The sequence below is a fragment of the Daucus carota genome, chromosome 3, assembly GCF_001625215.2.
Source record: "Daucus carota subsp. sativus chromosome 3, DH1 v3.0, whole genome shotgun sequence".
In the NCBI taxonomy this organism is placed as follows: Eukaryota; Viridiplantae; Streptophyta; class Magnoliopsida; order Apiales; family Apiaceae; genus Daucus; species Daucus carota.
In genome coordinates, this window is record NC_030383.2 from 45166427 (window position 1) to 45309532 (window position 143106).

The 143106-nt window shown below is 33.8% G+C and overlaps 14 protein-coding genes and 1 long non-coding RNA gene across 22 annotated transcripts; 10 read left to right on the plus strand and 5 right to left on the minus strand.

Moving 5' to 3' along the window:
• Positions 1–9697: 9697 nt before the first annotated feature.
• LOC108213545 (abscisic acid 8'-hydroxylase 4) lies at positions 9698–12642 on the plus strand. The gene is made up of 9 exons (XM_017385350.2): positions 9698–9957; positions 10068–10389; positions 10593–10742; positions 10859–11107; positions 11188–11277; positions 11367–11445; positions 11845–11951; positions 12040–12158; positions 12406–12642. Exons 1-9 carry the CDS (start codon positions 9758–9760, stop codon positions 12539–12541), a joined length of 1452 nt encoding a protein of 483 aa, XP_017240839.1. The 5' UTR covers positions 9698–9757; the 3' UTR covers positions 12542–12642.
• A 719-nt stretch (positions 12643–13361) lies between these two features.
• On the plus strand, positions 13362–16828 carry LOC108210974 (caltractin). Its single transcript, XM_017382440.2, has 7 exons — positions 13362–13502; positions 14767–14887; positions 15007–15043; positions 15120–15147; positions 16159–16311; positions 16411–16513; positions 16599–16828. The coding sequence occupies exons 1-7, from the start codon at positions 13500–13502 to the stop codon at positions 16661–16663; spliced, it is 510 nt and encodes a 169-aa protein (XP_017237929.1). The 5' UTR covers positions 13362–13499; the 3' UTR covers positions 16664–16828.
• Positions 16829–17061: 233 nt separating this feature from the next.
• On the plus strand, positions 17062–20281 carry LOC108212531 (pentatricopeptide repeat-containing protein At3g16610). Its single transcript, XM_017384257.2, has one exon. It carries the CDS (start codon positions 17150–17152, stop codon positions 20144–20146), a length of 2997 nt encoding a protein of 998 aa, XP_017239746.1. The 5' UTR covers positions 17062–17149; the 3' UTR covers positions 20147–20281.
• A 907-nt stretch (positions 20282–21188) lies between these two features.
• On the plus strand, positions 21189–26855 carry LOC108215175 (ATP-dependent RNA helicase FAL1). Of its 3 annotated transcripts, XR_010289829.1 has the most exons (9): positions 21190–21346; positions 21430–21478; positions 21583–21720; positions 22480–22713; positions 23573–23612; positions 23697–23794; positions 24059–24139; positions 24620–25451; positions 26408–26855. XR_010289829.1 is itself a non-coding variant. In XM_017387556.2 (7 exons), exons 1-7 carry the CDS (start codon positions 21294–21296, stop codon positions 24074–24076), a joined length of 630 nt encoding a protein of 209 aa, XP_017243045.1. In that variant the 5' UTR covers positions 21190–21293; the 3' UTR covers positions 24077–24481. The 3 variants fall into 3 exon arrangements, 1 of the variants encoding a protein (XP_017243045.1); XR_010289830.1 differs by lacking the exons at positions 24620–25451; positions 26408–26855 and having other exon boundaries at positions 21189–21346; positions 23560–23612; positions 24059–24481; XM_017387556.2 differs by lacking the exons at positions 24620–25451; positions 26408–26855 and having other exon boundaries at positions 24059–24481.
• A 5576-nt stretch (positions 26856–32431) lies between these two features.
• On the plus strand, positions 32432–34049 carry LOC108213487 (uncharacterized). Of its 2 annotated transcripts, XM_017385287.2 has the most exons (3): positions 32432–32587; positions 32696–33442; positions 33766–34049. In XM_017385287.2, the coding sequence occupies exons 2-3, from the start codon at positions 32845–32847 to the stop codon at positions 33777–33779; spliced, it is 612 nt and encodes a 203-aa protein (XP_017240776.1). In that variant the 5' UTR covers positions 32432–32587; positions 32696–32844; the 3' UTR covers positions 33780–34049. The 2 variants fall into 2 exon arrangements, with proteins under 2 accessions (XP_017240776.1, XP_017240777.1); XM_017385288.2 differs by lacking the exon at positions 32432–32587 and having other exon boundaries at positions 32615–33442.
• Positions 34050–36438: 2389 nt separating this feature from the next.
• On the plus strand, positions 36439–39409 carry LOC108213653 (uncharacterized membrane protein At3g27390-like). Its single transcript, XM_017385456.2, has 7 exons — positions 36439–36621; positions 36815–36948; positions 37089–37377; positions 37461–37567; positions 37686–37851; positions 38052–38494; positions 38928–39409. Exons 1-7 carry the CDS (start codon positions 36439–36441, stop codon positions 39103–39105), a joined length of 1500 nt encoding a protein of 499 aa, XP_017240945.2. The 3' UTR covers positions 39106–39409.
• Positions 39410–42232: 2823 nt separating this feature from the next.
• Positions 42233–43514, minus strand: LOC108213494 (cyclin-dependent kinase inhibitor 7). 2 transcript variants are annotated; one of them, XM_017385295.2, is made up of 4 exons: positions 42900–43514; positions 42749–42801; positions 42495–42671; positions 42233–42428 (listed from the first exon to the last, which is right to left on the minus strand). In XM_017385295.2, exons 1-4 carry the CDS (start codon positions 43191–43193, stop codon positions 42359–42361), a joined length of 594 nt encoding a protein of 197 aa, XP_017240784.1. In that variant the 5' UTR covers positions 43194–43514; the 3' UTR covers positions 42233–42358. The 2 variants fall into 2 exon arrangements, with proteins under 2 accessions (XP_017240784.1, XP_017240783.1); XM_017385294.2 differs by having other exon boundaries at positions 42897–43513.
• A 6548-nt stretch (positions 43515–50062) lies between these two features.
• LOC108213416 (patatin-like protein 1) lies at positions 50063–52098 on the plus strand. The gene is made up of 7 exons (XM_017385203.2): positions 50063–50241; positions 50353–50534; positions 50613–50796; positions 50881–51042; positions 51164–51466; positions 51561–51736; positions 51843–52098. The coding sequence occupies exons 1-7, from the start codon at positions 50092–50094 to the stop codon at positions 51913–51915; spliced, it is 1230 nt and encodes a 409-aa protein (XP_017240692.1). The 5' UTR covers positions 50063–50091; the 3' UTR covers positions 51916–52098.
• Positions 52099–60398: 8300 nt separating this feature from the next.
• On the plus strand, positions 60399–74781 carry LOC108215133 (uncharacterized). Of its 2 annotated transcripts, XM_017387485.2 has the most exons (12): positions 60399–60854; positions 61029–61130; positions 61638–61718; positions 62241–62350; positions 62445–62580; positions 62678–62776; positions 72074–72173; positions 72277–72719; positions 72872–73045; positions 73140–73337; positions 73844–74167; positions 74437–74781. In XM_017387485.2, exons 1-12 carry the CDS (start codon positions 60531–60533, stop codon positions 74527–74529), a joined length of 2184 nt encoding a protein of 727 aa, XP_017242974.1. In that variant the 5' UTR covers positions 60399–60530; the 3' UTR covers positions 74530–74781. The 2 variants fall into 2 exon arrangements, with proteins under 2 accessions (XP_017242974.1, XP_017242975.1); XM_017387486.2 differs by lacking the exons at positions 60399–60854; positions 61029–61130 and adding an exon at positions 61148–61405.
• Positions 69066–74139, minus strand: LOC108215134 (uncharacterized). Of its 2 annotated transcripts, XR_010289831.1 has the most exons (3): positions 74002–74139; positions 73796–73894; positions 69066–69465 (listed from the first exon to the last, which is right to left on the minus strand). It is a non-coding gene; the product is annotated as an uncharacterized LOC108215134 (long non-coding RNA). The 2 variants fall into 2 exon arrangements; XR_001805877.2 differs by lacking the exon at positions 69066–69465 and having other exon boundaries at positions 72975–73894.
• Positions 74782–99557: 24776 nt separating the features above from the next.
• On the plus strand, positions 99558–107238 carry LOC108215414 (DEAD-box ATP-dependent RNA helicase 51). Its single transcript, XM_017387917.2, has 13 exons — positions 99558–99711; positions 99956–100373; positions 100937–101122; positions 103157–103342; positions 104032–104115; positions 104280–104321; positions 104564–104632; positions 104707–105006; positions 105344–105382; positions 105521–105625; positions 106101–106169; positions 106258–106383; positions 106797–107238. Exons 2-13 carry the CDS (start codon positions 99978–99980, stop codon positions 106953–106955), a joined length of 1761 nt encoding a protein of 586 aa, XP_017243406.1. The 5' UTR covers positions 99558–99711; positions 99956–99977; the 3' UTR covers positions 106956–107238.
• Positions 107239–109395: 2157 nt separating this feature from the next.
• On the minus strand, positions 109396–114295 carry LOC108211389 (zinc finger CCCH domain-containing protein 62). 2 transcript variants are annotated; one of them, XM_017382977.2, is made up of 9 exons: positions 114080–114294; positions 113802–113965; positions 111815–111932; positions 111138–111199; positions 111000–111051; positions 110809–110914; positions 110490–110588; positions 110263–110404; positions 109396–110178 (listed from the first exon to the last, which is right to left on the minus strand). In XM_017382977.2, exons 1-9 carry the CDS (start codon positions 114175–114177, stop codon positions 109604–109606), a joined length of 1416 nt encoding a protein of 471 aa, XP_017238466.1. In that variant the 5' UTR covers positions 114178–114294; the 3' UTR covers positions 109396–109603. The 2 variants fall into 2 exon arrangements, with proteins under 2 accessions (XP_017238466.1, XP_063945091.1); XM_064089021.1 differs by lacking the exons at positions 111000–111051; positions 111138–111199 and having other exon boundaries at positions 114080–114295.
• An 866-nt stretch (positions 114296–115161) lies between these two features.
• On the minus strand, positions 115162–121486 carry LOC108214698 (CDPK-related protein kinase). The gene is made up of 11 exons (XM_017386850.2): positions 120758–121486; positions 119447–119577; positions 118891–118932; positions 118638–118746; positions 118082–118160; positions 117694–117990; positions 117489–117601; positions 116558–116665; positions 116416–116478; positions 116149–116316; positions 115162–115751 (listed from the first exon to the last, which is right to left on the minus strand). Exons 1-11 carry the CDS (start codon positions 121277–121279, stop codon positions 115611–115613), a joined length of 1773 nt encoding a protein of 590 aa, XP_017242339.1. The 5' UTR covers positions 121280–121486; the 3' UTR covers positions 115162–115610.
• A 10487-nt stretch (positions 121487–131973) lies between these two features.
• LOC108212532 (uncharacterized) lies at positions 131974–132831 on the minus strand. The gene has a single exon (XM_017384258.2). It carries the CDS (start codon positions 132829–132831, stop codon positions 131974–131976), a length of 858 nt encoding a protein of 285 aa, XP_017239747.2.
• Positions 132832–139649: 6818 nt separating this feature from the next.
• On the plus strand, positions 139650–142245 carry LOC108213129 (patatin-like protein 1). The gene is made up of 5 exons (XM_017384869.2): positions 139650–139955; positions 140260–140441; positions 140747–140903; positions 140987–141148; positions 141250–142245. The coding sequence occupies exons 1-5, from the start codon at positions 139770–139772 to the stop codon at positions 141775–141777; spliced, it is 1215 nt and encodes a 404-aa protein (XP_017240358.1). The 5' UTR covers positions 139650–139769; the 3' UTR covers positions 141778–142245.
• The last annotated feature ends 861 nt before the right edge of the window (positions 142246–143106 follow it).

The following is a 143106-nucleotide window of genomic DNA, read 5'->3' on the forward strand; positions in this document are numbered from 1 at the left end:
AAGAGATGAAATTGCTATCCTCTTTTTCCAAGAGTTGAAGTGTAAGAGCCTTTTGGACTGGATAACCCACCAGATTTTGTGTAAGATCATCTTGGACAATCATCATGTCAGCTTTAAAATATGTACTCTCAAGTATAGGGGTAGAGGTTGGATTGAAAGCCAAATTTTCAATATCAGAACATGGAGCAACCTTGATTGAGCTAATCCCCTTCAGGAAATGTAATTCAAGCACACCTGGTGTAGGAGAAACTACGATCAACTCGATATTGCTTTTTTCACGCACCTCATCATCGCCCACACGGTCCATAACAACAACTTCATCGATTTTGCCGTCAGCGACACGATCTTCCTCTTTATTAATAGGCACATCATCATCCCAGGTCGAAAAACTATCACAATCTCCATCATTTGTAAGAATGGTAGCATTTATGTCATCTTCAACTTGGGTGGCTATAAGTGGAGAAGAATCGGGTTGTTCGACAGTAAAAGAACTAGCTAACCGCTCAAGTCGAGCCTCCATCATCAGTTGTGTAGCCTTGAGTTCCTTAAGCGTCTTGTTTATGTTTACCAACATATCATATACCTCATTTGTTTGATCAGAAAGCACTTCTACAGTGGGTTGAGGAACCTGTAGATCTTGTACTTGAGGATATTGATACTGTTGAGATTGTGGTTGCTCATATTGAGGCTGATAATACTGTTGCTCAAACTGATCATATTGTTGCATTGGAGGTTCTTCATAACATTGTTGCTGAAATTTTTGTTCTTGAAATTGATGTTGACCATGATATGGGAAATCACCAAAATTGTTGTCCATGTAAGAGAAATCTGGTTGATCCATCCATTCTTGATCACAAGAATTAGAATACTGATTGTACTCATATCCTTCTTGATAATTATATCCATGTCCCGACTGAGTATTCTGAGAGTTGAAGTGGTTATAAGAGCATTCATAACTATAGTGACCCTGAACACCACAAACTTGACAGAAGCTGTATGTTGTAGGGGCAACTTGTGACATCTCATCGACACTCATCGGATACAAGGTCGGCTCTGTAGCTTTCGACGAATATGCCTCAACTATGGAAGATAGAAGTGCAAAGGTATCGACTTCTTCCATTGTAACCCTGTAACAGCACAAACACAGCCAAGAACGCAGTAAAAGCTACCTCACTTGGAACTGAAGTCCCAAGGAGGCAAAGGAAACATTATAAATAACTAAACAAAAACAATAGATACAACAACAACTAAGAAAAGTGAGAAAAGAATCCGAGTCAGTGAATTTTAATGCACACTGATGACAAGTACATAAACTAATTAATTAACACCGAGTCCCCGGCAGCGGCGCCAAAAACTTGTTCGCAAAAATCTACACGCAAGCGCACGTGATCACAAGTAATATATTAAGTTCGATCCCACAGAGACTGGTGAATTAAGAATACGCACCTATGCAACAATGTATGATCAATTTTCACTGCCAAGACAATTAACAAGGATGGTTTCTTTTATACTAATAACTAAAATTACTAATCAAATTCAGAATAGGAAAACACATGGGATTCTAACTTCATTATCGAATTCATCTAGAATTGAAATTACTGATTAACATGCGACTGTTGACCCTAATCAGACAACACGAAAGTAATACATGCCAACTCTCGTTGCACACATATCATACCAATCAAAATCCGCAATTAAGACAGAAATCTCATGGACACCAACAAAGCTCAGACCCTATATCTCTATAGCGGTAGTGTAAGCAGAGAGGTTTAATAACAAGTCGTCTATCGTGATTACACAGGGTGATAAAAATAGTTCAAGTCTACCACAAATTATGTTTCATTCACATAATCCTATGTTTACATGGCATAGTTCTAAATTCAATCATCCACTCTCGCTTCAGAAAGAATTAACAAACAACTTAGAAGTTAGCTACGCTTCTAAGAAGAATAAGCACGGCTCATGCAAAGAAATCAACGTACGTCACAAAATCAAGTAATTAAGATTCGTTACTAGACTACATCGATAAATCCATTAGAATCCCATGAAGGCGGTTAGTTCATAATCGAACTAATCGACATCATGGGTTCTAGTGAAAGCATTGTAAATAAAAGACGAGAATTAATTGGGATAAAAATGCTTGAATTAATAATAAAGATCACACGTTACAGATTGAAGTTCACGATCTCGCTCGAAACTGTCACTTCCTCGCGAAGAACGATCCAATACAAAACTGATAATGTGCTTGATTACAAGAGAAAACTGAATAATCTATAATCTGATATTAAAAACTAACTTAAAACTACTACGAGGCTAGGGTTTTACACATGAGAAAATTAAAGTGCATTGACCAAGTCAACCGGGCCTCAACCGCTGCGAAAATCCATCAGAAAGCTGTAAAAATCGGCCCGGAACACTTCTGCTGGGCGCGGCCGCGCTAAACTAGCGCAGGCGCGCTAGTTGGCTTTAATGTAGCGCGGGCGCGCTAGAAGTTAGCGCGGGGGCGCTACTTTCTGACTTTGGACTAGCGCGGGCGCGCTAAGAGTTAGCGCGGGGGCGCTACTTTCTGCCACTGGCAGCCTGTTTCTTCGTTTTCAGCTCGTTCTCGCGTGCATGCCCTTCCTCGCTCTAGTACCACTTCCGTAGGTGATCACGGTTGCATTTAGCATATGCAACAAGCCCTTTAAACCCCTAGATAGCTCTAGTGGACGAGTGTGTTCTCGTGAGGGTTTGTAGAAGATGTACCCACAAAATCCCAAGTCGTGAGGAATCCACAATTCTCTATTCTTGCAAATAATGCACCAAAAACAACCTAAAATGATAGAAAATCACTTCATCACCTCAACTTGTGACCTGCACAGAAAAACACTAAAAACACATCAAAAGACACTAAACACTTAAGTACAATCAACCAATTTAAGTGGAAATGAAGGCCTATAAGTGTGTATAAATACCACTTATCAGGTGCCATGATAGTCACAGTGTCTGTTGGTGGGTCTGCTTTCAGGAGGAGTCTGCATGGGTTTTGGTGGGTAGTAGAAGGGTTTGTCCCTGACCTCCTTGAGTATGTCCTCGCGGGATCTGTTTAGAGGAGTCCATTCGGGCTCTGGTTTTGGTTCCCTGGTTGCTTTGTTTGGACCGGGGTCACTTCTGGACCCGGATCCCTGTTGGCTGGTCCTCTTGGAACCTGATTGCTGGATGAAGTTTGTCTGTCTGTCCGGTTTGAATTTCTTATCCTGGTGATATTCTTTCCGGGGTCTATCCTCGACCTGCTTCCCTTTTGAACTTCCCTGTCGGGTCATCCTCATTGCTTGGAGCACATCGGTCTCCTTGATGAATTTTGCGGCCATGGCATAGGCAGCTGCCAGGCTCTGGGGTTCCTTGTTGATCAACTCGACCACATATCTCTCATTTTGTTCCGGGTCCAGGTTCCTTCGGAATATGCTCAGAGCCTCACGCTCGTCCATGTTGGAAATTTTGTTGATTGCTTCCTGGAAACGTTTCATGTAGTCTGAGAGTGCCTCATTGTCATACTGACGAACTGTTTCCAGGTGACACATATGGAGTTCATGTGTCTTGTTTGCTCGAAACCTTCTGAGGAAGGCTTCCCTGAAATCTTTCCAGGACCCGATGCTCCGGGAGGGGATCCGGCTGAACCATCTCTGGGCCCCTCCCTTGAATGTGGATGCGAAGAAGCGACATTTGGTTAGATCATTGTACCAGTAAATTTGGGCTATCTGTTCAAAGTAGTGCAGATGTTCCTCCGGGTCTCCCAGTCCATTGAAAGATTCAAAGTTGTAGTGTTTCATACCCTTTTGTCGGGGTATGGATTCCAAAGAGTGGCTGAAGGGAGTCAGGGTTCCCCCAATTTCAAGCCCGGCATCATTCCCGATTTTCCGGTTGAGTTCATTGATCATGTCTCTCAAGTTGGTCTCCCCGTGCCCATTATTCTCATCGTCAGAGATGAGCTCCGGTGTTGGCTCCTTTCGGTATCGCTTGGACCGGGATCCTTTTGTCAATTTTTCCTCTTCGAGTTGCATCCGGAGGGCAATTTTTTGTTCAAGTTTTTCCTCTTCCTCTTTTCGGATCTGTTCTTTCCTTTCAGCTAAGATTTTTAACCGGGTTTCCTCACTATCCTTCTGTTTCTTTTTCTTTGATTTGTCTCCGATCCGGTCGAAGACGGAACCCCGGGATTGACGGCTGTTCCCGGAGTCCTCGGACTCTCCGATGTCCTCAAGTCTGCGGTTGCTTTCCCGGCGATCATGGTACTGCCGGATGGCTTCAGCCAACTCTATATTGGTGAGCTGGGACAGATGAAGGGTGGTGACCGGGACATCGGTGTACTTGTACTGGTTTGCTTCGATCGTGACCCGTGCATCATTGGGGTTGATTGCTTGGTTCTCCTCCGGGTTTACATGGGTGAAGAGAGGTCCCGAGGCATGATCCTGGTTCGGGTTATCCTGGTCTGTCTGAGGGTTATCCGGGTTCTGGGGAGGACCCAGGTGGGAGCGTGTCCTTTTTGTCATGGTTTCAAGAGCTCACGCAGGGTGTATGGTTGCTGTTTTGGTGACAATGCTTGCAAATAGTATAGATAGTGACAGGGTGACAGAAATAGTGTGTACAGGTAGTCAACTTACTATTTTCAGAAATACTATAAGTAGTTAAGTGACAAAATGTGACCAGATGTGAGACAAAAAGATTTTATGTGCTACAGACAAGATTAGGGTTTTGCTCAGGCAGGGTTTGCTATCATGCACACATCAAGAAAAACCATGGCTGAAGGTTTTGAGGAGCTGGGTGTTTTACGAAAGCTTACTGGTGTGATTTGGACCCCCGTTTCGGGGGTTTGTTGAAGAAGATGAGTCCAGTGGCACCGTGACCACAGGACAGAGGACACCTTCCCCTCCTTCTAGCGCCAAATGATAACGCCAATCTCCGGTCCCGGTCCTTCCTCCGCCGTGACTGGTGGTTCCGTGGTGCAGCTGCTGGATGGGGGCCTACAAAACAACGCCGGCGGGGGGGTTTTGCCCCGAAGCGCCTCCGGCGTGAGAGTAAGCGTAGGTTTCGGAAGGATAGAGATTAGAGAAAGTGCTATCTATGTGTGGTGGGTGAAGGTGTTTGGCTGGTGGTTGCTGCTGAGTGTAAGTGTGTGTGAGAATGAGTGTAAAGAGTAGTTAAGTTAACCCTTAAACCCTTGATCCTTGGTCTATTTATAGGCCAAGGATTAGGGTTCAAGGGTGCGTACCTGGATCCTGGTCCTACACGTGTAGGGGTTTGATCCCCTACACGTGTCCAGGTGTCGGCGTAGAAGTAGTATTTTGGAATGTTCCCTGGCTTGTCTCTATCGCCAGTAGTTGACCGTTACGTTTGTCTTTATCGTGTCAGTCTGTGCCTTGTGCAGCAAGTGTCGGCTGGTACATGCATGGATCCCGGTCGGGGGTATGTTTTAGGCTATACCCGGGTTCAATGTCATACCCGGGTGGTGTATCCTGGAGGGATCGAGGGGTCGACTGTGTTGTTGGTGGCTACCCGGGTGTGTCTTGATCGGGTTATACCCTATCAGGATCCGGGTTTGTCTTGACCGGGTTATTCCCTATCAATCCACAACTTCGATCTATACCAAATCGCACCTTGTCTCTTCTAATCGCCAGCAGCTCGAGCTTCTTTAGTGTCTAGTGGTTTTCTATTTTTTGTATTCTTTAGGGTTTAAATGGTACGCTAAAACTTAACCCAAATTAGGAATTCTCTACTTTACCCTTCCGATTTATACAGGTATAATCGAAAAGGGTTAAAAGGTACGACATACAAACATTGAGGGTCGAAAGGTACGCTTTTAAACTTCGAGGCCGCATCGGAACATCCCCATACTTCGAGGGTTAAAAAGTCATTAAGCCTATATGTAAAGAACAATGTGTCCCTACCGGCCATGCCTCGACTCCTCAGCAGATGCACCAAACTTTGCCGAGGATGTGAGGTGCAACCTTCTGATCATACTTTCACATCAGTTTTGTTGGCAAGGCAGAGGGTTTACAAGAAATAGTTTGTGATTTTGTGAGACTCATCGCCAAGTAATTTATTATTATTATTATTGGTAAATTCAGATTTTATAGACAGAAAGGATAACCTACAAGAGAGAAATACATACCTCGTTAGGTGTGGGGAAAGAAAAATGAGAAAGGAGAGAAGCGTTTAAAAAAGAAGACGCAAAATTTAGAAAACATAGAGGCAGAAGCGTTTAATAAAGAAGACGCAAAATTTAGAAAGCATAGAGGCAGAATAGTCTTAATCTCCTTAGAGTAAAGAATTAACACAGATCATAATGAAATTGGATACAATTGATTATTAATAAGTCAGAGATGAGATGCTTTCATGCTGAACTAACCATTAGTATAAACAGAGCTGACCAAGACTTCTGGAAATTCGAAAATCAAAAATATTGTGACATGGTACAAAGCTCTGGTTACAAGCATCTTGGATTAAAATGAATCCGGTCACTTTCCATCATTGTAGGTGGGTCTCGAGGGAGTGCCGTATTACTTGATTCAATGGGGAAATAGCACTTCCCTAAAATTACCATTAACAGTTGCTACTTCTGTCCTTTTTTAATTGTCTACTTTGCAAAAATCACACATATTAAGGAACGTTAAATTATAAAATTTATTTGCACATTTGCCCATAATTATTGAATAGATTGGTGAGAGTAATTGTAAAGCCAAACGGAATCAAGGAGCAAGTTAGTAAAAATGTGTTAAAAAATGCTTTGAAATTTCAAATGATAGAACTATTTAAGGACAAATTGTTTTTACAAAGTGGACAACTAAACTGGGAGAGAGAGAATATTATTATTATAAAATTTAGTGATCCTCGTACCTCGATGAATGATCTCACAATGACAGTTCAAATGTATAGTGGGTTTCTGGTACAGTTACATATTTCGCGATCAACAATGACAATACAGTTAGTTAATTTAAGCTCTGTAAACCACTAAAACAAATTTTAATGGGCCAGCAGCACTAAGTGTCCATTGGGTTGTCGGAGAAACGGACACGTATAGCACTGCAGATTGATGATAGTTGCAACGGTCCTTCTTCTCTCAAATAATATGGAGGATATTGCACGTGAAGTGATGTTGATGATGGGCCTCATTCGGTACATGAGTTCCTTAATCACCAATTGCAACGAAACACCGACCCTTATGAGGCCAATAAAATCAGTTGGGCCTCTCCCCACATTAGTGTCCTGTACAAGTTTTCTGATTTTTTTCACACATTTCTAAATTTTTTGATTAAATAGTTAAAATTATTATTTTTAAAATTTTTTTTAATAAAAATATATGATTAGTACTAAAATTTGGAAAAAAAAAATTTAAAAATAATAATTTTAACTAAGCGGTCAAACGACTTAGAATTGTGTGCCAAAAAGTTAAGCGACATATATATTTCAGAACGGAGGGAGTATATACTTGTCATTTATCAAAGACATGCTCTACTAGATTAAATGATCAAGGACAAGCTCCTGGTAGAAGTTTGTCAGGCCTATACTGATTGTGCAAGCTACTCGGTTGGTGTTCCGGGAAAGAATAGCTATGGACAATGAATAGAACATAGATTTTTAGTTCACTGCTAGAGCTGAAGCATGTCAAACCAGAAGGGGAACTTGCATTAATTGATTTTCACAAGTTTTGTTACAGTTACTATGACTTGAAATGATTTTGCAATTTCTTTGTCGAGACTAAAGTTTTCTTATAAACTTGTGAGCTCTCTGGATAGACGAGAAACACGTAAAATATAATATTGCGGAGATTTTATTTTATTTTTGTCACAATATTGCAGAGATTAATTTCAATTATTTTATGAAGGGAAGAAGAGAGAGTTGTATAAATGTCAAATTTTGATTATCATATATGACAAGTTTCTTAATTATTAATCCTTCTGTCTCATCCAAAATGTAAATTGGACATGAAGTTTAAGAAAATAAGTAAATTAAGAGTATAAATAGTGGTGGAACCTATTGATATTTATGAGGTGTATTCAACTGAGATTTTATTAGATTTTATTTGTATTCGACTGGGATTTTAATGGGTTGTTTTTAGTACATGGATTTTAATGGATTGTATGTGATTTTGATTTTGTGCGGATTCTTGATAAAATGTCGCAGAGTTGATAGGATTCAAACACAATACTTCAAAATTCCATTGATTTTGATAGGATTTCAAAAAATCTAAAATACACTGGAGAATGCCACAAAATCCATCATTTTATGAAATCCAAAAAAATCCATCAGCATTTGAATACCATCATATTTTAATGGATTTTAAACAATCCCAATTGAATACCATAGGATTTTAAAGCATAATTTAAAATCTCAATTGAATACCACCAGATTTTGTGGCATAATTTGAAATCCTAATCGAATACCTCGAGATTTTAATGGATTTTAAACAATCCCAATCGAATACCCTCGGATTTCATGAATAAAAAAAATGCTTTAAAATCTCAATCCAATACACCCCTCTGGTTTGTGAATTAAAAACTATTCATTAAAATTCCAGTTGAATACACCCCAATAAAGCAGCCTGCATTGTCGTGTTTCGTATTTTGTACTTTTGTGTTTCGTGTATTTGAAAGATAAATTTATATCCGACTTGTGAATTCGTGCACCTGATCTTAAATTCATATACGTTTCGAAACGTGTTTTCGTGAACATTTAATGATAATTTAATAGTAAAATTTAATCATATTATATTTTAAAAATATTTTTTTTATATTATTTAATAAAATATATATTAAATTTTTGTACTTGTGCAAAAATATTTACACACATATTACTTATATATAAATTTTTACATTAATATATATTTATTTATTTAAAAATATATTAATAGCTTATAACTTTGTGTATTTTCGTGTATTTAAAATGAAAATCCATATTCTGTATACTTTCGTGTTCGTGTTCCAAAAATTAAATTACCGAACATAAATTTTTCATGTGTTTGTATCGTCTACCAAATTGCTGGATGTAATTGCAACAAAGACGTGAGAGCCGATGTAAATGATTTATGATTTAAACACAAATTTTCTAAGATCTTATTATTTATGAAAAGATTTCTAAATATATGAAATGCACTAACAGATATTTCAAAATCCATCTATTTATAAAGTCCTAAAAAGTTCATTGAATTTAAAATTCCAGTATATTTCAAACATCAAACCATACTGATTGAATATTGGAAAATTTTAAAATTATGACTAAATATCATTAAAATTTTAAATATAATTTTAAAATCATGATTAGTAAATCTAGATTTTAAATAAAGATTTTTTTTAAATTTGAAATAAATTAATAGAATACATACATATTTCTCAATTTTATAAAAAAAATTCGAAAATTACCCGTAAATATAATTAGATATTGCCAAAAATTCGTCTCAAGATGTCATAAGATAACGACAATTATGGAGTTTTGAATGCAAACGGAGATGAAAACACATGTGGTACCGGGGATACGTTTTAGAATTTAACTCCAATGATCTGTATTTTCTATCTAGATATATACAGACGATTTCCACGCATACCTTACGGATTAGAGCAAAAAAAAAAAAATAGTATCTCAAAGATTTTATGCAAAACCGATATCTTTAATTATCTAGAGATAAAATGTGCTATAAATGATTTTATCCGTGTCTTGCTATATAAATTGGGCACAATCGACACTACTGTTGCAGTCCAAGTTATAGTGAGAGCTAGAGAGTAGAGACATGGAAGGTGCTTACATATTTCAATGTATTTTCTTCATTTTACTTGCCATTTTCTCCTACTTCACATTTAAACACAACAATAAAGCCTCGAAAATAAAATCTAAGCTTCCTCCTGGTTCCTTGGGATGGCCTTACATTGGAGAAACACTCAAATTATTCTCGCAAAATCCTTCTGTTTTCTTCGACTCCCGACAACAAAGGTTGTCAACAATCTTAATGCATCTTGTATATATGAATGCATTATGCATATTTGATATAACATAAATTCTTGTACTAAATTGTGTGTTGGATTTTGAATGGTCTGTTTTAGGCATGGTGAGATATTTAAAACGCACATTTTGGGATACCCCTGCGTTATGTTGGCGAGTCCAGAGGCGGCTCGGTTTGTGCTGGTTACACATGCTGATTTGTTCAAGCCGAGCTATCCCAGGAGCAAAGAGATGCTGATTGGACCTTCGGCTATTTTTTTTCATCAGGGAGATTACCATTCTCGGATTAGAAAATTGGTTCAGAACTCGCTCTCTTTGACTGTTATTCGCAGTTTGATCCCTGCTATTGAGTCTATTGCTCTTTCAACATTAGAATCCTGGTGTAATGGCACCATAATCAGTACTTTCCAGCAGATGAAAAAGGTTAGTCCTTTTTGTATGTGTGTCGTATATTTTGGCGGATTTATGAAGAAGCTAAACCGGACTTAATTTCTTTAAGAATCGGTAGAAATCAGTTAAAAGTAACATTTTATGCAGGATCTTTCTGCGGCCTGGGTCTGCTGTTGTTTTTTGATTGATAAATTTGATTATTTTTTGCCTAATCTTAACATTGAACTTGCATGCAGTACACTTTTGACGTAGCTGTTCTGTCTGTCTTTGGGGAGTTGGACAGTAAGTATAAAGACAGACTAAAGTATAACTATCATATTGTGGACAAAGGATACAACTCTTTTCCTATCAACCTCCCGGGAAATCTATTCCGCAAGGCTCTCCTAGTAAGCTTACATGACAGTAGACAAATTCATATAGCTATGCCTAGCATATAGTAACATAGGAGAGAGTTTATATACGAGACTCAGTATTACTAATTGTATTATGGTGTTTTTTTCAGGCAAGAAGGCGGCTTGAAGGGATGATCCATGATAAACTTATTGAGACGAGAGAGAAGAAATGGGAACAGATTAATTTGTTGAATTGTCTGTTAAACTACAAAGATGAAAACGGAAAGTTCTTGACAGATGATCAAATTGTGGATAATATCATTGGTGTTCTGTTTGCTGCTCAAGATACGACAGCTAGTGTGCTAACATGGATTATCAAGTACCTTGGTGATCATCCAGATATTCTAGCAGCTGTTGAGGTAATATAATGTGTGCAACACACATCTTTTTACAGAATTCATAGTTACTAGGTTCGTTGATGCATCGTGTCAAATGACAGAGTGAGCACAAGGCTTTGTATGTGTCGAGTGGAGGAACCCAAACATCACTTACATGGGCTGATACTAGGAATATGCCATATACTCAAAGGGTATGTTTATGCTTAATTCAATTCTAAGCTTTTATGTTATTGGGGGTGCTTTATTTCTTATATTGGTCATGTGTGTGTGCATATATTAGGTGATATTGGAGAGTATGAGGATGGCGAGCATTGTAGCCTTCACCTACAGGGAAGCTGCTGTTGATGTTGAATACGATGGTGAGCACCACATGCATGTTTCCAAATTGCAAACACTACTTGACACTTAACTGTTTAGTACAAGCTAGATGAAAGGGAAATAAAGTTATAGCTCAATGTTTTTCCACCACAAGGCGAACTACATAAATTTGAGTACTCACGCATGTTTCACACCTGCACACGTATCAATTTTTCTGTCCAAATATAATTCTGACCACATAATTAGGACTTAGAACATAGTATATGAATTGACTGATGTATAATGAGGAAAAAGCAGAGGCATCTACTAATGTATATGAATCTGGTTGCATGACTAGAGATATTTTCGGATTTAGCACCACTCAAACACTCCATAGTTCCATAGTATATGATTATTTATATGTAATGTTAATTTACATATGGAGTCAATATTGTTGGCAGGTTTTCTGATACCAAAAGGTTGGAAAGTCTTGCCTTTATTTAGAAACATTCATCACAACCCAGAGTTCTTCCCTCAACCAAAAGAATTCGATCCCTCAAGATTTGAGGTAAACAGATGAGCTTGTTCATCACAATGTAAGTTAATGGAAGAAGTAGTAGTTCAGATAACTGATATTCGTGTGGTTTTAATTGAAGGGAGTACTGAAGCCGAACACATACATGCCATTTGGTAATGGAACCCATGCTTGTCCTGGAAATGAGGTTGCAAAACTTGAGATGCTTATTCTGATTTATCATCTTGTTAAAAATTTCAGGTAAGACTCATGCTCTGTCTTTTCTTGTTTTATGCTTTGTCTTCTGTAATAACAGTTCTAAAAATGTAGATACTAAATCATATAACTCCAGGATTTCTGATTTTGCAATGCAAATTGATACAACTAAACTATCAGGATAATGCCAAAGAATGCGTATACTTTAACATGAACAACAAAGGGAATGAACAGAATTACAGTATACTATCTTCATTATAAATGTCAGCATAAATGATGTATGATATGGCAGGTGGGAATTGGCTAGCCCGAAAAATGGAGTTGAATATGCGCCATTTTTGATACCTGAAGAAGGGCTCTGTGCTAAGTTTTGGAAGAAATCTGACGCTCAAGGACCAGCACCATCGCTTCATATTACTCAATCTTAGACAAATTATGATATGCGCGCAATAGTTTCCTGAGTTCTGTATAAGGTTTAGTCCCCAATTAGATCATTTGTTTATAAATAAGACCGGGATTAAGTTTATGCCGTACTTTGTTGTGGAGAAATCACTGATAATTGACAAGGATCAACGCCTCTGGTGATAATGAATTACATACTTTCACATGGCATATTTATATGCTACTTAATGGTGTCAAATAGATGGTAAAACTTATAATGACAGGTAAAATCCAAGTAGATGGAAGAAATGGCATAAGATTCAGAAAAAAGTTTATAAAGAAATGTCCAAGTAAATTGAACACCAAATAAACTTGTGATTCTCAGATCGTATTAGCTTGACAAGTTACCTCCGACTTGGAGAGGATCACAGTTCCAAATTCAGTAGCATGGTTGCCTAGGTTATTAAAGAACGGTTTCTATGGTGTGACAGGCTAAACACTAAAACTTCTAAAAGTGTGGCTGATTTTGATTGGCTTCTACTTCTTAATAATAGTGTACCCATGCCTATACAACCACCACTCCGATGAACGAAACATATAAAAATTTAGTGTTTAATATGTGTTCCCAAGGACACACTAGACAAATCAAATATAAAATAAATAAGATAAACAAACAAATTACAAATAAGAGAATTAAATATGGATGCTTGTTAAATATCTGAAGTTTCAATTTTTTTTTTTACTTTTCGGATTTTAAACTGAACACATAAATATAAAATCCAAAAATATGTCCTCTTTCATTTCTACCGGCTTCGAAATACTGTAACACAAGTACACAACTAGCCGCACCTAACAGGAACTCAGTAGTAACAGTGGAACACTTTTAAACAGGACTAATAGTGTACTTGACTTTTGAGTTGCATCTATTAGTTCGGTCCAAATTTCAATCAGACAAAACAAATCTTAGAAAAACCTGTTCCAGGTTGCATCGGCACAAGCAAAATCATGGTATATTCCCTCTTGTTCTTCTCCCACTGTTTGTCATCTTCCTTTATTTTAATTGCGCTTTCTTTATATTTTCTGATTCTTTATGTATTGTCCATGTGACTTGAGTTTGAGTTAAACTGCACCTTTTTTCCTTGTCTTTTGTGGGCTAGGGTTTATTTCCTTATAATACTGCTTTTAAACAAGTAAATTTGCAAGTTTATCAAGTGATAAATAGTTCAGAGTTGTATTAAGGTTTTGAGTACTTTATAAGCTGCTGGGAATTTCTGAAATAAATCAACCCTGTCTAGGTTATGAGGCTTCCCTTAAGATTTGGGCTTGGGGGGAGCCGGGAGCTTGCTCACCTGGAGCTATTCTCGGTGGATCCGATTCCCGAGCCCCTATGGGTGAGGGGCTAGGTTTTTGGGTCATCAGACATCGATTTGATTGTGTAATAACTAATAAGCACTTTAATGATCAGTGTGCTCTTTTTGGGTTGAGATGAGCCGAATTATACCTGGTATTAGCACAATCATGTAATAGGCTGGTTAAAATTTTTCACGAAAAGGCAGTTATAGCACCAGCGATATTTTTATACGATATTGTGCATGACAGAATGAAGAACATTATTTTTTTTGTTGTACAACCTGAACACGGAATTTTACTTTGTATACCGGTATCTAAACACAAAGCCAGTAACACTTTGCCATATAATTCCAAACAATGTCAAGTATGACTTGTGTGATAGATATTGGGTAAACCTGGGTGACATATATTAATTCAATTTGTGATATTTGGACAATCAAAATTATTTTATTCGTTTCTTTTAAAAAAAAAACATTATTAATGTTAGTAGTATTCATATTTTTTCTATGCTTGTTCTTATAATTTTGTAGGCTGTTAGATAATTTCACATAAATTGTTAGGTACTAGTCATGACTTATGCTCATGACCTGTATTCTGGCTCAAAAGTGAATGATGTTTACTGTTTACGAGTATTTATTCTTAGTAATTATTTTTAGAAGATAGCATTTAGGCAACAATTTCATGTGGAGGCTGTGCACAGTGCTTAGAGAATATAACGCTTCGAGTAATCCCTAGAAGATGCACGTCTCATGCAAGGCTACAATGCAATAGGCACTAGCTATTTAATTATGTAATCTATATGAGTATTTTCTCTTTACGCTGCTACATACTTCCAGTCACTGCACAGTATATCAAGATTACAAATTTTTTTCTCTGAAATGCACTTCCTTTTGTAATTGTTCTGTTTATATAAACTTGTTAGGAGAGTGTCAACAGAGGATCTACAAGAATTGATAAGCCCAGAGGACGTCATCATGGGCTATCTCAACAGAAAAAACAAGAAATCAAGGAAGCATTTGACCTATTTGATATCGATGGATCTGGTATTGAAATTGCTCCCTTAACAGTACACATCTTCTGTACATCACAAGCTTGCAATTACTTTCTTTTTTTGCTGAAACAAGCTTCCAATTACTTGGTTCTGTTTCTCTCACGTATACAGGCACCATTGATGCCAAAGAGCTGACAGTTGCGATGAGGTATGAATATGCAATTTCTGTTATAAATTTTGAACGAACTTTATGATACAATACAACTAATATCATATTATTTCAGGGCACTGGGATTTGAAATGACTGACGAGGTAGTTCCGTGTACTGAAGCACTTTTATTTGGGCACTAGAAAGGGTTATTTAAGCTAAAGTTACGTGGTTCAATTTTCATATGTCGATAATATAATAAAAGCTCTCAAAATTGGTATCTTCTTTCAATATTCCATTATATTTTTTTAAACATTTGTGTTTAAAGTCAATTGTATTGTTGTAATGTGAAGTAACATTTTGAGCTGATTTTAAAGCTCATTTGAGCTTAAATTTTCAGTAAAGAGCTATTATTATCAGGCTTACGAAGCTTCTCTGCCTCAAACTCACATTCTTAACTTCAGAAAGAGATCTTGTGATGAGTTTAGGATCTTTTTCAGTGTGTAATTAATATAAAATATTACCAGGGAATCTGTAGAGCTAGCACAAACTTTAAATAGTTTCTCTTAAAATGTCAAAAGGTAGAAATATTTGTTGGTTGCAATTACTCGTTGTTTACTTGATTTAGTCTTGGAATGCTAAATGATTAGGGAGTCGATAATGATTTCTCAGTAATATGATTTTTTTTATTGTATTATTGTTCTTCTAGAGTTGAGGTGCTAATTTTAGTACTCATTTTAATATCAAGTTGAATTGAAATACAAGTAGTTTAGTAGAACCAATATAAAGGAATTGCCAGGTTTAGTAAACCACTCGCATGTGTTGTGGCTTCAATGATCTCTGAGCTATTTTCTTTACGCTAAGAGATGTATTTCTGGACTTGTCAGCGAGACAAGCTACCTATTATTGCCAATGTGACTTTACATTTATGAATGCTAGTTTTTTCTTGCTTTATGAAATCTTATTACTTTGATGCCTTCTAGTGTCTCCTTTCCTCTAGTTTTTATTTTAAAAGTTCTCTTCTAAGAGTAGTTTTTTATTTACTCAATTTTAGCTATGTGTTATTCTTTAGTGCTTGATTCTTTTTCTTCTCTTCTTCCCCGAAAGTTTACTTTAGTTCCACAGTTAAGGTAATACTTGTGTTGCAAGACTACTCATATTGTGTTCAATTTCAGCAAATTCGCCAAATGATTGCTGATGTAGATAAGGATGGCAGTGGCACGATTGACTTCGATGAATTTGTGTACATGATGACAACCAAGATTGGTGAAAGGGATTCCAGGGAGGAACTCATGAAAGCTTTCCAAGTCATTGACCAAGATAAAAATGTGAAATTTGAAGACATTGAACTTCTATTTAGGTCTGTGTTGTCCTGAACTTTTTAATGTCAACATTTCTTCTTCCGTTTTTTTTTTTGCTGGGTGCAGGGTAAGATTTCCGCTTCAGACATTCAGCGTATTGCCAAGGAGCTGGGAGAAGGTTTTACTGATAGAGATATTCAAGAGATGGTTGAGGAAGCTGATCGCGACGGTGAGTTTTCTTCCAATACAATAAGCATGCCTTTGCATGGCCTCTTCCCAATCATTTAAATTTTAACCTGTTCTTGGGATTTTAGGTGATGGCGAAGTAAACTTTGAGGAGTTCATGAGAATGATGAGACGAACCTCCTATGGATACTAGACCTGAGTCCAAATTCGATTGTGTAGTACATGTACTTGGCTATATTATATTGTGTGATCCTGCCTAATATAAGCTAAATGGAGGCAACTTTAGAAGCTACTTGTCCCGATTTAAATTGCAGAACATACTTTGATTTAGTAAATAAAATTCGGAGTTCTGGGAACAGTCCTTAATACTGGGTTTCACCAAGAAAGCATGGTGCTGTATGGAAATTCTCTACTAATTATTCCAGCTACTACAAACATGTAACTTTGGCATCTTTTAATCTAAATAGGAGGAATTTCAAATGACTTCGCAAAGATTATAATCAAGAATCAATTCACATAAGAAAATATTGAGTATCTTTGTTTAACATTTCAAATTTAAAATTGTAATTTGACACTATTGACACCAACAAAGACCGAAAATATATTTTATATTGAACAGATTCTTGAAAAATTTACAATAGTGATTGCAGTCGAAGAAATAGTCACTGCACCTCATAGTATGAGTCTGGTTTCTCCACGGCTACTGCCTCCAATGTTCACCTCATTTCACAATTTACCTATCACTCCATTCATCTCAATTCACCAAAATTCAACTCCCACCATCATAAATTTACTGTCCCATTGTCAAAACATTACAAATTTCAAATCTTTCACTTGTCAACTCATAATCACTGGCTTATTCCCACCCCAAAAAACACTACTTGAAGCCTTTTTTAGACACTGCTTCCACTTGGGTGCTCCTCAATTAGCTCTTTCCACATTTGATTTAGTTGAAAAACCCAATTGTTACTTGCAAAATCTACTCGTTAGGTCACTTTGTGATCATGGGTTATATGAAGATGTATTGTATGTGTACAAAAGGTGTCAACTTTATGGGTGCCCATCTGATAACTATACGTTTCCTTTTGTTATTAAGGCTTGTTCGTGTTTGGGTAGTGTTAGAATTGGGGAAGGAGTGCATTGTAAAGTTTGGAGAAGTGGGTTTGGTGGGAATGTGTTTGTGCAGACTGGTTTGGTTGATTTTTATGCAAAGATTGGTGAAATGGGGAAGGCACGTTTGCTGTTTGATGATATGTCTGAACGGGATTTGGTTTCTTGGAATGCTTTGATTTCAGGGTATTCTTTGCATGGATTTTGTGACGAGGCTTTTGAGGTTTTTAAAAAGATTGGATTGATGGGTTTGAAGCCTAATGTCAGTACTTTAGCTAGTGTGCTTCCTGTATGCTCGCGGTTGGGTAATTTTTTTGTTGGTAAAACGATTCACGGGTTGGCATTAAAATGTGGTTATCTTATGGATGAAAATTTGGTTCCGGCTTTGATATCTGTTTATGGTGATGGAGGGAATGTGACTATTGCCAGAGATATCTTTGATTGTTTATCACAGAAAAATGTTACGATTTGGAATTCTATGATCTCTGCATATACAAAGAACCAGAAATCTGAGGATGCCTTTGTGCTGTTTCGCAAAATGCTCCAAGATGATGTGCAGCCTAATGTGGTAACATTTGTCTCTATTGTTCCTGCTTGCAAGAGCTTTGGTAGCATTTGTGGCGAGGCCCTTCATGCTTGTGTATTAGTACGGGGATATGAGAATGAAATCTCTGTTGCTACTGTGCTTATATCAATGTGTGCAAAGCTTGGAAATGTGGATTCAGCTGAGTTTCTTTCTAATCAAATTCCTCAGAGAAGTGTTATTACATGGAATTCAATAATATCTGGGTATACACATAATGGGTACTGGAGAGAGGGTTTGGCTACATTTAATGAAATGCTATTGGAAGGATCTGATCCAGATGCAGTTTCCATTGTTACTGTTCTTTCTTCCTGCTCTAAGCTCGGTGCAATTCTACTAGGTAAATCTGCTCATGCTTTTGGTTTGAAAAGATGGGTGAATCTGGATCTTAATGTTTCCAATGCATTGCTAGCATTTTACTCTGAATGTCATGACATGATCAGTGCGGTTAAATTATTTCATAAGATGCCCATAACAAATGCTATTTCATGGAATACATTGATATCTGGATTTGTACATCATGGAGAGTACCAAAGTGCGATTTCGCTTCACCACCAAATGCATCAAAAAGACATGGACATGGATCTGGTTACACTAATCAGTATCCTCCCTTGCTTCCATGAAGTCAGGGATTTGGTGCAGGGACAGGCAATTCATGGCTGTGCCATCAAAAGGGGATTCACCTCGGATGTCACTTTAGCCAATGCACTTATTAGTATGTATGTCAACTGCAAAGAACTCGTTGCTGGAAAATTAGTATTTGAAAACCTTGATATTAGGAATGTGATTTCCTGGAATGCATTGATAACTGGTTATAGGCACCATAATATGCAGAATGAGGTCATGCACTTGTTCGATCAAATGATCAGTGAGGATCAAAGACCAAATCATGTTACGTTGCTAACAGTTTTGCCAGTATGCTACACACAAATGCAAGGTAAACTTTTGCATGCATATGCTGTTAGAGCAGGGTTCCTTTCAGAGACACCGTTCCTTACAGCTCTAATGCTCATGTACACCAGATTTGGTGACATAAAATCATGTTGTTTACTGTTTCAAATGGGTGAGAAAAGCAATATTTCGCTTTGGAATACTCTCATATCCGCACATTTAGAGTCCAATAATGCTGATGTAGCAGTTTCTATTTTCTCTGAATTATGTAAAACAGATATCGAACCTGATTATGTAACAATTTTGAGCTTAATTTCAGCCTGTATTCAGTTGAACGATTCTCATCTGACAAATAATACAATGGCTTACGTCATACAAAAGGGTTTTGACAAAGATGTAGCAGTTGGGAATGCCTTGATTGATGTGCACGCAAAATCTGGACAAATTACATTAGCAAGAATGATCTTCGACAATATGTATCAAAAGGATGCAATATCTTGGAGTGTGATGATAAATGGGTACTCATTGCATGGTGACAGTGAAACTGCCCTTGCTCTTCTGTCACAAATGAGATGTGAGGGCTTTATACCTGATGATATCACCTACGTGAGTATATTATCAGCATGTAGCCACACTGGTTCGGTAAAGCAAGGTCAAATAGCTTTCAATTCTATGGTAGAAGATGGTATAGTGCCACGAATGGAACACTATGCTTGCATGATGGACCTCCTTGGTAGAACTGGTAACTTAGACGAGGCTTTGAAAATTTTAAAGAGCTACTCGTATAGACCTTCAGCAAATATACTGGAGTCATTGTTGGGTTCTTGTCTAGTTCATGGCAATGTTGAAGTTGGAGAAGAAATTGGTGGGTTGATCCTCGAAATGAAGCCTGAAACTTCAGGACCATACGTAGTCCTGTACAACTTATATGCAGCAGCAGGAAGGTGGACAGATGCTAACAGAGTGAGATCTATTATGGAAAGGAAGCAAGTACCAAAAGTACCTGGAGTTAGTCTCCTCGGGGAAAGTGGAGCATCACTGCAAAAAAGTTTAGGTGATAGTAAGAGAAGTATGTTTATGTATCTTTCCTGAGAGCAAGAAAAGTCAATTTATCATCTGAAGCAAGGAGATACAAGAGAGGAGCAGGAATTTGGAACAAGCTTTGGAGGGAAAATGAATATAAGATGTTCGAGGTTATTGCAAGCAAGGTGGTCCAAGGAGGAGGATGCATTCAAAAATAAAGAAACTTTTGATCCAGGGGTGGGGCAGGGCCTGGGGGATGTATTCTGAACTACAGAAGTGAAAGTTCCAATGGGAAAGGAATTAAAGAGGTTCGGGATTTTCTTAAGCAAGGCGATCAAAAGGAGGGGAAATGTATTCAAATAAATTATTCAAGTCTAGGCTGCTTTGTAGGGAGAGGGATTCATAGTTGGAACTTGAGTTCATCCAAACCGTATGAGTATCAATTTAGTAAACTTAAGTTCCATTGACTACAGAATGAGTGGAAACATTGTGTTGATTACTGGTTGACGGGATGGAACTATATTTTCGTGTGTGACAGGATATACACGGTGAGTTAATATATGAGGAGGTGTTAAGCTATTATGTGTCTCTTAAGTCTTAAACAAACACTCCAAGCTCTTATCACAATAATGGCTTATTTAATAAAAATTTACATATTCTTTTTTATTAAAATTATTGTCACGGAAGTGTTTCATATTTATGGTTTAATAATAATAAATAACTACTTTTAGCATAATGTATATATTTATCAATTTTGTTTTATAAATAATTATTAGATCTGAAATATAAGACAACGGGCTCTAATTTTTGTCTTTGCTCTTTAAATTTCGGTATTATATTTTTTTTTTGTCATTAGACTTTCATGTTAGTGAATATATCAGAAGAACTACTTTCATGTATGAAAACTTTCATCTAACTTTTATAAGACTAATTTAATAAATTTCATACTTTTGAAGATTATTTTAAAATTTATGTATCATATTTTAATATTTTACAAACGTATTTTATGATTGATAAATTTTGAAGAGGATAAAAAATTAAAGCAACAACAATTAAATTTTAAAAAGATTAGTAAGTTGTTTCTTGTCAATTAATTTACAGATTTTTTTGAAACTTCAGTTAATTTACAAAGAAATGAAATGAAAAACACGGGAGCTTCCGAGTTGTAACAAAATCACCCAGAGCAAATACAAAGGGTTTAGATCAAAGAAACGAAATGGATGTTGGTGCTGCTGAATCTGCTTCACCCAATTCCCCTTCCAATTTCAGGTACTAATTCATCTATCTTTTTATAGTTTCATTTTCATGGATTTTCAAGTTAATAATGGGCTGGGCTTGTTTGCGTGCCACAGTTCACAACGCCACTTCTATCTTGCTGTTGACAGGCTCCAATTCAAGATGGTCTGCACCTCACTCTACCTGTTTTTCTTTCGTATAAATTTTTAAAAATTCAGAAATTATGTGTAAGAATCTACTGGAATGCTAATTGGGTTTCTTATGATCAGGAGACATTGGTGGATTTATTGGGCATGGCGGGCCGCCTTCCCTGCTTGCCGATGGTTGTTTGTTGCAATACTCGCGACGAGCTTGATGCCATCTCCTATGCCCTCTCCAACTTATCTTATCTTTCCGCAACCCCTCTCGTACTTTCTCTTTATTTTATGAGCTCTTCGAGTTATTATATTGGTGTACATTGTGTATAGCGGGCTTTATTCAGCTAATTCAGTGGTTCAAGTAATAGATTGTTGCACTTGAGGAATTTTTGTTATTGACTAGATACTACTAGTATGCCCTTTTGGGGAAAGAATTTGTGAACTGTAACAGTAAACTTTAGTGTTATTTAGTTTAAACAACATGAACTGCACCTGGTAATATCCCAGACGAGTCTTAACTAATTGCACTGACATATTTATGCTTTTCTGATTTGTCAGCTATATATGATTGTATAGCACACACTGTGAGTAGTAACATACATTTGCAGCCGACCTTGCACCAATATCTTTACGACGTTAGTGATTTCAGTGCTTCATGTAACCAGACCATATGGAGTAACAAATTTAAGCTCTACACTTTGAATTTGGAGTGTAATAGTTGATAGGATATAGTCGACATGTTTGTGACTACGTAAAGTTTAATTCTTACAAAAATGATTCCGTTCTGGCTTGCAAAACAATTCAATTATATGAAAATTGGAAACCTAGCAAATCCTATTCATTTTATAGGTCTGGTATTGTTAGACATTATACTCATTTAGCTTTCATGTCAAGATCCCTGTTATTTTTAGGGTTTCTAGATGATTCTTGAGTTGCTAATTTGCTATAAATTATATAATACCAACTTAATCAAGAGAAGTATTCTGGCTAATACAGCATGTTTTGTTTGTTTTGTTGTTGCTCTCTCAGTACAGTGACCTTGCTGAAGCAGACCGTGCTCTGGTTTTAGATAAATTTCGCCAAGCAACTATTAAATGGAACAGGAATCCTATCCTTCATTCCGAGGATAAGAATGATACTGAAAACGAAGAGCAAAAGTCACGTGTGGTAGTCGCAACAGATGCGTGCCTGCCATTAATAGCCTCTGGGGAGGCACCTGTTAGTGCTCGTGTGTTAATAAATTATGAGTTGCCTACCAAGAAAGTACGTAAGAGCTTTTTTTTGGTTGATTTTAAATAATTACCTGATTCTGGCGAACTTCACCATCATAATAGCATAAGGATGTATAAGCATAGTTTTGTAAGTCTCTAACATAATTTAGTTTGAGTTCAGTTGTTTTGCTGATAAGCTTGTTGCCCCTAATTTGAAGCTCTAATCTTACAAGGTCATGACTTGTGAAATGGGCCTTAATGTAAACATGCTAAAAGGATGTATCTTTCCTAATAGGCATAATTCTCACTAGGTTCATTCCAACATGTATATTTGACAAATCAAACAAAGAATATCTTCTTTCACTACTTCTCCAACCTGTAAGATGGTAATAATATCTTTTACATGCTGACTTAATAGATAATATGATAAAGTAGGTCTATTAGAAATCATTTTCTGTGTCTGGTCTTTGTAAGACTATCACAGTTAAATAGCTGGAAATCCATCTAAAAAAAATATGGAAATTATGTTTTCTTAAAATGATCTTCTAAAATTTTGTTGATGAGGTTATATTTACATTATTATTTAAATTTTGAACCCATATTATCAGTTTATCATCTATTTAAGGTGCTAATCTTGATTGCATGGATCTCTGGCCACTGCATGGGAATCTCTTTTTGGTGACATCATATTGTTAAAGCAATTGCAGAATTAAAGAGAATCACATGAACCGAAACTTATCTACTCTCCTTAGTGCTTGACGCATAGGATTTAGAGCTTTTTCCCTGCCTATCTATGATTTACTGACCCCAGAATTTGAGTAGTAAACTAGTTAACTTCATACATTTATCCTGCTGTTCCATTACCATTCCACTTTCAGTGATATAAAATGATGATCAGAAATTGCATGCAGGAAACTTATATGAGGCGGATGGCAACGTGTTTGGCAGCAGGTCAATTACCATGATAACTAATTAGTTGAAGATCAAGTTTAGTATTTTTCCTTTTTAAATATATGTGATATATATTACCTGCAGATGGGATTGTGATAAACATGGTTGTTGGGGGTGAAGTAGTAACTCTTAAAGGAATTGAGGAAAGCAGTAGTCTGGTTATAGCAGAAATGCCCATAAATGTAAGTCTATGTATTGTTGCCTGCTCTTTCATTTACAGAGATAAGTGGACTAGTAACTTAATAGGAATAAAGAGTTGTATGGACATAAGCAGGATAAGTATAGAAATGATAAAATAATGACATGTTTTATTACCACTGCAGATACAACACAATCTTAAGCAAATGATACGAGGACATATTTATTATTTGGTCATTGTGGTCAATTTCATATTTATACTTAGGAATAAACTGACCTCTAACATATTTGATTCGTGCTTCGTGCAGATTTTTGAGATGCTGTGATGTTTTCAGGCTTGTTGGAATTTCAAGGAACTGATGTCTAAATTGCTCGCCCACATGAATGAGGTATTATATAGAATTTAGGCACTACGATGTTCAATTACAACGAGAATGGAACCAGCAGTTATAGATTGCTGGATTGGTCGAACATGGTTCTACATTCAGTTACAAGTTCTTGCGAACATTGTTCTGAAATGAAAGCTGAATGTAAATAGTTGCTTAAAAGATTAACTCAATATTAGACAGAAGTTACAGGCTTATAGCTGTTGTAGTTTGCTTATTGGTAAATTGTTTGTTTCATATTCAACTTCCAGAGTTTGGATATCTTTTCATCAAAAGATTTGTAAATTTATTATAATATTTACTCTTTGAATGCAAGTCTAATATATGGGGTTAATGTTACTTTAATTCTAATTTATGGGATTTATTTTTACTTTAGTGTTGTATTTTGTTCTTTGCGCTCAAATTTTCACGGGCCTTAATAGCGTAATAAATAAAGTCATAGACCTGATATGACCTTGATCTTTATGTTGTTCGAATTTGCAGGGGATACAAATTGTTTGTTTTTAATTGGCTGAACATGATTTGGACCTTGACCCTAGTTTTTACTTGAATCATTGCTGAGGCTGGTATTATCAAAGAGGGAAAATGCTGCATGTAACGGTAGTGAGTCAAACAATGTTGTCAATGGTGCTCATCCTTTCAGAAATCTGTTCCAAAAATTAATGTTTGCGCAATGTGTTTTGCTTTTCTTTTTGGTATTCCTTTTTTACTTCCAGACATTTGCAAGGCAATATGTTGGGAGAATTTGGCACCTTTGCCAAAGAAGAATGTGCATTTGTGGTCTTTAGCAACTAAGTTGGCAAATATTGACAGGAGAACAAGATGTTAACGTGATTGATTTGTAGTTTGCTATCAGTTATAGCATATCTTAAAAAACAAGTAAACATAAAATCAGAGGAATGAATCTGAAGATTCTGTAAATGCCGTCAAAGGCTACAGTGAGTTTAGAATAATTCAGCGGTCTAGTTATTATCGAATCTGAGTTTTCTCTAATATTACTTTGAACAATTCTAGAGAGACTGCTACAAAAATGACCCAAATTTGTTCCATATGGTATTCCAGCCGAAGATAGAAGAGTTAAAGGTTTATTGACTTTAAAGGTTACATAAAGATGCATAATTAGGGTGTTTATCTTGTTAATTTGGATAAAAAGCAGAAAATAAGTGCTGATGAATTGATAGACGTCTTGGAGAGGCTGGGAGAGACAGATCAGGAAATAGTGTGTTCTCATTGATGGAGATGGATTAATAGACATCAAGAAAATTTAACAAGATAACCACATCAAAGATGCTGCTACTTTGCATGAATTTTACAGGTGTGTTTATGTTTGTGCTCTTGGAACAAATATAAAATAGTATTAGAAGTACTAAGAATTCATAATTTTGTTCTAAAGTACTTTGCGATAACATATCTACTATATTCTGTGCAATGCACAAATGTAGTAAAAGAAAAGGGGATAATATTCTCCTTTTGCGGTATTTTAAGTTGAGTATTATGGTTTTATTTGTTTTGTTTTAGTATAAATATTATGATATCTGCTACTATCTGGATGTCTGTGGAAGACTGAAAGTATTTAAATTTGAGTGGTTATTATTATGTATTTGGATGTAGTAACTGAATTATGAATGGTAAGTTTAAATGGTAGTCTCTTTCACTGGTTCAGTATGTATAGATTATATTCTCTGATTGTATTATGCTTGCAGAAATTTTAGATTCTTCTGCCAAAATACCATAACTTTTGACATTTCTCTGTTCCAGAACAAACTAAACAGTACACCTGAATTTGAGTAAACAGAAAGTAAATTACAAGAAAAGTTTGAAATTATTTAGCCGCAAAAAGAGAAGTTTGAATCAAATTATATAATTGTTTAACTGGATATTGGCTGATCTCCATCAATTTAGGAATATATACTGGTAAAGTTAAGGTCAGATCCTGAATATTTTGTAAGCAATACTTGGTGTTTTTTTTTTTTGAAGTAAAGCAGATTACTCTTGATGATAATTATTTATTTAATCATAGAAAATTCGAGCATGGGTGTTTGGCTCTTTTCCAAAAGAAAAGAGAATATTATTAGAAGGTCGCAATTTCAAAGCATCGCCATATTTTGAATCTGTCAAATTTGAAAAACAGGAACTCTTTATAAAAGATGCCTAACAGAAGTGTTTTTTTCTTTTAGCTCAAGCATATTCTTGCGCCACTAATGAATTAATGTTGGCCATTATCTACTTGTTATTGATATATATATATATATATGATATTTGAGTTGCAAGGTAGAGCACATATCTGAGAAATGGCATTCACCAGCTGTATTCATATGGAGCCTAACAGAGAAATGACGGTAGAAGAATTCAGAGCTTGGCTCAGACGATACGACATGGACCACGATGGCAAGATCAACCGCGAGGAACTGGCAGAAGCTCTCCGTAGCCTCCGAATATGGTTTGGGTGGTGGAAGGCTCGTGAAGGGATAAAAGCTGCAGATTCTGATGGTAATGGCTACATAAATAATTCCAAGGAAATCGAAAAGCTGGTAAAATATGCACAGAAGAATTTGCATATGAAGATCACGAAAAATAGCTGGTGATTCTTTGAGTTTCGGAGGAATGTTTGTTCTTGTGTTTGCACCTTACATATTCTGTTATTATTATTGGTGTGTTGTTCTAATAATGACCATAATTAACTGATGATTTTCTGCTATTCCGGTTCTAGCATTTCTAATTCTCTTGGGTTTATTGTATCTATGATTTTGTGTTGGAAGAATGGGATATACTGGGTTTGTTTGGTTTGGTTTAAGGGTTATCATCTTTTGTCGTCACCTATAAACTTTATTTTTTGTTAAAATTTTGTAAATTCAGCTTCGTATACAAAATGGTCTTCTATAAACATAGTTGAATTTACAAAATTGGATAACAATAATTATAGAAGTCGGATGTATTACCTATCGATGAAGTTATGGTTTCAATTCTAACTAGGAGTCGTTTGATTCGTGGAACCGTATAACATTAGAAATAAAATATCATGTCATATGATATACGGTTAAAGTATCATTTCTTTATTATCATAACCAAACCAATAACCAAACCAAAAGACTCCTAATAGATTTAGCCATTCAGCCATTTAGGCAGTAACTTTGGGAAATTAGAGATTCAAGCTTTTGGAGAACCATTATTCATTCGGTAAAAAAATCTAATACATTATTGAAATTTCAGTGCCCGTCTGAGCAAACACTTTAAGTTTTGAGCAGTAATTGTGGTCCAGGCTATAGTTTTTTTTGGAAATATTAGCAACAAACAAAGCTTGAAGGTGACGACAAAAGGTTGGAAATTTGGTCCCGAAGCTTCAATAACAGGACAATTTATGGTTTCCCCTACCAAATGTCTGGTTCTGCTACCACCATCCCTCTGTTTAAGCAAAATTCATGTAGTTTTATGAAAAGTTCACTAGGTGCTCTGAGGAATTTTAACGTATTTAATAGATACGTAGTCACGTAGAAGTACGAGAGTAAGATTTTATTTACCATGGTCAGATTCATTAATGAACTTCTTGCATACACAAATGTAAATGTTGAAAAATTATTATTTTTCCTAGCTACTAAATTTTGCATGACATGAGTATCTTTTACTGCTATATTTATGTATATCGAATTGTTTTAACCTCAGTATTTTGTATTTGATTATATACCCTTCTACCGATAATTTTTGTTTTTTTAATATCATGTATACTTTATCATCAAATATATGTGTGTATATCTAAAAGATATTATATATCGTTTCAATTGTTATGTAAAATAAAGATATTTTACAATACATTTTAAATTAGGAAATGCTATTACAATATATCATAAGTTATAGTTTCATTGTTATAAAATTAATACAAAAATGGTATATTATTGTATATCATTGTAGTATATTTAAGTGATAGGTAAAATAATAACTTCAATTCAAAATTTTGATGATCCAAAATGAAATATTTAGTTAATTGATTATTAAAGATCATGTGTTATATATTCTCTCATATAATGTAATATGATACATAATTTATTACTTAACATAATGTAAAACATAGGTGGTGTTTAGCTGACCACAATAAGCCGACTTCTGGGTTTATAAGTTATAAACACTTATTTGTACCGTTTGTGTAAAAAGTTAAGAAGCGCTTAAAAGAAATTAGGATTACCAGCTTTTGTTTCAGGACTTCTGCTTATTTACCAAACAGTTTAATCACTTATGAGTCTTAACTTGCTTCTGACTTCTCCTTCACTTTTTTATTTTAAGCAAAAAGCACTTATTTTAAACTCACCCAAACGACCCCATAATCTCTGTGGGTCGCGCTCAAAATAGAACCAATAATTAAAATAGAACTATAGAACCAATAAGATTCCGCGGCAAGAACCCTATCTTTTACATTGATTTTCAGGATTTAAATCTAAATACAATTCTTTTTGTATCGTTGTGTGTGTTCAAAGGTAACTTTAAAATATAATACATAAATAAGACATTTTTTCATGTACAGTTCAACTCCAGAACCCTAACTCATACTAAAAATAAGCTAATACTCATACTAAAAATAAGCTAATGGTTCCAATCTATGATTAATGGTTCTACGTGAAACATGACCTGTATTTGAACGAGAGAAGAGACTAAATTATTTCATACGAATGTCTTTCGGATCATAATCATAAATTTTAAATACAAATGTTTATGCTCCTGAGTTCTAATTGTAGTATTGGTTCTAATTTCAACTTCACCACACATATATATAATACTATAAATCAAATGTAGATCCTCATATAAAATTTGAATTAAATAATAATTTTAAGCTAACTAACCTTACATTACGAAAAATTATAGTATGTAATATTTTTTACAATAAATACGGATTAAAAATAACATAATTATTTGTAAAATTCATCGTGTAATATAGATAGTTATGATTCTATTATGTATTCTGTTCTGAATTTTATAATATTTCATATTGATAGTTTTGATTAGCTTAGATGTTAGATTTCATGTATCAAATTTAATTAATGTCTAAATATGTAATTTTAATCTTAACAAATTAATTTTAGTGAAAGATGAAGTATTACGATAATGTTCTTCATTGTTATTTTTTGGATTGTTCTTTTTGCATGAAGGGCCGTTAAAAAATACTGTAAAAGTTTTGACTCTCCGCAAAATTCTGACTTGTGACAAAATTCGTACATAGTTTGGGAATATGTCTTGTGAAATTGGTAAATGAAGTAGACGTGATCGTATACTATTAGATAAACATAAACATAAAGAAGAAAATGTATTTATTACCATATGAGTCTGAGCTGACCTTTAAATGTTTTCGATTTGATATTATGTTTCATACTCCCTCCGTCCCACAATACATGTCTCTTTTGAAAAATTACGCATATTAAGAAAGAATTGATTAGATAAAATTTTCTCACCTCTACCCCTAATAAATGCATGAATGTAGACTCTTATTCAACCTCCATTAATTGTTATACAACTTTCAAGAAGGGTAATTTTGAAATATTTGCAATATATTTGCATTGGAAACTAAAAGTAGACATGTATTGTGGGACAAATTTTTTTTCCAAAAGAGACATGTATTGTGGGACGGAGGGAGTACTTTTTTTTGACAAACAACGAAATTTTATTAAAATTCGGAATCACTTCTAAAATCACTTCTCAGTACATTTCTGACCCTAATAAAAATAGATCTTGTATCAAAAACTTGATCTCGAAAAAAACATGACATACGAGCTAACTCGTATCCCGTCATATTAGTCGATCACTTAATAAAAAACAGGGACACAATGTTTAACTCCACTAACAAATCTCCACAGGCATGAATCATTTTCCCAAGAGGAGACGCCATGGGTGTCCTACTTCGAATTGCCTGTATAGCAGCCAGACAATCCGACTCCATCACCACCTTACTCCAGCCCCTACTTTTGATCCAACTTGGCGCTTCTTCCTGTGGTGCAACTACCACATTCAAACGAGTATAATTCTTGTTCCAGACGAAATCATTTCTAGCTTTCCATAACGACCATCACACTGGAGCCACTTAGATATTATATTGAGGAAAAATGATATGAATTCATGGCCCGCGTTAAAAAGAGAACCACTTCTTGAAATAAAAATCTTGGAACCACAAAAGTTTTGTTGTAGAACCCTAAATTTTAAATAAATTTTCCAGATCTGAATCTAAATACATATTTTTTGCATCGTCGTGTGTTTTCAAAATAATATTGAAATATAATACATAAACACAACATTTTTGACATATATAATTCTGCTGCAGAACACTGATTAGTATTAGAAATAAGACTAAAAATTATAAGAGTTTTTAGGCTAGGAGGAGTTGCGAGAGGAACTTGACCTATAAATTCATACATATTTTCAGTTTTATGTTATAATGGTACGAGAGTCTGTTCGTAAACGACTTTATAATCTTGCAACTTTAAAGGACTATAGTAAAAATATTGATAACACTTATGTTGTGTTCACTTCATGGAATGGAATGAGGGGAGAATGGAATGAAACTATATGAACAAGTTTTATGGAGATTGGAGAAAGTATGAGTTAATAATGATTAAATATGAGTGAGTTAAAATTTTTCATGAAAAAGATGATAGGAAAAGATGATGAACAAATGGAATCAACATTCCTTTCAAAACATGTGGGTTAGATTTTTAGTTAAAATAGTTAGAATGGAATGAGGGAAAGAATGGAAATTATAAACAATTTCACTAATCACTCACAATTTATAATATAAATTTCATTCCATTCTCCCCTCATTCCATTCCATGAAGTGAACACAACCTTATATGACGAGACTTCTTCCAAATTAGTCATCTTCATGGTAAATCTTAAGTAGGCAAGATCCGGGATAATGGATTAGCCTCTGACAAGTTCGGACTCGACTGAATTATAATCTCCTGATGTTAATAATCTTCATGACTCTATCTAATTAACTTGAGTTACTTTTTTCAATGAATTATTTTTTAAAATATTTTTGATGATAATTACTCATAAGACATAAGTTATCTATAAATTATTTTTATTTTTATGAATATATTTTTAATAATTTTTGTAGGTCAAATTACCCAAACAAACATTTTAAACTTCCAACTTATCATATATATCACGTCAAATCACAAGTCACATTAAATCATAAGTCATAAACTCCCCTATAAACTAAATATTAAATCAATTTTGTCAGTGAAGTGTAGATGCACATGAGAGACAGGGTGCTGAAGAGCCGCGGGTTAATGTGGCAAGGCCATCCGTAAAAACAAGAGTTGCAGAAGTGGTGCAGTTGGGTACATATTACTAGCTGGTAGTATATGGTTGCATATAATTTGAGGAGTTGAAGGTGATCCTAAAAAGTTGAAAAAGTAGCTGCGAACTTAAATGTATTTAGGCCAAAGGCTTTTGGCCACTTTTGGTGGTGGAGGTATCTTTCACTGTAAATTCCTAAAGAGCATCTTTCGTTAAATGGGAAGAAAACGAATTGAAGCATGACATTCACACACACTCTCTCTAGTCAAAGATTTAGTCAACAGTAGATGACAAGCATGAACATATAGTAATGACAAGTATCTCTTTCTACCACAACGGTATGATATTAATACTCCATCTGTCTCATTTAATTCTATACGTTTTTTTTTCATGTCTCGACACGCACTTCAATGCTCTTATACAACATAGTTCTATAACTTATTTTTAAAATTTTCTTTTACTGAATAAATATACAATATTAAAACTTTTATATAGAAAAAAAATCTTAAAAATAAGTTATAGAACTATAATTTACCGGAGCATTAAAGTCCGTGCCGCGTCCCCGTCTCTCAATGTATATAACTCGGGGGGACAGAGGGAGTATACTCTTAATTTCTGTCCCGATCATTTCTTTACTATTTTTCAATTTTCTTCTTTTCCAAATTACTTTTATTCCATTATCTACTTTTAATACATTAAAAATCAATGAATCTCACAGCTTCACTCACTTTTCTTTCTTTTTTCTACTACTGTATATCTTTTTCTTAACCTCCGTGTTCAAATTATACGTAAATAAATGGTTGGGACGGAGGTTATACTAACAGTAGTATGGAGATGCATGATATATGCATGTAGTCAAAGTTGATTTCTCCACCACCACCGTCTCCTTCTGCAGGCCTCTCTGTTTAAGTACAAAACATATACCGACGAGGAACTTTAGCTGTCCTTTTTAATGTGCTGGGTCCCACCCCCTCCCTCCTTTGAAATAAATACTACTGGAGCTAGCTGCCATTTTGGCAGGTGCTTCAACTGCTAGCAACGCATGCTGCAGCTGCATCTTGAATTCTTTAGCAGTTTAGCCTCACCCTCTCTGCACAAATGACTCAGGATTTCTGGGTCAAAGATGGTTTCATTTTATTTAATGGTCATCACATATAAAGTTGAATTAAAAAGGTCAGTAGTTTCAGTTTCTCTGGATGTCTGTACAATGTTACATATGTTAGAGAAATAAACTAGTCATCAATTCGATTTAGATTTAATTAAACAATGTTTTGTATACAGGAGGGAGACAGTTGCCTTAAAAGTGTAAACTGAGAGGGGGAGGACAATTACAGCAGGTAGAAAACAATTGACTCGCCTTCTTATCTTATGTTGTTGGCTTTCAATGCTAGTCCATCAACCCCAACCAAACCGAACCCTAGCCTTATCTTATGCTGTTCGGGCTGTTGCATTGCATGTGGCGTCATATTAATATTGTATTATTGTTATTGTTGTTGTATACTCACGACACAGACAGACACCGTCCATCCATCAGCAATTCAATATCATCGTCGTCTATCATGTACAACAACAACAATAATAACAAGAACTCCTTCTCCTCCGACCACAATTATGTGGTTGGTAACATGAGTCCCCGAATCTCGTTTTCGAATGACTTCGTGGAATCTCATTCTCGTCTCGTCAACAACATGGCCAATCTTCATCCTCCGCCCCCGCCTCCCGTCTCGTCCGACTTTGAGTTCTCGGTGTCTAATCATTCCATGATGAGTGCCGATGAGCTCTTCTCAAAGGGGAGGTTGTTGCCGTTCAAGAACAGCAGTCAGCAGAAGACGGTGAGTACGCTGAGAGAAGAGCTTCTTACGAGTGGCGAAGATGATAATGTGGCGGCTAGTTCTAGTGGCAAGCCACCCAAGAGTGGCCGCTGGAAGGGGCTTCTGGGCTTGAGAAAATCTCATGCTACCTCCAAAAAGCAGCCTGATAATCATCATCATAATAGATCTGCTTTTGACAACTCCCAGAACTTCACTGGTTAGTGCTTTTCCGTTACGTTGCACACTTTTAAACGTCACGTTCCGATACAAACCAACTTAGCGTACAAAACACAGACCTCTGGTTTGTAAGTACAATCACGGCTCGCGGTTTATGTTGAATTTATATGTTACAATATCGTGATATTTATTTTTCAACTCGATTACCCTGACATTAATTGTAGTTGAATCTTGCAAAAAAAATTCTCTTTACATGAATAACTAAAAGGATTTTGCAGTGTTCATTTTCTATTTCACATTTATGTCCATGACATAGTGTAGTTTTTTTTAATAAAAGTCTAATGAAATACATATTTGTTGCAGGAAATTCAGAATAAGGTGAAGATAAAATTGGGGAGATGGAAATGTAGCATAAGAAATTGTAAAGGCGTTCCTGGGGGAGGGTAATTTTGTATCATTTTGAACAAGGAATTAGCTAGATTAGTATTATAGGATATTATGATATGACTTTTTTGTTTACCACTAATTTTAATTACTGACCCTGTTTTCAGGCAAGTAATTGGTAGAGCTAGCTAATTAAGGTCTGCTTGTTTGTATGAGAAGGTGATTTATTGAATTTAAAATTTATTTCTAGCTTTTTCACTTCACCACTCACCAGTCGTCATCCTTCTGTAGTTTACACCAACCAGTTTTAACTGCTGCTACAGAATACAGAATACTACACATCATTCAGTACCTATGGAGAAACTTAATGTAATTTATCATCTCACATTTCTTACTCTATAAACACACACACACACATATGTGTACTTGATCTTCACCTCAATTAGCTACGTGCCATAGCACTACTAGACAGTTATAAAAAATATGAAATAAAAATTATAAACAAATTTTATGAATAATGTGGCAAGTGTCAATGATCACAACTATAAAACGAATCCAAACATTAAACGGAGAAGCAAAGCGGAGGAAACATACATCAAAAATCAACGGAGGCCAGGAGTCATTGATCACAATTATAGGGGGGATGTTCGACTTCATTATGAGGATGAATCCCTGTGGAACAATATGGAGGCGGAGCAACAGCTCAAGAATATACTTCAAATGGAAAAAATAGGAGGGGTGAAAAAAGAAACATAAAGAGTGATCCTGATGAAAAGGAAATGATTATGGAATTTGAATATCTTGGATGTAATGGGAAGAGCGGAGAATGATATGAAAACTTATCAAGAAATTTCATGGAGAACAAAGAGGTACGAGAAAATAGTGACTAAATATGAGTAAATCTAAATTTTTTAGTTTATTTAGTTCAAATAGTTGAAATAAAATGATCGAAGGAATGAAAATTATAGACATTATCTCTAATCTTCTCCAATTTAGAGTACAAATTTAAGTTCATTCTCCTATCATTCCATTTCATCCAAGTGAACACAACCTAGGAAAAATCAAAATGAACTTTAACTTGAGGACTACGAGACAATGGAAAGTGTAGTATGTAATAGAGATAGAGATGGTTGTGGATCAACTACATATTGGGTCCTTACAGAGGAGAGGAACGATGATGATACAGTAAAGATCATATGTAGTGAGGAGTAAAAATAACGGCTGGAAAAGTGAGGAAAAAAATCTTACGGAGGTGTTCAATTTTCAAAGCTAATAAAGGTTTATTAAGCAAAAACTAACCGGTCAGATTGAAAATGGGTGTAACTAGCCATTATGGAAGGCTATGAACTAGATACATGAAAAATGTCTGGAGAAGCAGAGGCCTGGGGATAAGAGGGAGGATAGGAATTACGCGGAAATGACAGCCATCAAAGCTCCTAGAACATGGCGGAAAATTTAAGAAAGCCCTTGGTAAAAACACGAATAAACTTCAGTGCCAGGTTTTTGTCACAAAAATTGATGAAGAAATCAACATCTCCGAAATATGGAGAATGTTCGAGGCCCAAGGAAGAATAGTATAGATAATGTATATCTATCCTGGAGAAGAAGTATGGTATAGATTTGGATTCGTTAAAAACTAAATTATCAGGAAGCACTAAAATTCAAACATCTGGATGGAGTGGAGTTAGGAAGAAAGACAATGAAGGTGATGCTGGCCAGGACTAAGAAGGTTCCTAAAATGAAATGAAAGACGTTTCAAGTAAGGCTAAAATGATGAGCAGGGCCAAATTCAGTTAATACTACCGTTGTACACTTGCGGAGTGAGATTGACCAACCCGATCCAAGCTGTTCATGTTTTGATTGATTTAATTCAAAATTTTCCAATCTGAATATCAATTAAGTAGTGTTAGGTGCACAAAATTGTATCCATAAAATTTGTACATAATAAGGTGACAATTGATGTGAGGTTGTTGATGTAAATACAGAGGTCATTTCAATTAAAAATCACCGCACATCATTATTTGTACACAACTAGAATTTTCCATATCCATTGGTCCTTAACCTGATGTACTTGGATGGATAAAACATTGATTCAATTTAATTAAAGTGTACATTAAATTAAAAAAAAAAGGAAATTCATATTAATTTTCTAATTATTACATTCTCTTATCTTCCTTCTTCTGCTGCAATTTTGTTGGAGTTCCAAATCTTATAATGACTAGTTCTAGCTCTTCCAAACTCTCTTTTCGACATACATACAGATATGGGAACCATATTCAAAGATTTCTTAATACTTTTGTATGTCATCTTCTCATTCTTCTTTGCTCTCTTCGTGGGCTTCCTCAAAAGTATGTAAAGAGATTTTTTCTAAATCTACTTTTGTTTTTCTTATTCCCGTTCTGTAAATACCGTATTCATATCCCTTGATAATCATTTTCAGGTATATCGGTGGGTCCATTTGCTGCTCTAATACTTATAATTGGAGACAGTGGGGTTATTTTAGGACTGTTACCGGCACATGTTACATGGACAGTTCACGCCCTCTTTAAGTAAATTACTTTCGAGTCTGACATATGTTTCGTTTTGAGTAAAAGCTTGTTGCATTTGTTTACGTGTGTGTAAATATTTCTCAGGACCAAGAGATTTGATTTCATGCTCAAAGTAGCTGTGCTGCTTGTATTGCCTGCTTTGTTTGCTATATGGGTGGCCTTTGGTATAGCTACTAGTGTTCTGATTGGACTAGGTTATGGATTTCTCAATCCTTGGATTTCTGCTTTTGAGGCCTTCAGACATGAACAAACAAATGAATACCAAAAGTTCTATTATTGCCTTGTGGTAAATGATCAGTTCTTTTCGTTGTTACTTTGATAGGAGTAATAAAATGCGTGTCAAACATTCTCTCCCGAATGTTAACAATATGATGGGATGGAGGGAGTAATCTATTTCACTTGTCTATTTGGCTTGCTCCGTTTATATGTTTGAGTATGACAGTAGTTTTTAAAGTTTTCATGCTAAACAATTAATTCAGGATGGAACTTGGGAGACTATTCAAGGAAGTTGTACTATGGTTCAAGATTTTGCTGATTTGTGTTACCATTCTTACCATGTCCACTTGAAGGAATTACAAGAATCTACAAGTGAGGAGGATCTTCATCCTCTTAGGTACTTTATCATTAACTTGTTATCTTAGTCGTAATTTCTAAACTTCAAAGATGCTCTTGCACTACGCGTATGTAGTTCATGTCCTTGAGGAGAAGCTAGCCAACACTATCTGAATTATTTAGCATTAAAATCTCAATCAGGTTAATTCATATACCAGGATGCATTATCGTTGGAATACTGGGGCTACTTGTTGAAATTCCTTCGTATGCGGTTATTGCCATAGTAAAGAGTCCACTCTTGTTGTTAAAGGGATGGCATAGGCTCACACATGATCTACTTCACCGAGAAGGTCCATTTCTAGAAACAGGGTGCATTCCGATTGCTGGTTTATCAATCATTACATGGCCCATTATTGTTGTTGGACATATTGCAATGGCAATCTTGTCTAGCATTTTCATAGGATTGTATGGAGCAGTAATAGTGTATCAGGTATGCTTAAATCTGTATTTATTTTTTTGGCTTTGCTAAAGTTTTTTCCTTTAGGCTTTGAATGGCTATCGTCTGTTTTACAGGAACGTTCTTTTCGAAGAGGTCTTGCTTATGTTATTGCAATGGTTGCTGAATTTGACGAATACACCAACGACTGGCTATATCTTCGTGAAGGTTCTATTATCCCTAAGTAAGCATTTCTGTTTTTTTGTTGCCCTTGGATACTAACATGTATACATATCCGGCCAATTTAGGCATAGAGCGTGTGGACGAATGCGGTAGATATTCTGACATTTTCATGCATCCAGGCCCCAATACAGAAAAAAGAAATCTCCTCATTTAGACTCATCAAACCAAGCTATTGGTGGCCGACCTATTAGCTCTGCTATCAAAGAGGCACCTCCAATTCTTATGGAAAAGTTATTACCGTCAAGATCAGTCAAGGAGACAATTAAAGAAGTGAAAATGGTCCAGGTAGGCTTTTAATAGTTTTGGATAAGATCAATGCCTACCTTTGTCCTGTTCTCAAATCTTTAAGTTCATTATATGCGAGTTAATTTAGACATAGCAGTATGATACATTGCTACTTGATCAGCAAGTGCTTATGGTTGTAAAATTATCGGTTATCAGAGTTATCTGATCATGACCATGTGTTTTTCCGAAAACTGGTGCAGGTGTGGGAGAATATGATGAGATCAAAAGAACTGCGGGGTAAGGAACTAGTGGATGCTAATCTAATAACTGTTGCTGACCTTTATGATTGGTTGAATGCAAAGAATAGCGAAGAAGGCGCTGTTATTGGCATTGGACTCCCTTGTTACTCATTTTATTGCACGATTGTTAACTCAATAAAATCCGGGTCAGCAGGTATAATGATTTTTGATGATTTTGAGATTAATGATCTGAATCGACCCCAAGATAAATTAGTAGACTGGTTTCATCAACCGGTAATGGTTCTCAAGGAACAAATCAGGGGCATGGAAGAGAGTGAATTGAAGTACTTGGAGAAATATCTTTTGTTTGGAAACGATCATAAACGAATGGAGGCATGGGATAATGGCGGTGTGATGCCACATGATGCGGTTAAAGCTGCTCGACTTGAGGGAATTGCTAGAAGGTATGTCCTATGTGTTAGTGTTGATTGTTCCTTGTGCAAATCTATAGTGATTCACTAGCAGTACAGAACAGAAGTAAAAGTAGTTAAGACTTCAAATGATCACCACTAAGTACAAAACTATACAAGTTACAATATTTGTGAATGCATGTTTTTGCAAAAATATATTGTGCAGATGCTTCTCAATTCACAGCAGTATCTATTTAAGATAGATCACACCTCAGCAGACATCTATTGAGGACTTGATTACTCATAATAGTCAGATTTTCATAACAATTTATGTGAATTTACTCATTACTAGTGTAGAAACTCGGTTTATCTTATCTGTAGAGGAATAGGTGGTAAAGCAGTCCATCATTGATGATTAAATTTCTGTATTCCTTTAGCTAAATTTATAAGATGAAACATAAGTATTTATCTAACAGAATTTTGACAGGATGGTAGGATTAGTAAAAAGCACATCAAAGTTTCCCACATATAGAAGGAAACTTCGCCAGGTTGTGAAGTCTTTGGTCATACATGCTCTGGCCAAAGAAGGAGGTCCCACTCCCACAGGTCAAGTAACCAACATGCCCGCATCAGCAAAACAGGGTGCCTCCGATGAACTCGTATAGAAAAGAATGACAGAGGATGACTTTTACATTTTCGGGGATGTTTAGCCGGGCTTATAAGCCCGTTTCTAAGCTAGAATCAATTTATTGGTACTGTTTGTTTATAGAATTTATGAGTCAATTTCAGACTTATAAACTAGAATTATAAAGTCAATTTCGGACTTATAAGGTAGAATATGAGAAGTCGAGAATCCAAGCTTTTTTAGTGTCTTGTTTTTATTTTTGAAATTTTATTGTACATTAACGGTGGTGTGGCCACCTATCTTGGGGTGAATTACATTGATGGGTAGAGATTTTACATCGGAAATTTTACATGTCTATCTATAACCAAAATTTTTGAATTGGAGTCATTGTAGGATGGCGACAGGTTGCTGACTGTTCATCTCATGTGCCAGTCAATTATCTAATTTGTGACCTATGAGCTTGTAATGATACCTTCCGGTCTTATTTATCAAGTTTTCAGATATATTTCCCACTTGTGAGCACTATTTAACCCGCCAAATTAACAATTCTAGCCTAATCCCGGCGATTGTGACTAGTTTTGTCGAATATAGTAATGCAGATGCAAACCATAGCATCGAAGAGGAGAGTTATCCAAGAAGCTAGATATGATGAGACCAAAATGTGGACGTCAGTGACTCAGTATGTCTATGTGATCATCTAAAATGAACAAGATGACTTCACTGAATTGAACAAATATTTTGACAGTATTCACAGCTATATAAAGGACTCAAGTAGTGAGTATTCATACTTTAGCAGTCAAGTGCAAATTGGCGGGAAAAGTACCTACAGCAACACTTTTGCTTGGCAATACAACGGTGGCGGTGACAAAGGTTGAAAGATTTTTTTAGGACCAGAATATGGATATTGTTTAAATTTAAAAATATTATATATCAGAATATCGGCATCAATGTTAAAAGTTCATTTTTTTTAAAGTTGTTATGAGGAAGTTTAATCTATGTCCAAATTTTTCATTAAGAAATTATAAAATTTTGTACAAAACGACATCACAATTGAAATGAGATGTTTTAATTGATATTATTAATATATATATATATGTGTGTGTGTGTGTGTGAGGACTCATTACAATCAAAACTTAACACATATTATTTATTCATACCTGATTTGTGCATTAGATATTTTTCTAATAATATTCATACCTAATTAAATAATGGTGGGATATTGTTTCGGTTTTTTAAGAAAAAAATAATGGCAACCTGTTATTTATTTTTAAAAGAAGTGGTCAAAAATCACTTTCCTATAAGATAAAAGTTGCGTGATCTCTGGATATTACAAATTTTTTGTTACGAACATCAAAGTGACATAAAAAGCAGAAGTATAGGTTACCATTGACGATCGGGTGGATGAAAGATCGACATTAATTGAATTGGTTCACCAGACTGGAATGTTGTGGGTTAGATGCAGAAATACTAACAAACTAGTACTGTCAGATATAAAGAATGTACTATGAAACGAGATAAAAACAAGTGGCTGAAACAAGGGGCACATGATCCAAAAGATGTGCAGTCTTTTTCATGCAATTAATATACTCCAAGTCTTTAAGAGTAAACTTTGGTTGAAAGTTGAAACAAATCCTCGTTCTCAGCTTTTTAAAAGTGCTTCTACTTCTTTACACAAACGAGTTAAAAAAAACAGAAGCCAGAAGAAGAAGTTGCTTCTGGCAAACAAACGGGCACATTCTCTGTTACAACTTTTCAAACTCGAAACTGACTTTCCATGCATGCTAATTTAATCTATATGCATGATCATGAATAATACTCCCTCCATCCTAAAAAGAGTGAGCTGTTTTGATTTTCACGGAGATTAAGAAAAAAATAGTAAGTTTAGTTGAAAAGTGGGTAAAATGATGGGACTTATCAAAAGTTAATAATAGATTTGAGATAGTGGAGGAAAGTAGTGGGTGTAATTGTGTTATTTAATAAAAAGAGAGTATAAAATAGAGAGGTAGTGGGCGTAATAGTGAAAAGTAGTGTTCAAAAATAGTAAGTATGATAGGTTCATTCTTTTTGGGACGTCCCAAGAAGGAATAAGGGTCACATAAAATGGGACGGAGGGAGTATAAGTTTGATAATTTGGATTTCATTTGAAAATAATTTGAACAAACAAGTTTGAAAATATGAATTTGGCTTTAATTTGAAATTAAAACATTCAAATTATAGTATAAATCAGAAAATTTGAAATGACAACTCAAATCATGTTATTTAAAATTCATTATTTCAATTTTCTGGTTCGGAGAGCAGAAACAGAATGGGAGGTTCACCACCATATCATTGCATGCAAAGGAATGGAATGGACATTTCCGAACACTCTCTAACATAAATTGAAATATATTTTTTTTCAAAATCATGTGCTTAAAAAATAATATTTTAGTTAAATGATTAAAAGTTATTTTGATCTCATTCATTTGATCAGTAACTACAACAAAATATTATTAAAATTATAAAGTGTAATGTTACTCCTAGCTTTATACAGGTTGAGTTGTCTAAGAGGATCGAGTCCATTATTAAATTTAAGAGTTTTGTGATCAAGAAGTTGCCAAATTTCAATACTCTTTACAATAAATAAAACTCAAATACTTGACTTGAGAATGTATACTATTCATACCTATTTTGCTATATCTAGTTTTTTTTATTATTGATATGAAATACTGAATTTAAAAGTAATCAATTATACATGATATGAACCGATAAAGAGATAAAATTTATAATAATCATGAGCCATACATATATAAAAGCTTGAACTTTGAACCCTTCCCACCTCGCATAGCATTATTCTACTACACTTGACAGATGAACAAACACCTTTACACTTAAACCTAATAACTACTTAATTATGTCACCCCCGATCAGGCAGGTTATTTACCTATTATTGCATATGCAGCTTTCATTAGACACGTTAGAAGTTAGAGCAGTGCACTTTCTTTCCTTCAGTTCACAAACTAAAACAAAAACTCAACTAACACGTGCTTAGTTTGCTTTCAGTAATTAGCAATTTGTTTAAAGAGAAAAAAATGAGACAGCAGTGAAATACACGAGTGCAAAGTGGCGGTGGACCGTACAAAAAGAATCCATGTGCAGCCAAGTGAAAGCAGACAACAGTGAAATTCATAATTGAACTACCCATTTTCAACATAAAGATAAATAAATTATTCAATGATAACTTCATGTAAATTATTCAATGTGGCGACTTACATACAATACCTGCAAAATCTCAAATAGTATCGTGATATATACGTTCATGGCTTTAGCAGAAGCCACTCGTATCGGCCAACCATCGGCTCATCCTTGGAAATGTCGTAGTTATACCTAACAATTATAAATTATTTTTAGTCTCTTCGACATGTGCACAAATATAGAGACGCGGATACTTACTTGTCTGCAAATTGGTTGCGAAGACCTCTCTCAGCAACTGCAAAGAATTCTTCAAGTTGTGCTTCCGACGGCATGAATTTCTCCGTTGTCACTAGACGCTGAAAACTGGTCTTAAACGTTGATTCTCGTTGGAGTGGTGTTTCCCTGGCTTTCAGCTTCAACGTTGTCTCCTCTCCTCTGCATCCATTTAAGTTCATAAGAATGTGCACTCAACTACTCAAGTATACAGGAACTTTCAGTTACAAGTTGATTACCTTTCGCTGCTGTTGTACTTGGTGCTTGATGATGCTTCAGTTCCCCCCCTCTCCTGACATTCGATATCCAAAGATTATTTATAAATAATACGGAGACTCATATAAAAAAAAAAGTTATCGAACATGAATTAAATTAACTGATGTGTACCACCATATCTGTGGAATCGAACGTGTCAAATGAGGCCTTATCTGATCCGTTGCTTGAGCAACAAGACGCGCCTCCATGAGAACCGAAATTCGGATACAGGCTCTCATTATTAGCTGCTATTCCATCTCCTAGTGAATCAGAAGCTGTTGAATTTTTACGAATATTATTAAGCTCATGTGTCAAAGACGAAGACATGGCCAATTCTCCACTGCCAACCTTTCTTCTCTTCAACTTTCCTGGCCTATCTTCTGACATGTCCAGAGCTTCGGCTCGCACCCTTACCTTAGAGGCATCCATAGCAGGAGCCTCGCAAATTCGGGTTTTCTGAAGAATTTTGCACTTGTTTCCTCTGGAGTAATATTAATGTAGGTTGTGAATAAATAAAAATATATTAATATACATGCGTAAGCTATGAGAATTTTGGTGAGATTGTTTGAGAGTAAGAAGAGAGAATGATCGCAATGGAGATGATGCTATCCGACCTGCAGTGCCAATGGCTTCTTATGGCCCTATAATTTGATTGTGGTCCTAACACCGTCGAAAAAGCAAGATCGTAAAAGTTTTTGTTCCGGATCAGAAAAAATGTGGACTCGGAACAAGTAGTTGGTGAACGAATCCCATAATATGTATTTGTTTTCTTTTTCGTTCGTATTTTAAATTACTTGCAATCAAATTTTAATGTTCGAACAAGTGTACGTTTAACCTTGATACTTTGACAATAATAAGATTTCTTATTATATGATATCAAATTAATATTATATATAAATAATTATTATCTAATAATATTATTAATTTCTTATTAAATAAATAGAGTAATATGATTAATAAAACATTGATAATAATTAAGTTCGAGTAAATATTACCTATTTGATAATATAATAAAAACAAGTTATAATAATTAGCAACATATAAGTATTTTAACCGTTAGTCATATATTACAAAAAATTAAAGTCCGTATTTAAATCTTGAATGCTCAAATTTTGACCAATTAATATAAATTATTTTTAATTTTATTACTCGGAACTCAGATTGGATCGGGATAAAAATGAATATTTAGCTAAATTAACTGATTTTTAGAACATTAAAAAAACGTGATTTAAATTATTAGTATTCGGTAACATAGCAAAAAAGTGATAAAATATTGTTATTTGGTACGTAACGGGATTTTTTACGGCACCGTTATCCAGATCTGTCGTTTATGAACGAGGAATAATAATCGGCAAACTAGGCTGCCATCTGCTTTCTTACCCGCTACAACGAGTGATCTTTTTTTCCCCATTTCACAAGATACTTTCTCACTCGTTCTGGTACCATAGAGAAATATAAATAATATTGTGTCTTCCTCCAAGGTTTGTGAAATTCAGAAGAAAAGGAGAAACTTTGAGCACATCAAGTCCCAGAAAAGAAAGCTGAAGAAAGTTGAAGGGTTATGTGTGTTCTGCTTCCAAATTCTGTAGATTAACTGCATTTCACTGAATGAAGACAACACCTCCACATTTGAATTGCAAGCAAAAAGACCACATCTAAAGGAAAACTGTGATGTCAGGAGCTTTAAGGATCCTTTAGTGGGTGAGAGAGAACTCATGAAAGTTGATATTTCTATTCGAGTCGGCGGTTTTGGTGATGTTGAACGATGTGAAACTCCAGTTCGATGTAAAGAAAATTCTTTTGAGAAATGTGAGATTCCAGTACGGCAGTACCATTGAATCAACAGAATGTGTTGCCTAATAGTGTTTTTACTGTGACAAAAGTGGACAAAACTGTCGCAAGGTTCAGTAATTCTGATTGGAAAAAAAAATAGTTTTAATGTTTGTTGACTGCCTATTCAGGGATCATAAATTCACTAGCTTAAAATTGACTAAAATATATTTATCGAATAAATCTCTATTTATCACTAAGGACCCTCGTGAATTAACATGAAACAGGATAGGATACATGAATCTATATTATGATTTCTCAAATGCTGAAATTTCTAAGATTCCTGTTGATGGACTTGTCCTTCTCAAGAAGTCCATGGATATTGATAAGGTATGCCTTCTTTGTCTGATCTTATTTGATCACACTAGATGTGACCCTTAACAATAAATAGCTCTTCTTGATCTGGACTCTACTGGTAGAAATTGCTCTACCCACGCTTTTAATGGTTTTGACTGGGTAATTAAAAATATTATTTTTTGAATTTTCTTTTTCTGAAAAAATATATAATCAAAGTTAAATTAATAAAAGAGATCAATCAAAAATAATAATTTTTACTATCCTATCAATTCATCTAAAGATGCGCGTCAAAAGTCAAAACATCATCAAGTGCATGTTTGGCAAACTAAGGCATCCGACTTTTTTTGGCAAGAAGTCAGACTTCTATTTTTCTGTTTGTGTAAAAAGTTAGAAGCACTTATAAGAAGATGCGAATGCTAACTTTTGTTTCAGGATATCTACTTCTTTCTTAATCAGTTTAATCTCTTATAAGTTTTAATTTACTTCTCAATTGTAGTCCACTCTTTACTGTAAATAAGAATCATTCTTTTTAAGTTTACCCAGAAACAGAGTGAGTAACTTTAGGGCCGTTTGGATGAGCTTAAAATAAGTGCTTCTTTTTTAAAGTAAAAAAAAAAAAGTAAAGTAAAATTTAGAAGTTAGTTAAGACTTATAAGTGATTAAAGTGTTTGGGAATAAAGTAGAAGTCATGAAACAAAAGTTAGGAATCCTAACTTTTTATAAGTGCTTATCGACTTTTTACACAAACGGTAAGAATAAGTGCTTCTAACTTAAAACTCGAGAAGCGGGACTTTTAAACTCCGCCCAAACACCCACTTTTACTTCTTTAGATAATAATGAAGGTAAACTTGTATTAATGAGTACAAGAATGTTCATCAACTGATAAACTTGTATCATTGGGAATCTTGTATCACTAAGTAAAATATTGCGCGTATTTGTTTTTAACAAACAGAAACCGCTTCTGCCTTCAGCTTTTCTTGACCCATTTGTATAAATAAGTAGAAGTATTTTTAAGGAGTTGATAATGCTAACTTCTCTATCAGAGTTTTTAATTCTTTCCGGACACTTTTTTTTGGCAATATGCACCCTAAAATGTAAAAACTGCTTCGATGTTGACCCTATCTCATTTCTAATCCACTTATTACTTTAAGCGAAAAATAACTTTTTTTAAAGTTGTCCAAACATCCCTAATATCTTTTTCCTGTCTAAATAAATTCCGATTTTGTGAATTGGTTGATCAATTGACTAGTTCTGATTAAAAAAAAAAATATTTTGATTTCTGGTTTTCATTCCAAGAAGGTTTTTATTAGAATAAAACTCGATGTACGTAGAGTTGTGTTCAACACAGGACCTGTGCAAAGGACTAATAAGAGTCAAGATACCCACATGTCCCTTAACATATCTGGGTGCTCTTTCACAATTCACATATGCATATCAGCATATGCGCATGTTCAGTACGAAATTGGGTTGGGACCAGCCACTTTGGCTCAAGAGAACGTGGTTTATCGTCAGGCGGACCAGTAAGCCAGGGGGAAAATACAATGTCATATTCATGAAAACAAACTGCTGACTTTGAAATCAAACTGCGCTGATAACGAGCTTAAAATTATTAACAACTGTCAGATCCCTAAAGATATTCACTCAAATTTTAATTCTTTAAAAAAGGTCAAAAAATTGTATACACCGTGACGGGTAAGAGATAGAACGACAGAAAGTTAGGTCGGAGATAATGACTCATATAGTCATATCAGGATTGCAAGTCTTCATGCAGGTTACAGAGTACGTAATGGCATTTCGTTTCGTGGACACCCGATCAATCTGATAAAACTCCAGTAGAGCATCTCCAAGACTACCCATCTGTTAAGTATTATAAGTACGTGTTTATATATTATACCCAAAAGATAAAATTGCGTCGCTGTTAGGTATATTTTTTAAATAACGAAAAGATCGCATGCTACTTCTATTGATCCTAAGTTATCTAAACTGATCCCCGTACTTACATCCGATGAGAATTGAGGATGGGGGCAAAGGAACAGGTATACTTGTCAAATCGGATTGATTATTACCAACACGAACTCATCCTTGTAAATTTTCTAAACTAGAAATGGTTAAATATTATTGTTATCTTAGTTTATATGATAATCATTAATCTGTGTCCTACTTTATCTGTGAAATTTTGATTAACATTAATTTAGATATTGTTTCAAAAAAAAAACATTAATTTAGATATGTTAGATGGTTGAATAAATTCATAAAAAGATATATTAATTGCTTCAAAAGAAAGGATATATTATTAAGAGGCAATATTTATTTTAATTTATTTTGGATTAACTATCAGATTGTCGCTAAAATCAATACTATCATTACAAATTTGGTGGTAGATACTTGGACCCGAATGATGGACCTATTTATATAATCAATTATATTTTTAAACTAAAATTATTATTTTCTTATAATTTTTAATTATAACACTCAATTTTCAAAAAACAACATTGGATTACATAACCACTGACCTTTTTAATCAAAAACACATTATTTTTTTTCAGATTTTTAATTAAAAAACTGATTTTTTTTAAATAAAACAAGCAAAATACATATAAAAAGATAATATTATTATATATAATTTTTAATGTACAAGCGATGATATGTTTCAACTAAAAGATGAGATATTAATAATTGTATTGGTCGAGTTTTATCAGCCGGTAGTATTATTCTACGCGTCTTCTTAATACTAGCTTTTAGCCCGTGCAAGGCACGGGATCTTTTTAATTATTTATAATTTTTTTAAATATATTTTAAATGGTGTGAAGAAATTTAATTTATAAATAATAAATTAAAATTTTCAATAAGATAAAAGTCGAAATTATAATTTGTTTGTAAGTTAGAACTGTGGTAAATAAATTATCACATCCATTAATGGCTTCAAATAAACTATTGTAATGAAGCCATTCTTTTTCTCGTATGTACCATGCCAAAGTATTAAATTCTTTCTATCAAATTTTAATATATTTTGAGTGGACATGTATACTCTTGGTCACAGGTTCGACTCACAAAGGGTGGATTAGAGCCTCACGCAATAGCGTGAGCTCGTCCTAGGTTTAAAAAAAAATATATATATATAATGTGATTTAAATATATTTCAAAAAATTTATATGATTCTAAATTAAAATTGATAAACTTAATTTGTTTTTGAATTAAGAAAAGGAATCATAAACATGCAATAAGAAGGTAGAATCTATTTTGGATTAAGAAAAAGTTTTTGTATTTGCTAATCACATAAATCCGGCTTATTAATTTTAAAATATATTATAAAAAAATTGTGACAGTGAGATTTATATGATTCTACGAATAAAACTGGTAGGAAATATTTATTTGGGATTAAAAAAATCATATACATGTGAAAGACAGAATTTGTTTTGGATTCAGAAAAGGAATTATAAACATGCAAGGTGATATCAGTTGCCTTGTAGAACAGAAGTTAATTTTCCAATCTAAAGATGCTTATTTGTTCAATATAAGATCCAACGGATGATAAGCTTTTGGATCAGAGGACCATGCGACCAAATTATCTCCCTTGCGCTTATTATATATAAGTATATAATATAACATTATCTAATAATTTTTTTATTATCAATTAAGTCAAAACATTTATAAAGAATTCGGACAATGTGATCGGTTTATATTTTAATTAAATTTAAAATATAAATAATAAAATTATAAATATTATAAATCACCAGAGCAGGACACGATAATACAATTACAGTTATCGTAATATTAAGTTGGATTGATTTAATTAATATGACACTAGGTCCCCTCCCAAGACTATGGGGTCTGTATGTTTAGGCTTAAAATCAGGATCATATAATTATTTTTATTTTAAACTGAAAAATGTCGCTTTTGTATAAAATCAGAAATTGACTTAAAATCAGAAATAAGTCTGAAACCGACTAAAATCATAAGTTAGTTAAAATGAAAAATGTCTCTTTTTGAATAAATCAGAATTGACTTAAAATCAGAAATAAGTCAAATACTAACTAAAAACCACAAGTTTGTTTGAAATATTTTTTTTATGCCTTAATCTTTTTAACTTTTTTTTAGAAATTACTCATAAGTCATAGATAACTCATAAATCATTTTTATTATTTTTACATTTTTAAAAACACATAAATTATTAATAAGTTAAAATTACTTGAATAAACATTTTATATAATCTCCCAACTTATCACATTAAGAGCCTGTTTATTTGAGTTTAAAACTCATGTTTTCAATCATTTTTGATTTTATATATAAGCTGAAAAATATCCATCTATGTAATAATGTAATAAGCAAGAAGCCGACTTAAAATCATAGCCAGAAGCTGACTAAACATTAGAAATTAGTTTTAGATATTTTTTCAGTAATTTTATATTCTGATAAAAATTACGAATAAGTTATAAGTTACACATAAATCATTATTATTATATTTTTAATAATTATTATATTTTTAATAACTCATGAATCAGGAATAAGTTAAACTTATCCCAACACATATAAGTTCATGGCTTATCAGTGATGTTAGGTCAGACCCAAGTCATGTTAAATGATAAGTAACAAAGATCACCAAACGCCTCTTGTCAGACCAGCTTCTTAACCAACGATGGGACGCTCGCGTTGCCGTTGAGGCTGGAGAAGTAGATTTCTATATATACCGATACATGATATGAACTGGTGATTAAACATAAGCTACCGGACAGACGGGACAGTGCAATGCATGCATGTGCGATATATGTGCCAAATGTTGATTATCTCATTCTTGGCATGGAAGCCTGGTAGGGGTTCCGTCTTGATATCTTCATCTTGATACATATTCTTCTACTGCCAAACCGATGGGATTTATCTCATACTTTTGTAAATCTCTACACGCTTGGTTATCTACTGCAAGTCATCTTGATGTTTACTATCTACTGATTTTGTTGTTAAGGACATACTAATGACGTCTGAAAACTTACTTATTAGGCTAATACAAAAATGACATGAGTTAGGTTAAGTTAACATTATCCTTTCATCGAAAAACAATTAGGAAAGAAATTTCAGCACGATCCTCAAATTTTGTGGTCTGCATATTGTTTAGTGCTTGAGCTGCTTGGCTCTATATATAGACAGGCTCGCGGAGACTTAAGGGTCCTGAACAGTTAACAACATAATATTAGGGGGAACAGAAATGGAAGAACCTAACGGAAGTCATGATGGAGTCGTGAGTAGTAAATCATCAGGTCTGGGAGATAGGCTTACTGTTCTAAGCATCGACGGGGGAGGCATTAGAGGCATTATTCCAGGCACCATCCTGAGCTTCCTCGAATCCAAATTACAAGTAAATATAAACAAGTATATCAGTGCATGCTTTTTAAAAACAATTATATTTGTTTTCATTCTATCTAGTGTAGTAAATTCTGTAAATATAATGATTATATATTTGTTAAAGGAATTGGATGGAGAAAACGCAAGACTTGCAGACTATTTTGATGTAATAGCTGGAACTAGCACGGGAAGTTTGATAGCAGCAATGCTAGCTGCTCCCAATGCCGAAAACCGTCCTCTTTTCCAAGCAAAAGACGTCGTCCCATTCTATCTGGCGCATGGCCCCCGTATATTTCAGCAATCCAAGTACAATTGTCCTACACATTAATCTTATTTGTATGCATACAAATATAACTACTCATTAATTTGTTAAGGAATTCACAGATGGCCTTTGCGGATACCAAAAGTTTTGAGAGCTTTGAAGGGGCCAAAGTACGATGGTAAGTACAAAAGGAAGATGATACGAAATTTGCTAGCAAATACAAGGCTCCATCAAACATTAACCCGAGTTGTAATTCCCACATTTGACATCAGTTTACTTCAACCAATTGTTTTTTCAACCTCTGAGGTAATTAAGTGTTTGGCTATAATGATATGTGATTGTTTGATGAGTTGGTTCATAAATCTGATTGTGTATATGTGGTTCACGCAGGCAGCTGTAGATGCATCTATGAATCCTTTGTTATCTGATGTATGTATTAGTAGTGCCTCGGCGCCAACTTACTTTCCAGCTAATTATTTCAAAACACAAGATCCTCAGGGAAACCACAAAGAATTCCATCTTATTGATGGAGGAATTGCAGCAAATAACCCTGTAAGAATCCTAATTAATTTGAAGCTCATTGTTTATTTACCTAATAAACATTACCAATTAAGCATATGGTATCTAATCTTTATATACGCCCTTTTTACTTATTTATATAGTTTTGGTGTAGGCACTTTTAGCGATGAAACCCACAGGGATGGCATTCAATGATAGCCCTGAGGATCGCACTCCAGCAGACCCGTTACAGTATGGGAAATACTTGGTGCTTTCACTGGGAACTGGAACATCGAAAACAGAGAAGAAATACAATGCTAAAATGGCAGCAAAGTGGGGAGTTCTCGGCTGGCTTTACAGCCATGGGAATTCTCCTCTGGTCGATGCATTTACTTATGCTAGCGGAGATATGGTTGACCTTCACATGTCCCTAATCTTCAGATCTATCAAACGAGAAGATAACTATCTTCGCATCCAGGTACACACAAAATTTGAGTAGCTGAGATGGTTTGGAAGGAAATAATAAAAATAAAGCTGACAAGTTTAGTTAAATCCTGGAAATTTGTTATCAGGATGACTCATTGAAAGGGAAGGCCGCATCGACTGATAAGGCAACAAGCAAGAATATGGAGGAACTTGTAGAAATCGGTCAAAGCTTGTTGACCAACCCTCTATCAAGGATGAACCTAGAAAACGGTAAACAAGAAGCAGTGCAAAATGGAGGCACTAATCAGGAAGCTCTAATAAGGTGTGTGTGTGTGTGGATATATGAGTGCATACAAAAGATTGAATTTTATGCTAGCTAGCTGTTTCATCATTGTGCATGTGAAGTTGATCATGTGATTTTCCTTCAGATTCGCGAATTTGCTATCTCAGGAGAAGAGGTTGCGTCAACAAAGATCCAAAAATCTAAAAGACCTCTCATGAATTATAACTCCTACTATTCAGCTATGCATGCATAATGCATCTATATATATTGTATCTAACTATCGATATATATGATTCAGTAGTCTGTGAATGCAAACTGGGAGCCTGATTTATGTAATCATCAAGTTACACATATATATGTTTTAATACTCAATCTGAAGAGAAGTGATCATTTCGTTCGTGACTTTCTTCTGGGTTGGATCTTGTTTGCTTTAATCTGATTTCTTCCGATGTTTTGGGATTAGATGACTAATACATAATCAAAATCAGCAACTTGCAACTAGATCATTAAATTGGAAGATTTTGTAGTCAACTCATTAAATTAATAAAAAATTGCAATTTAGAATACATCGGTTGAATGTGTACTTGACCGGAGCACCAACCGTTTGCATAATTTTAAAAACGGTTTTTCTATGGTGTGCCCATGGGCACACAATAAGCACTAATTCTTATGAGTTTGGTGCATTTTTATTGGTTATCTAATCATAAATAAGGATGTCCCCCTGCATATACATCAAGTCCACCAATCAAAATCCACCAAATTTATCAAATTTAGTGCTTAATGTGTGCCCATGGGCACACACTAGAAAGACCCTTTTAAAAAAGTGCTTACTACTTAAAGTAAAGAAGTGAACAAATTAAGACTTATAAGTTATTAAACGGTTTGGTAAAGAATAAAAGTCCTGAAAAAAAAATTAGCATTCTCAGCTTCTTATAAGTGCTTCCGGCTTTTTATCGAAAAAAGCCAGAATTAGGTTTTGCCAAATTGCACAAAATCTTTTCTCAACACAACTCTTTTAACCTTTTGATCCATAGATTTATTGTCACTTATTCAAGCGGTTATACTTCTTAAATTATATCTATCTTTTTTATATAATAATCATTAATATGTCAACATTTTAGATATGGTTTGCTGAATTCTTGAAAGAGGTGAATGAATTATAATTGTTTTAGAAGGTTTACAGTCGCATTTGAAAGCGGAGATTTTGTGGTGATAAGACTGAATTTACAGAGATCTCCGGCAACTAAGGACATCTCAAGATCTATGTTAGCTATCCATATCAATCGGAGTTGTTGTTGAGAACTAGTCCATCTAAAACCTTGTGTTGTATTTGGTTGGGGAGAATGGAATGAAATGGAATTAAATAAGTAAAAATACTTGAAACTAATACTCTAATAGAGATAGGAATAAAGTTTGGAAAAAGAAATTGAGGGTGTGCAAAATTGCTATATATGATAAGATTTGAGAAGAAATTGAGAATAGGAGAGAATTGAGCAATTCATCTCAAATTGAAGATGTGACATCTAGCTTATGAAGTAAGGAATGGAATGGAGGAAAGAATGAAATTTCCTAAAAATTATCCATAAAATAGTTCATTTTTCATTCCATTCATTCCGGAATCATTCATCCCAACCAAACACAACATTAAGGTGTTAGAGAGATGTACCAAATGAATCTTATGTTATTTCAAAACTCTCCTTCACTCGAAATCCCATTTTTTGGGTTGAAGAGTGGATCGTGGGCGCCCATCTTTGGGGCAATTAATGCCTTTGTGTCTATATTGAATTGTGAGAATATTGGGAGATGGCGATTGTTGGAATAATCTTAGACTTAGTTATTATTTATTTGTTTTGTTTAGTAATATAAAGCCCATGTATTTGTTTTTAAATGGCAGGTGACTAAGTCAGTAGGTAGTTTAGTTTTTACTAGGAGTTTAGTGGAGTAGTGTTAGCAGTTTGAGTGAGTCAGGAAGTTGCTGGTTTAGCTTTTAGTTTGCAGCCACCACTCTAAGTGTGCGTTGAGTATATATTTCATGTATTTGTTTTAATTTCAAGCAATGAGAACATGTAGTGTTTTCCTTTTGCAAAACGCATACACACAGCTTCTGTAGTAAATTTTAGTTTTTTTTATCAACACTTGGTATCAGAGTGAGGTTAGGTTGTTCAACCATCGGCGGTGGTGAATCCATTGCTGATGTACCTTCGAGTGATGGCCGGGTGGCTGTGCTGCAGAGAAGAAAGCTACTGCACGTAGTGGCATAATGGTGGCGAAGCTTCATGTGTAGTATGGAATGCATATGTAGTATGGGGCTGCCGAGAAAGACGAGATGAGCCGTGTAAGAGAGGGAGTTATTTGGACTTTGAAAGCTCTATGGTCTCGAGTAAGAGACGATGCGCCAGGTTGGTATGCAACAGAGTGGTTGAAGCACAGAAGGAGACGAGAAGGGGTTGTGAGTCCAAATGTTGTTTCGGCCAAAGAAGTCCAGAGGGGAGCTGAATATATACAAGATTACTGGAGGTTCCCCGGATGGTCAAGAGGCAGAGGCAGAATACGAAAAAGTTGATGCATACGGTGATGAGCAAGAAAGCATGTCACGAGCGGTTATATAGGAAAGTTTTGTTTTTTAAGAATTATGGAGAGAATTGCTCCGAATTTTGAAAGGAAAATACCCCAAGTTTTGTAATATTGGTGAGAAGTGCATCAAGATATAAAATTAGTGGGACGCGCACCTAGAAGAAATTGGTGGTGAGAATTGCATCACAGATGAAGAGAAGTGCTTCGTAAGTTTTAGATTATAAGGGAGATAAGCTCGTTGAAATTCTTTCAGCGTGAAGTTTGAAAGAATGAAGGCACTGTTGGGAATTGCATAAGTTTAAGATTATGAGGGTGATTGTTGGAATAATCTTAAACTTAGTTATTATTTTTTTGTTTTGTTTAGGAATATAAAGCCCATGTATTTGTTTTTGAACGGCAGGCCCACTACTAGAAATTTGTCAATAGACATCGGCTAAAAAGCGATGTCTATGTAAAATCAGACCGATGTCTTCGTGGGTGATGAGAAAAGTAAGTGCATTACACATCGCTTTCTAGCCGATGTCTATAACCTGTTTACACATCGTTTAATATGACAATCTGATGTATTTTTTAATAGTAGATACCTTCACTATAATTTCAGTTCCTCATTCCTATACCCTCTATATCATTTTAAACTTGTCACATGCTTAATAAAATGATACTTTAACATCTTAAAACTTGTAAAATAGATGTATATGATAACCTTTTACATCATGCTTTTATCGGAAGTGATGTGGTACCCTTCTTTTCTTTAAGAAAGCGATGTCTTTGTTCTTGTTTTACATCAGTGATTTTTATACTCTGATATCTATTATATAGTTTAACATCAGGCTTTTTTTTGTTAACTGATATGTATTCATTCTTATGACATCGCTTACTAAGTGATGTAAATGTTAGTTTTAAATTGCCATGAATCCTCCTGTTTCTTATGAATCCCCCTGTTTCATTTAAATTTCCAACAAATTCCAAAACAACACCAAAGCTATACTAATTAAACAACCAATTACCAATGTCTAGCCTACCATAACAGAACTAAAACAAAACTAGCTAGCAAAACAATACTTCCGCAAAAGCCAAATATATTACCATCAATCATTACCAATCAAATTACATCCCACAATCAAAGAAACTGCACAAATCCTAAATATTAACCAAGCAACCATAATTTACAAGCAGTTCACCACGTACTCCAGCAACCATAATTTACCAACTACATTTCCCTCCATTTATCAACAAAATCTACTTAGCTAGCTAGTGTCCCTGTCTTACATAAACTGAACTAATTAAAGGAAACAAAGTTCTCCAATAAACCAAAAGCCTGTTTATAAGAAGGACTCGATATGGCTAAGTGTCTCAAACCGAACCTCGTCAAGCTCAGCCTTGGAACAAATCACTTTTCGATTCTTAGATGCCCACTGAAAAATGTAAAACAATAACATTGAATTATACCTAAATTTATATGTACACCATTTAATTATATCAACAATGGATTAGGCAAAGAAAAATACCCTTTTAAAAAATGTCATTTCATTGTCCATGACAATCTCTTTCATATACCGCATAATAACATAGCCGCATTCAGTTCCACCGGGCTGTTTAGGACATCCCTATTTAACCAAAAAAAAACTCAAAATAGTAAGTAAAGTAATGCCCCTGGTTCTAAGCATCAGTAGCACAAATTGTTAAAAATAAATACGAAAGCTTACTGTAATATATTTGAAGCTTGGGGCTTTATTTCCCCTTCCGGCCTGAACATTGAAAGTAATCACAGCCCTGTCATCTTGGCAGTGTTAATAATGCACATGCATTTATATCTCCATAAGAAAGATAATCAATAAAAAAATAAATGAAAATACCTTGATATTGCTTTTTCCAAGTTGGGGAAACTAGTTGAACGAGGCAGAGGATTAAGTATGAAAACCTCGCCACCCCAAAACAGAACCAATACCCAATGGAAACTATTTTTAACAAATATTTTTGAAAAACACAATTACTATTAAAATCATATAAATTTTATTTTCAATCATGTAAAAAACTAAATAAAAGAGATTTATAATAAATAAGAAAACACTTAAGCTACTTACTTGCTATTATGCGGCATCAAAAAGAGACGATCAGGATTACCCTCTTTAAATCGATTAACCAAGTTATACTTGCAACTGAAACATTTATATAAATATAAAGAAGAATATAGAAGAATATATATACCTAAAACCCAGCAGCTTCGAAACCCAGCACCTCCAAAATCCAGCAGCTATCCAGCAGCTTCGAAAACCCAGCAGCTACCCTAATCTCCAAGCTTCAAATCTCCAAGCTTCAAAGAACCCTAATCTCCAAGCTCCACTCGACCCTAAGCTTGAAGATCGAACCTTAAGCTTGAACACAGCAGCTTCGAATCGCGCACAAATCGCACCTAGGGTTTAGAAGAGAGGGAATCAGTTAATAGAACATTTGAAAGGGGGTTTAGAAGAGAGGGAATCAGTTAATAGAATATTAAACCAAGAACGAGGATTGAAGGACTGAAGGATTGAAGAAAATCGCATACCTAGGTTTAGCTGTCGAGAGAAAGGGGGAAGAGCTGCTGTCTGAAAGAAATATGTATATATGTCCCGATTGTTTTCTTTTGAATGCTTTTGTTTTAATTTTGTTTTAATTTTGATTTATTTTTAAAGTTTTTTTATTGTTTTATACTGAGGCGGGAGTGAATGATATGTTAAAGGGGGGGGGGGGGGGAACAGTAGGGGGAACTAATTAAAAAATTGACTAAGGGCGGGGGAGCGGAGGGCGCGGGCTTTAATATTTTTAAAATTGAGATTAGACATCGCTTCATAAACAATGTGATGTGAAAAAATTTTAAAGTGAGAGCTTAGACATCACTTATGTTAAGGACTGATGTAAAGATACCCGAAAGACATCACATATAAAACGAGCGATGTAAAAAAAGCATTTTACATCGGTGACACTTCCGACTGATGTCTAATGTGCGATGTCTATTGACGAATTTCTAGTAGTGAGGTGACTAAGTCAGTAGGTAGTTTAGTTTTATTAGGAGTTTAGTGGAGTAGTGTTGGCAGTTTGAACGAGTCAGGAAGTTGCTGGTTTAGCTCCTTGTTTTTAGCCACCATTCTGAGTGCGCGTTGAGTATATATTTGCATGTATTTTTTGTGTGTACACTTGAGTTTTCATTACTCATAAATATCTATATAATTTGTCCTGGTAAATTTTCAGCATACGCAGGATCAAGTTTATGTAGTTCTATGAGACATGGGCTATAAGCAAAAAACTCATCCTAGAGCCGATTTTTACCTGTTTATGATTATCCAAACACATTCCAAAATTTTTTATTAGAATCTCAGTCGAATTGAACCTTAAACCTCTTCATCCGGATTTATTTGCATGTATATAAAAATTGCAATTATCACATATATATGATAATAAGTTATAATGGTCTTAGAAGTTTTATTAGTGTGCTTTTAGTTTTGGAGCTAGTCCTTATCCTTCCAAGCAATCTACCGTCAGGTGACTAGGCCTTCAATCTCAGATAATATTATGTTATGCTCTATATGGTGAAATATTATTAGCTAATCTGAAACAGATATATTTTTAAAATTTAAAATTGTCATACGCAAATTTCCACGACAATATTAAGGCCACAATGCGATAATGGCCAACCCACCAAGCAGGTGGTGGATAAGGGAGACCTGGAAGTTATGGTATGGGCCGGGTCGTAGGAAGCTCTGGATGTGAGGAAAGCCAGTTTTATACCTAGATGCAAAGTTGATTAGGGGATACAAGCAGCATGAGATTATTTGTGGAGATTCCCTGAAGACTAGGAAAACTTAACGTGGAAGCTCTACAATATCATATGGGAGGTGCACAGCTTCTTCCAAGCACAAATTTTAGAGTCATTAAACAGATATTAGTCACTTATTAGAGTATATAATTATTAAGATTTAATTTCAGGCCGTACATGAAGTTAGATACATCAATGTAATCGAGGTTCATATTTCTAGCTTCGAAGGACTCTATAAGCTATTCAAACCCTATGAAATTAGTGTTTGGATCGGAATTAACTATTAAAGATCTATTGTTTGATGATATATAATCATGAGAAACGTGACTTAAAGGATAATTTTAGAGTTTTGATGATTCATAATCGCGTTCGAATTTAATCCCTTGTATAAATGTGTATGTAGTCACTTTACAGGGGAGTCATTTTTTTTAAGATCAAGAATACTATACACTTGAAAGAAACGGTGTTTCCAATCATATTAAGTGGTTGTGCAGGTTGTACCATCCTCACATATCGAATAGCTGTAAATTCATGATAGGCAAATTGTTTTCTGCAAATTTTTTACGGTACAATTTTAAGAACCGCGTTTACAGCTATTCGATACGTGAGGATGGTACAACTGTCTGCACAACTACTTAATATGATTGGAAACACTGTTTCTTTCAAGTGTATAGTATTCTTTCAAATGTTGGATTTGTGATAACACCATGAGAGATCATATACTAAATATTACTTTTCGACGCCTTTTAAATGTTAAGTCTATCATTAAGAAAATAAGGGAGGGGCGTTTACGTTGGTATGCACACGTTCCGCGTAAATGTAACTCAGCCCCGGTTCGAAGAGTTGAACATATATCGGTTCGGGGCAAGAGGTCGACCCCATCGAACGTGGTCTGATCAATTAAGTTTGGACTTGAGAGGCCTCAATCTCACGCGGGATATGACATTAGATAAGAATGATTAGCGACGACTTGGTCTCGTGGCTTATAGAGTTTTTGAGTGTTACGGTATTCTGTCTTAAGAAAAAGGTTCAGATAATTTATTCACAGATAAATTAGCGACAAATAGGTTTGAAGTGTTTTGGCGTTATGCTTTGACGCAAAGGCTCAGAACATTTATTGACAGATGCATCCGCGATAAAGGTGGGTTCCATGTGTTGGAAATCATGGGCCAAGGTACTATCTCCGTATATCTCACACAAAATTTTTCCATATACTAAGTCGGGGTCTTCACAGTGTTTGCCTATATTTTACGCTTTCCGGATGCTACTCTAAGATATCTCGGGTTCGTCAGTTTGGGTTTGATTTGGTTTAAAGATTTTAGTAATATATACTATATATACTATACTATAATAAAATAATATGGGTATAATTTGTAGTAGTACAAATTTTTGATTTAGTCATGTTTTTTTTTAATAGATGCTTGGGGTACTACAAAAGAAAAATCAACTATTAGAAATATCTACACGATATAGAATTCCCGTGTGAAACATGTAGATAGGAAAGCTAATGAAACTCAGCAGAACCTATACGATAAGAACTAAATGCTACCACGGCGCAGGGCCAAAAAGATGAAACAATATGAATTATCCGTTTAACTATAATTTATAGTTAGTTGAAAAAAGTTAAACTATTATGAATAACATATATGAATATTAAATATACTTATTTATAAATAGATGATAAAAATATATATTATTTCTACCAACCATTTCAATATATAAATAAATATTATAAAAGTTTAATCTCTAAAAGAAAACATAATCATTTTTTCAATAATATTTTATCAAATTTCAATACATTATCATATACTTGTTCATATTAAAAAAAATATAATGAAATTAAAATAAAATTATAAATATAAATTTAAAATAACTTTAAAGAAAAGAAATATAATCAATTATATTAATAATGAGAGACATATCAACATGTCTCTCCTTAATAATAAAGTATTCTATTAATTAAAAATAAAAACAAACACAACCGGAACTATCATATAACTCTAATATTAATCGAAAAACACATTATCAAATATTAATATTGGAAAAACATTCACATATGATAATAAAAATATTTATTAATTATACTGAAGATCTATAATATAAAAAAATATTATAAAAACTAAATCTTTAAGAGCGAATATAATTTAATAAATTTTAATTCATTAATACTATAATATTAATAAAATAATGTTAAAATATAATTTATATATAAAAAATTTAAAATTATATAGTAGAGGTTTAAGGCTAGTAAACTATTTAATGATTAACATGATAATTTTGCCTTGGTCGCCGCCTATGATACACAGAATTGTGCCTGCGACCTCTCAGTAAATAAACCAACGAACCCTTTTTCTGAGAGGAAAAAAACCAACGAACCCTTTTAAACCGCCACAAGTTCTTAACTTCTTATTAGTCTCCCACTTTTCTACCCCTATCTCCCGATAAACACACAACAATCACATTCATATGTTATTTCATCAACAACAAATATCAATGGATTCTTCATCCACACCTGTAAATTGGGAGACACTCGACGCTCTCGTGATCGAATTCGCCAAATCAGAGAACTTAATCGAAGATTCATCACCTGTTTCGTCCCCATCTTCTTCATCCGCATCGTCTTCATCGTTATCTTCCGTCTCATCTTCTACTTATCAATCTCGCCTTCTCATTCGACAAATCAGACGCTTGATTGTGCTCGGTGACATTGATTCTGCTATTGATCTTCTCCGAGTTCACGCTCCCTTCATACTTGATGATCATCGTCTTCTCTTCCTCTTACACAAACAGGTCTCTCTCTCTCTCTTACATAATTGAAAGTAATTAAGGCTGGAATTGGTGGGTTTAGCTTAGCTATTGTTATTATAATAATGATCAATTGATATTTGTGTGGAAAGAGAAGAACTGGAATTGTTTGAGGTTGTTTAACGATTATCTACGTTTTTGTAATTTGATGTGTAACAGAAATTTATTGAGCTGTTGAGGAAAGGAACTACGGAGGATCGAGCAGCGGCTATGAGTTGCTTGCGGACAGGACTAGCTCCTTGCGCACTTGATGCATATCCTGTATTGATTTGTTTTTATGGATTATTAACTTGAATTATAACTGTTTTAAGTTTGTATGCCAATTTTGTATAGAACTTGTACTGCACTCCTTTGAAAGTCTGTGACAATACATAATTGAATTGTAAAGTTGACATTGAGATTTGTTAATATGGTTACTCCCTAAAGCCCCATCCCCACTGGATCTAGGGTCTGAAATTCTGCTATATATTATTTCAAGGTGACGATAAGTTCAGATATGGTGCATTCCTGATATGCCAACAATGAAGTGGCCACTTGTGAGTTGGGACCTTATTTAAAGATGAACACTGACCCATTGTTTCTATCCTCAAAGTTTGTTTAAATTATATTCTACTTAGTACATGGTGTCTTGGATTTTCATTTGAATTTATTTTTCCTTTTTTTTGGAAGTTTTATCAGGGCCTTTCCATTACACTTCTGTAGAAATTTTGATTATTCGTCAATTGTAGTTCTCATTCGGATCTGACATGTGTTTGCTCTTGCTCATAGGAAGCATATGAAGAATTTAAACATGTCCTGTTGGCCTTTATTTATGACAAGAATGATAAGACGTCTCCTGTGGCTGATGAGGTAGGTTCTGAATTATTTTCCTTGCAATTGGTACATTTTCTGAGTCAGAACAGAGGTGCTTAGAGATGAGCAAGTGCTAGTATGTGATGTGAGCATACTCTATTGTTATATAGTGTTTGGTTCATACAGACATATATTAAAGTATTATCATGGAAGAATATAACAAGATATTTTAAGGTATTATTTTACCTTCAACGAAATTAAATATGTACTTCAAGTATAAGTTTCCACTTGGTTATATTCTGGACGCACATATATTCTTTGTATACACTTCTAAAGGTAATTTGCTTCCTGTTAACACTTAATAAACCTAAGAAAAATTTGTGACAAATATTTTTGTACGTCTGACATCTTCCAATAGAGGAAGTTTTAAGTTTTTTTTTAAAATTCTTGTTGTCATAAGGCAATTATATTCAGCCTATCATAATAAGTTCAGGTTAAAAAGTATTGTTAATTGGAGTTCAACATGAAAGCTAAATTAAATAAGTCACGTGTAACATACTTTCTGCACTTGGGTTTCAGTGGTCTGAAAAGAAGAGATTCGACATTGCTGGATTAATGTCTTCTGTTTTAAGAGCACAGCTGCATGCATACGACCCCGTTTTCTCTATGGCAGTGAGATACCTAATAAGGTCTCTTCTATTTATATATTTTTAGCCAAGTCCTATATATGTTCTCTCCCTCTGTGTGAAGTGTTATAAGCAATATATTTCACTATATTTGCAGCATACACAAAGGATTTTGCTTGCGTCAAGGAATTTCATCACCCATTTCAGATCTCACTGAGAGGTTACTTCTAGAGGAACGCGATCCAGCTGCTAAACCGCAGGAGAGTTTGTATGAAGCCCCTCCATTTGATGAGGTGAGAGTCGACACTAATTTTCTTATCTTTATATAAAAAGAAAACATTATTGCTTGAACTTGGTTGGTTACAATGATTGTTTTGAATCTGATATCAGGTCGATGTACAAGCACTTGCACATGCTGTAGAGCTTACAAGACAAGGGGCGGTTGATAGCTTGAGGTTTGCCAAGGGTGACTTGGTCCAAGCATTCCAGGTTGGTGGAATTTGTATTGGTATTGGTTGCCATTTGCCTATAAAAAAGAAAAAATATTTGTATTACCCCTTAAAGATAAGAGTAAGTGATGTCAGGTGCAAGGCACTTCAACACAAATGAGAATATCATGTATCGAAGTAATTCATGAATTTGCCAAATATATCAGTTGCTGAAATTGTGTTCTGTAAATAGTCATATGCTCTTAGAAGTTCCTAAAAACAGGTGATGGAAGTAGATGCTGTCTTAATATTAGATTTGGCAGTTCCATTTCCTCGTTACTATGTAAATGCTATATAGGAGACCTTGTAGGTTGTTGCCGAAATTGATATATGAATCATTCTGTGACAAACCGACTTATTTTTCTGGACTATTAACATCCATTCAAAAAGTAAAACAAAACCTTAAATGTCATAAGTGAACTAAAACAATATCCAGAGGTAACGAGAAACATAGTCTGATACCAGTCCAAAGATAAAAAGACACAACTCCTTAATTTGTTGGTAATTAAATAATTAGATCAAATCATTTATCCATAACTAAGACATTTCATGGCCGTTTCAGAGTTTAGCACATGATAATTTGTAAGTAATAAGCTGTAAAAGCCCAACAAGATAACAGTTCGAACATACCAGTGGATCAAGTATTTTACATAATTTCATAAGTCCAAAATTATAGTTTCAAAATAAAGTTAAGAGACATAAGTTAGTTCCTGAGCTTGCTAGGGCTACAAATACGTGGTGGCACAGGATCACAGTTTCATTAGTTGTTAGTAAAGCGCCCCTTACTAGGATATTAGAAGGTATCATAAAATCACTCCTTAGTAAGTTATCATAAGATATATATAGTTTAGGAATTAACTTACTACAAAATTGAATTATACTTTACATAAAAAAAATTGAACATTATATATAAACATAATTATCTAAACACTTTACAAAACATGGTTTTATGAAAGATCTCTAAAAATTGCTTATAAACAAAATAATCTAATTTTAATTTAACCCTAGTTTACAAATTTTATAAATAAGTACAAACATGCATAAATTAATTATTCAAACCAATCATAACAATTTTTAATGAATAAGTAAAAGCGTACATAAATTGACATTAGTAACATACACTTACACTAGTGTGCAAGCAAACACGTAAAATTTGGTGTCCATGTAAACATAAATAAATTAACATTAGTAACATACACTTACAAGCATGCATAAAATGATTTGATTAGGACTCAAACAAAACTTAAAGATTTTAAACTAGTAAATTAATATTAAATAATTAAACTATTACAAGTACATGTACGTGCATATTATGATTTATAGACGTATAAAATTGAAGCAACACAGTAAATTTTACCAATCCTGAAACCATGTAGTATTCAAGTATCTAATAAACTATTTGTCCACATATATATACAGCAACTAACTAAAGTTAATAGTAAAACCCTAAGTTACCCGGACTCGGCTAAAAGTGTCCAACATCGATACGTGTCGGAGTGTCGGACTCGGCAATAATTTGAAAATTTTACATGTTTTTGGCTTAAACTAAGTGTCGGAGTGTCCATACCCATGTCCGAGTGTCGAGTGTCCGACACTAGTACTCGAGACAAAATGAAGAGTCCGGGTAACATAGGTAAAACCATATAAATTATAATTAGCATGCACTACTTGGTATTACGTATAAGCACAAACAATGGCGATATACAACAATTCTAATATACACATAACAAGAACACGAGAAGAAGCATATAAACTTATAAAGTAAAAAGAAATAATACATACCTCTAAAGAAGATTACTATGCAAGAAATATTTGATGATAGGTTTTAGAGAGAGAATTTATTTAGTGTCAGAGAAAGAAAGAAATGGAGGAAACATTCCATTTCATATATTTGCATAATGATCCCATTACAACACAAGTTGCTATTTACACCAGTAGTCTGTTTTGTAATTAACTCTCAGGTTACAATTTTCCAGAATGTCCCTGATTCTTGTACTAATGCTACTTATCAATTACTCTTAACTATTTAAAGTGCTAATCCTGACAACCCTTGCCCGTTCCATCACACCATGTCCTCATGGTTGAGAAAATCAGGAAAAGAGCACTTGAGCAAATCTTCATCTTCTCATGTAGCCTCATCAACACTGCAACCCCTCCACTGGATAAGCCTCGGGTGAACCACTTTTTGATCCCTCAAAATACTCCTGCTATCCTATTGTCCAAGGGGCCTGATCAAAAGTCCCATATTCAGTGGCTTGAGGAAGTTGCTGTTGGGCTTTACTCTGGCCAATAGCTTTCTTTAGTTGCGATACATGAAATATAGGATGCACTCTTGTATTTTTGGTAGGAAAAGGGGGTGTCGATCCACTTTGTGAAGCGGGTCGCGGACAAGGTGCGCCTGAGGAATGCCTGCTGAAGAGGATTCTAATCCTCAAAAAAATGGAAAAGCCAACTCCCAACCCCCACAAGTGTATTGGCAATTCTGCGCAGAATGCGGATGCACTATTTATCAATAAGGTTGCGACATGGAAGCTCCCAATGGCCGGCTGGTGAAAATAGACTGACTATTGGAGATATTTGTGTTACTTCTGATAATGCCAACCTGTGGGTCCAAAATACTTTGCAGCCAGCTTTAAGATTTTCCTGATGGCTACAGTTACTTGCCTGTATTGCTGTAACTTCAAATAAACCCAATCCCCCTTCTGAAATATTCTCTCAGATCTTTTTCTTGCATCAGCATAGGCCTTCATTTTTTATTGTGATCTCAGGTCTTTTTGTATTGGATGACCCTTGAAACCAAAATCTGTTGATATACGACGTAGATCCAGATGATTGATGGAAGTAACACTAAACATATCCCAAACTTCTCGCTCCCACCGGCTGACATGAAAATAGACGGACTACTGGAGATATTCGTGTTCCTTCTGGTAATGCCAACCTGTGGGCCACAGTTTGCACCTTCTTCAGTATCTCATAGGGTCCAAAATACTTTGCTGCCAGCTTTAAGCTTTTCCTGATGGCTACAGTTACTTGCCTATATTGCTGTAACTTCAAACAAACCCAATCCCCCTTCTGAAATATTCTCTCATCTTTCTGCATCAGCATAAGCCTTCATTTTGACTGTGCGCTCTCCAACAGCTTATGCAGCCTCTATCATTGTAGTTGTCTTCTAAAATTTGTATATTAGTCTGAGATCTGTCTTGCCAAGCTAGGTGCCTTGTCTTAGTTCCTTACACAATTTGGGAAGGGGTAGTATGAAGAGTGGTGTGAAAAGTGGTGTTATACCACCATTCAGCAGCAGCTAACCAGGTTGACCAATTCTTTGGTACTTAACTGGTCATGTTCCTGAGATATTGTTCCTAGCATTGGTTTACTATCTCTGTACTACCATCTGATTGAGGATGGTAGGCTGTGCTTAGATTAAGCCTTGTACCAGATAATTTTAATAAGTTTTGCCAAAACTCACCAAGGAACAAGCTGCACTTGTCACTAACAATGGTTTCTAGTAAACCATGAAGTTTATATAGCTGTTCAAATAACATCTTAGAGAGTGTTTAGCAGTGAAGGGTGACGTAAAGCTGTGAAATGGTTGTACCTACTAAATTTATCGACTATAAACCCAAATCACCTCTTTTTTTTTTGACTTGGGGAGTTCAGTAATGAAATTTATAGCAATGTCCCTCAAAGGTTCCTGACGTATCTTCAAAGGTTGAAGTAACCCGGGACTTTTTACATGCTCCCTCTTATTCTGTTGCCAACTTCGACACTTTCTTGTCCACCTCCCTACATTCGGCCGGATATGTCAAGAATCGGTAAGAACCTGACCAGGTATTGTAGTTCTCTGTGATTTGGAGAGATAAACAGCTGATTTCCGCTGGGAACAGAGAGATTAAGGTATAGAGAGACAGAAATGAGAGATTAGAGAGCAGAATGAGAGAATTGAGATGAACTTGCAGAGAAAAATAGGTTTTAGAGGGGGAAACCTTAGAGAGAGAGAATTCAATCAGAGATGGAGAGGGAAAGAAGTGGTGAAAAGTGAAAACATTCTATTTCGTATATTTGCATAATTATCCCATTACAAGACAAGTTGCTATTTTACCAGTAGTTTGTATTGTAACAAACTCCCTGGTTACAATTTACGCCCCTGATGTTCTTATTCTTATACTAATGCTACTTAATTTATCAATTACTTTTAGAGTTTGTTTGACGGGGTTTATTGCCCCGGGCTTTAAGCCATTTTCGACTTTAAGCTAATAAATGTTTGTATAATGAGTCATAAGATGACTTGAAGTTAAAAATAAGCCAGAAACTGACTTAAAATCAAAAGTTGGTAGGATATATTTTTTCGAACAACTTATTTTTTTAATAAAATGAATTTTCATCACTCAAATAACTAACCTATCAAATTTTATTATTATTATATTTTCATTAAGTCATAAGTCACTTATAATAAAAAATCACCCAAACACACAATTTAAACTACACACTTATCACAATAAGTTTGAAGTCACTACTTTTAAGCTCAAACATACTTCTAGTTTTTTAAACTTCTAATCCCGACAAGAAGATAGTGTTATATATGTCTTAAACGTTTAATGTGCTACTATGCCTCCACAATCTCACCCACATTTTAGAAAAAATATTACGCCATGTCTACCTTTTTAAATGGTAGTCTTTTCCCTGTTACACTTTAAACATATTTAAAAACAATGTCACATGCATATACACACATATGTACGAATATATTCAAAAAAAACACTTTAATTATTAGACTATATTTTTTACGCACATAAAATAATTGTTTTTACACAGATAAAGAAACATTTCTAAATGTATATGTGTGTGTGTGTTTGTGTGTGTATAAAACATATGATATTTTACATTTTGCCGCCTTTGAGAAAATTTGGTCCCCAAATTTAAACACACAATCATATATAATGATAGGGTCGCGCTCAAGAGAGAACCAATGCTTAAAATAGAACCATGGAACCACTAAGGTTCTCCTGCAGAACCCTATATATTTCATAAATTTTCAGGATCTAAATCTAAATACATGTTTTTTATGCATCGTTGTGGGTGTTCAAAAGTAATTTCAAAATATAATACTTAAATAAGACATTTTTTTCATGTGGAGTTCTGCTGTAGAACTCTAACTAATATTATAAATAAGTTAATGGTTCTAAGGGTTCTCTCCCTAATGGTTTCCTCTAGAACATGACCCTATAATGATATGCAGCACAACATTTAAATCAAGAATTAGTGAATTTGTACAAATCCTCAATTTTGCTTAGGTTGGTGCTGGTACACATGTCTAGGGTCATCAAAAGCGCGCTTTAAGCGCACCTGTTGGGCTTCGCTTATAAAAAACCACAACAAATTCAAAAGCCTTGCTTAAGCGCGGAAAAGCATGTTTTTCTTTAGATATGTATTTTTATCAGATCTGATATGATTTAAACAGCTGGGTTGGTATTTAACCTACCTACTTGGCCTTTTTTAAAGCCCATTATAAAACAAAATATTAGATCAAAACGTAGATGCCTCGTCAAAATTTTCAAGGTATCCTCAAGAACCTTTTCTCCACCTCTCAAGGACTTCACTATGGCTATTACTCTTCTCTTTCTCTGGGTTGTCTTCTCTCTTTGTCTTTTATCCTCTCTTCTCTTTTCCTTCGTTGGAATATATGTATGTATATGTGTGTATATGTCAGTGTTGGTGTGTGTGTATTTATGTAATATTTGTCATTGTAAAGTACAATTTTCTACTTGTGATCAGTGTAATACTTACACAAGTTCCATGTTTGAAGAAAATGAGTATTGATAGTGGAAAAGAACAGGAGTCTCGATCTTAGTTCTGATGAGTGGGAGTATATGGGCGAGGAAAAAGATGTTGATGGACAAATTTAAATTTTATCCCCTATTTGATATCTTTTAGTAGTATGAAACATTGCTCTAGTTCAATATTTTAGGGCTATAATTATTAAATAGTATGTCTAGTGTTTACACACACACACACATATATATTATTTTATATAGTGCGCGTCGTTTACAAATGTCCGCGCTTTGCGATTAAGCTATAGGAGATCCCTAGCACATCTCTGTGCTTTTTGCCTTTAATAACACGACACGTCCATAGTTTGGTCTGAGTAGTGATGCCAAAGCGCCTTTGGTCACATTATCTTTATCTGGATTCACATTGCGTTTGGACATTCATAAATTTTATGCTCAATCTCTGTGCAATCGAAACAAGTACCACTGTTCTAGCGGCAGTTCTTATCTAAATGATTTCTCGCTCGAACTTGGGTCTTAGCGTCCTAGGAAATTCTAATCCTTAAAAAGTTCTGTAAAAGTTTCTCAAGTGTATGGTTTGTAAGTCTCTTCCTCATTATCCTCTACTCGTCTCTTCTTCATGAACCACCAAACCATAAGCACTTTCTTGAAGTTGGTAGCTTGCGAGAGTAACCTTTTACTTGTCGGTACTTTCTAACAGAAGCAAAAAATTTCTCCATCTCTTATAACTACTTGTCCACTTCTGAAGGATTTGTAGATACCTTAAACATTAGAGGACAGTCTTGAACTCAAGTACCAGGCTCCCAGGTCCAGTTTGTTGGTCTCCAATCATTGTCACTATAGTTTCACTTGTTATTTGTATTACCATTACCATGATTGCTTCTTCGTTAGTGAGACATAATTCCTGCATAATTTACATAAACTAAACCCTATTACAAAATATAAAATAACAAATAAATATAAGGTGATTAATATTTTTATTCATAACAAGATTGAAAATATTTTAGTTTTTTAATACTCAAATTACATACAAACCAAAAAGAAATACACTATATCCTAAACATAATTGTTATTATAAAAGCTCGCCACTGCACTTGAATTTATGTTCACTAAAAGAACTAACCAGATTGAATATAATTTGAAGCGGAAGAATGCGGAGGGAGGGTAATAATAATTAAAACCTCCTCCTCTTAAAGCATTCCCTAAAACTGCACATTCCGTATGACCTCTATCGTGTCTCTTTTGCGAAACTCTTAATGTACTTCATCCTACCAAAACATCTACCCCTCAATGAAATCAGAAAAATCTTTCACAACTTTCAACTGAATGCTCTCGCAATACTATTTGTAGGTGTTCAACTGTCTCTATTTTCAGGTTTGAATCCTCTAATTCAGAGATTATTTCCATTTCAAGTTCAGACTTATCAGTAGGCCATTAATAATCTATTTAACATTTTTTTAATCGGTCCTTTACTATAACTATTCGAAACAGTCTACACTTTTTTTAGTGCGTACCCATGAGCACGTTGATTTTTGTTTTATCACTTTTTTTTATAGTGTGTGCCCATGAAAAAGCGATAACTACACTTTTTGTACTTATAATACTATTTGAATACTTTGCTCCTAAATTTTATTAGTTCTTAATAAATGCATTATTTATTTTTCTTAATGATGGTACTAATACCCAAGTTCAATCCTAATTAATGACAATTTAATAATGGTTTATGTACAATATATAAGTATTGTATTAATTTTACCTTAGTATATAGTTTTACCTCAAATATTCTACTCCCTCTGTCCCTCTCATTTGCTTACAAATGAGTTCTGCACGGAGATTAAGAAAATTGTATTAAGTAGTGGGAAAAACAAAGAAAAGTGGGTAAAGTGGTGGAATTGATTGATATATATTGTATTTAATGTAAAGGGAGTAAACCGGAGGAAAGTAGTGGATGTGGGTAATTTTAATATTAAAAATTTTACTATTTTTTGAATTGTAAAGAATTAGATGGGAAATCTGAAAAAGAAAAGTGTAAATATATGATTGGGACAGAAGAAGTACAAAGTAGTAACCTATGCAATACAATAATTTGTTATTCAAAGTTGTTTCTTTTTCCCTCTCCTATTTTTTTATAAAATTAATATGATATTATTTTTCATGTGTTTAAAATGTGTACTTAATTATGATGAAAATATAAAATTAAAAAAAAGTTTAGATGTTACTAATCTTCATGATTTATTTATTTGTACAGGTTTATCACTTCTCATTGTTTTAGGTTGAGATAATAATTGTGTCGTTATCAAAAATATTTATAAGATGACTTGATGTTCCTAGTTTTAATATTTCTTAAAAAAATATGAATAATAAGAGTTAAGTTTTTGTATTATTCTTTAGTTACATGTCAATCTATGTGAACAATTCTCTATATCCAAATTATTTTTAGAACTATCATTTCAGTCAAAAAGATGGGCATAAGACATGCCCTAATAAATAGAAAAGTCAATTATATTGGGAATGCAACTCTTAATGAAAATACAAATCGATGTTAATAATAAACGCACAGAAAAAACATGCAAGATCAAATGCCAAATAATAAAATACTAATAATGTTGGGATAGATATTACTGAGAAAGTCAATGCATTAACTTAAGGATTTACTCAATTTAAAATAAGTAGTTAAATATCATTAATAATATTGGGAGTTAAGAAATGTTTCTCGTTAGTTGTTGCCCAATGCCCATTGGCACATACTAGAAAAACCTATGTTTTATAAATGGGGTTAGTAGTTCTCATATGTTCCGAATAATAAGCCCAGTTGTTTATGGACCTCAGTCCATTATGCCATTCCTTTGTATTCTATCATCTCTAATAAGAAGACAAAATTTGCAAAAATACACATGAGAATCTCTTACAAGATGTCTGTGTAAAAATTGTTATAAACAATGTACATATTTAACTACTGCATAAATATTTAACTGCCGCAAAAACAAAGATGTTGATTAATTTGTTTAAGCTCATGTTCTTTTTTCTTGTATTTTTGGGTTAAATAAGCTATGTTACTCAGACTCGGCTAGAAGAGTCCGACATGGATACGTGTCCATGTGTCGGACTCGTTAATATTTTGAAAAATATCCATGTTTTTGGCCTAAAATAAGTGTCCGAGTCCAAGTGTCCATGTCCGAGTGTCGAGTGTATCCGACACGGGTACTTCGAGGAAAAATGAAGAGTTCAAGTAACATAGTAAATATGTAAATTGACATCAACAAATGAACCCCTATTTGTTATTTTTTTCGCTAATTAATATTAGGATTTAATAATGTGATATAAATGTTGATTTAAATGGTTTAAATGAGCTCGTGTTGAGTAATGTGTGTCAGGTGAGATAATTTAGTGCAGCAAATGGCCACTTTATTTTAAATCCTGAACGGAATTTATGTAAAAATAAATATCTGTAAATAGTTGCTTTCGTGCCATATAGATGTCTGTCTTATGTGTCAAAATCTTGTTCTTTGCAGAATGAATTATGCCGGATGAAATTGGATGTTACCGTTCTCGATGACCTTGTCCATGAGTATTGTATATATAGGGGAATTGTTGATTCTAGCTATGCATATGGTGAGTAGTTGGTCAATTTATGTACATCTGCATGTGGCTGGAACATATATAATGTTCGTTTTTTAGGTTTGTTTCACTTTGAACTGACTTAATCTTTCTCCAGCACAAGAAGTGCAGTTATTGTCTGGACCACCGAAAAGTAATTTGCCGGAGGCTGGATGTTTATCAGGGATTTCATCTGATATTGAATGTGGAAGTATCAAACAGGGTGCTGAGATCTCGGGTGATATCTCTCAGCTAGCATTTTCTATTGAAGCAGATGCAGATATGATTTGCCCACAGACTATTGACACTGAAGATCGATATCCGTATGAAACCACAAGCAACCACGAAGACTGTAGTACAAGTGGAACAAATCAGACTGGAATGTCAAAGGTCTTGCAAAGAAATAGAGGGAAGGGGATTGCAAAGAGGAATAAACGCAAGCGTTGGAGAGGGAGACAGGAGGATATTGAGATCACTCCTGAAGTAATAAGTGGAGGTTGCAAGCAAGATTTTAGCACCGTTATGGCTCCTTCCAGCCCTTATACGTCGAAGCTAAAGCAGGTAATTCATTAGAATTTTAATAACTAAGCAATATCTTAGCACTATCATGGCCCCTTTCGCCTCCATTATGTTAAATTCACGGGTAAATGGTAATAATTAAAAATCTTATAAATTCTCTTGGTACTCTACTATTATCTACTTATGTTCTGCAGGAGAAATCATTTGCATTAGATTCGGCAAGCAATTTGGAAAGTAGGTATGAGATTGTGCTCAGACTGAAGGAATTAGCAAGCAAAGGAATGGCTGCCGAGGTCGTGGAAGAAATAAATGTTATAGATCCTAACTTTTTTGCACAAAATTCCCTTTTGTTATTCCAACTAAAGCAGGTGTGTAGATCCCATTAATATAGCTGGAATTCTGAACATAATGCATTTAAGTTAGTGATTTGAGAGCCGTGTTATTTTCCACTTCTGTCTTCAGCTTGAATTTCTGAAGCTGGTGAGAACTGGTGATCATTCTAGTGCGCTCAAGATTGCTTCTACTACGTTAGGCCCTTTGGGAGCTAGAGATCCGACTTTGCTAAAACCGTTGAAGGAGACTTTGATGACTTTACTCAGACCTAATGAAATGATATCAGGAGATGATTCGGCGCTGTATGCTATTGCAACTTCACTCCAGGTATGTGACTACTTGCTCATAATGAAATGATTTACAGGCGACATTAGTCTAAAGGTAGTTGACCACATTCTTCAGGTTCTTTTAAAGCATGATATTTTTTATAAACTTTCAGAACTACTAGCTGAGAATTAATTTTGAAATGATAATTCTGAACACATTTGTCACAAGGTGTATTTACAAATTAATAACAATGTGGAAAGGAAGAGATTTTTGGATGTTTCTTGACTTCTCCTCTTGTTTTCAATTTATGTGGTGCTGAGGAGCTTGGAGGTTGTTTAGCAATTTGACCAAAATAGATTTTTGTAACAAAATTTATCAAAAAGCAGTAACATTTGTGCTTTGATCTGTAACTTGATTTTTGAAGTGTACCCTATATGCTTTCTGGTTATGTAATTCTTGTGTTTGAAAAAGACAATATAGGATAAGGAATATAATTTAATCAACTTGCTTGTACATACCTAGCTCGAGCTTCAGTTGGATTCTAGTTTGACCCTCACTGTCTGTAGGTTGCCATTGGTAGAAGGCTTGGTATTGAAGAACCACGGCTTATGAAGATCCTAAGGACAACACTTCACACGCATAATGAGTGGTTTAAACTTCAAATGTGTAAAGATGTATTCGAAGGTCTTCTTAGAATCGATTCACTTAAAGACATTAGTAGTACCTCTTTGCTTGCTGATTCTGCTTCCAAGGCAATTGCAGATACTTGCGCTCGTGACTCGTCCCAGGTTACAGTATCATCAAGTATGACGAAGGAGGATAGCAATAGCCCAGCGCAAGTATCATCCAAAGATGTTTTATGTGAAGAAAGTGCAATAATTAAAGTAATGGTGAGTTGTGCTCTCTCCATCTAAAGTTAATGATATTTCAAATTTTCAATACTGAGAAATTCAGCTCTTATAGTTTAGTTTAGCTACTGCAGTTTAATAAATCGTAGAAGAAATAGGAAACGATGATGATGATGTCTTGCAAATTTACTGGACGTATATTCTTGTCTCATCTGACTTCCTGCTTTTGTGACCAACTTGTTTAGTTACTGGATACAAGTATTACTCGTCATTAAGCCTTTTCTATAACTCATGTGATATAAATGGCGCAGGAATTTCTTGCTTTGCCAAGGGCAGATGCCATCCACCTTTTAGTTCAGTACAACGGAAATGCAGAGACTGTCATTCAGCAGATATTTTCATAGCTTTGGATATCTATTGCGGCAAAACAGCAGTTTTAGTTTATTTTTCAGAATATTAGATTATTTGATTGGGCAATAGTCATTTTGTAAATTTTCTAGGGATATGTTTTCTTCGTATAGGAAGATCTTTGCAAGTGCGATACAGGCTGTATGAATGTGGTGATTGCTATTTTTGTGGCATGTCCTTTTTTTCCATTTTATTTACAGTACTTGCAAATATAATAAGAACGGACATGGGATAATATTCGCTGGGGTTTTTTTTGTGTCAAGGTCAATACCAGCAAGTTTTTATATGAAATTACTGTAGAACCAAAATATGGTTCTAGATTGTTTCCTCACCTGTTGAGAAAAAACTAGTTTCTTGTTCATCTATGTTAGTCACGAGTGTAATGTTTATGAACCCTTCATCTTCAGAATAATCTCTGTCTCTAATTATTTATCATTTGATCTTCACTTCTCAGCTTCATGTTTCATGTACTCACCATTTATCTTGAAAGCAGCTAGTCTATACACAGTTGTGAGTCTTGTGACTCCTGAATTTTTGGTTCCACTTTTGCTTTTTATTTTAGTGATCTTTTGTGAGCTGTGTATTTGGTTTTGAGACAGCTGGATTTGGATTTTTCTTGAATTTATGCTTTGAGAACTTTCTTGATTAAAAAGGGTTGTTGATCAAGCTTGAGAACTTTTTTGATTTAAATGGGTTGTAGCTCAAGCTCATCTTTCCTACAGTTGTCATCATTTTCTTGCACAATTGAAATCTTTTGGGGGCCATATGAACACTTCTTTTTATTGGTTTCTCTTTCTTGATCACTTTAGAGCATCTCTGCTTGGTTAAAAATGGTTGATGGTATTGACTATTTTGCAAATCTTATTTCATTATTATTTAAGTAAATAAAATATATTACTTTAATGATAATAGATAATATGAAATCTTGAAACTCAATATTTTTTTTAGCAACTCAGTTTTTTTTTTTTTTAGTTTTTCCTAATAATGAATTGGATTAAAATGTAAGAAATGCTCGGTTTCGTTTCTCACTTCTTGTTAGTGTAACCAAACTGCGTACTCTAAACTAACTTGCAGAATTATAAACTGTTTCTACTTTCATGTTCTCAGCTCCTGGCCAATGGCCATTGCCAAACCTCTTCAAGCTTCTCTTCTCCGTCACAGATGATAACATCAGTCTCTTTGACTACACTTTCTCCATCCCTACGTAACTACCATATCAATTGAGTCTATTTATCGTCTAATCCCACGACGCTTTACTTTTATTGCCCCAAAGCTTAGCTCGAAGATCCTAAAAATATAGAGTTTCTGATAATTTTCTATTAATCACCATCAGCCTTTAAAAGGCATACAGACAAGTAAAAATCACTGGAAGTAATTATAGGAAGATAAAGATGATTACACATCGCCTAAAGCTAAGAAACAAAGGTAAAAAACATATCACCTTACGGTGATACTAACTACAGCTAATATTATCTACAGCTAACATATGATGACTATCATCGGACTAAGCATTAGCGCAGATTATAATTATGTACAAGAATTATCTTCTACAGAGACCAACTTTTCATCATGCATTGTTACAAAAAGAAGATTTCCATTACTTTGTTTGTTTGCTGATTATAAACGCCAGCACGCTGTGTAGCTTATATATAAAAACAAAAGCCTTTTGATAAACTGAAAGAATCAAAATCACACAGACTTGTTTGCCAATGTCAACTGCTTTATTCTGGTGCCAATGCAAGATACAAATATGTAAAAACTTTCGACAGAAATGCCATAAAACTAGGACCTGATTTATCTAGTTTCCTAAACAGACTCCAACACTACTGTTTTATTCTATACGATCCTATATTAACGCTAGAAGCCAGCTGAGCAAATCACACTAATACTCCAGCTGGAGATACTGCAGAAAACAGAATATTAACTTAAAATAAAAATGACAAGTTTGAGATTAAAATCCCAACAGATTCCCCCTTAAGCTCAAACTTGTCTTGTGAGATTCTCAACACCTAGCAAACTCCGCAGCTTCTCAAATTTGATTGTCGTCAGAGCCTTTGTCAATACATCTGCCCTTTGTTCATGACTAGGAACATGCTTCAGAATGACCTCTCCTCGTTCCACGCATTCTCGAATAAAATGGAACCGTATATCAATATGCTTACTTCTTCCGTGAAACACAGGATTCTTTGCTAGATCAATGGCTGATCGGTTGTCAATGCACAATGTTACTGGACCAATGCTTTCTCCAGTTATCTGAGCTAAAACATTTCGTAACCAAATTCCTTGACAAGCAGCGGATGTGGCAGCCATGAACTCCGCTTCACAAGATGATAATGCTACACAGCGCTGCTTCTGCGAGACCCATGTAATGAGACTTTCATTCAAATAGAATACTACTCCACCTGTGCTTTTTCTATCATCCAGATTTCCTCCCAAGTCACTATCTGAGTAACCGAGCAAAACATTATTTCCTCCTTGCTTGGAATATGTCAAACCAAACTGTAAAGTACCCTTGACATACCTCAGAATTCGTTTCACAGCATTCACATGTAACTTTGTTGGTCGTTCCATGAAACGGCTCACAACTCCTACCGAGTAGGCTATATCCGGTCGTGTGTGGACCAAATAACGCAGCCCTCCGACTAAGCTTTTATACTGAGTAGCGTCTACTGCTGTCCCCCCTTCGTCCTTGGTTAACAGCTCCTTTGGATCCATCGGGTATTTTGCAGGGTTACAATCATTCATTCCAGCTTTCTCGAGAATTTTCCGAGCATACCCAGTTTGTTTCAGTTCTATATATCCTTCTGATTGTTTCACCTCAATCCCCAGATAGTAACTCAACCTGCCAAGATTGCTCATCTCAAAATTACTACTCATTTGTTCTTTAAACATTTCGATCAAATCTTTGTCAGAGCCTGTGACCAACAAATCATCTACGTAGACAGCTATGATCAAGGTCTCACCTCCTTCCTTTCTCGTGTACACCGCATGTTCATATGGACACTTGGTAAACCCAAGATTTTCTAAACATGAATTCAGTTTTGCATACCAGGCTCGAGGGGCTTGACGCAATCCGTATAAGGCCTTTATCAGTTTGTAAACTAGATGTTCCTTTCCCACCTTCTCGAAACCTTCTGGTTGAGCAACATATACATCCTCTTTTAATTCCCCGTTGAGAAACGCTGTTTTCACGTCCAAGTGATGGACTTCCCAGTTGTTTTTAGCTGACAGAGCCAATAATAAACGAACAGTTTCTAGCCGAGTAACAGGAGCGAAAATCTCTTCAAAATCTACCCCATGCTCTTGAACATACCCTTTAGCGACAAGTCTCGCTTTATGTTTCACAATTCTTCCGTCTGCATCCTTCTTCAGCTTAAAAATCCATTTCAAACCTATGACCTTTTGTCCGGTTGGCAGAGTAGACAACTCCCACGTGTTATTTTTCTCAATCGACTCAATTTCTTTCTCCATAGCCTTTCTCCACTCTCGATCTTCCACAGCCTGTCTGAAGCTTGCAGGTTCCTCGACACCCATGAGATACAACTCCTCATCCAACTCGACTTCTTCTGTGTCATTGTAAATGTCTGTCAATTTTCTGGTATGTCTGGGTTCTGTACTGTCGTCATAATTCTCAGAACTTAGCCTCAACCCTTGTGACCGTGCTTCTGGTGTAGCAAGGTTCTGTGACATATCATTATCAGTTGCATATGTTCCTTCGGTGCTCGTCTGATTTTCACCATCACTCTCTTGGCTCTCCAGAACTGCAAACTGTGGCGTCTGTTCATTAGCTTCACCTTTAGACTGATTCCAGGGCCATGCCTTTTCCTCTTCAAAAGTGACATCTCTACTAACAAGTATTTTATTTTCCGTAGGGTCCAGGAGTCGATATGCTTTTGTGCCTGGTTCCTTTCCCAGGTTGATTACTTGTCTGCTACGATCGTCTAGCTTTGATGTCTGACAGCTAGGAATTTTCATATGACTTAAACAACCAAAAACTCTTATGTGGCCAACGTGAGGTTTGTTCCCAGTCCACACCTCATATGGGGTTTTCCCGGATAATGCACGGGTAGGCAGTCGGTTCAAGAGATACACCGAGTGTCTGATTGCTTCTCCCCACATTATCGATGGCATGTTCATTTCTTTCAAACAACTTCTTCCCATTTCAACTACCGTACGATTTCTACGCTCAACCACACCGTTCTGTTGAGGTGTGTACGGGGCTGTGTAGTGCCTCTTTATTCCAACCTCTTCACAAAAGTTTTTGAATTCATTCGAGCTGAACTCCCCTCCTCTGTCAGTTCTAAACACTTTCACCTTCCTCTCAGACCCAGTTTCAACCAAAGCCAGAAATTTCTTGAAGGCGTTAAGAGCTTCATCCTTGTTTTTTAGAAAATAGACCCACATCTTTCGACTGTAATCATCAACGAGTAAAAAGAAGTATTTGTTACCTCCTGCTGTTGGGGGAGAAATTGGCCCGCACAAATCACCATGAATTAAATCCAGCACCATCTTTGCTGTGTAGTTAGCTTTGGTAGGAAATTGTTTCCTGGTTTGCTTAGACATGAGACAACCAACACACACAGTCTTAGGCTGGGCTATTCTTGGCATTCCATTCACCATCCGGTGCTTAGACATAAGATTCAAGGCCTGATAATTGACATGTCCGAGCCGCAAGTGCCACAGTCTTGATACTTCATCTTGTTTGCTCATTAAACACTTCTTGCTTCCAGTTTCAATCATCAACTTGTAAAGCCTGTTTTGAGATCTTTCGACCTTCATAAGAAGTCTTTCTTGTTGATCAAATACCCACAGGTATTCTCCTTTGATCACGACTCTATTGCCCTCCTCTGATAGCTGTCCAATACTGACAATATTTGTTTGGAGGCTTGGTATGTAATACACTTCATGCAGAGCAAACTCCTCTCCATTTTTACATACAAACATAACCGTCCCTTTTCCTTCAATTTTCACTGATGATCCATCACCAAAACGCACCTGTCCCGTTATTTTCTCATCCAGCTCAGTGAATTTGGATCTAAAACCAGTCATGTGATTGCTTGCTCCATTGTCGAGATACCATAATTTTGTTTCACTAACCTTTGTTTCATTTTTTGTCAATAACGAAAGCGTCACCCTGTTTTCATCAAGTTGCACAGGATTTGATTCTTTTTTCTCATGTTTTGCCAACAACAATGCAGGTTCGTTGTCTTCTGCTACAGCCATATTTACTTCTTGATATTGATCTTTGGCTCGATTTGGTTTTCGACACTCTGCTGCGAAGTGACCGTAGATGTGGCAGTTGTAGCACTTTATTTTACTTTTGTCACGACTTCCTCGATTCTTGTAGCCTGATGATCCCTCCTGGCTTCCTTTGTTTGTCCGCTTTAACCATTCTTCCCGGGTAAGAAGGAGTTTTTTATCTTCTCTATCTCTTTTACTCCACTCTTCCTCCGTTAGCATCAACTGGCTTTCCTTTGGTTCTATTTTCCCCCTTATTCTCTCATCATGTGCCTTCAGAGAACCAATAGCCTCTTCGATCGACATGGTCTCTAAATTTCCGAACTGCTCCATTGTTGACGTGATCTGTAAGAACCTTTGAGGGACAGCCCGAAGTAGTTTCTTTACCACGTATGACTCCTCCATTTTTTCCCCCAGGGCTCTTATGTTTGTGACAAGAGCATTCAGTTTCATGTGAAAATCGTCAAGTTGATCACTTTCTTTCATACTCAATGACTCGAACTCTGACTTCAAGGTTTGAATTCTTGCTTTCTTCACACGATCTGCTCCCTGGTATAATGTTTTGATCGCTTCCCAGGCCTCTTTCGCCGTTTTCTTCTCAGCTAGAGACAACAGCACTTCTTCGGGTATACCCTGGTAAATCATAGCCAGGGCAACCTTATCAGTCTTCTCTTCAACAGCCGCCTTTGGATCCGTTTGCTCGACAGCGCACCAGACCCCCTGGGCTTGCATGAATACCTTCATCTTCATCGACCAAGCTGTGTAGTTTTCTTTGGCTAACATTGGATAGCTCAATCCAATCGATCCACTACTCTTCAGCTTGTTCATCTCCATCGTCGACTGCTTTGACATACACTAGAATCTTCCTGCTCTGATACCAAGTGTAGCTTATATATAAAAACAAAAGCCTTTTGATAAACTGAAAGAATCAAAATCACACAGACTTGTTTGCCAATGTCAACTGCTTTATTCTGGTGCCAATGCAAGATACAAATATGTAAAAACTTTCGACAGAAATGCCATAAAACTAGGACCTGATTTATCTAGTTTCCTAAACAGACTCCAACACTACTGTTTTATTCTATACGATCCTATATTAACGCTAGAAGCCAGCTGAGCAAATCACACTAATACTCCAGCTGGAGATACTGCAGAAAACAGAATATTAACTTAAAATAAAAATGACAAGTTTGAGATTAAAATCCCAACACGCTGCACGCGCATTTCGCCTTTCACAAGACTTTGACCTCATTACCTCTCCGTACGGAGAAACTAAGCTCTTGGAACTCTTCCTTGTCCACATACAAGGAAACCATCAGCTTCTTGAAACAATTCCATTTTTCAAAGGATCATATCCTAAACAATTTCTATCCACAATCATGAATAAGAGAAGCTCTCTCTAGTATCTACTGCAGTCAACAAATAACTTGTAGATGAAGAATCATCTACTCTTCTCTAGGGCTGTTCGCGAACATGTAGAGGTTTGTTAAAGCTTTGATAAATAGATTATTAGTGAGTACAGCTTAAATAGAATACATCACAAGAGTCCTAACCGAGAGTCTGAGACATATCTCTAAGCTACCTGATAAGCTTGACAACTTAGTATACTAGATAAGTTAAACAAATCACTTATCACTAACAGAACAGAGCTGAGCCGAGTTTTGACCGAGCCGAGCCGAGCTTCAAATTTTTTCCTATCGAGCCGAGCCGAGCCGAGCCGAGCTTTCTTATCGAACAAAAAATTGTGTTCGAGCTCAGACTCGTTAACTAACGAGCCGAACACGAGCTTGTTCACGAACAAATACGAGCCGAGTCGAGTCGAGCCGATACAAGCCGAGTCGAGCCGAGCCGAGCCAGAAAAAAATAAGGTCAAACCGCTACTTGACTCTTAAAATAGCAAGCCAAATAAAATTTTTAGTGGGGTTTTGAGGGTACCATATTATAGTTAATATTCACCTGATCGAATTGATATATTATATGTTGAATTCGGCGTTCAATAACATGTATATATTATGAAATTATCCCGAAAAAATTGCATTTTTCGAGCTGTAACGAGCCGAGCTCGAGTCGAACACACTAAAAGCTCGGCTCGAGCTCGTTTTCTTAACTAACACATTTATGTGTTCGAGCTCGAGTTCTTAACGAACCGAGTCGAACCGAGCTTTTATCGAGCCGAGCTCGAGCTTGTTCGCGGACAGCTCGGTTCGTGAACAGCCGTACTCTTCTCACTTTGGCTAAAACCTTTTTTCTGATTTATAATTCGAATATCGTTGTTGAAAATATTTTAGTGAGTAATTCGATCAATCTTTATGCCCGGGATCTTCCATTTAAGAGCACTGCATTTATAGCATTACACATTCTTTAATTTGAAATACCTTTGAGTTATAACATATTTTCTTTTTGTTAGTTTTTTTATAAGTCTTAGCTAATGGTGTTCTTAAATCATTATTTTAGATATAATATAATCTACTGGCGAGTTAATACATTGAATATCGTGACAACTTTAACCCTACTCTTTATAGTTGCTTTTCATTCATATTTTATTATTATGTGATAGAAAAGTTTGAGAGAGAATGAGAGGAAGGCGAATAGAAATAGAAGAAATTAAATATTTAAATAATGCTAAGTTAAGAGCACAAGGACGTTTTGTAGAAGAGAGGATAAAGAAATTAAACTCTTAAATTTTTAAAAAGCCACTAAAAGTCCATCGAAAGTCTAATTTTACACAATCTCTTCAAATTTAGCCCACCGGAAATGCTCCTAGGATTACAATTGATATACATATATGACGTTAAAAAATTATTAGCCAAAGTAATACAAAATATGTCAGAACCATTGGGGAAGGTGCGTTGTAGGGATGCAACAAAATGTAATCTGGAATTTCAGGTACCTTGTATTCATCACCAAATCAAAAAAGTGCATGATTCAAGTATATAAGCTCTTTGTATTTATATAGATTGTTGGATTTTGTTTATCCATTTTCAAATATATAATTATATGGCAATTCCACCAAAATTTTCGAATGTATCATTGACTTTGTATTTACATTAAATTGACATCCAATAAAACTTATTATCACTCAGAATTTCAGACCAAGAAATACATAGAAATCAATTATGTGTTTGCAGATTACTTTTTATGTCGATCTAGCACAAAAAATAACAGTCACATCCTTTAATCCAAGCACACTTTGCACTGACATAGTTTGATCCATATTGACTTTGGCAGTAGCTGATGCAATCACTGTCTTCACAATGAACGGTGAATTTTTCTTTCCTACATATGTCGTTAGCCATTGCGAGTCCCCGTACCTGACCAGAATGGCTACCAAATTCATCAGAGGAAAGGCTACCATTAATCAGAAGGAGAAGAACCAAAACAAATATTTTGGCCATGTTACTCCTGTAGTGTTCTGCTGTTTTCGACTTTTTGTCAAATATGATAGAAGAATTTATATAAATAAGTAGTAACGTATTTATGGTTACATATCTGTAATAAATGTAAGGAAATTAATACATCCGAGTTAAATATCTATCCAATTAATGGATATTAATTGGGCTGTTACTTTCAAGTAACTGCTGGTACATGTGAGTAACCAACATGTTTTTTTTTTTTTGGAAGACTCTGGAGACTGGAATGGATGAATTGCATCGAAATTTGTTATGTAGCCGGTTATTCTTTTTCTTTTTTTTTTTTTGGAAATCTACAAAACTACCTACCTTTTCTTTTATTGTTTTCAAAAATACTACCTTCCAGAATTATTTTTAAAAATACCTTTTCATAAATTTTTTTTTTCAAAAATACTGTTTGCAACTTTTGCAACCTCATTTGCAACTACAGGCGGCGCCAGCCGTGTTGCAACCTCTTTTGCAACTTCATATGCAGCTGAATTCCTGATTTCAAGTTCCAGTTTTCAAATGTCATTTTCGATATATATATCGATTCCGAAAATGAGGTCGAAAATGACATTTGAAAACTGGAACTTGAAATCAGGATTGTAATTGCATATATAGTTGCATATGGTTGGGGTTAAATGGCGTTTTGGTCACTCAACTGACCGGAAACTTGCAATTGGGTCATCCAACTCAAAAAACTGTCAGTCACATCATTATACTCTTAAAAATTTTCATTCAGGTCACTGGCCGTTACACTCCGTTAAAAATTTGACGGAATGCTGACTAAGCATCGTGACTTGGCTTCAATAAATCCATCGTGGCATGTACAGTCAGCTAAAGTGGCATTTTGGTCACTCAACTGACTACAAACTTGCAATCGGGTCATCAAACTCAAAAAAAATTTCATTTAGGTCACTTATCATAATATTCGTTAGATTTTGAAAAACGAAAGAATTAAAAGTTATCATGCAGCACCTTGTTTATCTCTTATCGTTTTATATATCTTATGGTCATTTTGGAAAAACTTCGTACTTATAAATCTATTGTCAATTTATAATATCTTTTGGTCATTGTGGAAAAGTCCATCAAAAATTTAATAAGTTTTTCCAAAATGACCTCAAGATATATACGATAAGAGATAAAAAAAGATTAAGTTCTTATATATGTGTATTTGTTTCATAATAAGTTTCGAAATTTTCAAAAGAGAAAAAAAGGTGCTGCATGATAATTTTTAATTCCTTCTGTTTTCAATTTTTAACGGATATTAAGATAAGTGACCTAAATGAAAGTTTTTTGAGTTTGATGACCCGATTGCAAATTTGTAGTCAGTTGAGTGACCAAAATGTAACTTCAGCTGACTGTACATGCCACGGTGGATTTATATAAGCCAAGTCACGACGCTTAGTCAGCTTTCCGTCAAATTTTTAACGGGGTGTAACGGCCAGTGACCTGAATGAAAATTTTTAAGAGTATAATGATGTGACTGACAGCTTTTTGAGTTGAATGACCCAATTAAAAGTTTCCGGTCAGTTGAGTGACCAAAACGCCATTTAACCCCATATGGTTGTATTCAGTTGCATATGGTTGCATTCAGTTGATTCTATTGCAATCTAATGGCCCCGCCAGGGGCACACCATACATCTGTTGTTACTTACAGTTTTCAGTTGCATTTAGTTGCAAATGAAGTTGCAAAAGTTGCAACTGCAGTTGCAACCTCATTTGCAACTTTTGCAACCTCATTTACAACTATATATAGTTTTCAGTTGCATTTAGTTGCAACTGAGGTTGCAAATGAAGTTGCAATTGCAGTTGCAAAAGTTGCAACTGCAGTTGCAACTTCATTTGCAACCTCATTTGCAACTTTTGCAACCTCATTTACAACTTTTGCAACTTACAGTTTTCATTTGAACTAGTTGCAATTGCAGTTGCAACTTTCCATTTTTATTTGCAACTTTTGCAACCTCATTTGCAACTTTTGCAAACTCATTTGCAACTTTTGCAACCTCATTTGCAACTTTTACGGCTGCGCCGCCCAAGGTTGCAAATGAGGTTGCAAAAGTTGCAAATCGTATTTTTGAAAAAAAAAATTTATGAAAAGGTATTTTTAAAAACAATGAAAAAGATGGTAGTATTTTTAAAAAAATAATTTTACAGATGGGTATTTTTAAAAAGATCCCTTTTTTTTGGTAAGAATGTAGCCGGTTGTATCACTCCAATTTTTCAGTTATCAGGAATGGATCTCGTCCCATCTTTGGCCTAATCATAATACTCTCTCCTACCTATTTTGATAGTACCCTTTACACAAATCACACATATTAACTATGATATATTGTTATCACGGTCATGCATTAATTATACAAAAGTATTACTCACTCTGTTTTTTATTTGACGTTTTGAATTTGGACACGTACTTTTAACTGTTTTGACCGAGTAGTTCAAAATATTAATTTTTAAATTTTCTTCTTTTGAATAAAATATATAATCAAAATTTTAATTCACAAAACAAATCAATCAAAAATAATAATTTTTACTATCCGGCGAACTCACCTAAAGATGTGTGTCTAAAGTCAAAACGTCAAATAATGAAAAACAGAGGGAGTTTTCATTTTGTTATAAGTCAACATAATTTGCATAGTAAATCTTGAAAATCGTGTCGGCTAATAGATGTTGACATTGAAACTTGTATAAAATTTGTACTCCCTCCGTCTCAATTTATAAGTCCCTTTTACTTTTACAAGAGAGTCAAATTGACTAATTTTTGACACTATTAAAAAATATTTATTTGTTGTTTTACAAAATAAAAAGTTACATATTAAAATTGACTTGATTTACCTTTTGATGATATTTTTTTAATTTTTTTAAAATTATATTATATCTATAAATTGCAGCCAAAATAGAGTCAATTTGACTAATTAAAAGTCAAAAGGGACTTATATATTGAGATGGAGGGAGTACTAGACAAATAATATGAGAAATTTTTTCTTAACAAAGTGGACTATTAAAATGGCAAGGAGGGAGTACAATTTAATTACAATTAAGAAGGACATAGATCCAATTCGCATATGTAAGATATCCTAATTCAAATTCAAATTATTTTAAAAATCTAAATCCAATCAGGTTTCAAATATCAAATCCAATTTCGGATCGGTTCGGGTTTATCCAAAACCCGAATTCCAAAAAATAAGTAGTGTTATAGTAATTTTGCCTTTGATTTTCTCACACCTGGATTTCATTTAATTTAATATAAATTATATTAATAATAAAATATTACACATTAATAAAATCTTAAACTGTATTTAATAATTTTTAAATAAAAATCTTCATTATGGAGTTTGAAATTTGAAGTAATTCATTAATTTAAAAAAAAAAAAAAAGATACCATCACCCAGGAATATACACAATCGCTTTTATCTTGTATATATTATAAGCATAGTTAAATATATCAATTGAAAAAAGTATATTAGTATATATATGCAAGTGTGTGTGTGTATGTGTGTGTTGGATTTTTTTTTCGGGTTTTGAGTTCAAATCGAGTTTGGATTGGACATTAGATTTCGGGTTGGTTTTCGATTCGAAATACTTAATTCAAACTCGAAAGGCGTTGAAATTGGAGTAGCGGGCCTCCGCGTCAACCCAAGTGTCAACGCTACTAAGGACCTATAGGTTCGCTTAGCCTATGGATTCAGCAGCAGTTTGAAAGGTTAATATATCTATTCGGGAATCTCCGGATCTATGCTTATTTTCAACTCCCCGAAGCATTTCGTCTTCCTCGTCTCTGGGTGCCTAGGTATTCACCGTAAGCTTTTTCTCGTTTGAACCTCGCTCTTAACTTTAAGGCTATGTCATCCTATTCCTAAGATGCCGAACAAGTAGGGAATGTTGGGGTGAACCAGAAAAGTTTTGATAGAGCTGGATCTAAGCCCATTCCTCAGATGAGGAAGAAAGAAAGAGTTTGAAAATTGATCCAAATCCAAAATATCAAATTCAATAAAATCTATTTAGATAGAAATGGATATCCATCGAGTCAGTTTTTTTTCGTATCCCTCCTATCAGTTCATAGTTTTGGCAGCCAACGAAATCTTGTGCTGCGTACTTTTGTCTATAAACTTCAAAGCCGTACACCAACTTGCTATTAGTGAAATGGCATATCTGCATACATAAATTAACACCAGAAACACAAATTACTAGTGAAGTAGCCTATAAACAAATATAAACAGCGGTAGTTTCAATTCGAAACAGTGTGCCGTCTTCGTGAGTATTAAGAACAGCGAGCTGAGCCTGAAATTTAACAAATACATGATTTTATATATGCACTAATGTATAATCATGCATATAGAATAAGCGGCTTAAGAATAGCGGACAAAATAGACATGGAAAAATAACCGACATTACCGGATTTTTTTTTGACAAAATTACGTTAGAATTAGTTTTAGTAAAATTTAGCCTCTCTGTTTTTCTTGTAGGGCAATTATTTATCGACAAAATTATGATATACAGTGTTGTGTTAGAAGTAAAATTTTAAATTACCTAAGATCAATGTAATCGACGAATATTCTAGGAATTCCTGTCGATTGTATTTGCTGCCGCGTACATTAGCCGATCCAGGGAGGAATCAAATACATATGCTGCATGTGTGAATAGTCTAAGAACTAAGGAAAATGTTAAATTTCCCAAAAAAAATTATTTTAATTTTTTTTAAATAATATGTCGAGTTCTGATTTGTTGCATTCACTCAATAATAATAAGACCTCTTTCTATATATATCAATCATCCAATCATAATTTTTCATTTGTCTAACACATCATTTATTAAATAAATTGGGTATGTAGCATTACTCAAGATGTAAACAGCCAGCTTTAGCCTGCTTCCCGGCTTAGGTTAAATAGTGCATTATAGATAGGATTTTTCTTGAGTGGCAGTTCAAATTCTTTTACCTACTTTTTTGCAAGTCGGTAATTCAGTCTGCCACATATCAAAATTATAAAATCAAATTTAGAAGAAAAAAATTATCAATAGATAAAGTTTATTATATATGCTTCTTTCGCCGAAATCTATATAAAAAGTAGAAGTAGTTTAAAGTGCTAAAAGAAGTCTAGACGTAAAATAGGCATTCCCAATCATCCATTAAGCTAAGTTCATTATCACTTATAATCTTTTTTTCTTAAATAAATTAACCCAAACGGCCTTAAAGCTATATTCCCCAGGGGCAAAGGAAATGGTAGAAGAGAATCGAGACAAGAGAATCTTTCACCGCATTCTTGGAACAAGCGGAGAGTTGAGCTGAATAAGTACCAACTTGCTAATCTTTATTTCACCAGATGGAGGCATGCATGTATATATGGATGTGGTATTACTGTATAGAATGAACAATATGCCAGATTCACTTTGAATTGACCTTTGATCTCACTGAAGAGTGGAAGTGATGAGCATAATAGATGTAAAGGGACTAGTGAGTATCTGTAATTCATTTATTTAATGGGCTGCTTTTACGAATAACAAGAAGCAGCTTCACATGCAAAATCAGCCGCCTGCGCGCAGCTTCTTAAACTAATACTACTTCAAATGCATGTAGCTAGGCGCAATTACGGTCGAGTTCATACTCATTACATTATATCACAGTGTTCGAACCTTAACATGTAAAACTAATTACCATCTGTAATAATCAGAACATTCAGATTTTATACTCAATATATTTGTACGTAGGATCTTGGTGACCAGGAACTGTTTATACAACCAGGTAAATCTCAATTGAACATGCAGTTGACAGTCAAGAGTACTTGACGCAGGAACTTGAAACTGTCGCATTCGAACACCTGAGATCTAGAGATGGTGTAAATTAGAAATTTAAAAATTCTATTTAGATAATTTTAATTTATTAATGATTAATAAGTTATTAAAATGTAATAACAAAAATAAAAGTGATTTATAAGTAATTTATGAATTACAGATAATTTTTATAAAAAGGGTTTTTAAAAATTAAGTTCCTAAAAATATGTCAAGCTAATTAAATCCTATTTATAATTTTAAATCAATACATGAATATTAAAAGTTGAGATAAACATGATCCTGGACTCCTGGTTGATTGTATAAACGACGTACTGGTATCCATGTCTGTAATACGATGAGTTACTCCAACTAATTAACGGAAATGTAAAACTGTTGGCCCGGACAATTGCCTGCTGTCCGCTAATTAAAAAAGTTTAGTTTTTTGTCGCAAGTATTTTATAAGTTGAGTACTGCGCGCATCTCTCTCATTATGGAATATTCTTCCTAAGCTTGGGGAGAGGCTGGAGTGGTGTGCACATGCAAGTGTTAGAGAAATCAGCATTTTTTCACTCTATAAATACCTTGCTAAACTAGTGTAACTCATTGCAACAAACAACAACAACTACTCCAACTCTTGTGCTCTCTTTCGCACTCTATTCGACTGAATTTAAACCTTCTGTATACATTTCATCTACAGGAGTTTAGGTCTTCAGTTCGAAGATATCACTGAAACAATGGCCAAGTTCAGTAGCATTATCTTATTTTTCCTAGTCCTGATCGTGGCGAATGAAGTAGCTGGCATTCAAGGAAGAAAGGTAGAGCTTGGGAAAAAGTCTCAGACGGCTGCTGTGAAAGTGATGTCCTTGGGGCAAGAGGGTAACAAAAGTAGTAGTAGTAGTACTGTTGCGAGCCCTAGGCAGAATAGTGGTCAGATAACTACTCAAGATGCCGGAGACGTTGATGCTTTTCGACCAACTACCCCTGGACACAGTCCTGGCATTGGTCATTAATTTTAACATTCACACTTAAGTAATTGCTACGTGCAATGTGCTGTGTGCATGGTGGTAGCTAGGGTTTCGCAAGAACAAAACCAAAAATGTACAATTAGTTTTAGCATTTTCTTTTCGGGCGTACATATGGTTGTACTCAGCAGCCATATAAGTCGTGTTCTTCAAATCTGTTATTTCCGTTTGAGAGTCGCATTCTGTACATCAATGTTCTTAGATTATCAAAATTTGTTGTTTTGCTGTTTGACACCAAGCCCAAGCAATCTCTTAATATATGTGCCATAATACTGCTTTTCTGAACTAAACGGACGACTGGCTAGCTTCCAACTTATTTCATATTAAACTAATCTGAAAATGAAAACATTTGGAATCAATCAATAATCATGTTATTTACATTTTAAACACTCACTTGTCGTGGAAAAATGTTTTTAAAACATCCGTACTTTGTCTTGTTAGGTTGTGCTTGACAAAGAATCAAGTATCTTGACTAAACAAGGCTCTCGGTAACACATAATACATGAATCAAATTATCAAGAAATTTGGCTAATTTCGACCACATTTTTCGACCGGCGACTAATGTCGATTATTTATGATCAAAAATAAATACAGTCAAAAATCATAAAAGTGACTAGATACGTCAAAAATAAAGGCGCTCAAGATCGAAAAAAAAATTATTGTTGACAGTATAAATTCGACTACTCAACCCAGCTTTTTTCGACGATGGTTTTAGTCGAAAATAACTTCCTGTCGAAAATATCTACGTGCTGACAAATTTGCCATACTTTCAAAATTTGAAACTTTTTAAATGATTTCGGTATCTTTCGATCGTTTTTGGTTGAAATTATATTTTCGACCGTTTCTGTTAAAAAAATATATTCAACTATTTTTGGTCGAATTTAGCCGAACAAAAAGATTTTCCTAATTTATCTTTCCCTCATTTTCTCTCTCTTTTTGCTCCCCAAGCTCATGAATTGCATAAACCATCAAGTAAGTAATTTTTTGTAGTCATTAATAATTTGTCTTCGTTAATTATTGTAATTGTAGGATTTTTTCATATATTTATGACTTTTTCATGTTTATGTAGTTGTGATATATTTGCACATTTTAATTAGTGTATTTGTGTTGAAATTGCGGTCAAATATTTAATTTCAACCAAGATTTCGAGTTTTGAGCGGCAAATCAAATATTTCAAAGTCGGGTGGAATTTTTCGCAAGGCTATTTTCAACTGTTTTTAGTCGAAATTGTCTGGTCGGAGATATGAAAATATCGACCGAAAATAATTATCTTCAACCGGTTTCTTAAATTCGATCGATTTTCTACAATCGAATATGGTTATTTTTATCGGTTAGTGACGGTTGATACCTTCCCCCAGGTCTAAAATATATGTAATTTATTCAATTTTATATATGTTTCAAGTAGCATCATATCATCTTATATGACGTTTTAATATTCAATTTTATATATGTTTCGAGGAACGTCATACCGATTTGGTGTTACGTCTTTAATATTCAATTCATCTGATTATAGAGGTCCATCATAGACGACTCAGTTATAATTATGTGGGCTGCATATTACGATAAAAACTAATAAGTACACGTCTAATTTATGAAATAGACGAATACTTAATATATTGGATATAGTTGGCTGCATGTTACAGGTAAAAACTAACAAGTATAACATGTAAGGTATAAAATAACTGGATTCTTCAAGGCATATTCTTTTTTTCTTTTTTTTTTGCTAAATTTCTTCAAGGCATATTCGTTACGAGCCAAGGTAAGTTTTGTTTTCACATAGTGGAATGTACGGAATCAATTTCAACAACCGCAAGTCCAAAATATAGCTCGTGTGTAGGCAAACCGTAAAAACTAACATATCACAATGGAATCACCAGGTTGGAGTACGCATATACCAACTAATTAATTATTAAACCAATCAAGACCAGCTACTCTTTGTCTGCGTCCATATTTAAAATATGAATTGCCCTTGTCTGTGCTTAAATAAGTTGGTATATTGTATGAAAAGCAAGTTGTTGATTCAGTTCCACAGTCAATGGAATACATCTTTTGATTCTTAACAAGTAAATCACTGCTGCAATATCTTTTGGCTTTAACTGCAAAAGAATCTCTGTCTTTTTAATTGCTAGTGCATCTCTCTCTAGCTAACTTTTTGGGTAGTTATTTTATGTAATGTGTAATGTGGCTACACATGCTGATATATTTGGTGAACTCGGGGTTAGGGGTGCTTGTGAGTGTGTGTGGTGAACTGTAATGCTAGAAAGGTCAAGTAGGGCTTAGTGTCTGCTGTAAAGTATGGGCAGCCTAACCACTTAATGTTAATGCATGTTGAGGGACTACACTCTAAAGTGCAAAAAGGTTATAATTTTGTATTAGTGTAATAATGCAAAAAAGTTATACAATGTCAATAACAAGTTGCTATTTGTAAGTGTGATTTTTATAATAAAAATTAACTAGATTCATATATGTTTTTATTTCATTGTTAATTAATATACTTGAGTGCATACATAATTATATATGATATTGGGATGGTAGTTAAGATCCCTCGCTTCTTGGACCTGAGAAGGCTGCATCAAGATCTCCACAATAATATTCAATTAAGCACACTGATATCAAAACCTATATGGCTATACCAGTAGCCAAAGGTCATCTGATAAGTGCTGTGGTTATGTTATATATGTCTACCAAGGCGACCGAAATTCACAGTTCTATTTCTAATATGTAGAGCGAGTTCGAGCTTGTTACTTAATTGATTACTCCTTGGTTTCTTCATCCTATAATGAACGAGAAAGACTCCAATAAAATCTTATATTTTTGAGCCCCTTTGAATAAGTAAAGACGGAAGAATGTATTTCAAACGAGAGGTAGACTGCAGTTTTAAAAAAAATTCAGTCAGAAATTAAATGGCATAGCTAGACTCGTGTTACATCTGAAAGTTAAACTCTTTATAACTAAAATTTAACATGTGTTAATTGTGAAATTAGTGAATGAAATTGTAGAGAGGTGTATGAGCTAAGCTCAGTCATATGCATTGGGAAGAAAAGATGAATAGAAAATGTTCTTATATCCTACGTATGAATGCTGAAGAAATCACCAAAGCAGGAAAGGTAGCCGCACTCGAGGCTTATAAAAAAAATGCAACCAAAAGAAATTTATGAAATCTACGAAATTGATCTGCAAGTCGGTTAACAACTACGAGTTGCTAAGATCCTCTAGGGTGGCTGCTACATCGGCTGCTTAGAGCTGCGGAGATAGTAAGATACATTTTTGAACCTCGGATATTCCAGTACCATGCTGATGAGAGATAGCAGGCACAATATTCTGAATATTATGATTATCAACATTAAAATGGCTGTTAGCCTACTAGACGGCAATCTTAGCGACTTGGGTGATTGTTACTTGCTTGTCTCTGTTCCAAAGCACGCAGTATCAATTTCTTTTCTCAAACTCATTACGGTTAGGGGTGAGCAAAACCGAACCGAAACCGTAAAACCGAACCGAATAGTAAAATTTCGGTTCGGTTCGGTTTCATTTTTTCAAGGATTTCGGTTAATTCGATTTTTCGGTTTGAACCGAAAATAATTTCGGTTTGGTTCGGTTTTTGATATAATATTTCAGTTCAAACCGAAATAACCAAACTTTTTATTACATATAATATAAATATATTTTATGTATATTTTTCCTACTGTATTTTCTCTTTGCATTCCCTTTCTCTCTCACACTTTCCCCTCCATTCTTTCCCAGAACCCCATCAAGCACATCTCCATTCTCGCCTCAACCCATATTCACCCATCTTTCAAAAAGTCTCAAAAAAATTACACTACCCTATAATCAAACCATTCAAGACCCAGCAATGTCTCAAGAAGCCACATCAGAAACTGAAGCGAAACACCTGCAAAATGATAATTCGGTTCGGTTTCAAAAAAAAGTCTAGTTTGGTTTTCGGTTTTTCCGGTTCGGTTCAGTTTTGAACCGAACCGGCGGAATGCTCAGCCCTAATTACGATACATTCACTGTATATAGCTATATATGTTATCACGCTCACAAGAGTGAGGGTCTGTTGATATTTGCTTATTTTGGATTATATTATAATAAAATAATATTTTTTATGAGATTTGATAGTGAAATCTGTAACAGTTTCTTGCAAAAGCTGGAAAAAAAAAATTCAAAAGTATAGGAGGACCTACTTTTTCTAAAAACAGCTTTTGAGCTAAAAATTACTGTTCGAAAAAGTTGTTGTTTGGAAAAGCTGTTTTTAGATTTACCAAACATTTTTTCACATGCTTTTCAGCGAAAAACTATTGTTGATGTCTGTAACACCAATGCCAAACAATACCTTAATTTATGTGTAGTATACGTGTAATATTGGTTCCAAACTTTGATATATATATATATATATATATATATATATATATATATATATATATATATATATTATTCAATTCTGACCGAACGCATAAACGGTTGATGAAACTAAAAAGAAACATGATCTATTTACTGAGTATTTGCAGCAATTAATCACATAATATATTTGCTCCAGTGGTAAGTTTAAAAACCCATCAAAATTTTCATCATTCGTCGCAAGTATCTTAAAGCGTCGCAAGTTTAATCGGGTGGACCCCGTAACTTCGCTATAATAATTGCTAAACTTATGACGCATAATTCGTCTTAAGATAGCTACTTTAAGACTGAATCTTCCGTAGTAAGTTTATTGCAGGCCCGGTTTCATTTAGAAAATTTATATTTTTTGTAACTAAAGACGGAATCTGTTATAAACATCCGTCGAAAATTCTGAAGAAAACCCAAAACTTTGACATAAATATTCGTCGTATGTTTGGATTTATATTTTACGGGGCATGCAGTATTTTTTGTATTCCTATCATTTTATAGCATTCAAAATAGGTCCAAAACCTGTCCACCCATCCATTCTTTATTCAATACTACTTTTTAGTACTATAACAAGCATTTTAACTAATTTAAACCAATCTAAGCAAATAAATCAATATGCAATACAAAAATTGTCATTAAAGAAACATTCCAACACATATTTATACACAAACAAAAGGCTAAAACATCCGTAAACATCCATAATAAAACAAATTGCATGCATGAAACTAAATATCAGCCCTTAATAACTGGACCTCCTTTAGAGACAACAACATAAAGATTACTCATGTCACGGTCTTTAGAGTTTGGGCTCTCATGATCACTCCCGCCTTTACCAATGTCATCCTGGTTATCATCTTATGATCATATGCTTAGCGGTGCGGGTAGAAATGTACAAACGCTACAATCGAGGAGTGATTTAAAATATCTTAATACCTTCATCGGAATGGTATTTGTTCCTGTAATGTGTTGCAATTTTGTATCGACTCAAGTTACAATACTTATTTTCCAAATCTTTATCATCACCATAAAAAACACACACAATCATTCTCACATGCATATATTTTTTCATATCTCAAACTCAACTTTTTAACCATCTTCTTGATTATATAACAATTGGAAGGGAGCTTATGCCCCACCAGGAACATGTCCCCAAGTAAAAGGAGCAACTCATCAAAGGCTTTATCACTACATTGGTTACGAATCTTCCAATGTAGTAATCTTGAAACAAATTTCGATTGTGTTTACTTGATATTGTTCGAATATATGGCTCTCCCCAACATTGTTCACATTGTCTAAAGATTTAGTAGCTTTCTCGTACGAGTCCTCGGAAATGTTATTCTCCTCTTCCAACCGGCCCAAAAACATCCATCAACATCTCATATTCATCACAGTATCACACACATCTTCGTGGTCATTCATTTGTTCATTTCTTGACCAGCTAGATTCGTCATGATAGTGCCATATGGTATTGCAAGGACATCGAATAAGAAGATTTGGATCATGCGGTTCTTTAGAATTGTTTCTTGTTAGTTATGCAAGAAATACCCCTTATTATATTCATCCGTTGATCCACAACCATCAAAAATTATTCGTCGAGTGATTCAACTCCGATCATAACACATCTATATATGCATGAATAATATCCATATCAATTTCAATATGCATATAAACAAAAATACATACAAACACAAAATAAAACACATAAATTTAAATGTTTCATACTAATACACATATAATTAAATTATAGAAGAATAAGTAATGATTTATTATATACTTACATTGATTCAAGAGATAATGGTCATTGTTATGTCATATTCTGTGTGAAATCATATGGAGAAGTATGTTGTTTTGAAATAGAAGTGGAATTCAAAAAGAGAGGCAGTGGCTTGTGCTGATTCATATAAATATCTTATTTAGTAGTGAACAATTTAAATGTGATAAGTGATATTAAAATATAGTTGGTGAACTTATGACGGAATATATTAATGTCGTCAATTCTGAAACAAAAACGACGTTGTTCTTAGGAGTGGAATTTTTTTGAATTAATTTTAATTAATGAAAAATATTCAAAATTAGTAATTGACGAAAGATTTGATTTTCATCATAACAACTTACGATAAAATCTTAATTTTCGTCATAAATTGAGGTGCGCAAAAGATTTGTCGTAAATGAGCTTATTGTTGCAGTGTATATGAAATGAAAATGTTTCAAAACTCTGTCATCTCAAGTTTTCTATGATTCTTCACATCCTTTCAGTTTTTATTCTCTCTTTCCATGTCTTTTTTATAGACTCTTTTTGTTATCATTATCTAATCAACTCATTAAACTCACTATGGCAATGACCTCATCAAGACCATACAACTATAAATTTTAAAAAAATAATATTTATGAGAAATAATTTTTAATTCATGTGTTTAGATATTTTTTTAATATTACAATTTATTATGTATAAAAATAACTAATATAATAATAATTTATTATAATTTATTTTTAAGATTAATCTTATATTTGTGTAAATTTAAAATTTAAAAATAAACTAAAAATAAATAACTAAAAGAATTAGAATTTTTAACTTTTCTAAGTTATAAGTCATTTGGCTTATAACTTATTTATACAATTACTATTAATAAATACTTCTCACTTATAAGTCAAACAAAAGTGATATCCAAACAAGCACATTATCTCATCTTACATAAGATATTATATTTATTTCAAAACATTTATTCAATTAATTAAAATATATATTTTATATTAAATTTCTATAACAAAGATGTAGATTTAATTAACTTTCTTCGTAGTAATACTCTAATATAAGTAACTATTTGTAATAATAAAGTTTACTATTTCAACTTTTTGGTATATCTAAAATCATTTTTACTTAAAAATAAAAAAAATATTTTTTTCCCATTTTTGAGATTTTTTCTTATCTAGGTTGGGTTGTTAATCGATCCAGACTATGCGGTGTCTCGACTTATATCCGATTTGAAAAAATAATATATGTTTCATAATCATTTTGAAAATGATTCAAATCTGGTAGAAAAATTAAATCCAAGTAAAATAAGGTAACCAAACAATAAAAACAATATGATACATGTCTCATTAAGTACCATATTAAAATATTACATTCTATTTATAACAACTTGAAAAAATTACAATAATGTATTATTTTAAAATATAGCGAGTCAATGTAGTCAATACCATCGAAGAAAAACATATTATTGGTTCAGAAAATTTTACTCAATGTCTTATGGATCCAATATAATCCACTATTATTAACCAACTCCTGGAGCAATCGTAACCCGGTAAAATCCTTTGTAAAACTTTGTGTTTTGGTTCTATGACTATAATAGTTGGTTATATTTTGAAAGTAGTATATTATTATATGAAATATTATAAATAGAATATTATTTTAATATGATAATTATGATATCAAATGTTCCATAAATATAAAGAAAAATGACTAAATTTTAAGCCAAAAAGAATGTCATCAATACTATAATATAATAAGCCAACATAGGTATAATTTGTTGTCCAAGGTTTTAGTTATATTTTTTGGTTTGGTATTCTCCTTTTGATACTACAAGTCTACAAATGTGGAATCTATTAGTATTATATTGTTAAACAGTTTCAAATACAAAAAACACTCATAACAATCCATTATCATATAATATTTCATTAAAAAAATTATAATGATGTTATAAATAAAATTATAAATATACAATTTTGAATATCTTCTTTTAACAAGAACCTTCATATAACTCTTTTTAACTTTAACGTGTTTTATTTCAATATAAACACGAACAATTACATAACCCTTTCTAACTCTAATCTCAAAAGTTATTGTTGTCAAAAAAACCAAGATTACAAAATTAAGTTGAAATTCGATTTTTTTCAAAAGTATTACACGATCGGCTATGTTTAGAAAAGATTTGAAATTTCTGATTTTTTTATTTCTAAATTTACGTGTACTAAATTCGGATTAAATGTACTAAAATCCTGATATATATACACACACACACATTAGGGTTTGTCCATTTTCAAGTAATAATCGGGAGAAAATATAGTTAGTTAAATAATATAATTTAATTAAAATTCAATCCACTAATACTAAAATACTAATAAAATGATGTTAAAATTTAAATTATAACAATAAATTACGAACTATATACCCACCCGTGCTTCGCATGGGTTAAAGGCTAGTATGAAAGTTATAATTTTTTACATATTCACTGTTAATTTTAATTTATGATATTTTCATGTTACTTTTATCTAAACGTGTTTTAATGTTTTATATTAGGAGAGGTGCTCTTAGTATTATACGCGTATATACGATGAAATTGTACGAGATTATTAAAACTTAAAAGTAACTACAGTATAGCATCTCCAACCCTTGCAGCCCCTTGGCTAAAAGTTCATCTAACTTTTCAAAATTAAATTTTATAGTTAATGTTTACAAAAAATAAAACTCCAACCACAACAACCCCTTGTGTATAATTATAGCCATCCCCTGTGGATGACTATATTTGTCGATCCGCTACAGATCTGTAGCAAATTCCACGTCATCTCCCGCAATTTATTTTCTTCCTTCCCACTGATTACATATTATTTATTACCATATTAAACTGATATATTCTATTTATAACAATCTAAATATTAATAATATACTATTTTTAAATTATAACCAACCAATATAGCCAATATCTTTAGCAAATTTTACCTAAGACAAAATTTAGCCAGCGATTATAGCCAACGCCATTGGACATGCTCTTAGAGGGGTGTATTGAGTTAGGATTTTAAAGTATTTTTTTGCATTCATGAAATCCGAGGGTATTCGATTGAGATTGTTTGAAATCTTTTAAAATCTTGAGGTATTCAATTGGGATTTTAAATTATGCTACAAAATCCGGTGGTATTCAATTGGGATTTTAAATTATGCTTTAAAATCCGATGATATTCAATTGAGATTGTTTAAAATCCATTAAAATGTGATGGTATTCAAATGTTGAGGGATTTTTTTTCATTTCATAAAATGGTGGATTTTGTAGCATTATTCAGTGTAATTTAAATTTTTTGAAATCTCGCCAAAATCAATGAGATTTTGAAACATTGTGCTTAAATCTTATAAGTCTGTGATATTTTATCAAGAATCCGCATAAAATCAAAATTACATACAATACATTAAAATCTCAAACTAAAACAATTCATTAAAATCTCAATCTAACACACGAAAATTAGGCTTAAATTGACCTCTCCGCTCAGCAGCTGATGTTTAGGGTTTAAGGGGCTCCAATCTCCGCAAAACACCCTGCTTTTCGTTCATCTTCCACCGCCGCCGGTGCCGGTTATATATATTTTCTGTTAAAACTCGGTAACTCACTACTTACTTTCTTATGGATGTGTTTGTATATTGCAAATTAGCGTCTGTATGTGGTATGTGTTTGAATAAGAGGAGCTAGTTGTTCCGGCTGTTTCGAAATCCTGGTTGTGTTTTATAATTTTAACTAAGGGTTTCAATTCTTGATATGTTCATTACTATATTGGTTTATCATATTAGAATTAGTGGTAACTAATATTTTTTGCATATTGATTGTCATATTTTTGGAATGAAATAGAGAGCTAAACATTGGAGTAAGGATGGTTGATACTGAGAAAATTTCTAACCCGAAACCCCCGAAATCGGAAGATGGGGATATGAAGAAGAAACGGAAGAGGAAGAGAAGCAAAAAAGAGAGCGAAAAATCAGTTACAGTAGCCGAAGAAGTTGAGGTGAATGAAAATGGAGATAGTTATATAGAAGAAAAAATGGAATTGGAGACGAACAAAAAGGAAGAAGAGCACTTTGAGCTTGAACGACAAGAAGAAGAAAAAGAAGAAGCGGATGAGACTGAAGAGAAGAAGATGAAGAAGATGAAGAAGAAGAAGGCGAAAAGTGGCAGTGGAATTATGAGTACAGTCAGTTTTGAGTCGATGAGCTTGTCTGAACCTACCATGAAAGCCATTAAAGATATGGGTTTTCATTACACGACTGAGGTATCAAATACCAACCCCCCAACACCCCCCCCCCCCCCCCCCCTCCTTTTATTTTGAGCAATTTATACTTTTGCTTTGTTATTATTTATAAAATGATGCATTTGATAGTATATATTTGACATTTCTTGCTACTTACTCGTATTATGAAATTAGTTAGTTAGCCATGTTCTGGGAGAGTATATGATTCCAATTTCTTAGGACAATGTTTATAGACTGATTTTGTTGAGCATCAACTAGATTTGGACATTATTTGTTCGCCACTACCTTATGGGTTTTTGTGGTACTCCTATATGTACTTTTAGGTAAATGTTCGCGAAATAAGTAACTGATATTCTATAAGACCGGATGAAGACTTGTTTTACCAATATTGGTAATCTTTTCCCTACTTCTGAAAAACAGAACAGAATCTGGGAATGGAACTGCAAAGTTGAGCCATTTCAATAGTGAGAATTGTTCGATAACATGTGTGCCTTCTGATTGAATTGTGCATACAACATTGATTTAGCAATTAATTTCTTGTGTATAGACCTGCCTTCCTCAAGTAAAAATATATGTAATTGCAGATTCAAGCTAGATCTATGCCACTTCTTATTGAAGGCAGAGACGTTCTTGGTGCTGCGAGGACGGGTTCTGGGAAGACACTTGCGTTTCTAGTACCAGCAGTTGAGTTGCTTTATCAACTTCATTTTGCTCCTCGGAACGGAACGGGAGTTATCATCATTTGCCCAACTAGGGAACTTGCCATACAGGTATATTCCTTAATTAGTTGTTAGCTACACTTTTAAAGTTGGTGATCCTTGTACAATGATGCTCGATTTAAAATCTTTCCTGCGAAAGTTAAATTCAAACCCTGCAAGCCACGGTTAGTGTTCATTAGTGAAGGCTGTATATAGTTTTTCAACTCATAAAATATATAGTAAATATCATATAATTGTCAAGTGATAATTTTTTTACTAAGAATTTTTAAAGTACTGGTTATGACATCTGTTAGAAGCATTATCTGACTTGTTTGTGTTTCTCTCATTGAGTGAAATAGTCCCTAAAATCAATTCGAGTGAGTTTTTTAAAAATTTCAGTTCCAGAACATATACCAAAATCTGGACAGCAGAAAGCCCAGTGTACATTCTGGTCGATCCAAATTGTCCGTTGCTTGTAAAACACGTCTTGTACCATGACTTTAGAATTACCTTAAATTGCTGAGCAGCAAGTGTAGTTTGTTTCTTCTCTGTAATCTATAGATTCTTACATGTGCTCACAGTTTCTCACTCATTCTAATGCTACCTCTTATTACATGAAAATTTCACTTCATGTGGACCAAAGTTCTTCTACCTTATTCTCATACACCTTTATGTGAACTTTCCTCTTTGAAACTCATGATAGTGCTTTTTGTTTTATTTATAATCGTTGTTGGTGATTATGTCTCTGACATTTGTTTTTATATTCTTCGTTACACTATTGTAAGTTGCTCCTATAAATTATGTATGAATAAGATTGCAGAACTGTTTAGAAAATATTGAAATGAGCCATTGGGATTCTTTTTTCTTAATATTAGTATAGAACTCATTTTTTTAGGCCAAAAAGATAAGGTAACCAAACAATCTTAATGAATGAACAATTTTGAATTATTTGATTGAGTTTCATCCGCTTAAACATATAACCCTTATCCAACGAGTAAGTCATGTGTATTATATAAGACTCATGCCTTTTGGTATGGCATGAACAATTCCTTGTAACTTAGCTTTTTATATATCCATTGAATTTCTGGTAATATGAATGATTAAGTTGCTTCTATATTATGTGATGTAAAGTTGAAGTATTATTCACATACATATATATATAGGCAATTGATCAAAATACAAACAAAATTTAAGTACAAACCACAAATTTAATCTAGGCTCTTAGATGAATCATGAATGTAATCTAATGTCCCCCTATAAGTCACCACATACCATTAAAATACACCCTCTCACACATGATCCCACAATCTCCGTTTTTAATTTGATTTTTCTCGTCAATCGGTGAGCTTATTTTTTAAATCTGACTTCACTGTATTTTTCTCATCTCCCAAGTCCCAACGATCAATATGCATATCAGGCCGATTTGCATACCATGTGTGCTATATTTCGATGTGATTCAGAGATTTTTTTATTTTAGTTTGTAGTTTGTATTTTAAGAAGGTTTGTATTGGACCAAGATGGACCAAGACTATATATATATATATATGCAAATGATCAAATAGAAACAAATAGGAGAATAGAACTAGAAACATCATTAAGTAGCGCAGTAATATTTAGTGATTATCTTCCCCAACCGCCCCTTCCCTGTTCCTCGCTCTCTTCACCCCGTCTCTTCCACGACCTTCGTCCCTGCTCTTTATCCCGTTTTTCTCCCTCTCCCTTTATCTCTCTTCTACCTTTTAGTTGTAAATCGTTGAAATTTGGTGACGGCCGGAATCAATGATGGTGGCTGGAATCAATGGTTGTGTTGGTGATTAGAGGTTGACATGCACACACACACATATATATATGAATAAAAAAGCTGAGTAATCACTAAAGATAATTGTTACAATCAGTAGTTTCTAGTTTCTATTTTAACTTTGTCTCTAGTGGAGTAGGACGCCATATATAACTTTATTTCTATTCCAAATTTAGCATGATACTAGAAATGTTATTAAATTCACTCACTTATAGGGTTTTTCCTGCCAGCTTTTGGCTATTAATTTTTTGATTTAAAATGACATTTTTCAACTAAATTATCTAATGATTTTTGTTTAAAACTTGCAGACACATGCAGTTGCAAAGGAACTATTAAAGTATCATTCACAGACTCATGGGTTGGTCATTGGTGGTTCAGCAAGGAAGAGCGAGGCAGAAAGACTAGCTAAAGGAGTTAATTTATTGGTGGCAACCCCTGGCCGACTTCTTGATCATCTTCAAAACACCAAGGGGTTTATATACAATCGTCTAAAGGTAACTCTGGCTAGGTTCTGCATTGCACTAAATTTCATGATATGCAAGCCTTAACAGATTACATGCCATATTTGTTTTGGTATTAAGATCATTAAGACCGATTTGCACTCATTGTAATTCAGGGCATGGCAGAATTGTTGGTCAGAAAAAATGAAAGGCTTTTTAGTTATAAGTTCCTCCTGTATATTATGTTAGCTCTAAGAACAACTAGGAGGATAATATTAAAATGATAGATTGAACTGAACAAAAAGTAGAGTTGCATGGTTGCGGATACTTGCTTGGGGTTGATTTTTTTTTTTTAATCATCTCAGCTGGTATAGCAATCGCACTATTGCTTACTAAAGATACATGTGTGAAATCTTAAATTTATTGAATAGAAAAACTCTATCATATTGTACTTAAGATAAATTTAGTATAACTATGATCTTGAGAACTTCTTAAAAGCTCTTTATTTATTTTTTAATTTAGTATCCTCTTTAAATCTTCCCTTTTAAATTGCGACATAAGAGCTTAATATAGGTAAATTGATACAAGTGTCAGTGGCCTAGTGACTTTCCCAGTTTGTGTATATGCTGTGCCCTGATAGCTAGGAGAACTGTAATGTCCTGCACTGCAGTATTTGTATTTATATGCCTTACCAATTCAAAATTTTTAAGGCTATTTTATAAGTTGGCTTTTGAATGTTGCAGTGTTTGACGATTGATGAAGCTGACAGAATATTGGAGGCAAACTTTGAAGAAGAAATGAAGCAAATAATTAAAATTTTACCTAAGGTCTTATTTCCCGGCAAACTTGTAATCTAAGAAGCTGACATTACAGATGTTCATGTTACAATTATTTTGATTTTCGTCTGACAATATGAATCGCCTCATTGTGCATGTTCTGAACTAATGACTTGTCCTCTATCCTTTAAGCTTATCATTTACTTGACTTGCAGGAGAGGCAAGCAGCCCTTTTCTCTGCTACCCAGACGAAGAAGGTATTGTATATATGAGTCACACGGAGTCTATTATAATTTTTGAACTTTCGATCTTCCAGCACTAGGAGTGCCTTTGCTACTATTCGGGCACTGCTTATTGCCACTCTTAGTGTAATTTATATTGGATTCAGATTTCACATGTTGTATTATTTTAAATATCACAGTATCACACACGCAACCCAAATTTTGTTATCATGAAGGACATCTATAGATCCGTGATGCCTTCTTTTTGTCTTTTGCAGGTTGCAGATCTGGCACGCTTATCCTTGAAAGATCCTGTCTACGTTGGTGTAGACGATGAAAGGAAGAGGGTAAAAAACCTATTCAAAACATGCTTATGAAATAAACTGTTGTTTGGTCATGGATAACAAGTAATGATCTGTAGGTCACTAATGAAGGACTGGAGCAAGGCTACTGTGTTGTGCCATGTGCCAAGAGATTTATTGTACTCTATTCCTTCCTAAAACGACATCAATCACAGAAAGTGATGGTTTTCTTCTCTTCAGTCAACTCCGTCAAATTTCATTCAGAATTGCTGAAGTACATTCATGTGGATTGCTTTGACATTCATGGACAACAAAAGCAGCAGAAACGAACCACTACTTTCTTTGACTTTTGTAAAGCAGAAAAAGGAATACTGTTGTGTACTGATGTTGCTGCTCGTGGTCTTGATATTCCTGCTGTGGTACGTGTTTTTTAAATGTTTCTGCTGACGTAGTTGAAATTCCACAGGATGTATAAATTAAGTAGTAATACCAAGTTAGAGTTTATACTTTCTGTTTGAAACTGTACCCCAATTTCTCTACTAATTCGCTATGCTTGTGAAAGTGTGGTACCAGTCTTTAGTCTTGTATACATGGAGAGCAATATTATTTTAGTAATGTTTAATATGCTGTATTTTTATGGTGCTCCATTATTGTACTGAGATGTATGTGTATTTAACCTCCTAGTGTGTCTCTTTCTGCCTATAGGAACAGTACAACTGAGTTAACTCTCTAAATTGTGTTTTACATTGATTGTAGGACTGGATTATTCAATACGATCCACCGGATGATCCCAAGGTCTGGATCAACCTTTTTTTTAATTGTTGTGGTTACTTTATTTTCTATGTTATAAATGAAAATTTCTGTGTTATTTAATGTGTCTTGTTAAATTTCTAATTTTCACTTTGTTAAATATTCTTTTGATATTGAACTCAGGAATATGTGCATAGAGTTGGTCGAACAGCTCGTGGTGAAGGTTCAAAAGGAAATGCCCTGCTTTTCCTGACACCAGAAGAGTTGCAGTTTCTCAGCCATCTTAAGGTCTTGCATATATTCATGGGTTATAAATACATTAATAGTATATGGTAACGATCTAAAACTAATAAACACAAATGTTACTACTTTTGATCATAGAGGTATGCTCTTTTAGCACATTTTAGTTAGTCTAACATCATTAGGTTATGGATGGGGCACATGACCATTACTTTTATGAAGTACTATAATATTATTTGTGCAATAATTAGGATCTTTCAAGCTTGTGAAATTATTAAGATCTTCCAAGCTAGTAAAAATCATTGCATTGTTAATTTTTTTTTTTAATACCAAGGTGATGTTGGTTATTACTTTAAAGGATGACAGTTGATCACAGAAGTTCGTTTATAAGTGAACTAAATTTAGTCATCCTAAATTATGCTAAACAGCTTTTAAGTGCTTTTAAAGAGCTTTTTAATCTGAATTGCTTGTAAGTGATGTCAAAATATCTATCTTATTCAAACAACACATTAAATTGTTTCAGGCAGCTAAGGTGCCTGTAAAAGAGTATGAATTTCCTGAAAAGAAGCTGGCTAATGTGCAATCTCATCTGGTAACTTCTATGTGTATATAATTTTCTTTTATATGTAACTGTATACATGTCGCTACCTTGTATAATGAATTTTTTTTTACATGTGCAGGAAAAGTTAGTGTCTAACAATTATTATTTGAACAAGTCTGCTAAAGAAGCGTATAGATCTTATGTTCTGGCATACAATTCACATTCTAGCAAGGACATCTTTAATGTTCACCGCCTTGATCTGCAGGTGACTCGATGTTCTTATTAACGGACTCTCATTTTCAGAATTTTATCAATTTGTTATTAGGGATGTGAAGATAGGATTAGGGAGTATTCATATTTAGCAGAGCTGTGGAAGATAATACTTTTTACTGTGTGCAATTTTACCCTTCAATTTGGTCTGGTAGTACGGGAAGTATATGAGATTTACGATAATTAATGCCACAAAGCTATTGGTGCAGTTTAATTTGTCCATTAAATATTCAAACTTGCCCAGTCATGATGGCAAATTTGCTGCAATATATTACTTAAATACATTACTGACAAGTTAAGTTTTACATCTATCGTTTTTCTATTTTTGAGTATCATTTCTATTGTATATATATTGTGAATGATGATTTTACTTCACAAGCTTATCACCAATTAATTTGTTCTTTGCAGGGGGTGGCAGCCTCATTTTGCTTTGATAACCCTCCAAAGGTTAGTATCAACATAGATAGTAGTGCGTCCAAATTCAGAAAGACAAAACGAAATGACGGACGAAGTCGGAATGGATTTAGCAGTAGCAATCCCTATGGGAACAGAAGTTCAGGCCATTGAGGACCTCCTTCTGGAGAAGGTTAAATGTGATGGCTAGTCCGGGAAGATGGACAGTCAAGTATAAACCCTGGAAGAGGATCAGATAGCTGCCAACTCTGAGCTTTTCTCCAATTTTGTGCTGAGTTTTTCTCTTTATAAATTTTGTTAGATTTACGTAAGATTATATATTTATGCTGTAAAGTGTATATGACAAACACAGACTCCCAGCAAGGAAAACCATGATGACTATGATACTGTTCTTTGTTATTCATGCTGTTTAATGTAATTGTTATTTTCAATGGTATTCTGTTGTGCTACATTGCCCGGCAGATGAGAGCAGACCTTGGTTCGGTTCGGTTCGATTGTTGGGTAAACCTGAAACAAAAAATCATCAATTTTAAAATCGAAAACAGCAACCGAATTATGGGTTTTAGGTTTTGGTTTGAAAACCCTCGGTTTGATTTCTACTGATTCGGCTTCGGTTCCAGAACAGTAAAAACTAAAAATAAAAAACATACTTCCAATTGAACAAGTAAAATATTATTAAAAAAATTTAGTTCCATCATTTGTGTTTACGTTATTACTTTAGATTGTAATTTGTAGTCGTTATTTGAGTTAGTAATTCAGTTTAGTTAGATTAAAAAGGTGGTTGTAGTCACTGTTTCAGTTAGTAATTCATTTTAATTAGATTAGAAATATTTTGATAGTTAGTAATTCAGTTTAATTTGATTTGGAGTCATTATAATTGCTATTTCAGTTAGTAATTCAGTTTAATTAGATTAGAAATATTTCGATGGTTAGTAATTTAGTTTAGTGAGATTAGAAATAATCCGATAGTTTGTTTATTTTGCACTACTATCAATTTTATATCAATTATGTGTTTATTTGGTCGTTTTAAAACGCGGTAGAAATTAAACTCATTCAACCCTCTATATATGTACTAAATATATTATTTAGTTACCCATAATATATGAGATATATAAATAAATGATATTTATTTATTTAGTTTAATAATTGGTTTGGGTCAATTTTTTGTCAGTTTTTTCGATTTTGATTTTAATTTGATTTTTTGTTATGTAAACTCTAACTATCACTCGGGACATTGAGTATTGGATTTGACAATATATTGTTAATGTTATTTTAATATATATATATATATATATATATTGTTTTATTTTATCATATTTTTTCTCTCAGACTTGATTATAAGATATTTTAGAATATCACACTATTAGGGACTGTTTGTTGGGGTAATTAACAAAAGGCAAGTGAATGATTGATTTTATTTTTTTTATTTGTGTTTGTTTTATAAAAAATACCATTCTCTTTTCCTTTTGTTTGATTTTAGATTACCCAACTTTCTCATAATTCATTGATCATCCCCACACAGTAATTGATCTCCCTCTCCTTATTTTTTTTTCATTATCATTTATAATCTATTTCAAAAATCGTTTAAAATAAAATTGATATGTAAATGTCTTTTTAAAAATTAAAATTAAATTTTATTAAATTTTTATAAAATAAAAGGTAATTTTAATGTAATTTATAAGTGAAGTTATTTTAAAAATAGTATTAGTTTTTAAATAATAAATTATATTATTATAAACATATATATCATTAACTTTTTCAAAATTATTTTAAAAAATTAAATATAAAAATTACCAAACACTTAATACAGTTCCGCATCATTAGTTTTTTTTCCTTTCTTCTCATTTCATTTCATTATCCCGAGTCGAACCAATTCCTTTGGAGTCTTATGGTCTAAAATTCGAGGGAAACCTTCCTTCGGTTGATTATGAAAAAAAAATTGGAAAAAATTATGTAGCCTTCTATATTCATTAGAATAAAAATTATATGTTACAGTAAACCTAACTAATACTCGTAAAAGCATCCTTCAATTTAATAATTATTCAAATAATCACCCACCATTGGTTCAAGTAAAAACGATTATTCTGGTCAATAGTTTTGTGTTAGGGTTTTAGTCAATTTTGAACGAATAAAATTCAATTGAAATTGATAAGTGAACTGATTTGTTTTATTTTAACTTTATAAACAAGCATGGGTTACGTACTTTTTTTTGAAACACGGGTTACGTACTTAACGAGCAGGAGCATCTCCACTTAGTTGACTAAATTAGATTAGTAAGATATTATCTAAAATTTGTTTAACTTTAAAACATTGTGATTTAATGATATTGGTTATATAAAATTGGTGGATTATTATTTAAAAATAGTATGTTATTAATATTTAGATTGTTATAAATTGAATATATCAATCTAATATGATAATATATAATATGCAATCTTACTAAATTTTTTTATAGACCTGCAGAGGTTCGACAAATATAGTCAGCTAAAAGTATAGACAATAGATGTGTATGATTGGAGTGTAATTTTTTAAAGAGATCGACTATATTTTTAATTTTTGGTACAATTCAATGCTAGACTTAATCGGAAGGGAATCACGGTACAAGACAACATTGTTGACATGAAGTAATCAAACAAGATTTTCCTTCAACAAAAGCTAGATACAAATCTAGGAACTCTAAAACCAAAAATATCATGAATGGTCAAAACTTCGAACATTCCTAAAGGGAAGTAGCATTTCCAGTTTGCTGCTTTAAATTCTAATACTATAGTCTATACATACATTAAAACACATTCAAAATCCTAAGTTCCTCTTCTCCCGTGTACATAAGCATATGTTCTGTATGGTAAAGGATGGGAAGGTCTGAAGGTGTTCATTGAGTCGGGCAATCTGCTGGAACTCCTTGCGCCAAGATCATAATTAGGATTTGGATCAGTGTAGTGAGGATAAGTGCCATTGTTGTTCCTCTGATGCTCCACTACAGTAAAAGTATGATCATCACCATAAGGCCTAGAATGAGGTAACCTCGTATGAGTCCTTTCAAAAGGATAACCTAAATGAGCTCTTTGACGTTCATATTCTGTTCGAGTATGGTAATAATCTCGGGAACTAGTAGTGTATGACTGATATATGGGATCTCTGACTTTATTATGGTGATTGAAATTTTGGTGCCTCCTGACAGGCTCACATTTTCTTGACTGATTTAATTGATTTGATTCCCTTCGTCCAATGCTAAGAGAGTTCTTATGGTGATCATTTTCCATGACATTCCTTAGTTGAGTGTATTGATGTTGGCGAACACCCCTTGTTTTGTCAGCGTCAATACTCTGACTTGTTTGAGATAGTTGATAGTTGAATGCCTTCTGACAATTTTCGCCTGATTGTGATCAAAATTTAATTGAAACTCCCACAGTCTACTAATCCTCTAATAAAATAGAAAAGATGATGGTGGAAGCATTACCTCCTCCAATCCTCAGTTCCTTTTTACTGGCTTTTGTAGAAGATCTCTTCAATTTCTTCCTAGCTCTCACTTCTCTTGCTGCAGCTCCCCGTTTATGTTTTTCAGCAAGTACTACCAATCTTTCTGATTCATTCTTCCAACACTACAAGAAATTTTGAAACAATTAGACAATCAGAAGCAAATAATTCGCTTATGAAATGATAATAATGAACTAGCTGCATTATTACCCGTCTGTATGTCCTCATCTTATAGAGATTTCGACCCTTTACAAGCAACGGAGAAAGAGGAGCCAGTTTCTTAATCCCTTTACTCCAAAACACTTCCACCTTGAGAATGACATTAAATTAATAAAGATAAAAGTAAAAGGTTAGCAAAGAAGAAAAAAAAAAATGGAAGATGTAAACACTGGTTTCATGAGACAGAGATCAAACTATTAATGAATAGTACATTCAGTATAACAACTAGCAAAAATACACATGTGTCCAATTAGACAATCTTCATGACTGGTTAGACATTAGAAATTTACCACCCTGGAAACAGCCTCACCGTGAATGTATGTTGCTGCTTGGCTGCACCATAACTTTCCTTGGTAATTCTGCCTGCAATAGTTCTCTTCCCTAGAATATTGCCACTCCGCCTCATTTTGTCAAACCTGTGTAAAATATTCTTAAATCCAAATATAAAAGGGAAGCAGTAGATGTATGCGTAACATAAAATTCATGGCATCGAATTTTTACTTCTGGTATACTTTCTGCGTAAACAAAACAATGTCACCTTTACAAACATCACCTACACAAAGGAACAAACTGCTTATGTTTAGTGAAAAATTGGATTTATAAAGATAAGTAAACGATAAAATATAACTCAATATTTACCGGTGCAGTTAATGTCAAAGGATGATCTAGGATATAGGGCTTCACCATTTCCATCTTTAATCCTAAATTTAAACAAGAGCATGCAGTAAGAATATATGTTATTCAAACTTCATTTCCACTTTATGTGTATACAGTCCACTTTAAGATATTAAAATGTCAAAATAATAGAATTTCACTGGACATTATCATCTTATTTCCTATATAATTGACAAAGTAATGTTAACAACAAAGGATAGCTGCAACAACTCGCTAATCTAGACCCACCAGGTAGTCCAACATTTCTCAGTTAAATTACTTCACTTGATTTAAATTGAACATCGTAAATACCATTTTCAAGCTGAACAATATATAATTTGAATTTATTTGACCAAAGCTCATTTATAGTTTCACTTTCAAATATAACTATTTTATTGAGGAGATATGAAGCACTTTATCTTGGATAGTGCAGTATAAAATGAAATAACATTATAATCCCACTAAGTGATATATATTTACATCAGTATATATCAAATCTTTGGGGATATGAATGTTTCAAATCCAATCTTATTAACATTCTGAAGGAACAATCCATATAAATGCCACTGTATATTCAAATTTAACACTTAAAAACACAACACTTGACCAGAACAAACAACACTGCCGTAGAAACTACAGCAAACTTGCAGGAAAAAGCTCACCTCCAATACTCTTTGATTCTGTTAATGCACTCTGCCTTAGTGCCAGACAATCTCAGTTTAAGTTTCCGCAAATAAGTTTTGCACTCAAATAGATTTAGCTCTTCTAACTGACTCCCTTCTGTAAAACCAAAAACATCCTTAAGTTGACTAACCAACCATTTATACAAGTTTTTGCATTTGGAACCCTATTGCGATAACATTTAATCAACAGAAAAGTTTAATAGATTTTATAATTACAAAAAGCAATAGTAGAATCACCCAGAATAGTCTGATCGTCAGCTTCCTGGTTTTCTATCTATTTCAGTTAACATTGAAATCTACACATTTGGAGAGGAACCAAACCAACAGTTACAGATAGTTTAAAAGAAAAACAATTCTGAATTTATCAGCATCATCAGTAACGACTGCATCAAAGTCTCTAAAGTGAATCCTAAATATTTTTCAACCATCCAAAAAATCATGATCAAGCCATAGTCCGAAACAACATGTCAATATAACACATTACCCTAATGGGTCCTGGTCCCCAGCAATTATATGGCATATCGATTTCTAACTGTTGGATGAGATATCCAAAGGCTGTGATATTAAAAAAAGTGAGGCTGAAAGGGTGTTTTCAGCGCTTAATAAATGCTAAAAAATTTATAAGCCATCAAACAACATGGATCTGCCCAAAGTAGATTTTTCAAGCGTTTTTCTTCATCAACTAGGGTTTTATGAAAAAAATACCACCACTTTCTTCATTTAAACAAGATAACAAATCAAACTACACTTGAGCATCTTTCTTTCTTTCATCACGAACCACATTGTTAACATTTTGACTACCAAACCCCACATTATTTACTCTTCCCTTCATATTACTAAAAAGGCTCAAGGACCGACACCCTAAATAATCAAAGTCTAATAAGATTTAGCCGCCGCCGTTATGTGTCTTTCACGTCGAATCAAATTTAATTTATTTGGGGACACGACTTCATGATTGTGTTCAAGTTCAAGTGTAGTCAACTCCCACTAATTTTTTTCCCTCTTCTTGACAAAGTACATCCTAACTTTACAACCTCTTCAAGGAATTTTATCCCGACGGCCGACGCCTCTTACCCTTACTCCTACTTACACACAATTCCTCGTCGACAGCATCACTAACGTCTTTATTTTTACCCATTAGTCTCCAGATAAACATACGAGCATATATTTCATCTACTTTTGACCTTTTTTGTGTTTGTTGTATTTTTAAGACGAATTTTAAGGGCATATGTCCTTAAAAATCTCTCCCCCGCTTCTAAACTATCAAATCTTTGATCTAAAGAGGAAAAATCGATACTTTTATTTTACTCATCTAAATCCACATCAATATTCACATTCTCGTTATTATCATTAACTTCATTTTCAACAAAGATTTCATCATCAACATCATCATCATCAATATTCACAAACACATTCTCTACATCCTTATCACCTTTTACCACATCATCAATATCTATTACATTATTATTATCAATTATTCTGTTCTTTATCTAGGGACAGAGTTTTGAAACACAGAATCCGCCATTTTAACTGCAAAATCAACTTGTTTGGTGTAGAGATTTACCACAATTATGCCTTTCTCTTTCACCCAAGCAATTGTCTTTCTTTTTCTCCAAAGCTCTCTCCTTTGCAATTTCACATAAAATGAACCAAAATACCTATTCTAGGTTAAATATGAGTGAAATCGGGATCTTGAGTTTTCCGGCACTTTTAAACCGGTGAAAAAAGTTTTCGTCTGGCTGTTTAAAGGCACTGGAAACACTCATTTGACGGTTAAAAAGCGTTGAAAGCAAGGTGGAGATGTTAAAATCTCAGCCGTTAAACATCTCATTCAACGCCCAGAAAAGTAAATGTCAGTTAACAGTCCCCCGGCATACGATTGCTAGGGACAGGACCCTACCCTAATTATGCACACAATAAAAATAGAACAGCAGATAATCAGCCAGCGAAATAAAAAGACGTAAACCTTCGAGTAGGCGAGTCACTTTGTTGCAGATATCCCCTTCCTTGTCCACTCCATCATCAGCATTGCAAAAATTATCATCATCAGAAGCTGCTGAAGAATCCAAAACATCTTCCTCGAACTCAGAGCCACTCTCTTCATCACCAACATTATCATCATCATCATCACTATTTCAAGTTATTCGATCATTAATTTAGGGTTTATAACTTAAAATCATAAGATTAGCATTAATACAATTGATCAAAGTAAATAATATTACACAACTAAACAAGAATTATTACCAGGAAGTGGAGCTGCTAATGTCTTGATAACAATCATCGTCGTCTTTGTCCGATGAAATCGTAATGAAAGCTCGCTTTTTACCTCTTGTGTCACACATGTTTTTCGCCCAAAATCAAAATCAATTCTTGCCCCTTTGTGTTCTGTAAATTGAAATGTCATTGCCTTATTTATACATGATTTATAATAAGTTATGATTTTCATTACATATTTTTAGCCTTGAAATTCAAAAATTAGGCATGCAAGATTAACCGATGCCATTGCTTCTGTTAATTTTACTAATTCCGGTGCTGATTTTCCCATTGCGTAAATAGTTCAAATATAAACAGATTTATTTTTAATATTTGTATCCAAAATCTGAAAGTTTATATTATGCTACTAAGCTGAAATCACATTGAATCTTAAATAATTTACTCCACCGACCCATTTAATTTTATACTTTAATTCTCACCCACACTTTTATGTTTTATAAAATATTATTTTTTAACTTATTAAATTTTTATTCAAAAAAAAACTTAAAATAAGTTAAAATTCCCTATGTTTCAAATTAGATATCCCTTTTAAAAAATCACACAGTGTACTAAAAAGAAATATTTATAAATATGTGTACTATATTTTACAATGTATATTAAAATACGTGTCGCATTCTCGTCTCCTAATATATAATACAAGATATACAATTCACGTCTCCTATGTACACAATTCACGTCTCCATGTATACAATTCATTGTGGTCTTCTAATATATAGGATTCATTGTTGCAACCCCATCTTCCAACGCAATATATACAACTCCAATTCATCATGAGATGAAGCGCAATATATACAACTCCAATTCATCATGAGATTGGAGCCCCAATGTATACAACAAAGTGGGATGTATGCAACAAAGTGGGATGAAGTGGGTATTTTTTCATATTTAGACAACATAGTATTTTGATTTATTTTAGGTATTTCCACCCGTGCTTCAGTAAAGAAAATTGCCTCGTCGGAACTTCGATACGTTTTCCTACTAACAGTAGCAAGACAAAAACAGTACAGTAATTATCTGAAACCATCTGAATACAGCTACCTCCGTGACAACAATTTAAAAATAAACACCGGAAGATGTATTTACATGACTTAAACATATACACAGAACTTTAGATGTGTCACACAAAGTACACAACCGACATTATCAATAATGCAACATACTTAATATAATTACATGTGAAAATCAACTGCAGGCAGACGAAATTGTGGGTATGGCACAAAAGGGCAGGGGTGGTCTCATATTTTTTCATGAGTTCGGTTTCCGCAACTGACAATGATAACTCTGAGTTCGAGCAAATAGCTCCCCTTCCCAATTCCACTTGAAAAATTCATTTTACAAGAAATAAAATTAATATATTTCTAACTAAAGCAATTTAAGGCTCCCGGTAACAGAATGAATTCAATAAACTGATGATCGCCGGGGAAATCTTAAACACCTCTTGTTCGCATAGCTCACATGGCAACAAAGAAGCAATGATTGCGATGGATGCTGGATGGCTGGGTCATTGAGCTTTCGCAAGAGACCTACTAGATACTCCGTGTAACAATTTCACAAATCCCAGAAAACTAAGCTTTCCATCAGTGTGTCTGATCCAGTCATGTAGGACGGCATGAACTGGGACAGACGGGCTGAGGCCAAGTTCCTGAAACAATATGCCATGTATCCGATTATTCAAGGTATGCTAAACACACACAAAAGACAAAAGAAAAATGAAAAAAAGAAGAGGGAATTGATGACTAGGCTCCATCATTTACCATATAGACTCCGATCTTTTTCTTTAAACATGAAAATTACATAATTACCCAGAGTACAAACAAGATCAATTAACTCCATCACTGAAGTTTCATAATTTACATGTGAAAATATAAAAAAAGGAGCTTGTTTAGTAAAATGGAGCTTATTCAGCACTCTTAGCAATTCCCCAAGAAAAATATTAGTTTGAAACTCTTTTTTGTCGATCACAGAACATGTACTTTCCGTCGAGTAGCATTAAATATGAGAAATTTATTAGTTTGATTGCCAGGAAGAATGCAACTTACAGAAGCTAGTTCCTCAATCATAATGGCTCTGTTACCATCTTTCTCAAAAAGTTCATATGCGCACCGAGCATGTTGCTCCCATCGATCAAGAGCCTCAAGCTGATGAACACTTGTAGCTGCTGCACAAAATTCCTCAAAATCCATTCTTCTATATTGCAGGGCATTAAGCTAACAAAAAGAGAACAAAGTTTAGCAATTTGAAACCAATTAATTAGCATGAGAGGTGCTGATCTCAGCCTCATGATTTATGAAAGTTGAAGCACATACTGATGCGAGAAAATCATGAACACGTGACTCCTTCATGGCTTCCGTCGCATTTTTCATCAAAGCCTGCCCATATCTCTAAATATAAGATCACTTTTATAATAAAAGATTACTACACAAACATACTATTTTGAAAATTTTTAACCTGTTTAATGTTATCCAGGCATATGGAGCCATTTTTGTTTGGTTCCAACAGTGCAAATTGCTCCTTCAAATAAAATAACTCATCTACAGTTAAAGTTTTGGATAAAGCCTGCAAATAATTACAAAAGAGAGTATAATTATAAGAATGTGTACATAACCTCGAAAACTACAGGTACAAGGACTACATAATACATCATGTCAGCAAAAAACCCGACAAGACACAGGTACTCCTCAACTCCATAGAACATGTTTAGCATTATTATATAACTGATGACTGTTGTGACTTGTTTACAAGCAACATGGCCCACGGGGAACCACCAAGGACTAGCCAAGAGTATGAATTACTATTGGTAGTACATACTAGCACACAACAAGTACATGCAGAATCTAGTCGGTGAGGGCATTAATAATTTGAAATTTGAACCTTTTGCATATGCAGGTTCTAACTGAAGGGAAAGATCTCCCAAAATAGGAAATAGCAGATTTTTTTCCTATACTATCACTATTTCCCCTCTGGATGGCAATGGCCTTAAAACAAAAATGGATTGTTGCAGCTTAATATGAATTTGAACCCTTTATGCAAGCAATTTTTTTAAAAATACAATATTTTAAAATTACATGGAACCTGGGATGTAGAAGCCAGTTACATTGAGTAAACAATGGTAACTTATACATTGCTAGGTAAAAATTGTTACATTTAGCATGAACCAACATATACATGTATTTCTCCAGGAGGTTATTCACTTCTGTCAACTAGATTCATATACTAGTAAATGATTTCTTCAAACTGATCAGTAATAGCCAGAAATATTATGACATGGGGACTGAAACTTCACACACAAAAAGAAGAAGGTTTCTTATAAATAAATAAAAAAAACGTAAAAGAGGTGATATTGAAATACAAGCCATTAATGAAGAAGAACGATACACACCCTTAAAGCAGCTTTCCGCAGAGGAGATGAACGCATGTAAGCCTTTAAAAGTTTAAATATCAATATGTCCAGTGGCACTTTGATGTCATTATTGCTCCTAATCCACGGATGACCTGCAATGTACATTTTTTATTGTCCATGAACATAAAGAAAAGGGGAAGGGAATGAGATCTTAGAATCCAACTGTCAAGGTTCAGGCACTCACTGAGAGCTTGAGCAGCAGTCATCCTTTTCCTTGGATCTTTATTTAATAAACGTTTAACAAAGTCTTTTGCCTCGGCAGATAGAGAAGGCCAGGGTGGTTCCTCAAATATAGGATCAGCTTTTAGAACTGCTCTAAAGATTCCAGATTCTGTTCGAGCCCAAAATGGACGGCTACCACATAACAATATATATGATATGACACCTATACTCCAGACATCTGCTTCTGTACTGTAAGATCTATGCAATACTTCCGGTGCAACATAATAAGCGCTGCCGACTATATCATTGAGCCTTTCATCTATATATATACATAAGATGGTCAACTTTCGAAATACAAAGAAGTGTAGAAAACAGTGAAGTAAGAGGTTATTGAAGGTTAAGGGAAAAACCTGGCTTCACAAAATCTGAAAGTCCAAAATCAATGGCCTTCAGTGGTGAGTCCTCGTCCTTTGACATAAACAAGAAATTCTGAACAAGAAATTAGCTGCAGTCAGATAAAATGACAGGAGGCACCATATATAAGCAATAGAGGACAGTTGGTGATACAGGACAAAATATAAGAAGTATATAAATTGCTAATGGCATATAAGAGATTTAATCTATAGCCTGACCTGTAGAAAAAATTATCACCATAAATATATAACATACCTGTTCATTGGGGAGTCGTATAATTTTCCGTAATTAATTTCATAAGCAAGTTATTGAGACATATTCATACATAAACAGTTAGTAAACTTGTGACTTGGAAGTTATCATATTTGTTTTCATCGTCTACATGTCTCAAATCATTTATACATTAAATACATGCAAATCGCCAATGAAGCAGCAGACAAAATAGATGCGATTGAACTGAAATCCATAGGAAAAACTCATTTATTCTTGTCACAAGAGCTTTAGATGCAAACTACACCAAATACTATTTTAAAGCTATAAAAAATCTCTCACCTCTGGCTTAAGATCCCGGTGTACCACGCCTTGCAGATGACAAAATGCAACGACATTTAATATTTGTATCATCACAGCTTTAGCATCATCTTCTGTGTACTTTCCACCCCTGCAATTCACAATCACGAGCATTTATAAGTCATTGACTGCTTAGGATTTTAGTCCACATATTACTCTTTTTCATTGCTGTTCAGATCCAAATATATATGTAACATAACTAAAACAGTTGAGCAGCTAATAATAAGAGTAATACCTCGCAAGTATCTTATCCAAAAGTTCCCCACCTTCACATAACCTGAAATATAAGTACGACTTTGTTATTGCGGTCTGAGTCACGTTAATATAAGCAGAATAGACTTCTTACATATGTTGACAATTAACCTACACATCTCCCAGTAATCAATTAATTTCTTGTAGCTATGACTGTTCAGACTGACAAAAGATCGACTCTTTTTTTTGCAAAAAACGATATCCCTCCAATATAATCAGCTTAGGAGTTTACAAGATAAAGATATCATTGAATATTTAATAAAAGAAACACCATTTGTCACCTACTCCCCTACACGTAATCTCTTCCCTCCTATTTTGTGGGGGGAGGGTTCGAGGTAGATGAAGGGTTCTCCCCACTACCATATAAAAACAGTGGAATCCTATTCTTATCAAATACGGGGGCTCAATAAAGAAAATATCGAATGTGCTCTAGCGATGATAGAGAACGTTGTAGAAAGAAAATTTACGGGCATACCATGACAAAAAAAAACACAGAAAAAGAGATGGATGCATTTAATGCATATAAAGTATAGACTTACTCCATCACAACATAAACGTTTTCATGATCCTCATATGCATCATAGAACTGCACTAGATTACTATGCCCTGTCAAAGCTCTCAAAATCTTCACCTCCCTTCTCACATCCTCAATGGCTATGGCCGTAGTCATCTGGGAACAAAGGAAAATTAACTCAAATTCAAATTCGGAGATACATAAAAAAATGTAATACAGTACACTAATATGGTAAGATATGTTCACTGTAAGGCACAATATTAGTCCAATACTAGGTGCAGCGAGCAAAAGAAATAAAAAATCTAATGAACTTAAGGATAGAGATTCAAACAAGTGAAACCTTTTAAAACACCAACCCTAGTAGAATTAGACTTGTACTTGTACATACAGTTAGACAACCTGAGGCCGAGCGTCTGATCATGGTCAGAAAATGATCCGCTCCCCACAGGATGGTACACTATGGGGGACAACTATTGTGCATGGCTGGCATGTATTTGCAGTGGTGGGTGTCTGTGACTTGTTCCGGGTGGGTAAAGCTCCTTCACAACCTTAGAGATTACAAAAGTGTAAACTACTAAACTGACAATGGGTATCTATCCTGTTACAACTCATATGCCTCTGTACTTAATTTGATGGAACACTCATTTTTGAACAGGAAGAATTTTACCGGAACTGTGACACGAAAAGGAAGGAATGTTTATGGAGCTGGTGTGCAGCTGCAAGATACATTTAAAATGCTACTTAAGCCAATATTACTAAATTAGTTATCGTCATATACTTGAATTCAACTATCACCTCTCTCACTCTCATCTATTTTCAGCTTCCCGTGTTCCTCTTGAAACAGTCATGAAAGTGCCACTGTGGCCTTTATTTGTGTTTACCATGAAACAGAATGATGAAGACTCCATCCTAATAGTCTATTCAGTATTCACCTTCATACCAGCACAGCAACAATTGCCAACTTGTATGCACTACCTGTCTACCTCTAACTAATGTTCCATGTTCAAATATCTTAATAAATCTCCAAAAAAAAAAAAAAACAGAAGATACAAATTCTTAGCAGTCAATCACAGAATCCGAAAACTATACACTAACATGTTAAATTATCTAAAGCTCCACAACATCACTTAATATTTAAAAAACACATATAATTACAGTATATCAAACAGTTCAGTTTATCACCCCGAGATCACCAATTCACATTGCTGAAAATTCCCTCTACACACAGATCTGATCATACCAACAACAACTCACACATACAACCAACAAATCAAACATCACAATTATCCGAAACTGAAACAAATTCAAACTAAAATTCAAATTCAAAATTTGATACCTTTGCTTTGGGAATAACTTTAACAGCCACATCTTTCCCTTTACTATCCCCTTTCTTGAACTTGGCCTTACAAGTATACCCAAAATGCCCTCTCCCAACCTCCTCTCCCACCTCATACTTACTAGCAAAATTCTTCGAAAACCCGAAACTCTTGTCCAATCCCCCACCCTCCACTTCCTCTCCTTCCGGTATCGCTGCCTCATTAGGCTTCACTCTCCGGGCCCAAACGGCCTTTATATGCTTCGCCGGAGACGGCGGCGGAAACGGCCGCTTGAAAAACCTCTTGGGCGTCGAGTTGGAGCTCGAATTCAACGGAGATCTCGCCGGGGATTTCTTGGAGAAGAGAAAGTGCGCCGGACTCGGACTGTAGAAGGGGAAAAACGGCGACTTTTTGGCCAATTCACCGTCCTCCCGCGACTTTTTCGCCGGATTTTCAGGGTTTTTGGGTTCTGGGTTTTCTTGAATTTCAATGTGATTTGAGAGATTGGGTTCTGGTGGGGGCTTAGAAACGCAGATACCCATCTCTTTTCACTCAATTCTCCGCTGATTTCAAACTGTTTTCTTGTGTTTTTGTGTTTTCAGGGTTTAATATAAGCAAGATTTTTGTCTGTGGAGAGAGAGAGAGGGTGGATGGGGATAATGGGGATCGGTAGAATCTGATAAAAAGGAAACGACGATGAGTTCGCTTTTTGTATATATATACAAAAAATTATATAAGTATATATGTTTGAGTAGTTGAAGATTATGTATGATTATTATTATGCTCATGTATTGACCAGACTGTACTATTATACAGTTTTAGTTTTTGCAACTGAGTCGTCTGAATACCGCAACAGCCATGGAACTATTGTGAAGGTCAATTGTGAAGCTACCATTTTCGGGATTGATGTAGGTTGGATTACTCGAGAAGCCTTTGTATTCATTTTCAATTTCAAGAATCATTGGATTCATTGTGTTAAGCAGTCTGGAAACAATGCGGCTATTTGTTTAGCTCGTTTTATTGTTTATTAACCTGATTGCATTGTCAGTTGGGGATCTGTCCCGACTAGACTTGTTTTAATTTAATGGAGTGAATTTGCATTTTGTCAAAAAAAAAAATACAGGCTTTTATTTTTGTTTTTCTGTTAAATATAGCCCTAGGATGGTTAGCTATATGATTTGGTCCATAAAATATACACTAGTTTTTGTTCTATTCTTTTTTTTCCGGTCTTTAACTGTTTTTACTGAAGAAAAAAAATGTATAAGTCTTATCTTGTTTTATACGTAATTGTTTTACTCTTTATTTTTTTAAACATGCATTCTTTTCAATATATTTCTTTGATATTAGATGATTTTGAATTACATAAATTCTGAAAATATATATATGTGTGTGTTTTTTAATGCTCCATCGATATAATCTTAGATTTCATTAAAAAAAAAGGCTAAAGATAAAAAAGGGGAGTTTTCATTAAAATAAGAGTTAATTATGATTTATAATTCTTAATTTTGATCCAAATATATAAAATTATTTATACTTTTTTGAAACAATTTTTGATCCAAACTTTAAATTTTTTACATTTTGTAACCTCAACTCATTTTTCTATTAAAAATTGTAGTTAACATTTTCAATTTATATTTTTATGCTATTATTTATCTTATCTTATTTTTCAAAAATAAATCATTTATATATAAAAAAAAATATGGAGATATGTATTTGTTTTTCAACTTCATCTAAAACCCACACTAGATAAACACTTTCAATATTTTTTAAAAATAATTTTTTCTTGAATTATTGTTTATCGGGCATGTTTGGGAAATACATGTTTTTTTAAGTAAATGATTTAAAGTGTTAGGAAAAAAACTGGGATTTCGAGTATTAAAATTTTAGTTAATGCGTTGAGCAAATTTTTACCTAATCATCGATATTTATATTTTTAGCTAACAATTATTGCTATCTCTGTGGAGCATCTCCAACATAGATACATAAATTTGTTAGCTATAAATATAAAAGTAGATGATTAGATAAAATTTGGTGAACGTGGTTGCAGTAGCTATAATTGTTAGCTATATTTAAAAATCTGTTATTTTACTATTTTGAAATTCCAAAGACTATATTTTAGATAAGAGAAAATAGATTTTTTCGCCACCCAACTTACTATGTGTTTAGAAATTTATGACTGAACTATAATTTTTTTTCTTCTTGTCACTGATGTTAGGTTTGGATTTCTTTTTTGTCACTAACATTAAGTTTAGATTTTTTTAGTATTATTAAGACATAGTGGTAGTCTACAATTTTTTGGTGAATTGATATATGTCTGTATCATTATATATAGTACTCTATATGTCCGTATAGGGAGTTTATCTTGAAGAACAGAAAATTTCACACGCATTTGAAGACTCCTAAAAGATTTAGTTTCATAAATTATTTTAACTTTTTCCTGAATAAAATTAATGATTGTCTATTGTCTATATTATATATTATTTTATAACAATCAAAGTTAGATATCATCCGCTATTATTTATATTATTATATAAAAATAAGGACGAATACTATAACAAAAATAGACAAAGACAATGGACAATTATAGAATTTCATAACCTTGATTTGAGGTTTATATGATATCTAAATTGATCGTATTTTAAGGTTCTCACTTCTTATAAAACATAGTTCTATAACTTAAATTATGAGATTTTCTTTTTGTGTATAAAAATTTAAACGATAAATTTTTATTTGGAAAAAATAATAAGATAATTTATAAAGTTAAATCTTTTAAGAGCCTTAAAATGCGTGTCAAACTCTCATCCTCCGAGGTAAACTACCTCCGGCGCATGGAGTACTACATATAAAGATATAAGACACATACCATATCAGCAAAATATTGCAGAATACCAGTATGTTTTAATAATGCTAAAAAAAATAATATAATGTTAATAATCAAATCTGAACCTAACGTTAGTGATAAAAAAAAGTCTGAACTTAATTTTAGTGACAAAAATAAAAAAAGGTATAGTTCAGTGGTAAGTTTCTAAATACATAGTAAGTTGGGTGGCGAAGAAATCTATTTTCTCTTTAGACAATGATATTTATACTAGATAATTTACATAAATAATTTTTTTCCAAATCCGATCAAATAAGCCTTTTATACAAAAATATGCGCTATTGTGATTAATTAAAATACTTTTATTATTTTATGTTTTTTTGTCATAAGACTTTCACGTCATTGAGTTGTATCGAAATACAATGCTGAAAGAATCGGAGAGCTTCCTTCATACATAAAAAACTTTCATCTAACCAAAGGACATGTAGAAAAACCCCCACAAAATTAGATAAAAATTTTGATGTCCGGAAAAAAACACTCAAAAGAAAAGCAAAATCTGCAAATTTCATTCAAAAAAATCTACCGACTAACCAAAAGTCATGCAGAGATGGCCCCGGAAATTTAGCCAATAAACTTTAATGACCGAAAAGAAAACCCGGATGAAAGACAAAAGTCCGCGGAAAGTTCGGTGTGGTTTTTATTCGGTTCGGTTTTTATTCGGTGCGATTTCATGAGATTTTTGCGGTTTTTGATTCGGTTTCGGTTTGGTTTTTGCTCATCCCTGCCGGAAACTAAAGACGGAGAGAAAAAAAGGAGGAAAGAAATAAATAATCAAGCACGAAAGATTATGCCAGGCACCAAAACAAAGTCATCAAAAATGACGCAATCGTTAATAAACGACAAACAAAATCATAATACACGATCAAAAAACCATAAACTATGGCACTCCCTCGAAAGGGGCACAAATAAAAATCAAGGAAACAACAAGTCTTATAAATCTAATTATAAATCAAATCATAAAATCAAAAACTAAATATATAACCAATTACAAAAAACATATAAGACAAATATATTTTAAACCACCAAAACAAACGATCTCGAACTCATATCACTATCGTGGGGTCAATTCACACGATCCAATCTTATCGAATATAAATATATGTAATCACTGCTATGGCTAAGATTGAATCGCAAATCGCTTAACTCGTCATTGACTCGTCTCAATTGATTTATCACCAAATCAAAATCTTGAAAATTGAGTAGATCTAAATTTTGGAACGGATCCGTTAGGGAGTATTATTGAGAAAACGAGAACAAATCAAGAGAAATAAACTGATTTGGAGTTTTTTATCGGTGAAAATCGATGAAATCTCCGACGACATCTGGAAAAAGATGAGAGAGGAGGCTAGTTAGGGTTTTTAAATTTAAAATACTTTTATTATTTGAAATTATGCTCTTTTACTATTTTCAATTTGTAATAACTATAAATTTAAATATATGTTATATATTGTGGACAAATTTCATAAATATTTTTTTTGAATTCAATCAAATAAAGACTTTATACAAGGATATATGTATTATTTAATTAATCAAAATACTTTTATTTATAGTGCAAATTAGATAATTTTTTTATATCAATTTCATTCCCAAATTTTTCTAAATATTTAAAGTACAAAATAATATTTTTTCAAAGTCACCTGAGATTATATATCCAACTTATGTGTTTATCAATTTTTATTTTTGTTTTAAAATAAAAATTTATGTTTTTGGTCAAAAGTAACATTTAAATTTTCGTGTCAAAAAATATAACTTTCAAATAGCTCAAAACGACGTAAATTCTAATGAAAAATATAGATTATATCTAAGAATATAACGTGTGTATATGTTTGCATTAATATAATATTTTATGATAAATAATAGAATATATCCTTTTTTATTATTTAATTTTCAATTAAAAACATAAATTTATAAATCTAAATTTTAGGTATTATTGTCCGGAAGATGGTATATCAGATATAGATAATGACCTCGAGTATCAACAGAGGTTGCCATGTCAGACAATAGGGTTGGAGATGCTCTCAGGGGCAGTATTTTAAAGTGTCTATTAAATATAAACCGAAAATTTATTTTAAAATTTAGTTTTAATAAAAATATTTAAAAATTTTATTTTAAAAAATAAGTACAAAATAATTTATGAAATTATATTAATAAAATCATTAAAATGAATTTGTACCAGTTGTCCTTTTATAGTCCCGTTAATAAGTAACTGCATTATTTTCAGAAAAAACAAAATCGTGTCACTTTCGTTTCTGCCATAATTAATTTGAGCTATCGACTGAGAATGCAATCTCATAACAACTTTTATTATTAAATCAAACACCATACTCACACAAATGCTGAGAAAATAACAAAACTCATACAAACGGTGAGAGAACAAAAATCACAACCAACCTTAGATTTACAAATGCGTAAATGAAATACTAGTTAAACTAGATAATCCTTAGATTTGGGGAACAAGCCCACAAAAATGTTTAAAAAATCATTTTAAATAACAAGATTGAAGAGCCCCTGGTTAAAGAATACTCCCTCATCCCATTTAATTCTATAAACTTTTCTCTTTTGGGTGTCCCACTAGCAAACTTTTACTCCCTCTGTCCCAAAATAAGTGTCACTTTGACTTTGTACACGTAAGTTGAGGTGCAAAGAAAACATGATTCCGCACATTATTTTTCAATTTTTTTTGAATAAATATATGGATGTTAAATTTTTATTCAAAAAAGAAAATTTGAAAAATAATGTGCGGAATCATGTTTTCTTTGCACCTCAACTTACGTGAAGTGACACTTATTTTGGGACAGGGGAAGTATAATATAAAAAACTCACCCACCCATTACTTTCAACTACTTTTTCAAATCTATCAATTATATATTGATGGGACCCATTAATTTATCCACTTTTCTTCTACTTCTCACTACTTTATACTCTCTCCGTTTCAATTTACATGTCCACTTTAAAAAAATCACACACTTTAAAAAAAGTGGATGTTCACAAATTAATTGCATTAAATGATCAAAATATGTGGAGTGAGATTGATCTAGGAAATATAAATAAGAGATATGTGGAGTAGAAGTGATTTTGGAAATATGATCTTGAATTGAGAGTTGAAGTGGACAAGTAATTTGAAACAATTTTTTTTTTTAAAAATAGACATATAAATTGAAACAAAATGAATACTTATTTTATAATTTTTTTTAGTTTCTGTGCCCAATCCATATGTATACTTCCTGCATGGACAGAGGGAGTATAAAAATAGGACAAAGTTTATTGTAGCGTTCAATCAATGAGCTCATTCTCTGGTAAAAGGCAATCTTAAACATAAAGCAAGACTAATTTGGAATAGATGGTTCGAAGCAATATGCGTCGTCCTAGAAAGTGGCAAACAAATGTATCCAATTCCCACCGCCCTCTTGTAAATTTTTGTGATTGAATAATGGTCAAAAACAAAGTTCAGTGGGAAACTATATAAGTTCGGGCCGGTCCCATCCTTTATTTGAATATAACAATTATTAAAATTATCAATTATCTGAAAAAGTACTTCACCGAACAAAAGTAATATACACCTGCTCATCGAACTGTCGCAGCCCACTTCACAGTCTTATCCAGTGTTTTAAAAAGCGCATTAAGCGGCCGCTTAAGCGGCCGCCTAAGCGGAATCGGTCCTAAAACGCCTCGATTTTGTATTAAGCGGGTTCTTAAGCGTTTTTGAAAATTAAGCGGACTATTAAGCGGATTAAGCGGCCGTTAAGCGGATTAAACGGTACTTAAGCGGTCAAACTGATTTTGACTTGCTAATTTTTCAGTTTTAAAATATTTTTTTTATATAATATAACTATAATTATATTAAAAAATTAAAAAATATATATATTATTAAAAATTTAAATTCTTACCACAATATAACATTATTTTTGAATATATTAATATTAAAATTAAATATTTAATTATATTTTATTAATCCGCTTATTGGCCCGCTTAAGATTCCGCTTAAGCGTCCGCTTTACCGCTTAAGCGCTAGAAGGTCCTTCCACCGCCTAGAGCCGATTTGCGCTTTTCATAACACTGGTCTTATCAACTACATGTCGTTATCTATTTGAATAGAATTGATTCAAAAAAACTGACTGCAACTCTGGGAAAAAGAAAAAAAAAATTACCGGCTGGTGGTTTGTAAAAAGTGGTAATTAAATTTAAGCGGTGGAGTTACGGAAAACAATTAATTAAAGATTAATTTAATTAATTAGAGATTAATTGGATGATTAATTTTATAATCAGATATTTAATCAGTTCAGTGAGCTATGAAATATGAATTAATCGGTAATTAATCGTGATTAATTACCGACGTTTAGAATATAACCTGCAACTTTTAATAAAACAAAATTTAATTAAGTTTATATTTATAATATTTAATTTGTATAATGTCAATAAATGATATAAACTTGTTGAAAAAGTTTGACTTCAATATCAACTACTCCTATATCAGATGAGATATTATAATAATACTAAAAAATATTATAAATAAAAAGATCCATTTTCAGATAATAGAAAAAAATGATTCACATCAAATACAGATAACATGTGTTTTCATTTAATTACTGTTGTTTATGCAATGAGTTTGAAGGTTGAGGTGGCCCAAGCTAAAGCTAGAGCTACCAGCTTCGTGTGACTCTCAATTCTCATTATTACTTGTCTCTTTCTTTCTCACATGCCCGCACTCAATTCTCTTCTACTCTGCAATTAATGAGGTCACAGTTATGCAATTTCATACGTAATTGCTAACTCGTATGCTTGGAGATCTCGTGTTTGATAAATTCGAAATGTTCTCTTTTGGTAATTTTGTGTTTGACGAACTTAAAATTGTAGATTTTCTGGATGTTTCAAACTTTTGAAAAATAACAAGTTTCTCGTTTCAAAGTACTGTCTCCATCCCAAATTAGATAGCTCGTTGACTCTGGGCACGTAATTTGAGATGCATTGACCGTTTAGTTCTGAAATTTATTTTGTTATTTTTTTTAAACAAAAATTTCATATTTTAATTTTTATTTACAAAAATAAAATTTTAAAAATAAGTAATATAACTATACGGTCAATGGACTTTAAATTGTGTGTTCAAAATCAACGAGTTTATCTAATTTGGGATGGAGGAAGTATGATCTTATAATTATCAAAAAAGATGTCTGCTTAAATTTGTTTGCAAGTAAATGAAATTGTTACACATCGTAACTAAATTCACAAAGGAGCAGTGGCCGAACAAAAAATAATAATACGCTTGTTTGTATGTTTAGAACCAAATAATATAAATATATACATATAATTTTAATATGTTACTGGCTTTTAACCCGTGCGAAGCACGGACGGGTATATAGTTCATAATTTATTATTTATAATTTAAACTTTAACATCATTTTATTAGTATTTTAGTATTAATGAATTGAATTTTAATTAAATTATATTATTCAACTGACTATATTTTCTCCCGATTACTTAAAAATGGACAAACCCTAATGTGTATATATATATATATATATGTGTGTGTGTGTATATACACGTGTGTGTGTCAGGATTTTAGTACATTTAATCCGAATTTAATCCGAATTTAGTACACGTAAATTTAAAAATAAAAAAAATCAGAAAATTCAAATCTTTTCCAAACATAGCATTTCGTATAATACCTTTGAAAAGATTCAGTAATCCAATCAATCGAATTTCAACGTAATTTTGTAATATTGGTTTTTTTGACAACAATAACTTTTAAGATTAGAGTTAGAAAGGGTTATGTAATGGTTCGTGTTTATATTGAAATAGAACACGTTAAAGATAAAAATAGTTATATGAAGGTTCTTGTTAAAAGAAAGATATTCAAAATTGTATATTTATAATTTTATTTATAACATCATTATAATATTTTTAATGAAATATTATATAATAGTAATGGATTGTTATGAGTGTTTTTAGTATTTGAAATTGTTTAACAATATAATACTAATAGACTCCACATTTGTAGACTTGTAGTACCAAATGGAGAGTACCAAACAAAAAAATATAAGGGAAATTCTCAATGGTACACTTGTGGTTTTGGCTTTTACAGATGGTGCGCAAAATACTTTTGACTTGCGGTTAGTACACTTATACTATTCTAACATTCTATACCATACTCCTCCCGTTAAATTCCGTTAAAAAAACGTCAGTTAACATTTATACTAGCTTTTTCTGATTAAAAATCCATTATTTTTCTTCCCCCATCTTATTCTCTACTCCCTTGATTGCAAATCCTAGGCAAAGAAACAGAGAATATACACAACCCATTGCCACTACTGAACACTACACAACCCATTGCCACCAAACACTACTCCTCTGCCGGCAACACCTTCCTGTCCGCAAATAAAACCCTCTTATCACCATTAACCCCCTGATTATAGCCCCCCACCTCCAACCCCATCTCATCCACCAAAAAAATCGCGCCGTCACTAAACCGCCGCTCGACCTCGAGAAACTATTTATCTCTTTCGATTTGCCGGGGTTGTTCACCAGCAGCGCGGCGTTCCGGTTGTGAGAAGGGGTGGAGAAGATGATGGGACAGAAGGCGGAGGCGCCCATTAGAGTGCCGAGAGAGGTGTTGCGGTCGGTGAAGAAGGAGGCGGCGGACTCGGTGTTGAGATCGGAGAAAGAGGGGTGGTAGATGCTGGAGGGAGATTGGTGGTGGGAGGAAGTCGTTGCTAGGGAGATTGGTTCTTGTTTAGATTTCATTTGTTTTTAGATTTTTTTTGTTTTTTTAACTTCTTCTTAGATTTTATTTTAGGGTTAGTTTAGGATTAGTTAACGGAACTTGACGGAAGTGGTATTGTATAGAATGGTACAAATAGTATAAGTGTACCAAGCAGAAGCCAATATTATTTTGCGTAGCATCTAGAAAAGCCAAAAACACAGGTGTACCATTGAGAATTTCCTAAAATATAACTAAAACCTTGGACTACAAATTATACCCATGTTGGCTTATTATAGTATAATATAAATTTACATTACTTGAACCTTATTTATTAATTAAAATAAATATTATCATATAAATATTTTAATATATTATTCACCAAAAAGAATATTAGTTCTTTAATAATATTTTATATATTTTTATAGAGAGATTTTCAATCTAACAATTGTAGTCGATTTGATTTAAGCGTTCTATAGCTTATAATACACCCTAACTTAGCAGACTACAAACCAATGATGAAAATATTGCAGGATTAATTTTAATAATATAGTATAGGTAGCACAATATTGCATGTTAATGTTAATAATATATGAATATAGTATAGACATCCATTAAAAATGAAAATGATGCGCATGAGTACATGATTGAGATTGAACTGGAATTACAAAATGAGGCACGCATTTTGACTTTGAGATGTGTGATAATGAGAAATGATAAGCTGCACATTGTCAAACACCAGAAGACACTGCTTTCCCTCCAACGAAGTGATCACTACATGGAAAACCGTTAAAGGAAAACGTCGTGAGTTTCGTTGTCAATACTCCTCCGACAAGCCGTTGTTATTCCGTCGGTAGTTAATGACGGAAATATTTCCGTTGTCATATTTCGCTGCAGTTTTCGAAAATTTTACTAGTGCCAATGCCACTCCCCGGCTGGTTCTTGAGTTTTTTACTCGTAACTATTATTCTGGCAGCGAAGGAATTTGAGATTTTGAACTTGGTTTATATTCCAAATAAGATTTGAAATTCAGTATGAGAGATATTTGATCTCATACAATCCAAAAACCACTCTTTGTACTCAAGTAACTCAACAATAACAACAGCTTTATATATTTTAACATAATCATTCTACATGGTTTAGTGCGTTTCTGAAATAATCTAAAGTGATACACACGTAGATTTAAGAAAAAAGAATTAAGCAAATAAAGTATCAAAATTTAATATGAGGCCGGAAGTTTTAAATTGTAGAATATAAAACTGATTATTTTATTAATTCTTGTTCCTCTTAAAAAGAGATTACATCCATATTTAAAACAAACGTACTTGACTCCTAACAATACTCTGCTACTTCTAATAAATCTCCTAAAACAAGATAGACTCAATACCTACTACAAACTCTCTAAAACTCCAACAATCATCCAACTACTACAATCTAAAATTAATTCTCAAAATAAATAACTAAACAAATAATAATAATAAATAAATTTAAGATTATTCCAACAATCACCCCCATAATCTTAAATTTACTTAACAGAATTTATGAAGCACTTCTCTTCATTTTGTGATGCACTTCTCACCACCATCAATTTTGTTGATGCACTTCTCATCAACACCAAATTCACTGGAGCACTTCTCTCCCGGTGCACATAATCACCCATCACTCTAAAGCAGAGGTTCTGCCTCCATCAGTTGTGCCATGATTTCTTCATCACCTTGAAATCTACAATTCTTTGCCAAGTGTCCATATCTCTTGCATTTGAAGCATTGTGGCTTTCCTTTGTTCCAGCAGTCCTTTTCTTCGTGACCAATCTTATGACAGTAGTTGCATTGAACTTTGTTACTTGTGGCTTTTGAAAAGGAACTTTTCGCTAATAGGAGTCCTTCAGTTTTTCCTCCATTTTCTTCCTCCCTCATTAATCTCCTTTGATCTACGGCACTGAGAGCATTGACTAATTCCACTAGAGTTATTTTGGATAGGTCTTTGGAATCTTCAAGTGAAGATATTTTAGACTCATATTTTTCAGGAACACTCACCAGAATTTTATCAACAACCCTCTCGCTGGCAAATGATTCACCAAACAACCTTATTTGATTAACAATGCTCATAAGCTTACTCACATATTCCTTAATAGTTTCGTTCCTCTTCATCCGCTGCATCTCGAATTCTCGTTTGAGATTCAAAACTTGCATCAACTTTGTTTTAGCATTTCCTTCAAACTCTTCCTTTAACGTGCTCCATGCCTCTTTTGGTGACTCACAAGTCATGATACTTGTAAAGATTCCATCCGACACCGCCGAATGAATACATGAGAGTGCTTTTGCTTCTCTTGCTGCTTCCTCGTCACGTTTTTTGATTTGAGCTGCGGTTGGATTTTGTGGAAGAATGGTTAATTCAACATCACTTTCAATTGTTTCCCACAGACTCATAGCTTTCAAATATGATTTCATTTTGATAGCCCATGAATTATAGTGATCTCCTTTGAATGTAGGTATCGAAAGGGAAAAATTATTTGACGCCATTGAAAAAAATACAAAGATTGCTTATCTATATATGTATTTTCATAACTTCACAAGCACTTTAAACCTCGCTCTGATACCAAGTGTAGAATATAAAACTGATTATTTTATTAATTCTTGTTCCTCTTAAAAAGAGATTACATCCATATTTAAAACAAACGTACTTGACTCCTAACAATACTCTGCTACTTCTAATAAATCTCCTAAAACAAGATAGACTCAATACCTACTACAAACTCTCTAAAACTCCAACAATCATCCAACTACTACAATCTAAAATTAATTCTCAAAATAAATAACTAAACAAATAATAATAATAAATAAATTTAAGATTATTCCAACATAAATTACTACTTGTTTTAGAAGTCAAAGATAAAAGTCGAATCCTCCAGTAGTATTGTACTAATGGCGGGCAAGACAAAGATTAAACCAACCAACTAAAGAAGCAGCATGCTCAGTTTTGTATGATTCAGCTTGTAGCTATCCTGCGGACAATAAATAATGGCCCATTGTCATCAACTGATTATTATGACTCCATTAAAGAGAAAAACATCAATGGTCTTTGGTGTTAAATTATGACATGGAAGCATAAGCATTCAGTTTGCCCTGCCCAACGTGTTTCTAAAAGAGAAGGTAGCCCTACAATTTCATAAAAACACATTAAATCGGGCTACTGAATTTCAGTGAAACTTTAAAGTAAAGCAAGCCTAGGAAATGTAGAGAGGGAAGAGGTTGCATGTAGATTAGTAGTATACAGTTAATAAATAGTTAGCTGCAGGCCAGCTACAGGTTGAGTGAAGATCTGGGTTTGATATCTCATTCTATATTTCTATGGTTAGATGTCATGTTATCAGCAAACGAGACCTAATCAGCCACGTGAAATCGTGAATCATCTCCTCATTCGAAGCAATCTCATTTAAACAAGTATGAGGTCGTTAGTTATAAGTTGGAGTCTCAATAAAGGTTGTTAATATATTCAAGTTCCGGAAAAAGAGAGGAGTCTATTTTTTTTTTTTTTTTTTACAAAAAGAGGAGACATTTCATTCAGAACTCAAATCAGCAGAAATACACAGATTCACCTCGGTAATCACCTATCGAAACTATGATCAGAATAAATATGAGAAACCCTGGTAAGCTCATGAGCAGACCGTTTAATAAAGTACAAATCTACGTTGTTAAACTGAGAAATCACGTAGTCTATTTTAATTTTGAAAGAAATCACAAGTGCGTGGGTGTTCCATATTTGTGAATAATATATTTCACAATGATTAAAGTTAGTGATATGGATCGGTTTGGACGATTTTTTTTTTTTCAAATTCAAGGGTTTTATTTTAAATATATATTTTTGTAATTACAAAAAATGAGAGTTTATTTGATACAAAAATTCAATTCTATATATATCTTTTCCAAAGATAAATATTTACTTTTTGAAAATGAGATTAACTAAACAGTCCTGATTGTTAAAGAAATCTGTAACGCAAACAAATTTAATTACTTCTAAAGAGTTTGACATATGCAGGTACACCCGTCAATTGTGTTGTGTCGTACTCCCTCCGTCTCTTAATACTTTTCCTGTTAATCATGTGCGCGTTTGCCAACACACATTTCTTATCTTTAATATTTTTAATTTCGTATTAGTATTAAATATAAAAATTTCACTGTATTAAAGTACTCATAAATACGAATCAAACAAGATCACTCATGACTATATTTTATCTTATAAATTATGCATAAATTAGTAGTCAAATGCTTACAATAAACAGTGCAAAAAGTCAAAACAGGAAATGTTTTTTGGTACAGAGGGAGTATAATTTAATGTGAAAATCAATCCGATCTTTTTCAAATTCATGTACCTAATCTCACACTCATACCCATGTCGAATCGTGTTGTGTATATTTAATATAAAATAATAATAAAATTTAATTAAAATATATTATAGGAATATATTTTTTATGTATTATATAATGAAATATATATGAAATCTTTATATTTGTATATAATTGTGTACAAATTTGCACGTGTGTGTATATATATATAATAGAAATATATATATTTTTACATGAACATATACTTATTTTAAAAAAAAATATTTATATTGTGTATATCCATGCTCGGACCTGACACTAAATCAAATATATATTTTGCTGTTTATGAATTTAGTGTTCGTGTACTTCCGTATTCGTGTATCAAATATTGAAATCAAACATCAACTTAAACTATCTTGTTCGTGTTCGTGTCTCCCAAACTATTACGGGTTAAGAAGATGTGAAAACGCATTTTTCTCGACCATCGCTTAAGAGATAAAAGTTACCTCGAGGGATAAAAGACTCTGATTTACGATTTTTCCGAATTATAATGGTTATGGGACCAAGTCCAACAGGTGAACAGCAAACAAAGCTGGACATATTTTTAAATAGATGATCACATAATAATCTATCACATTATTTTAAAATAGGTGGATGTCATGTTTATAAATTTTACAAAATCAAAACTAGAAAATATATATTTCTATTCACTACACGAAACAAGTATTTTATCATGATTGTTGAGCGACTCAAACACCACGCCATTAATATTAGGTTAGTAGAACGTTATATGTATGGCGTTATATGTTTTGCCATGTGTTTGGACTTTATATTTGAAATACATATTTTTAATTCTTTTAAAAATATTTAATACAATGCATCCCTTATCTTTTTGTTGTATTTTTTATTTGATCTCAAAGTTCTTTATGTTTTTTAATTCACTTTGTACTCTTTTGACTAAACTGCGTTCTAATTGATTATCAGTTTTAGTATGAAAACTGAAAAGAAGTAAAACATAAAAGATTTATATAAATTTAGATTATAATTATATAAATCTTCAATGTTTTACGGCAACTCTCATTAACGATAATAGTTAATTTGAACGAAATTAGATAGAAATGTTGTACAAATAAAACGAGTTTAAAATCTAGAGGTATAATATGATAAGAAACATAGTCTGGGACTAAATCCAAAAAAAACTAAAAGGTGTGCTAATCACTCTTTTTTAAATAAAAATATATCATACATAAAATATTTAGATTTTGTTCTAAAATAATTATTTTATATATTCAATTAAATTGAGCCATGAGCAAAATATCAAAACCCAAACTTTTTTTAGGAAGAGTAATTATTTCAATAATTAAAAATCGTACTGTATATGCAGAAACAATCGAGTCGGACAAATATAAAACAAATTATATCATTGATTAGTAGAATCTTCATGGAAGGCAATATGTTGAAATTGATAAATGTAATCACTTCACCGCAATCAGTTTGAGCTATTTACTATATCAGCAATCTCATAAATTTTTTTATCACTGAATCAAAATCATTAAACCCTAGCATATATATTATTCTCGACATTTAATCATATACCAAACCCACAAAAAAATAGACGAAATTATAACAAGATGATTATAAATAATATCTAAATAAATTGAAAACAAAACTCATCAAGAATAAATTTAATTAAATAATTTTTTTTTGAAATCCTTACCGGGAAGAAGTATTATTATAAAAATATGAAATGTTCAAAAAATTTGATTGATTTTTTGTTGTTTCAAGACCAATTTATTCATCCGAATTCTTTTACAAGTAGAAATTGATGAAACCCCCCACAATCGTCCGAAAAAGGATAAAGAAGGTAAGAGACTTTTGTAGATTTTTCGAAAAACCCACGGGCCTTGATAATGGCGTCCACTTTGTTTGGGATTGCTTTTGTATAAATCGACAATCTGTTGATTCAGCCCACGAGGAGGCATCCCATCATTGAATTTTGATGTGCAACTAATTCATCTCTATTATCCTTGAGGAAAGAAATTAAAATTCATATCTTAATATGAGCAAGCTGCCCTAGCAAAATAATGTTCTCTCCCCGTCTAACGGTTGATTTTTAAATAATAAAATTGAATAAATTTTTTCTGGAATTTATATATTATATGATTGATGAAATATAAGAAAAATTATATCATCACAGAGTACATTTAATTTATTTTAAAATATAAATTTTCATATGAATATAATAATATAATAATCTAGATCTTTGATAAAAAAAATTTGAGAAATTTCACTATTGGATGTCATAATACAAGGGGAGTACTCCTTAGTCCTTAACATGTTCCGACTCTGTACGACTGTACCCAACAATCGTTTTGTAAATAGATATGTGAAAGATGGTTGGAAATGATATTTTTTTAATGAAAATTAGTGAAAATAATATGATTTTGTGTTATGATTATTTTTATATTTGGGTTATTTAATTAAAAATGATATACCAATAATTCTCCTCACACGGATCTCAAAAAATATTTTCATTCTCTGTGATTATTTAAAAATTCGAATGTTCCGTTTTCTTAAATCTTTAATACAAAACTTTCATAAAATGGTAATCTCATTCTTTGTGATTTAAAAAATGTTATCTCATCTTTGTATATATTATGTAAAGTGTAAAATATACACATAATGACAATTAGGTTTGTGATGAACAGACTAACAAAATTTGGAGATAATTTTTTCCCATAGTTTATACATATGACTGATATGAGATATAAAACTAAAATATTAAAATTATTAACAACGAATATGCATTTTTTTTTATACAAACAGACGTATTTATTGGACATACAGTTTTCACTTTCTAGCTAGATCTACCAATTGCATGTTCTTGTTGTCCAAGGATATAGGTTATGTGTATTTTTTTCTATAGCCAACTACGTTTCTTTGTTATTCCTAACATATCAATTATCTAGATATTTGCAATTAATTATATATAATCAAAATTTTATGTTATCTAAGATATATATTTGCGAAATATCAACGAAATGCAAAAGCACTTAAGTGTATTATTCGAATTTTATTTAGACCTTGTTTAGTTGGATGTAACCAAATTTTATTTAAGCCTTGTTTGATTGGATGTAACCAAGTTTTATTTAGGTCTTGTTTGGTTTGATGTAACCAACGTGTCACTTCAATTTCCTTGCAACTAATCTAAGTTAGGGTGTTTAGTTGTACAATTTTTTATTTATGTAACTCAAACTTCATGCTTATCTCAACTTCGAGCAAAACACAACTTATTTATAGTTACATAACTCACACGTGGTTTTCCAGAGTTATCGTGTGAATGTTTGATATGTTTTTCAAACTTTCTTTATTAATAATATAATTATTTTATAAAATTGGGTAACGAGCCCTCCTCAAAACCTTAAAAAAATTCTCTCATATTTCTTCCTTTCCCTGACTGTTGTGAGGGGCTTCCATCGATTTCAGCGGTGGAAAGACCCAAATCAGTTATTTCCTTTTTGTTTTGTTCTTATTTTTTAATAATACTTCTCTCCAAGTAACATTTTTATATTTTAAGATTGTATTTTTGTTTGATAAAATCTTTTTTGGGCGAGTTTTGTTATCAATTTATTTGGCTTTTGTTTATTCTCTCCTGGTGAGAGTTTGGTGTGTTTTTTGATCTATTTTGGTGTGATTCAATGTACAGGACGTTAGATCTGCCGGATTTTCAAGAGATTTATTCAATGGCATATATTTATATGAGATTGCAATTACGATCAATAACTTAAACTGGTTTTGGTGAAGTACATATATCAATTTGAACAAATCGCTTGACTATATTAATCAGCGATATGAGTTGTTTTATATCTGTTCGACCTGTGTACCTCAAAGTCATATCAACTAAACGAGGCATTTGAATTTTACACCATAACAATTTTTATAATATACTACAGTTTTCCGGTTAGAAAACCAAAACCATTGTTGCTCGATCGAATCTTCTGCTCAACTCAATATATACCTCCGCCGGATCGCTCATAGAGTCATAGTAGCGGATCTATCAAGCATTTAGCCGGTTTTCTCTCAGATTAAAAAAAAAAAAGAAACAATTTTAAGTTTGGAGAAGAACGATGAAAGTGGGCGATTTGTTTCTTCTATTTCTGATTTTTTATGAGAAAAAATTAAGTAGATATATTCGAAAGTATCAATACATTTACTAGTAATTAACCACTTTCTTTTTTATCACTTCTATACGTAAAAAGCGCATTAAGCGGTCGATTAAGCGGCCGCCTAAGCGGAATCGGCCCTAAAACGCTTCGATTTTGTACTAAGCGGGAGATTAAGCGTTTTTGAAAATTAAGCGGACAATTAAGCGGATTTAGCGGTAATTAAGCGGTCAAAATGATGTTGGCTTGCTAATTTTTAAAAAAAATATATTTTTGAAATATTAATTTTTTAATAATATAACTATAATTATATTATAAAATTAAAAAATATATTTTATCAAAAATATTAAAAATGCATATTCTTAACACAACATAATATTATTTTTAAATATATTAATATTATAATTAAATATTTAATTAATCCGCTTATTGACCCGCTTAAAATTCCGCTTAAGCGTCCGCTTTACCGCTTAAGCGCCGGAAGGTCTTCCTGCCGCTTAGAACCGATTTGCGTTTTTCACAACACTACTGTACTAGGTCAACATAACGGAAAGATATCAACTGCAGTAGATGATCATAGAGCAATTTAACTTGGATACTTAGATATCGGGATCAAACAATCTAACTCTGCTTTGAATAACGTTTATATTAAATGTGCAAAGAAATATAAGAAAATAACCATTGGTGTCGAATACAAAGTCTGGAAAGCTCTTCATACAAGTTAAAGCATGAAACTGTTATAAAATATATAAAAAGAAAAGGGAAAGTGACTTCTGTTGGCAAAAGAGAATATGGGGCTCTCACTTTTGATCCGATCAATAAAGTCGGTTCATACCGACCTCATATACACATGCACACAAGCATACACATATGTGGAAACAAAGTAGCAGTTAGCTGCCTGCTTCATGATTATTCCTTCAGTTCCCCTACATAATCTTCCTTGTGTAGATCACTATAGTGTAGGAAGCACAAAATGAGGACAAGTTTTCTGATTCTTTTATTGCTACTTTCCTTAGCAACTACACTTGATTGTGCAGAAAAACCATGTGGGAAAACTAAGGCAAAGGGAAAGTTTGTGACAGTGTTGAGCATTGATGGAGGTGGCATTAGAGGTATCATCCCTGGAACCGTTCTCGCCTTTCTCGAGTCCAAGCTTCAGGTCTTTCTCTTCTTCATTTCATGCCATGCATGCTATTAGCCCGTTTGTTTAAGAGAAGCAGAAACTGCTTCTAGGTTCTAGCTTCTCCTTTTCTTGACGTGTTTGTGTAAATAAGTATAGAAGCAGAGAATACTAGTTTTTCTTTCAAAGCTTCTACTTCTTTTTTCAAAATACTTTGTTAACTTATTTACTTCTCACTTCTTTATTTAAAGCAAAAAGTCGCTTTTTTTAAACTTGCCTAAATGGCCTCAATGTTTCAAGTGTGGTAACAAATTGTTTAATTACATGTACATTTTACGCACAGGAACTGGATGGACCGAATGCAAGAGTTGCAGACTACTTTGATGTGATATCTGGAACGAGCACGGGCGGTCTGGTGACTGCAATGCTCACAGCTCCTGATAAAGATAACAAGCCTCTCTTTGCTGCCAAAGATATTAACAGATTTTATTTTGAGCATGGACCCAAAATTTTCCCACAGGACAGGTACACATGGCTGAGAAACAAAACTATTTACATCACTACTTAGTCTTAGAAACAAAAATGCATGAAGGTGAAAATGTACAAAGGGAGTCAAACAATTGTAAGAACTATCATACCAGTGGTAACTTTCCTTTTGTAGAATTACTTTGACTCTGCTTGTTTCGGATGATTCCTTTGCTTTTTATGATTCGTTCTGATTCATTTTCTTTGAATTAAGTATAGCATCAAATGCGTTAGGATTCTTCATTTCTTTTACTCTGATTGACATACTGGATCACTGATGAAATATATCTGTTCGAATATTACAGTGCTTCCGCTGTTGGACCAAAGTACGATGGAAAGTACTTGAGATTGATAATCAGGAAATTATTAGGCAAAATGACCTTGCGCCAGACTCTTACAGATGTGATCATACCAACTTTTGACATCAAACTCCTTCAACCAATATTGTTTTCTACAACCGATGTACGTCGATCTATTTACAATTTTTCGTTTTCAATAATATGTTTTGATGGTAAAAGAATTTCTGCATCAAAATTTGGATGCAGGCGAAAGTAAAATCTTCGAAGAATGCATTACTAGCAGATATTTGCATAGCCACATCTGCAGCCCCCACAATTTTACCACCACACTACTTTGAGACTAAATATGAAAATGGAAAGACTCGCAGATTCAATCTAATCGATGGTGGAGTTGCTGCAAACAATCCTGTAATCTTTCAACCGTCGACCTTAGTTTTTGTTTCACAAGTTGCAGTATCAGATTAGTCTAGCTAACATATTACTGTTTGTTGAAACTAATTCTCATGCAGACTCAGGTGGCGATAACACATGTTTCGAATGAAATCTTGAAAGGGAACTTTAAGTTTATTGATATCAAGCCAATGGACACTGAAAAATTATTAGTATTATCACTTGGCACTGGTACAGCCAAACAAGAACAGAGGTACGATATAAACACAGCGTCTCAATGGAGTGCATTAGATTGGGTATTTAGCAAGGGTGCCACACCTTTGATCGACGTTTATAGTGCTTCAAACACGGATATGGTTGACATTCAAGTTTTATCACTATTTCAAGCTCTTGGAGCTGAAAAAAATTATTTACGTATTCAAGATGATAGTCTCGTAGGGAACACATCATCGGTTGATATGGCAACTCCCAGTAATATGGCGGCGCTAGCTAATGTAGGAAGAAAATTATTGACCAAGTCAGTAACCAGAGTGAATATTGATACAGGATCATTTGAGCCAGTAGTGGGAGAAGGGACCAATTCTCGTGCTCTAACTCGCTTTGCAAAGCTACTTTCTGATGAAAGAAAGGTCCGGCTAGCTAAGTAGACAATCGAATGCAAGTTGTTTGTTTCAGAGGAAATTGCAGCAAATTTTACTGAGTTGTGCCTATTGTTTACTTCTGTAAGGAATATGAGCTGAATCATTTCTACTTCAGTATGTGATAGATAAAAGTAATGCATCCTGCGTTTGTTTTAAGTAGCAAAACTTTTGAATAGTTTGGTCAGTTTAAATATTAGATACTCCGAGCTAGCAACAATAAGATGGAAAAATAGTTAATCGAATATTCGAATCAGCTTATCAGCCAAACTATTAACTTCTGTGCATGTTCTTGCCAAATTATGCACCAGTTGAAGGCCTGTAGATCGAAGATTATGCTGGCTTTGTTAATGTTGTAAAGAATTTGTACTGGTGGGTTTGTTATAATTTCTAGCTTTTAGATCAAAGTTGTATAGGTAAGTGGTTGCCTAGACATAACCCGGGTATATCTAAATTTTAAAAAATTATACTGTATTAGACATATGAACAATTTTACATATATAATATATATATTCTTATGTCATACTCCAATGCAAACTATTAAAACATAAATCTGTATTAAATAGCATTAGAAGGATTTTGTGGCTAGCTGGGATGGACCCCGATGTTGGCCTAGTGAAGGTTTAGAGCGACTATGATGAGGCTAAATTTTGGGGCGGGGAATGGATCCCAGATTAGTCTAGATGAGACTTGGGTAGGGTCTAGTAGGGACGGATTGAGTCCTAGCTCGATTTTGATGGAACCTAGTTTTAGAATTGTCTGGAATCCGTCCGAAACCTTGACAAGATTCAAGTGGACTCGTGATAGATGGAGTGGGGGCGGGGAGCCAGGAATGACCCTAAATAGGTGATGTGGATGGTGGCATTTAAGTGGTTTTATTTTATCCATGTATATTTGGGCAATTACATGTATTCTTATCCACATTTTTAGTTTCAGTAGTTCTGGAGTGGTTACCAGAGTTCCGTGTCTTAGTTTCATGTGAGCTTCACTAGTTGCCACAATTAAAATTGTCTTAGTCCCTTTGGAGTGCAAGGAACAATTTAGTTTGGAAGAGGGATGGTTGAACACTACTACTACCTCATTGTATCCTCAGCCATAACTTACCTTAATCACTGGACAATTGCTTAAATTTGTCTTTGATAGAAAACTAGCTTTGTTGCTGAAAATGAGGGGTGGACAAACCCAAGCACTGATAGGACTAAGGTCAACGTGGATTGTGGATGCATTTGTGTGATGGAGACCGACTCATATCGCATTTCGGCATATTGCTAGAGATCATAATAGAACTGTAGTATTATAATTTGTTGAAATGTATGCCTGAAACAGTGGAGCTAGGTG

Excerpts from the sequence above, each read along its gene's own strand:
- LOC108213545 (XM_017385350.2), top strand. The coding sequence starts at position 9,758 with ATGGAAGGTGCTTACATATTTCAATGTATTTTCTTCATTTTACTTGCC. Across the intron at positions 10,390-10,592 it reads CTTTCCAGCAGATGAAAAAG|TACACTTTTGACGTAGCTGT; the intron begins GTTAGTCCTTTT and ends ACTTGCATGCAG. Across the intron at positions 12,159-12,405 it reads CATCTTGTTAAAAATTTCAG|GTGGGAATTGGCTAGCCCGA; the intron begins GTAAGACTCATG and ends ATGATATGGCAG.
- LOC108210974 (XM_017382440.2), top strand. Across the intron at positions 16,312-16,410 it reads TCATTGACCAAGATAAAAAT|GGTAAGATTTCCGCTTCAGA; the intron begins GTGAAATTTGAA and ends TGCTGGGTGCAG. Across the intron at positions 16,514-16,598 it reads TGAGGAAGCTGATCGCGACG|GTGATGGCGAAGTAAACTTT; the intron begins GTGAGTTTTCTT and ends TTGGGATTTTAG.
- LOC108212531 (XM_017384257.2), top strand. The coding sequence starts at position 17,150 with ATGAGTCTGGTTTCTCCACGGCTACTGCCTCCAATGTTCACCTCATTT.
- LOC108215175 (XM_017387556.2), top strand. The coding sequence starts at position 21,294 with ATGGATGTTGGTGCTGCTGAATCTGCTTCACCCAATTCCCCTTCCAAT. Across the intron at positions 22,714-23,572 it reads ATGAGTTGCCTACCAAGAAA|GAAACTTATATGAGGCGGAT; the intron begins GTACGTAAGAGC and ends AATTGCATGCAG. Across the intron at positions 23,613-23,696 it reads GGCAACGTGTTTGGCAGCAG|ATGGGATTGTGATAAACATG; the intron begins GTCAATTACCAT and ends TATTACCTGCAG.
- LOC108213487 (XM_017385287.2), top strand. The coding sequence starts at position 32,845 with ATGCTGTTCGGGCTGTTGCATTGCATGTGGCGTCATATTAATATTGTA.
- LOC108213653 (XM_017385456.2), top strand. The coding sequence starts at position 36,439 with ATGCTCAAAGTAGCTGTGCTGCTTGTATTGCCTGCTTTGTTTGCTATA. Across the intron at positions 37,568-37,685 it reads GAAGGTTCTATTATCCCTAA|GCCCCAATACAGAAAAAAGA; the intron begins GTAAGCATTTCT and ends TCATGCATCCAG. Across the intron at positions 37,852-38,051 it reads AAGAAGTGAAAATGGTCCAG|GTGTGGGAGAATATGATGAG; the intron begins GTAGGCTTTTAA and ends AAACTGGTGCAG.
- LOC108213494 (XM_017385294.2), bottom strand. The coding sequence starts at position 43,193 with ATGGATGCCTCTAAGGTAAGGGTGCGAGCCGAAGCTCTGGACATGTCA. Across the intron at positions 42,802-42,896 it reads TCGATTCCACAGATATGGTG|GAGAGGGGGGGAACTGAAGC; the intron begins GTACACATCAGT and ends ATCGAATGTCAG. Across the intron at positions 42,672-42,748 it reads AAGTACAACAGCAGCGAAAG|AGGAGAGGAGACAACGTTGA; the intron begins GTAATCAACTTG and ends AAATGGATGCAG.
- LOC108213416 (XM_017385203.2), top strand. The coding sequence starts at position 50,092 with ATGGAAGAACCTAACGGAAGTCATGATGGAGTCGTGAGTAGTAAATCA. Across the intron at positions 50,797-50,880 it reads TTGTTTTTTCAACCTCTGAG|GCAGCTGTAGATGCATCTAT; the intron begins GTAATTAAGTGT and ends TGGTTCACGCAG. Across the intron at positions 51,737-51,842 it reads AATCAGGAAGCTCTAATAAG|ATTCGCGAATTTGCTATCTC; the intron begins GTGTGTGTGTGT and ends ATTTTCCTTCAG.
- LOC108215133 (XM_017387485.2), top strand. The coding sequence starts at position 60,531 with ATGTTATTTCATCAACAACAAATATCAATGGATTCTTCATCCACACCT. Across the intron at positions 62,581-62,677 it reads AAGCCCCTCCATTTGATGAG|GTCGATGTACAAGCACTTGC; the intron begins GTGAGAGTCGAC and ends ATCTGATATCAG. Across the intron at positions 62,777-72,073 it reads ACTTGGTCCAAGCATTCCAG|AATGAATTATGCCGGATGAA; the intron begins GTTGGTGGAATT and ends TGTTCTTTGCAG.
- LOC108215414 (XM_017387917.2), top strand. The coding sequence starts at position 99,978 with ATGGTTGATACTGAGAAAATTTCTAACCCGAAACCCCCGAAATCGGAA. Across the intron at positions 104,116-104,279 it reads TAATTAAAATTTTACCTAAG|GAGAGGCAAGCAGCCCTTTT; the intron begins GTCTTATTTCCC and ends CTTGACTTGCAG. Across the intron at positions 104,322-104,563 it reads CTGCTACCCAGACGAAGAAG|GTTGCAGATCTGGCACGCTT; the intron begins GTATTGTATATA and ends TGTCTTTTGCAG.
- LOC108211389 (XM_017382977.2), bottom strand. The coding sequence starts at position 114,177 with ATGTGTGACACAAGAGGTAAAAAGCGAGCTTTCATTACGATTTCATCG. Across the intron at positions 110,589-110,808 it reads AGCAGCAACATACATTCACG|GTGGAAGTGTTTTGGAGTAA; the intron begins GTGAGGCTGTTT and ends GTCATTCTCAAG. Across the intron at positions 110,405-110,489 it reads AGATGAGGACATACAGACGG|TGTTGGAAGAATGAATCAGA; the intron begins GTAATAATGCAG and ends AATTTCTTGTAG.
- LOC108214698 (XM_017386850.2), bottom strand. The coding sequence starts at position 121,279 with ATGGGTATCTGCGTTTCTAAGCCCCCACCAGAACCCAATCTCTCAAAT. Across the intron at positions 117,991-118,081 it reads TTCAGATTTTGTGAAGCCAG|ATGAAAGGCTCAATGATATA; the intron begins GTTTTTCCCTTA and ends GTATATATATAG. Across the intron at positions 117,602-117,693 it reads GACTGCTGCTCAAGCTCTCA|GTCATCCGTGGATTAGGAGC; the intron begins GTGAGTGCCTGA and ends TGTACATTGCAG.
- LOC108212532 (XM_017384258.2), bottom strand. The coding sequence starts at position 132,831 with ATGGCGTCAAATAATTTTTCCCTTTCGATACCTACATTCAAAGGAGAT.
- LOC108213129 (XM_017384869.2), top strand. The coding sequence starts at position 139,770 with ATGAGGACAAGTTTTCTGATTCTTTTATTGCTACTTTCCTTAGCAACT. Across the intron at positions 140,904-140,986 it reads TATTGTTTTCTACAACCGAT|GCGAAAGTAAAATCTTCGAA; the intron begins GTACGTCGATCT and ends ATTTGGATGCAG. Across the intron at positions 141,149-141,249 it reads GAGTTGCTGCAAACAATCCT|ACTCAGGTGGCGATAACACA; the intron begins GTAATCTTTCAA and ends ATTCTCATGCAG.